At 40.0% G+C, this 143,315-nt stretch overlaps 9 protein-coding genes, 1 long non-coding RNA gene and 3 other non-coding genes across 27 annotated transcripts in view; 2 read left to right on the plus strand and 11 right to left on the minus strand.

The window, feature by feature from the left end:
- Positions 1–416: 416 nt before the first annotated feature.
- LOC131132560 (ependymin-like) lies at positions 417–4,729 on the minus strand. Its single transcript, XM_058078307.1, has 6 exons — positions 4,600–4,729; positions 4,198–4,232; positions 2,953–3,087; positions 2,548–2,731; positions 1,907–1,994; positions 417–841 (listed from the first exon to the last, which is right to left on the minus strand). Exons 1-6 carry the CDS (start codon positions 4,673–4,675, stop codon positions 691–693), a joined length of 669 nt encoding a protein of 222 aa, XP_057934290.1. The 5' UTR covers positions 4,676–4,729; the 3' UTR covers positions 417–690.
- A 1,900-nt stretch (positions 4,730–6,629) lies between these two features.
- pnpla6 (patatin-like phospholipase domain containing 6) lies at positions 6,630–29,232 on the minus strand. Of its 6 annotated transcripts, none has more exons than XM_058078889.1 (36): positions 29,155–29,232; positions 25,680–25,768; positions 24,874–24,927; positions 24,698–24,785; positions 24,544–24,626; positions 24,371–24,462; positions 24,150–24,290; positions 23,841–24,000; positions 23,673–23,753; positions 22,944–23,072; positions 22,687–22,767; positions 22,448–22,583; positions 22,299–22,361; positions 21,668–21,768; positions 21,410–21,589; positions 20,953–21,030; positions 20,624–20,829; positions 20,401–20,532; positions 20,154–20,277; positions 19,764–19,877; positions 19,627–19,702; positions 19,359–19,508; positions 19,221–19,284; positions 18,955–19,123; positions 18,701–18,883; positions 18,503–18,621; positions 18,256–18,412; positions 17,729–17,845; positions 17,587–17,656; positions 13,696–13,812; positions 11,070–11,218; positions 10,781–10,933; positions 10,019–10,135; positions 9,517–9,604; positions 9,164–9,318; positions 6,630–7,920 (listed from the first exon to the last, which is right to left on the minus strand). In XM_058078889.1, the coding sequence occupies exons 2-36, from the start codon at positions 25,725–25,727 to the stop codon at positions 7,852–7,854; spliced, it is 4,044 nt and encodes a 1,347-aa protein (XP_057934872.1). In that variant the 5' UTR covers positions 25,728–25,768; positions 29,155–29,232; the 3' UTR covers positions 6,630–7,851. The 6 variants fall into 6 exon arrangements, 5 of the variants coding, with proteins under 5 accessions (XP_057934872.1, XP_057934858.1, XP_057934849.1 ...); XM_058078875.1 differs by having other exon boundaries at positions 9,511–9,604; XM_058078866.1 differs by lacking the exon at positions 13,696–13,812 and adding an exon at positions 15,702–15,818 and having other exon boundaries at positions 9,511–9,604.
- Positions 29,233–29,755: 523 nt separating this feature from the next.
- atp5pd (ATP synthase peripheral stalk subunit d) lies at positions 29,756–31,811 on the minus strand. The gene is made up of 6 exons (XM_058078665.1): positions 31,680–31,811; positions 30,902–31,032; positions 30,473–30,569; positions 30,318–30,389; positions 30,040–30,102; positions 29,756–29,938 (listed from the first exon to the last, which is right to left on the minus strand). Exons 2-6 carry the CDS (start codon positions 31,021–31,023, stop codon positions 29,807–29,809), a joined length of 486 nt encoding a protein of 161 aa, XP_057934648.1. The 5' UTR covers positions 31,024–31,032; positions 31,680–31,811; the 3' UTR covers positions 29,756–29,806.
- A 679-nt stretch (positions 31,812–32,490) lies between these two features.
- On the minus strand, positions 32,491–34,107 carry LOC131133928 (homeobox protein MSX-2-like). Its single transcript, XM_058078973.1, has 2 exons — positions 33,656–34,107; positions 32,491–33,394 (listed from the first exon to the last, which is right to left on the minus strand). The coding sequence occupies exons 1-2, from the start codon at positions 34,026–34,028 to the stop codon at positions 32,979–32,981; spliced, it is 789 nt and encodes a 262-aa protein (XP_057934956.1). The 5' UTR covers positions 34,029–34,107; the 3' UTR covers positions 32,491–32,978.
- Positions 34,108–48,943: 14,836 nt separating this feature from the next.
- LOC131134949 (uncharacterized) lies at positions 48,944–63,463 on the minus strand. The gene is made up of 4 exons (XR_009131501.1): positions 63,378–63,463; positions 63,242–63,309; positions 49,923–50,028; positions 48,944–49,575 (listed from the first exon to the last, which is right to left on the minus strand). It is a non-coding gene; the product is annotated as an uncharacterized LOC131134949 (long non-coding RNA).
- A 476-nt stretch (positions 63,464–63,939) lies between these two features.
- caly (calcyon neuron-specific vesicular protein) lies at positions 63,940–78,434 on the minus strand. 4 transcript variants are annotated; one of them, XM_058082529.1, is made up of 8 exons: positions 78,246–78,434; positions 77,511–77,600; positions 77,200–77,262; positions 73,901–74,076; positions 71,443–71,595; positions 71,122–71,241; positions 69,334–69,447; positions 63,940–68,067 (listed from the first exon to the last, which is right to left on the minus strand). In XM_058082529.1, the coding sequence occupies exons 5-8, from the start codon at positions 71,569–71,571 to the stop codon at positions 67,822–67,824; spliced, it is 609 nt and encodes a 202-aa protein (XP_057938512.1). In that variant the 5' UTR covers positions 71,572–71,595; positions 73,901–74,076; positions 77,200–77,262; positions 77,511–77,600; positions 78,246–78,434; the 3' UTR covers positions 63,940–67,821. The 4 variants fall into 4 exon arrangements, with proteins under 4 accessions (XP_057938512.1, XP_057938502.1, XP_057938527.1 ...); XM_058082519.1 differs by having other exon boundaries at positions 77,196–77,262; XM_058082544.1 differs by lacking the exon at positions 77,511–77,600.
- Positions 78,435–80,095: 1,661 nt separating this feature from the next.
- Positions 80,096–88,097, minus strand: vps37a (VPS37A subunit of ESCRT-I). Of its 2 annotated transcripts, none has more exons than XM_058082507.1 (12): positions 87,468–88,097; positions 85,761–85,835; positions 85,094–85,211; positions 84,167–84,270; positions 83,826–84,048; positions 83,621–83,691; positions 83,353–83,480; positions 83,196–83,254; positions 83,027–83,095; positions 82,224–82,367; positions 82,063–82,151; positions 80,096–81,414 (listed from the first exon to the last, which is right to left on the minus strand). In XM_058082507.1, exons 1-11 carry the CDS (start codon positions 87,575–87,577, stop codon positions 82,071–82,073), a joined length of 1,182 nt encoding a protein of 393 aa, XP_057938490.1. In that variant the 5' UTR covers positions 87,578–88,097; the 3' UTR covers positions 80,096–81,414; positions 82,063–82,070. The 2 variants fall into 2 exon arrangements, with proteins under 2 accessions (XP_057938490.1, XP_057938482.1); XM_058082499.1 differs by having other exon boundaries at positions 83,826–84,051; positions 87,468–88,082.
- Positions 88,098–88,552: 455 nt separating this feature from the next.
- Positions 88,553–88,768, minus strand: LOC131101596 (small nucleolar RNA U3). Its single transcript, XR_009119241.1, has one exon. It is a non-coding gene; the product is annotated as a small nucleolar RNA U3 (small nucleolar RNA).
- A 1,138-nt stretch (positions 88,769–89,906) lies between these two features.
- On the minus strand, positions 89,907–90,122 carry LOC131101607 (small nucleolar RNA U3). The gene has a single exon (XR_009119246.1). It is a non-coding gene; the product is annotated as a small nucleolar RNA U3 (small nucleolar RNA).
- A 1,222-nt stretch (positions 90,123–91,344) lies between these two features.
- LOC131101601 (small nucleolar RNA U3) lies at positions 91,345–91,560 on the minus strand. Its single transcript, XR_009119245.1, has one exon. It is a non-coding gene; the product is annotated as a small nucleolar RNA U3 (small nucleolar RNA).
- Positions 91,561–92,489: 929 nt separating this feature from the next.
- Positions 92,490–116,543, minus strand: micu3a (mitochondrial calcium uptake family, member 3a). Of its 5 annotated transcripts, XM_058082426.1 has the most exons (15): positions 116,236–116,543; positions 112,502–112,649; positions 110,869–110,900; positions 109,450–109,528; positions 107,012–107,059; positions 105,035–105,117; positions 104,613–104,684; positions 103,272–103,313; positions 102,041–102,136; positions 96,854–96,948; positions 96,592–96,763; positions 94,514–94,622; positions 94,274–94,431; positions 93,177–93,245; positions 92,490–92,918 (listed from the first exon to the last, which is right to left on the minus strand). In XM_058082426.1, exons 1-14 carry the CDS (start codon positions 116,491–116,493, stop codon positions 93,177–93,179), a joined length of 1,461 nt encoding a protein of 486 aa, XP_057938409.1. In that variant the 5' UTR covers positions 116,494–116,543; the 3' UTR covers positions 92,490–92,918. The 5 variants fall into 5 exon arrangements, with proteins under 5 accessions (XP_057938409.1, XP_057938418.1, XP_057938413.1 ...); XM_058082435.1 differs by lacking the exon at positions 107,012–107,059; XM_058082430.1 differs by lacking the exon at positions 103,272–103,313.
- Positions 116,544–121,230: 4,687 nt separating this feature from the next.
- LOC131131672 (fibroblast growth factor 20-like) lies at positions 121,231–123,967 on the plus strand. Its single transcript, XM_058076580.1, has 3 exons — positions 121,231–121,905; positions 122,663–122,766; positions 122,841–123,967. Exons 1-3 carry the CDS (start codon positions 121,557–121,559, stop codon positions 123,084–123,086), a joined length of 699 nt encoding a protein of 232 aa, XP_057932563.1. The 5' UTR covers positions 121,231–121,556; the 3' UTR covers positions 123,087–123,967.
- Positions 123,968–141,045: 17,078 nt separating this feature from the next.
- The window catches only part of kpna7 (karyopherin alpha 7 (importin alpha 8)), a 4,169-nt gene continuing 1,899 nt past the window's right edge, over positions 141,046–143,315 (plus strand). The window contains exons 1-6 of one of the 2 annotated variants that reach the window (XM_058089600.1): positions 141,046–141,208; positions 141,286–141,429; positions 141,522–141,607; positions 142,642–142,810; positions 142,912–143,011; positions 143,201–143,315. The exon at positions 143,201–143,315 is cut by the window's right edge and continues 124 nt beyond it. In XM_058089600.1, coding sequence (XP_057945583.1) covers positions 141,143–141,208; positions 141,286–141,429; positions 141,522–141,607; positions 142,642–142,810; positions 142,912–143,011; positions 143,201–143,315 — 680 coding nt within the window. In that variant the 5' untranslated portion in view covers positions 141,046–141,142. The remainder of the gene's footprint in view (positions 141,209–141,285; positions 141,430–141,521; positions 141,608–142,641; positions 142,811–142,911; positions 143,012–143,200) is intronic. The other variant, XM_058089608.1, reaches the window with a different exon arrangement.

Here is a 143,315-nt window from a genome sequence, read left to right on the forward strand (position 1 = left end):
ATATATATATGACACAGTGTGTGTAACATAACAGTAACAAACATATTATTGTGATGTACAATAAGGGACATCATGCGTTATATATATTGCGTTATATAAACACTAGAAAATGTAGAACCGATTTGTCTCATATATATATATATATATATATATATATATATACATATATATATATATATATACATATATATATACATATATATAATTTTATTTTTTTTTCTAATGTTTATACTTTAGTGTTGATTAAAATGTTCTAGATTACGCTAGAATGTGTCAAATATTGCCTAGCCTGAAAATTGCCATCCATGTCTCTCATCACGTCCTATACAATCACATACCAGTTATATAGCATCTCCAGATAAAAGAGTATATTTTTTGTGTGTTTTATTGTGAAAGAACATCCTTGAAACAACAACTGTCTATGTCGGTTCCCACTTTTCTGAGGAGTGGTCATGCATTTTATTTAAAAGCTCCATGTTTGCGGCCCTTTAAAGATGCTTCTGCTTATCCCATCTGATTAAAGACATGTCATGAATGAAATATCAATTCTTGTGATGAAGCACTCTGCATATAAAGTGTTTTTTTCCCGGCATAAAAGCATGCTGATGTGAAAGAAAGGCTTGTATTTTTGTGTGTTGTTTTCCCACTCCCTCTTTTAAATGAGGAGCTGATTGAAAACAAGCCTGATGTTTACTCCATGTTCTTGGTCTTTCTGGCCAGAGACTCCAAGGCAGTAAACATGGTGTCAGGTGTTTCAGACTCCTCCAGCTCGGACTTGGCACAAATGACAGGTGGGAAAAAGTCCATGGGATTGGTGAGGCCAAGTACCCAGTTGAAGGTGCTGGAAAATAAAGACGTTTCTTTAAACTCAAATCAGATACCTTATCTTACATGGTTTTATGTTTTCTCCCCATTCCATCTCGTAGGGTTGTGGGTGAGCTGGAGCCTATCCTAGTTAACTTTCATTCATTCATTCATTTTCTACCGCTTTTCCTCACAAGGGTTGCGGGGGTGCTGGAGCCTATCCCAGCTGTCTTTGGGCGAGAGGCAGGGTACACCCTGGACTGGTCGCCAGCCAATCACAGGGCACATATAGACAAACAACCATTCACACTCACATTCATACCTATGGACAATTTGGAGTCGCCAATTAACCTAGCATGTTTTTGGAATGTGGGAGGAAACCGGAGTACCCGGAGAAAACCCACGCATGCACAGGGAGAACATGCAAACTCCACACAGAGATGGCCGAGGGTGGAATTGAACCCTGGTCCCCAAGCTGTGAGGTCTGCGCGCTAACCACTCGACCGCCGTGCCGCCCCCCTAGTTAACTTTGGGGATTCTAATTCATTTACATGCCGATAGACAAATTAAAGTCTCGGAAACCCACAAATGGGGCAGTGCGGCACATTTAACCAGAAGAAAAGAAAAAAAAACAGCAAAAAAAAAAAAAAAATCAGCAGTAATTTTAGTAATTAATGTCACTTTACTAGAATAAAGTTGAACTATTTAAGAAAAATTATATATTTATTTATGTCAAAATATGAGGCGAAACAAGTAAAACAACGTTCTCAACATGCAGGTTAATGGACAACTCCAAATTGTCCATAGGTATGAATGTGAGTGTGAATGGTTGTTTGTCTATATGTGCCCTGTGATTGGCTGGCGACCAGTCCAGGGTGTGCCCTGCCTCTCGCCCAAAGACAACTGGGATAGGCTCCAGCACCCCACCGTGACCCTCGTGAGGAAAAGCGGTAGAAAATGAATGAATGAATGAATGAATAAACCCACAAATGCACCACCCTCGAGGTGCTAACCACGAGGCCACCGTGCAGCCCGCTACAGTGAGGCGTTTTGACAGCACTCTGCATACTTTATACTTTACTTTTGTCATCTCAGGTCCTACCTGACCAGGGTCCATCCAGATGATGGTGTGTAGCCAGCGAAGGTCATGGGGATGCAGCCAATCTCTGTGAAGACGCTCATGTAGAAACCTGAGGTCATTAAAGTACACGTGAATGAACAGGCCAGACAGTAACTATAACTTGTGATAAAGGCAGCCATCACCTAATATGTATATTGGCAGACAATAAGGAAGCATTTATTGATTTATAGCCACTCATTTTTCCAGACCCCATTCACTGTGCAATATCTGATCAACCTCCATGTGCAATATTAAGGGCTCTAAATGCAATATACTAAGTTCTATGTGAAGTATTTCCATAATGCCTCATATTAACTCACTAGCAAGATCTCAGTGTATAGACTGGTCATATATGTCATCTCGTTTCATATTATCTACATACTGTATTGTATATAACTCTGGGAAAAACTGTTGATTTTGTTAATACTTGGGTTGTTTATATTGTTTATTTTTCTATATTGTGTATTTTTGTACTGCTTAACTGATTCTGTGTTCTTGCTGCTGTGCAATGCAAATTTCCCCACTGAGGGACGAATAAAGGCATATCTTATCTTATCTCTTATCTTACATAACGTTTGCCTTTGTTAAGCTTCATCACAGCGCTATTAAGAGATCATTCTCACCGTTGTTTGGAAGAGTTCCCTGCCAGTTGTTGACCAGCACACCCATTCCCCAAGAGGAGGAGGAGCCCAAAATAACCTGACCCACCATTTCAGCGTTTTTGGGCACTTGCATGGGAACGAAATCTGTATTTAGACGCTTCTTCTTGCAAGTGTAATTTTTCCAGTCAATCTCATAGTAGATTTTCTAGGAGAAAAAAAAAATAAACATGCAGAATTGTCGTCGATTGTACAGAAAGAGATTTGCTCAAAAATGGGGAAAAAACATGTAATACAAGAGTCATAATCATTTTCGATACCACATGTACTCGTTATGGGTGAGCTGATTGGTTACCAGTCAATCACAGGACATAGAGACTATTACCCACCCCAAATTATTCAAATGAGATGTGCCCACACATACTGTACCTTGTTGAAGAGCATCAGCTGGTCAATAGAAAAGGTTTCATTTCCAGCAACGGCGTAGTTTTTGAAGCGAATCTTCTCCCCAAAAGCATCATAGCTGATTGTTCCCGAAGACATAAAGACTCCATTAGGGCCCACCTGGAAGATACATAGTTACACAAAGTGACATATACAGTGGAAACTCGCTTAGCGTTTTTTTTTCTTCCATTAACGCCAAAATGTTGCCTCAGACTACATATATATTTTCCAGTCTTGTCATGTTATTAATACACTGTATGAGTCCAACTATTAATATATAATGATCACAAAATGTCCTCAGCATCTAACAAAGACTACCAGAAATCAGCTACAAAGCCCATCTATGATGTCATCAGAGGTTGAAGCTAAAAACCCGTTTTTGTAGTTGCATAAAATAAGCCTAAATATGACGAAAAGTACGAACGAAAGGGCTAAATAAACATTTAAGGTTACTTTCATCTTCGCTAAAGACGTGATTGTTGATGTGAGTGATTCCTTAAAGACACGGTGTGGAGAAAAATAATGTTTTTCAGCTTCTTTATCAAAATACAATATTAAAATATGATCTCGACGGCCACGCAAAAGGAACGGATTAATTGGATTTATATTATTTCTTATTTAGTTTGCATTCATTTCGGTTAGAGTCCTTCCGGACCGAATTAATGACGCTAACGAAGGTTCTGCTGTACACAACAAAAATATAAGCACAACTCAATGATCTAAAACATCTTTCCCAGATATTCATTCATTTTTCTACCGCTTATCCTCACAAGGGTCGCTATCCCAGCTGTCTTAGGGCGAGAGGCGGGGTACACCCTGGACTGGTCGCCAGCCAATCACAGGGCACATATAGACAAACAACCATTCACACTCACATTCATACCTATGGACAATTTGGAGTCGCCAATTAACCTAGCATGTTTTTGGAATGTGGGAGGAAAACGGAGTACCCGGAGAAAACCCATGGGAAAACATGCAAATGCCACACAGAGATGGCCGAGGGTGGAATTGAACTCTTGGTCTTGGAATTGGTCTCCTAGCTGAGTGGCCTGCGCACCAACCACTCATCCTCTTTCCCAAACATTGTTCACAAATTGGTCTAAATCTGTGTTACTTCGCATTCATAATTCATCCAAATCACAAGTGTTGCAAATATGCTAATTTTGTACACAAATGGAAAACAACTAATTAAAGTCATTGATTATTAGAAATGATAAATTGCTGACTCACCATACTGACACCTCCAGTCATCAAGGGAGGAGATTCTGTCACACAGGAAATATGGAAAAATAAATCAATTAATCAAGTCGATGCTCAAATATTGTTACAAATGATGTAAAAACAGATTCATTGTGTGAGGTGTATAAAATGCATACAGACAACATTGGGTGTTCTTCCACTTCCTACTTGCCGTCATCATGTAGTTATTTTTTACATTGAAACTCACATGCCAAGCTTTTATCAAATGCACTTCTGCCACCTTGTGGCCATTTTCATGGCTTCAAATTTCTCTAAAAGTGCCATCCATTAGTGTGACGTGTCATCATCTCTCGCAGAAAACATAAACGTTTTTTTTATATTCCTCACACAATATATGGGATGCATAAAAGTCACTAACTTATGAGCACTCACCACATTGTTTAGGTTTCTGGGCACTAGCAGCTGCAAGCAGCAGGCCGAGGACGGACAAAGCGCTGATGATGTTCATGTTGAGAGGTTGCAAACACCTTCACTTCAGGGGACTAAACAAGCCCCTCCTTAAATATACCTGCACACAGCTGCACAAATCACACCGTGGTTCCACTCCCACAGTTTACTTTTAGCTCACATGAAGAGGAAAATATTAACTGAAAGGTAGAATGGCGTATGTAAAAATATACCAATGATAGCATTACTAGAAGCTGGGTAATGATTAAAAAGGTACGGTATATTTAAAATAAATAATTGACTGAGTCGGGAGGGTAGCGGGTAATCACGCACCACTGATACTCAACTCTTTTATCAGGAATAGAATATGCAAATATATCAAATTTCACACAAACACATGGATTTTTCTTGCAACACGGTATTGTTGGATGTTTATCCCAACCCAAAAAATGATTGAATGTGAGTGTGAATGGTTGTTTGTCTATATGTGCCCTGTGATTGGCTGGCGACCAGTCTGGGTTGTACCCCGCCTCTCGCCTGTGACCCTAGTGAGGACAAGCGGCATAGATAATGGACGGATGGATGGATAAAAGTGATGTAATATGAACCGTAGTGAGAGCCCAGTTAAGTTTTACATTCTAGCACTAGTAATGCAATTTAATGGACACATGATCAATCACAAGTTACTTCATTCATTCATTTTCTACCGCTTTTTCCTCAGGAGGGTCGTGGGGGTGCTGGAGCCTATCCCAGCTGTCTTCGGGCGAGAGGCGGGGTACACCCTGGACTGGTCGCCAGCCGATCACAAGGCACATATAGACAAACAACCATTCACACTCACATTCATACCTATGGACAATTTGGAGTCATCAATTAACCTAGCATGTTTTTGGAATGTGGGAGGAAACCGGAGTACCCGGAGAAAACCCACGCATGCACGGGGAGAACATGCAAACTCCACACAGAGATGGCCGAGGGTGGAATCGAACCATGGTCCTCCTGGCTGTGAGGTCTGTGCGCTAACCACTCGACCGCCGTGCCGCCTATCACAAGTTCTTTAAATCACTAAATCAATACTTGGATATTTTAATTTATATTACTGCTTAGTCGTTGCTTGATGTTCCGATATTTTTTTTTCTCCTCCAATAGAAGGAATTGACAGATATTGTTGTTAAGATGTTTTCTTTGCACTTACAAAAATTGACCGATGAGTGTCAGAATATGGCACGACACACTAGTGTCCACTGTCGTGCCTGATGCACAACCGTGACATTAAGACTCGTTCATGTAGGAGAATACAGCTTTTAAATAGCTGTCCACTGTAGTGACCACTGTCCCTGAAAGGGTTAATTAATATCTCCATGATTTGTGTGACGCCACTACTTTTTACTGAATATAGATGAATATATGACAGCGTTTTGTAAAGAGTTCACGAGTAGAGACGATAAAAGTGGTCATTGCAGATGACAGAACTCCCACATTGTTTTGACCTCCGCCACCACCTGTTATTTTCTCACTCTGTTGTTTTTGGCAAAGTGTCTTACATTATCTGAATCACATGATTAGCACTCAGCATATTCAACTTTTCACCAGTCCATTAAAAAAAACATGAGTGTAAAACTTATATTACAGCACAAGTTTGTCTTTTCTTTTGTTTTCATCCATTTTCTATGTCGCTTATCCTCACGAGTGTCGCGGGTATGCAACAATTTGGAGTCGCCAATTAACCTAGCATGTTTTTGGAATGTGGGAGGAAACCGCAGAGGTTTGGTGTTTGTGCCAAGTCCAGATTAAGTATGGAGGTCCTTAAATGTATATTTTTGTTTTAATAACAAGTCATTTGTGCAGACATTTTTTTAAAATATTGCGTAAAATGTTTGTAAAATTGCCCAAAATTGCTGATGACAGAGCTTCTTATGTTCGTATGTAAATAAAAGTACGATATCTCTGCAGCTGACTAAGTAACTTCTAATTCCAACATAATTTAACATTTCAAAAATAATAAGAGGTTAAAATTCATTGTGGCATGATGCATATATTTATTAGTGTGCATATTAAATTAATGATCTTATTGTGTTCTTTCATTATAAATTAGCTTTTTATGAGCAAGTAGTACTTGCAATATTCCCGTACAGACCAGATTTAAGTAAAATAAACAAAAATAAACACCACAAATTAAGAAAATATACATGCACATAAAAATTAATAAAAAATATAAGTAGTGAAAAATGTAAGACCTGGCAAAAAAAAAAAAAAAAAGAAAACAGTACAATTAAAGTTAAAGACCACTTTTGTTTTCGATGAAGATTCCTTAGTTGTGTACCACGTCGTATAAAAAGGTCCATATATTCATTCGGGTACATAAAGTGACTTTTACTCAGGGTGTTTGTGAGTCTGTGAGTTCATAACGTTAACATGTGGCTGTGATACTGTACAGTATGTTAAGAACATGAGCATCTCCATGTGAAGGAATCTTTCTCATCTTCTTGTACCGTCAGGAAACCCTGTGTACCGGCCCTTCAGTGTAGCAAAGGGGGATGGAATCAAACACTGGCCACAGTTTGACACCAACATGGATCACATAGAACCAGCTCATTCTTTCCAAAAGTCCATCCCACATTCACTCCGTCTGCCTATCATTACTGACTCCCTACAGTATCACAATCTGCTATTGTGCGTTACTTTGAATTAAATTAAATTAAAATGACAACTTCCTGGTCCATTTCCTCTCTTTTAACTCATTTTAAAACATTCTAAAGTCCCTTTCCCAACGTCTAATAGCTCCGCATTTTGATGAGTCATCCTGATTTCCAAAACGACTTCTTGATGTGCCTTCCATTAGCATTCATTCCTCCTTAATCCTCAATCTTGCAGTGTCCTGGCTGCTATATTTCAACATTCAGTCATTATAGAGGCACGCACACATACACACATACACACACGCACACAGTGTTTCTTAGGAGGCATGCATTGAAGTGTCTGCAAAGCCAAAAAACTGCAGTGGCGTGCAAGTTCCTCCTCTGATGAGTAAATGAGGTGAGAGGGCACAGGATGGGAATCCACCGTGTGGGAAAGAAAGCCACTTCCTGTTTACTCACAGATGTTGAGACAGCTTAGATGATGGATTCAATTTTTTTTTTTAAAAAAACAGCATTTCCAGAAACATCTGGAATGGAACATGTTGTCCATGTTGTTCTTTTTTTTGGGCCCTTAATGATCCACTTGAAAATCTTGCTGTCAGCAGTCAGAGACTTCAGAAGTGTCACTGGTGAGCTTTCGACGTTGCCTCACAGATTTCTCCTCATCCTGCAGAGTAAAAACCACGTTTAATGTCAAAGCCAATGACAGAGGCTGAAGTGTAGTACTTTGCCACAACCAGCAGAGGCACTGATGATTCAGTCTTAGGGAGTTGGGGATATAGGAGTTGATATGCTGTATATCTCCACTAGGGGTGTCCAAAGTGTGGCGCAGTGACCATTTGCAGCATTCTGGTGTTTTTATATTGGCCCGCAATACATTGGATAAATAAAATTTTTGAAAAAAAACAACAGCAAAAACTGAAAAATTAGCATAGATTTACACAGATAAAGTCAAAATATCAAGAGTTGTAATTTGAGAAAAAGTCATAATTTCACAATAATAAAATCATAGTATTAAAAAGAAAAATAACATAATCTCAGTACCATAAACTTGAAATATTAAACAAAAAGGATCTTTTTTATTTTAAAAAAAAGTTGTAATATGAGAGACAAAACAACATTTTGTAATCTTTTGAACATTACATTCGGTTGGGGGAAAAATTATAATCTTATGATAGTATGGTCATAACATTATGAGAAGACATTTTACAAAAAGAAAGAAAGCAGCTGAAATTTTCACAATTGAACGTCAAAATAGAAAGAAAAAAAATGTCTCAATTCTATGAGAATATACTTGTGATATGAGGAAAAACAGGCAAGAGTTGAATATTGAAGACAAGAAATACATATTTTTTTGAAGTTGTAATATTATGAAAAACCGACACAACAAATTAGGTTGTATTTTTTTTATTAGGTTTGGACAAATGGAATTAATTTGAAATAATAATAAATAATAAATAATAAATAATAAATAATAAATAATAAATAATAAATAATAAATAATAAATAATAAATAATAAATAATAAATAATAAATAATAAATAATATTTTCTTAGTACTGGACAAAAGAAATGAAGTTCGCATCTCTAAATCATGCACACATGGAGCAACTGCGGTACTTAGTATGATCATAAACGGTAACTTTTTTTGGTGAGGTCAAACTGGCAATAATTCATAATAATAATATTCTAACTATTCCATGTCAACATTTTGAGGTGCTTTGTTTTTTTTACGTTGAGTATATATTTTTTCTTATACACAGTTTATAGGGGCCACTATTAGTAAACAATTTACTGACTTGACTTCCAGACAAAAAATAAAATAAATATATGATAACATGTTCTTTCGGTTTTTGAAAACATGACGTGTATAATTCATTTTTCTTGAGGCAGACCCAAAATGATACTCACAGTCTGGAAGACTCCATTCTGCCCCCACTCTCCAGGGGAATGGTCGTCTGGGTCATCTGGGTCCTCTGGCTCTTCTTCCTCCTCCTGTCCTTCCTCCTCTCTCACAGTGTCCATCCCGTCCTCTTCGTACTCCGTCAGACAGTCTGACTCTTCCGCTAAAGGGGAAAGAGATATTACAAAGAGAATTTATGAGTTCGCTGAACCCAGCAACATCCATCAACTACCAAGGATATGTGGCTGCTTTATTCCAATTAAACTGGTGTGGGCTTTACTATAGGAAATCGGTTACCAGTGTAGTACTGTCTAAAACACATTTTAATGAGGAAAAACTGCAATAAAGAATGGACCTTCACCCTCAGCAGAAACGTAGTTTTGGACTGGCTCTATCCTGGATACAATCTCTGCAAGGTCGGTGAAATCAGCTCCTTGACATGTGCATGACTGAGAAGAAATTATTAATTAGGCATTAATACAAGAGTTTCGATATTGAATATTGATGCAGCCTGATGTAACATAACTATTCTATTGTTAGGTATTTGAATTTGTTTTTTTTATTTAAAAATGTAAATATTGTCTGATTTCATCCACTCAAGTGTGATTGATGAAGGCACACATATTGTCTTATTACACATATCATCTTTGACTTAAAACAACAGTGATCGACATTTTAGCCTCTTTACTGACCAAATCACTAACTGTTTGAAGTTGGTTCATATTGATTTGGTCCGTCTGGGGCCTAGCTGATTACTTGATTAATCAAAACAACAAGCTTCAGATTAAATGACTATGAAAATAATCATACTTGCAGTTCTATACTACAGTTTAATAGTAGTTTGGTAAGTGTGTGGTTCTCACATCAACTCTTTTGCTGTCGTTGTAGTCAGCTGATCTGTGGTCCTTCAGCATGTTATCGATGATGTCACCTCGAGCCCAGCCAGTGAACAAAAGCTTGCCGTGCTGGAAGCCCACATCCTGCAACAGCATAGTGCGGCACGCATGGCCTGTGTTGCTCACACAGTTTTCATAATGCTAGTAATTAGGGATGTCCAATAATTATTAGAACCGACAATTATCAATATACATTTTTATTCCTCCCCCAGGTCATGAAAACCATCGGTGGTCGAGTGGTTAGCACGCAGGTCACACGGCTAGGAGAATCAGGTTCGATTACCCCATCTCTGTGTGGAGTTTGCATGTTCTCCCCGTGCATGCGTGTGTTTTCTCCGGGTACTCCGGTTTCCTCCCACATTCCAAAAACATGCTAGGTTAATTGGCGACTCCAAATTGTCCATAGGTATGAATGTGAGTGTGAATGGTTGTTTGTCTATATGTGCGACCAGTCCAGGGTGTACCCCGCCTCTTGATCAAAGACAGCTGGAATAGGCTCCAGCATGCCTGTGACCCTCGTGAGGATAAGTAAAGAAAGAAAATGAATGTTCGTTCCACAACAGGAGATATGTCATGTTACAGATATAGGCATCGGCTGATATCGGTATCAGAAATTGAGAGTTGGACAATATCGGACATCCCTAGAAGTAACCGAAGCCTTTTGTAAACATACAAAATGGCCAGGACAAATGTCTATACATTACATATATATGTCATGAAGTAACTCACATAAATTTCGTCAAACTTGCCGAAGTCCATGGTCTTGAAACGATCAATGGGTGGTCGAATGTACTCGCAATAAGCACTCTTCTTGACCACCTCTAATTGCCGCACGCAAGACACGTAAGCCAGTCGAGACTGGATCTCCGCCATATCTGGCACCTGGAAAAAGGGGCAAGAATCCCAATTGAATGAATAATGTACTGACTCTGTGAGAATGCACCTTGAACAATGGTCATCCCAGCGACAGGGTGGAGAGAAAGTACATTTATCACGGAGGTGTCAAAGTTGGACGCACCTTGACTTTTTCAGCCCAGGGATTGATTCGTTTCCACAGCAACCACCAGCCAGACAGGCAGTCGCCATAGTTACAGAGGTCTGTTTCATCCTGGCTGCCCACGTCAATGGCAATGACCGTTTTGGCGCCCATGTTCCTTGCAATGTCCGCTGTGGTAGATATTAAGCACATAGCACAAACGAGCAGTGGGTGTGGTAAGAAAATGACTCTTTAATATTTTCAACGTTATCAGGTTCATTTCACAGCAACATTTTAAACAGACTGACACCACCATATTATTTGTACAGTGACTGATAATGTAGATTTGGAACAGAGCGCTAATTTGGGAGCTAGTACTGTGGTGGTGTTGAGCCTATTTAAAGTCAAATAGAAATATGACCCAAGTCCAAAGCTCTGATCTGGAGTGCCAAAAGGGCCATAAATGAAGTTTTAGGCATAAGGAATCTGAAAAAAGTTCATCACTACAAGTGGGCATATTTTATACGTCCCCTGGCAAGTCTCATTAGGTAGAAATGATTTTCCAAGACACTATCAGATAATCTTTGGGCCCAAAGAACGTCATATTTCACCAGATTTTGAGATGAGAATCGACGGAAGATGAGACCCAGTCCAAACATAGAAATGCAGTGTGTAGCTTTGTGAAATGCAGCTACTCTTGTTTGAATCATTACAGTAACATCATAGAAGTATAATCGCTCTACCACATTACACATCACAAACATCTGACGCAAATGTTTACAATATGGGGGAACTCCTTATCAGATTCAACCTAAGATTTCTTTGGTTGGAATGGGGCTCATTTTTGAGTAGAGCAAGACAAGCAGAACAAGTAGAGCTGAGTAATGATTTACAAACATAAACGTGTGAGGTTCCAATGATGCAGTTTTATAAATGAAGTGCACACTACCCGTGTTGCTCTGTTCTAAAGACAACAGATTGTTTTTGATGTGTCTAAATACCAAAACTAGAAAAATGTACCATGTAAAACCTCCCAACCTTTACCTGCAAGTCTACAGTCGTGGGCAAATGTTTTGAGAAAGACAAGTTTTGGTTTTCACAAAGTCTACTGCTTCAGTGTTTTCAGATATTGTCAAATATCATTATGGTATTGACACTTGTGGGCCACATCCTCACTTATGACAGTCTATTATTGCATAATAATGATTGGATTTTGTCAGAATTTGCAGGTTTTGTTTTGTCCACCCGGATTGACCACAAGTTCTCAAAGGGAGTGAAGTTTTCAGAGTTTCCTGCCCATGACCCCCCAAAATGTGTATGTTTTTTCTGGACCCCCCCCAAAAAAGAAAAATTACAAAAGAGATTCATTAAAAAGGGTTTTACCCCAGTCTTCAGGATCCCAATACCTGTAGCTTTTGCAGAATACCAGTCAGTCCCTGATGTTTTTCCTGGAGAAAAGTGGCAACAACTGAACCTCTTGAACTTCTTGATGATGCAATAAATGGTTGATTGAGGTGCAATCACACTAGCAGCAATATCCTTGCCTGTGAAACCCTTTAACTGCTAAGCAATGATGACAACATGCGCTTCCTTAACAGAGGAATAACAAAGATACCAAACACCAGTCTCCCTTTAAAGGTACCTGTCTGTATTGTCACTCAATCAGGACTGCAAAGTCATCTCCAGTTTTTGTCCATGTAAACACTCCCCTATGTTAACCTGAGAATCACTATTGTGTCAGGTGGTCATTTTGTGGCAGGGCTTTTTTATATTTATTATAAGTTCATATTCATGAGAAAAGGGGACAATGAATTGCCATTCATCTTATGACTGTTTCTAACATTCTAAATTATATGCAAATTTCCATCACAAACACAGAAGAAGACGCTGTGAAAATTAACATTTGTGCCATTCTCAAAACATTTGGCCAGAACTGTGCAGGTCTGAAAACGAGTCCATTGTAATGTAGTACTTTTACATTGGACTGGCTGTCAGTCTTACCACGATACAACTTCAACTTTCAATCCGTTTGTACAGTGCATACTTACCGTTCTCATTTAGCAGGTGTGACAAAGGCCTTTTCTGATTCTTTCTTAAATTGACATCATAAAAGGGTGCATTCAATCACAGCAGCCTTGCATCATCTACTGGGAATTCAGTTTGATTAACCCTTAATTGATCCTGGAAATAGTATAATTAAAGATAGGGTAAGGAGCTCGGTCATCCGGGAGCCACTGCTCCTTCGCATGGAGAGGAGCCAGTTGAGGTGACTCAGACATCTAGTCTGGATGCCTCCCTGGTGAGGTGTTATGGGTATGCCCAGCTGGGAGAAGGCCCACGGGCAGACCAAAGACACGCTGGAGGAATAATGTCTCAGCACAAGTACAAGTACAAGTACCAATAGAAGTTTGGAATGGAAAAAAAAATTTAGGTTAACAAAACAGGTCTGTAGATGTGAATGCACCCTTATACTCTCATTGGGATCAAATAACCAAAGTAATCTAAGATGTTAATGGTTCCTTACATAAGGGAATTCTACTCACCAATACTGCATACATTATTGATTTCATCAAACCACCAAACTAGCTTCCGTCAAAGTCCACTTTAACCCCCTTTTTTGGGATCAGGACATTGGTGGAGACTGGGAGAAGGCACCACCTTTACTTGCCTGGCAGGTTGTTGATGTAGCCACCATCCATAAGCAAGTTCCCATCTTTAGGGTCGCAGAGAGGCGGCAGGTACCCGGATAGGGTCATGCTCGCCCGCACATAGCGCCATAGAGAGCCTGGCACACCGAGGGCGGAAGGAGGGAGGGAGGGGGGGATAACATCTCAATGTTTGCTAAGTGATTTATGTTAGTGTTGGTGCAGACCACAATCCCAAACACCAGACACAGATTACCCCAGGATGGGGAGCCGATCCCTGCCAAGTGTGGGACTGTAGTTCTGCCCGCCTTTACACTCTGCTGTACACCAAAGCAAACCTTGCATGACCTTGCAGAGATCCAATGGGAGTTGTGCAGCAGGTAAAAGGCAAAAGGCAGCCATCGCAGAGCACCAAGGCTGTGCAAATTTCCAAATTCTGTCTCAACAACAGCACGTTTTTGTCACAGTTTATAGGTAATAAATTGAGCTCAAGTGAATTTAATGTGCTGCATGGCAAAGAAGCAGCTGCTGTTGAGACAAGTTTGAGTTAAGAAGCAACCAGCCTGCTCGATTCTGCAGTACATATGAATGCCAGCAGAGGCAGATGCAGACAGAGAGCTACATGGGTTGGAAGGACAAGTAGCACCACAGAAAAACATGGGGGTGTACTGGTGCATGGAGTATTTGAGAATTGAGACTAGTGGTCTTTGCAGGGACATTTTCTTCTGATTTAATGGTTCTTTTCAGCTTGTACATGGATATAAATTGGCAGAATCCAGAACACTTATTCCCAAACACTTAAGTAAACAGCAAAAGAGAAAGAAGCAAGCCACAAATGTGTATTGCATATTTGTTGTATCAATGTGTCCAACAACTGGCATGCACACAGAAGCATGCAAGCAAAGCCGGGGGAAGGAGAAAGGTGTGCTGGAAGAGAGACTCAACATCTTTCTTTAGGTGAGGATGAACCGAGGGGTGGATTAAAATGAAACAGTGATATATTTCTTAATAACTAATCAATAAAAACTTCCTTAAGAGAGAAAAGGTGAATCCGCTGCATGTCCCAAGGACAAGTGCTATGACAAGCACAACTTTGTACAGTAAAAGAAATGTGTGATGCCGACAGGAAAGCACGTTTCCTTTAGGACAGGGGTGTCTGAAGGGCGGGCAATTGCCACTTTTTTTTTTTGGGGGGGGGGGGGGTGTTTGTTTTGGTCCGCTGCATTTTGTTAAACTAAAATTAAGCTAAAAAAAAAAAGCAAAAATGGAGAAAATGGGACAAAAAGGCATAACGTAAACAGAAAATGTTGAAATATTGATAGTAGTAACACATGACTTTGTATTTAATAACTTTGTTTCGCTACATTAAAAAATAAAATAAATAATAAAATAAAATAAATAATATTCCTTTGAATCTAGACCAATGGTGACACCACTTGTTGATGACAATGGTATTCAGTGTGATGAAGAAAAGCACCCAATTCTATTTAATGAAATAATTGTATTGTAAGACACTTAAACATTACATTATTGTATAGCCATTATGATATTGGTGTTGTACTATTGTATGCAGTTGTGCCCACTTAAACAAAAAACACTCCCTTGCAGTCCTCTGGCGCCCCCATGGGGAGGAATACTATGTAACGCTGGGCTGGATAACTAATGCATCAAAGTATCAGCACTAACAAGTGAATTCCAGGAATGACATTTTTAAGAGGCCAGAATCCGCCATAAGATCATGCAACTCAGTAACCCACACATGCAGGAGTATTTAGCCAAAAGACTAATTGCAATTCTGAAAGACGAGATGTTCGTTTTTGCTACTAGAGATGCTCTATCAAAATGATTGGTGGCCCCGATTGAGAAAACATAATAAACTTTGTCTTTCCTTCCAAACCATGGGCTCCCCAAGTCTACCTGGTCGGGGCGGGGTTAGTTAGGAACGGGAGAGAGACGATAGCCGAGTGACTGATTGTGGACTTTGAGGGTGAGGGAAGAGGTTTCGTACGCGGCCGCGTTAAAATCTGACCTGGGACATTGTTAACATAGCAACCATCCACAAGCAAGTGGCCATCCTTGGGGTCACACAGGGGAGGTAAATAGGGGGTGTAGGAGGCGCTGGCTCTAACATACCGCCAGACGCAACCTGTCAGGAAATTGAGATGGAGAAGGAGGATCACATTAAATATGGGCTGGACTTTAAGTCACAGGTGGAAAAGAGAAGAAGAGAAGGAGAGAGAGTGCAGGAAAAGACAGAGAAAGATGACAACAACAGAGAGGGAGACCACAAGAAGTTGCCGCTGGAATGAATGAGATGACAAAAGAACCACAATATTTGCAAAAGTATCACCCTAATAAAAATGCAAATGGTGTTTCAAAGTCAATCGAATGTATCTACGTTTACCTAAATTAAAAAAAAGGTAAAGTTTTCCTCTGAGAGCACATACACATGAACAGGAATACATTCAGCAACTACTAAAATGGAATTAAAACATGGCCAAGACAGCCAGTCCGTTAAATAGCTGGCAACAAATATTAGCACTGTTAGATAACAAGCAAGGAAAGAGGAAGTCGAGTAGTAGGTGAGAGAGAAACCCGGAAGAATTAAGATAAAAGTAAAGAAACAGGAAGTCCACCGCTTCAAAAAAATACACTGTTAGACCTCAAACTACAACCTGCAAGTTCTAAAATGTGGAGCAAACTTTGTTGGTGTTTCTATCTGCATAGGAACATACAAAGAAACATATATCCATTTAAATTTAAATTTACAACTACTAGAAAAATACTAGATCTAGAGGAAGCAGAGAATGGAGGTGAATGAAACATGATGATGTCATTTTAAAGCAAGGAAGGAAACAGCGGGATGGAGTGTTCTGGATCCTACATGTTGACATGGACATGGGAACGTTAAAAGCGTTTTAAGTGACTACACGGATCATTTTGTCTGCTCCAGAACTCCGATGAGCATCTCTATTATGTCTCTTTGTCCTGACTTCAGCACACATGGCTGTTTGTTGACAAAGTAGCAGCTTTTGATATTTTAGTAGATGAAATGTCAGTAAATAAGGAGGAAATTAAGATGTAAAAAAGAATGTGGAAAAAGTGAGCACTGGTCAAGTCAACGTAACAGGAAAGAGTGAGAGACAGAAAGGAAGGCTTTGCTCCAGATGTTAAAAAAAACATGCCACGATGCAAACATCTATATTCAAGATTTTTCAGCAGAACTGAAAAACCCTCAAATCCAGCATTTTTAAATACAAATAGGTTTGCAAATCACCAATTTGTTATGTGATGTAGCAGAATGTAACTACATCAATCATGGAATACTGTACTGGATTTGTGGGGTGCAGAAGACTGGTATCTACTTTAGCTCATGTTAGTCATGATGCAGATTAGCAAAAACACAAGCATATAAAATACATCCAAACATTGCATTTACAGTGCATTGATTCCAAAATCGTAGGTTGTGGCATCCTCCAAACTAGCACTGTCATTACTGTATTTTGTTGGCACGCCATCCACAGAAAGAGAATTTCTGCTTTATTTTTATTATAATGTTTTACACCTTATCTCAATTTCCACATTGAAGTGTCATTTTAGATTGGAGTGTGCCACAATAAACCATTTATCTGAAAGCATGCCAAAAGCCACACCATGATTTGTCATAAAAAGGATATCAGGTCTTAGAGTATAATGTGTCTGACTAAGTACACCACAATTATAGTCTATGTTATTTTCCTTCTGACAGACCAAGCATTAATCACTATTTATTACAAGTTGTGTTAGTGTAGATTTATTTATTATATTAAACACTGACAAGATCTAGTATACTGTATGTGTATGTTGTCTTAAGCTTAATGACAAAATATAATAAAAGGTAGGTTGTCCCTCCCATCAAATTAGTTGTCACTTACCATCCTGGTGAACGCGCATGGCTGACGCTGTGATGTCAGTAGTGACGTTGAAGTACGGCAACCACAGGTCCTGAGGACACATTTGGTATCATGATCATTCTTATATGAAAGTGGGCAAATTACACACACTGCAACATTTCACCTCAGCTTGTTTGTCCTGAAACACTTTGTAGATGCTTGTGTTGAAGGCAGAACCAGAGAACATGGAGGTGATGGGATAGGTCAGGTCAAGGACAGTTTTGAATACGGAGTTCATTGCCTATTAAACAATAAAACACACATTTTCCGCCATTAGAAGACCAGGTCAATAAATGATAAATAAAAATTGAAGACTGTACATTTCATAGTAATTGTGGATGACCACAGCATATGTGAGTCCATCTCATCAGCCATTGTTTTATTGCACTATGAATAAAAAATATCAAAAATTGTGCAAAATGGATGGCAAAACAGATGTAATAAAATATATTGTAACATTAAAAAACTTTAACCTGCATCCTGCAGTGGACACAATGTACAAATTACTAAAAATCAAATGTATCCCAGAGAGTTACAATTTCTGAATGCCCTTCGGCACGAGTCTAAAGTTTAAACACACCTTCTCAATGAAAAACATGAGGAAGTGTGCCCAAACGTTAGATTGGTATTGTATTAACACGAGTGCTGCACCTTGGACCACTCTCTGGCTCTCTGCTTGGTTCTGACGGCACTTCTCTCTTCAGCATACAGTGCCCCAATGAATGAACCAATGGAGGTTCCGCCTACAATGTCAATGGGAATCCCCGCTTCCTCCATAGCCTTAATTACACCCACATGAGAACAACCTCTGTTGAGGACAAACACATGGACATCAGCGTGTTACACATTCACAGATGGTATCAACATTATTTGATCATATTGGATCTAAGCAGCTCACCTCGCGCCACCTCCTCCCAACACCAGAGCGATACTGTTTCCAGTCAGCACTCGCGCCAGCCGAGAGAAGTCACTGTGCCTATCCGCGGTTTTCTCAAAAACCTTTTCATAAACTTCCCTCTACAAAACATTGAAGATAAGTGCAAAACCTGCAAAGCTCACACTTGAGCTATACAAGAGTCTATATAGCTCCTCATACCAGTTTGCTGGGGCTACGTCTGGAGAAGACCCTGCGAGGACACTTTAGGTGGAGATGCCCTGAGCACCAGCTACGCATGTTGAGCCACTCTACAGTCCTGGAAGGGCCTGGACCATCCTCTTTGTGTAGAAGGATCAGCTGTTTCAGTGCCCGGACTGCTGTGTTCTCCAGCATCTGCTCCAACTGGTGGCACAGATCAGAAGATATTAGTATTATCACCTTGCCTTTCCATTTTCTCGACAAATGACACAAACCTCTCCCAAGGTAGGTTCCTGGTCTCCCAGGCCAACGATAAGAATGCAATCTGCCTGACGAATACAACGCTGAGTCCATGGAGTCATGCTGTTGTCAGTCTGGTACAAGACTATTCGATTTATGTCCTCTTGCTGAGCCAACCAGCCTGACAGACGGTACTCATGGATGCTGGTGAATATAAGTAGAGTGTCCAAAGCTACAAAACCATACACAGTACATGCAATATAAAATAACAATAATGAGATAAGAACGGGAAGACGCTGACCTGTCCAAAGCAGATGCACCAAGTCGCTCTCTGATGATGTCACTGGTCAGTAACAGTGTGGGCCCTTGATGTTAAACAAAAGACATAATAAATCATATAACAAGGAAGAATAACAACTATGACACCAATGTGGCCTACCAATGGCACTGAGTGCATGGCTGAGCTCCAGGTTGAATGCATTGATTGGCACCTCATCACACACAGGTAACACAGCCACAGTAGAGAGGTTGCTGGCGGGGTTTGTTACATCAGCACTGGTGGTCATATTCGGGAGACTGAGAGTTGAACCTGCAAGGCAGGTGTGTGACATTAAGATGAACAAACACTTGAGATTAGAAATGATTTAACTGTTGAATTATGCACTCCAATTTGCATCGTGATTGGTTTCTGATCATGACCGCTTTACCTGAGAATGGCCCTCGACCCTGCTGGAGGTTCCCCAGAATTTTCTGGCCCAATAAGTGGATCAACCTCGTCACCACCTGAACACACAACAGTTAGTCTGTGCACCACACGAGTCTGCAGAAAGTACTCTATTTTTACCTGAGGATATCTTCTCTTGATGTTGTTGAGTGTCCCCTCAGGCAACTTCACCAGTTCAGTGTCTCTTACAGCATGCACAGTGGTGGCTCTCGGCTGTTTGGTCAGTGCCTCCACCTTACATAATTGGCCAATGTCAAATATCAAAAATATAAAGCTAACATTCTGTCAATATGTTAAAACTCATTATATAGTGTCACGCTTTTTTTCAAGCTTTTAAGTTATATTCTATATGATTTAAATTTATCTGCCTAAATTCAATTTAGATATTTGATTGAGTGAAAAGAAAGTAACTAAACTGTATTATGATGCAGTACAGTCTAAGCAATTAAAAGGAACATCTTTTATTACATCTTTATAACATGTTTTATTTGGACATTCACAATGTCTCACCACTCCAATGAGGTCGCCTCGTCCATATTCCCCGACGAGTTCTTTCTTCCCATTGGCCTTGCGAATGACTGAGCGCAGACGTCCGTTCAGGACAATGTAGGTGCAGTCTGACTGGTCATCTTGTCTGTATAAGTGTGGAGAGAAGACACAGATGGTACATTGTATCTACTAATAATAATATTTCACTGTAAATTAATACACAATGAGTAACAAGTACAAGTACACCAGTAGATGGACTCACGTATACCTGTACAGGGCTCTACCCGCCTCTACAGCCATCCAGTCAATAGCAAAGTCCATCTGCCGAACAAATGGTGACATCCTGATGGCCACAGTGTGAGCTGCACTCAACACCACGCTGGGCTGTTCTCTCATAATCCTGCACAGTACAGTAAAACATTACAAATGTTTATTTACAGTGATGGCAAATAAATATAAAAGACTAAGTAAATTCATTCCAAAATACTCACTCATAGAAATCAGATTTTGATATCTTGAGGTAAGTGCAGTCTCGTATGGCCTTGATGGTGAAAATGAGGGGTTCTCCTGTGAGCACAGCGAGCTGTCCCACCATCTCCCCCGGGTGGGTCACAAACAGGCAAACGGCTTCTTGCTTGTTTATCATCCGCTGGTACACATGCAGGCAACCCGACAGCACAAAGTGCAGACTCACGTCCTTGAAGACAGAAAGTGGGGTCACGTAATTGAGTCATCATTTTACCATATTATCATTTTAAAATAAAGAGACAATATTTGGTCTCTTATCCATTTATAAATATATTTCTTCTATTATCATTACCTGGTCTCCTTGCCTTGCCAGGACTGCCCCAGCTTTGGCATGATGTAAAGTAACTCTTCCATTTAATAGAGAAGGGTCCTGCAATTAAGAGGACAGTCGGAGAGAATGAGTCAACCAGGAAATGCTATGTTCCACCTTTAGATGAACGATCTACAATACTGAGGTGGCGAGGGGTTAGTATGTAGGCCACACAGTCAGGAGATCAGGAAGACCTGGGTTCGATTCTCCGCTTTGGCGTCTCTGTGTGGAGTTTGCATGTGCAAATCTCCCTGTGCATGCATAGGTTTTCTCCCAGGTACTCTGGTTCCCTCCCACATTCCAAACAAACATGCATGTTGTCTGGCGACCACTCCAGGGTGTACCCCACCTCTTGCCCAAAAACAGCTGGGATAGGCTCCAGCATACCCGCAACCCTAATGAGGATTATGAGCGATGGCTAGATAATATTGATACTTACCTCAATTTTCATGAGCTTTAGGACCTCTTTCTGAGCTTCCTCAAACAATGCTGAACTAGAGCGACAGGATACAGTTGTGAAAATATTATCCACTCCCGCCTCTTCCTCTGGATACAGGTAAATCCCTGAGGGAACCTCATCCACTGTCACCTTCCGCTCCCTTTGATCCTGGGAAACAGACTAACGATGTAGACGAATAAAATATGAATATAGTCAGTGTTATACCACCGGTCATCAAACAGTATGCCCTGAACTGACCCGAGTAAAGTTAGGTGGAGTGCTGCCGTCTTCTGCAGAAACAGAGATCCGTCCCCTTTCATATGCCATGTCGAAGTCTGATTTCAGACTTTTCTGCATACCTGCAAAGAAATAAATACAAATTTTGATTATGATTATGAACTACAGTATGATGTTGATGGAGATAGGTGCTGATCATCCGGTGGTTACACCATTTAAAATTGCATGGCATGTCCACTCAAAACATTTTCACAATATACGTATACAGGGCAGTACTTTAAGTCTCACAATGGCGTGAGCCGAAACATGAGTGCTGAGGGAACACTCAACACTCACGGCACAAATATGCGCTGCCAAGCATGCAGATCAGCTAGCTGACATAAAGGCAGCACTGAAACGGAGTTTGAGGGCATCAGGGAAGGGTCAGCATGAGATGTGTAATGCATTGGACATTTACTCAGAAGGGAAGGGGTGCAGAGTGCTGTGTTGCCTTCTGGGGTTTGTGCATGGAAATATGGTTGGCATGGTTACAGCCAATTATTATTTTTTATTTCTCATATCCATGTCATATCCAAATCAGTGCATGTAAATTAACCCCCAAACCTGTTTTGTCATATGTCTTTCTACTTAGGCATTCCGTGTTCGGCCTCACCAGCAATATCCACAGGCATGGAGATGGTCCTACTGAGAGTTGCTCCATCTTTCCCTTGATCTCCTGAATGAAATTTGAAATTCAAGAACTGTCTCCATATTTCACATTCTGATATACTTCAAAGCTTCAAGTCATTTTTTTTTCCTTACCTGCCATATCACCTTTTATGGCAGCTTCTCGATGCTCCTCAGGCACTGTCAGGCTGCCAAAGCGCTTGCCGTGGCGGGTGGGACTGGTGCGCGTTGGGTGGGGAGAAGGAGGCGGCTGACGTGAGGGATGCAATTCCTGTCCAAAAGTGAAGTGTGTATGACAAAAAGATTTAATACATACAGGAAGTTCGTACCTATGTACCTGTGTACACTGCCACTGTGTGCGTTTGTCAACTCACATGACTGAAGAGCTCATTTGTAAGGCCCAGGTAGTTATGCAGGGCTAACACTGTTACTCTTTGGAGACGAACCATAATAATCTGGAAGGCAGAAGTTTGACAGATGATTTTATCCAAACCACATCTGCTCTATGAAGTCATACAAAAGATCTCAAATGGGATCCATAACAAACCTGCATAAAATATGTGAATTAAGCACAGCTAAAAAAAACAGGAACTGGAACCAAAAGAAATGACAACGACAGAACAAAACTAACCTGTACTACCCGCACCAGGCTCTCAGGGTACTTTTCAAATATAGAGAGGAAGGCCTCTACTGGCAAACGCAGAACAGTAGAAACCTCAGCAGCTCGTGCTGACACTGTTCTATAAGGCTTCTGGTGGCCCTGGACACACAAACATGGAAAGGAAATTAAGAAAAAGAAAAATATAATTTACAACCATATTTCATAATGAAGGCGGCACGGCGGTCGAGTGGTTAGCGCGCAGACCTCACAGCTAGGAGACCAGGCCATCTCTGTGTGGAGTTTGCATGTTCTCCCCGTGAATGTGTGGGTTTTCTCCGGGTACTCCGGTTTCCTCCCACATTCCAAAAACATGCTAGGTTAATTGGCGACTCCAAATTGTCCATAGGTATGAATGTGAGTGTGAATGGTTGTTTGTCTATATGTGCCCTGTGATTGGCTGGCGACCAGTCCAGGGTGTACCCCGCTTCTCGCCCGAAGACAGCTGGGATAGGCTCCAGCAACCCCAAGACCCTCATGAGGAAAAGCAGTAGAAAATGAATGAATTTCATGATGAATCCATACAGGATGTCAAGAAGGATTTGATTACAACTGCTGAAAAAATTGACTAACAGAGAATCATTTAGCAAATGATGCAATTTGAAAGGAATTCCAAGCAGGAAGATGGTGAAACCTTTATGGATGATTGCATCTGTGTACATGCCTCTACACGTGCCTGTCAGACAAATGTGAACAACTTACTGTGATGACATCCAGGATGCTGAGGAGGCTGTGGACACTGTCTCCTGGGAAAACCTCCTTCACCACACTTTCTTTGCCATCCTGAGGGACAAACATGAGCAACAGACTTAGAGACTGTGACAGCGGCACTATTGATTTCACCATGGATGAAAGACAAACATTTCTTACCGCTCCTGTAAGGCACAATTCTAGTTTTCCATCTTGAACTACGTAGATGCTGCTGTCCGGCAGACCTGGCCTGAAGACGTACTCCCCTTGTTGGAACTGCACAAACACCATGTGCTTGCACAACTCCAGGAAGAGGGGCTTCTCAAAGTGACCCAGCACTCTGCAATGAATGACATAGTTCACTTACATCCAAATACATTTCTTCTGCGAAGCTACAACGGCTTTAGATCAATCCATTCAAGAAGACATGACTCTCAAAGCTTAAGCATAATAATACAGAGGAAACATAACTTCTTGTGTGCAACCTACCGGACATTTTTGAGCATGTAGAGCACCTCAGATGGAAGGTGAGAGTTGGCCACATCAAACTCTGTAAGGTCTGCCTCCAGTACAGAGGGAGGGGGTTCTTTAGCCTGCAGAGTAGGCACTTCCTTCTTAAAGCGCAGAATCCTGCAAAGAGGACATTTCAGGTTGTGGAATGAGAAGATGAGCGGTGTAGGGGCTGCTGAGACTGATCTTTATTGATGTACTTTTTGGCAATGTTGAGCATCTTCTGCTTCTTTTTCAGGCGTGGCCTTGAAGAGGAGGATGTACCCACCAGGGAAGAGGTAGACTGGGAGACCTGTAGAGAAACATTCATGTGACGAAGACGAAGCAAAAACTTTTCAACAGTGTGGCTTGAATTCCCGAGAGCTATGCTTACTTTACGCATGATCTTTCGCCCGTAGAACATGACTTTGTCCCTCTTACGAAAGCGGTACTTGGGAGCCTCCTGTGCTTCTAGCTCTGTCAACAACAAAACAACAATTTTAAAACAACAGAAACACCTACGAGTTTGCGAAGAACAAATCACTGACTTCGAAGTTGGATCCGTCGCAGGACGAAGAAGATGAGAATGGCAATGAGGACTATGGCGACACCAGCACCAATTAAAATCCCCATCATCTACAGAAAAAGAAACACTTGAGACTTAAAGTCTGCTAAATATATTAGTCATTTATAACATACCAAGCGCTGAGCTGTCGTAACTTACCATGCTGGTCTGAAGTTCCTCCTCCACAAATGTCTTGATGTCATCAAACTTGACCTCAAGTAACAAATAAAAAAAATATTACTAATTAAAAATAACACAGGAGTCACACATATTAGTTTTATTATGAATGATGTGCTATTTTTATGAAATAAGTGCCCAAAAAGCTAAAATTTTGATCAAAGAGGACGTCTCGGAAACTTAACTATGAATAAAGTAGTATCAGCCTTGCTGCCAGACTTCTGCTCCGAAGAGGATGAATATTGTCGACATTCCATTCAAAGGGAATATATTCACAACAAGATATATTCTTAATACGTTAAGCTTGACTTTTGATGCCACATCAACAGAAGAGCTTAAAATGAAGCCTACTATATTTGAAAACATTATTTTCTCTCCCTTAAGAGATAAATGTATCCTTAAAAGTCTGCCCTATCAAACAAAGCACATCTTAATTGAAAAAGCAGCAGCACAGGGAGTTGGCACATGTAGCTGCTAAGATAGACTTGTATGTTTTGGGATTTGCTATCAGATCCTTGGAAGGAGGAATAATTGGTTTTTCGCATTCCACTCAATGAGTCTACATGTTATCAGAGAATATCGATAAGTGTGCGACAAGCACGGGAGCAGCAAATGCTGGACTCGGGGGATATTGAGAGTGGTGTAGGCAGATGGTGAGAGTACAAAGGCAGCATGTGCACCCTAAAAATATATTTGGCATGGAGAGAATAGTCTTCCGTTCAATAGCTCTGCAGTTCCCCGGACAAAAGTAACGGTAACGCTGTCTATTATCCAAACGACAAACCAACCTCGGGGCCATCTGTTTGGACCTCTTGTTCCGAGGTACTCTGTCCCATTGTAACCTTGTTTCTTCATAGGGATGATCCATAAACGGCCACTGGGGAGAAAAACATAAGAACAAACAATTTCAGTGCATGTAAACTGTACTGTTACCATATTGTGGAATCTCAAAATTCAAACTAAAAGAAAGTCCATATAATTTTCAAGTAATTTGCCTAGCTCATACTTGTGGATGAACTCTGGTTAAGTGTGTTTTGCTTTTTCTTTGGCTTTTCATGACACAGAATGGTACCAGGGAAGGCAAAGGGGAAAAGTGTGATCATAAATAGAAATTATTGCAGCACAGCAAAGTGTCACACACGCTTTTGTGCTTGTTGCTTGGTACAGCATGAACAGAGGGGTAACAAACAATACAAGTAGAAGAAAACAGGGATGCACAGATTACAAATTTCTGGCCTATCACTGATCCCGTTTTTTTTGTTTTTAATAACTGACGGCATACACCTTCAATGTTCAAATCTTAGTTTCATGAAAACCATTGAACAATACTGTGAAACAATACAAACTTGTTTAACTCCACAGGAGGTATTTCTCACAAATATAAATGAAAGGTTTCGAAAATTGCTGTCCAAACTACTAAAGCTCAATTTCTAGCTGCCAGTCTGGCAGAGCAAAAGGACACAGCCTTTCGGACCTATGCAGAGGTAGATTAGGTTTCATATGTAAGGATCGGCCAATTGCTGATATGCTAAAATTACAGAAATTGCGGCCAATCGAAGTCCATGCTTAATTGTCCCCCAGCTCCAATGCCCCACTATGTCATCAACAGTTGACTATGGAGTTCATTGCTAACAAACACAGTTACACCACAAGTCTCTGCTTTTTGAGCGAGTGTGGCTGCAAAATAACCCATCACGGGGCCAAAGAAAATTGCAAGTGCCAGCACTTTGATAAAGAAAGTGAAAAACCATGCTGCTCTCGCCTCCTCATTCTCCAGTCCTCCCCACAGGCTTCAATCACAACAAAAGTGACATTAAATGTTTATTTATCCCTTTAATTCATGGGGTATTTTGCATTATTTTCTGGAAACCATGCTATGGACGATCAAGAGAAGAACAGCCTTGGGAAAGAGTTTCAAAGCTGTTGACAAGACTGTATTCCTATCAAGATGCTATAAAAAAACAAGTTAATCCCTGGTTCAAATCCGTTCAATGAGAGCAAGGAACATAGAAGAGTCAAATGATTGCGTCCTGCAGCACCAGCAGGAGCCAGAGGACCCTGAGCCAGTCTTTTGTCCCACACATTAAACACAGACACCATTTTAGATAACAGATGATAAACCCGTCCAGATGGTAGCCAACTCCATTCACTTCCCTATGGCATGATCTACTTACTCACCAGAATAAAGGTACTCTATTAATTATAATGGCTTGATTATTTGAATAAAAAACATAAAAAAGACACTGGTGTCTGTAGTTAGAAATAACCTTTCCCCCTTTGTACTGCAATGAACCTTTCCTGGGAATAGCCAATAAACTCTGTTACTGTTCATGTAAGCAATTATTATAGCAGTTATTATTCCAGCCTGCTACATACTGTACCAACACCCTGAGTAAGCTGATGCAGGCATATGTGGTATGTGTGAGACAATAAGCTTGTGTCTGTGGACAAATAAAAGCTAAATTGCTAGCTTAGGTCAGAGTCATATCGAATTGACATTGTTTCCCACTGGAACAATGTTGCAGCTCAAATGCAGCCCAGGGTTAGGCTTGTCAACACTGACGTCAGATACATAATGGCTGCTTAATCTTTATCATCAGCGGATGGCTGACATGTCACTGAACAGCTGTATACAGACGAAATTGAATTAACAGGCTGCAAGGGAAGTCATGTTGCATGAAGTAAGACGCCGTGACAAAACAACAGAACAGGATGCTGCTGCAATAGAGAGAGCAAGAAGGGAGAGGCTTCATCTGCCATTATATCTCATTATCTGTCAGCTTTAAAGCCAATGTCAATGATATCCATACAGTAATTGACCCTTCCTGTCATTAGTATACTTATTGTGCTATATCTGTATGTGATATAAGCTGCCTAGCTTAGTCGAGAAATCTAAGTGAGCTTGTGCTGGATGCAAATGACAACAAAGGTCAGTCAGTGAAAGTCAACAAAAGTCCCCATTTTGTGGAAATTGATCAGGCATGATCCAGAGAGACTTTCTATTGTATTTTAAAATAATGTTTGCTTTTGGCTTTAGTCTTCTCTTCTGACTCTGGTGCTCTACAACTGTGACCATCCGGATAACAGAATTAGTTATGCTTTGCAGTGTATTGTATGTACTAACAGCATTGCAAGAAAGACATGGGTGTATTGCCCCCAAGTGATGAGGTAAGAGCCAGCCTCTGGCCTCCAAGCAATGCCTCCCTCCACAAAGGCCGACATCTATTGTTCTCTGTGAACAACAAACTGTGTGTTGACAGCACTGTCCAGAGAAGACCCCAACACAAACAATGCTGTATAACATGATACAAGCTCAGGGAAATGAGATTGGTAATGTTGTGTTAGTAGGTTGGATGAAGTGTTTGAATCACTTGTATGTGATTGGGCCTCATCTGGGACACTGCCTGGTGCAAACTTGTAAAAACAGATACATACCACCATGTCTACATGTCACGACACGTTACAGGTAAATTGTCTTATGGCGTGATCAGATGGAAGCAAAAGGTGAATACACTCAGTGTGCGCTAGACGAGCAAAGATCACAACAAGAAAATGTGTTAGCTCATATTTCCTCACGCCAAAATAGTTTTGAATAATTTGCATCCCCGATTTTACTCGCCGCTTCGTGGTGGACGGTTATTTTTTTTAGGAAAAGCAGAAATAATACTACAAATGCACTTCACAGAAATTGCTAGTATGACAAAAACAAGTCATGCTATATTTAGCAACTGCAAATTAGCAATGTTAGCTTCTTGCTAACCATCTCAAAAATACGTTAGTGACACCGAATGTGCTCAGGTCAGAAGGTTGAGACATAAAGTGTCAGTGCTTCGATCGTTCTCTTGTGATATTCGTGCGTTTGAAAAATCCAAACACCGGGCAACACCTTCCTACATTTAGGGCAGAGGGCACCTGACTGTTCCATTTGTAAGGGCAGCTGACAACATACTGTAAGCTAGCGGTCGATGCTACCGATAGCGGTCCTCTGTTGATATAAGGCTTCCATAGACAGGACGTATATAGAACTCCGCATATTGATGCTACCACGTTATTGCAAAACAGTATCGCATTTCCTTTCAACACGCATTAGGTATTCGGGTATAACACCACCGTTATTCACACTTAGCGGTGAGTTACTTTGCACAGTTCCTTTCTCGTTAACACTCGTGGAAAACTCTACGTCATGTGTATGCCTCGGATTCAAAATGGCAATTCGAAATGAATTTAGAACGTAATAGAACGTTATTAACACAGTGTGTTTACCTGAGCTGATGGACTCCGGTTTTCCTTCAATGACTGTCAAACAACCCAACACACATTTGACGAAACTCCTCCCTTAGTCTTCCGCAAAACGTTAAGCCAATCAACAATCGAGAGGCAAGACTAAAATGACCAGTCACAACGCGTGGATAGGGAAGGGGTAGGACATCGCAACCTTAACTATGTAAATATAACCCCATTGTCCAATCACGTTTGAGGGATAAGTTCTGTCGTTTGGCAAATGGGTAAAAAAAGAGCATGATTGACAGCTACTTTGGCCTATTACACGAGAGAACGCTTCTTGCAGTGTTACAGTAGTTGGATAAAACCAGACGTTTTGGGTTTTTATTAATCCTGACATGGGTGGCTTGTTACTTTAACATAACTCCAATTGGGAAATCGAAACTAAATAATTGAATTAGGACATGTATTCACATTATCTAATTTAACCAAAAATGGGATAACATTATTACAAAAGGTATCTAAGACATCAGACAACACCGTTTTAATACTGCCAACTATGTAAGTCAAGGTCACATCTTTACTCGATTTGACTTATATTTCCTATATACAAATTATACACAAGCACACACAATAATACTCATTTTGTTTCATTTAAAATATGTTTTTAATGTGAGGTGAGTATCTTATAGAATTACAGGTCAGAAATGGGCTTGTGGGGCCAATATGGATATTTGACCATGTCCAACTTAGTCTCAGGGAAGACTTTATTGAGATCTTCAATCGTCATCTGGTCGAAGGGGATCATATTGTTAAACTTTTCCAACTGTGAGCACATGAGAGACATGAAGAATAGTTGGATTAGATCTGAAGGATTTATTCATGACACTATTTATGGATTTTGGCAGGAAAGCCAACTATTCTCACCTCTTTCTCATACTCAGCGACACGGGCCTTTGAGCTTTCCACGTATGCTGTGGCATCTGCATTCTGGCAGAGTCAAATAATTGGAAATTATGAGAAAACAAGAGCATGTCATAACTTTAGCACAATCTTGGAAAATGAATCAAACTCAATGCTTTTAGTTGTACAGTTTTCTTAATTGTAGGAACCCACAACTCACTTTTATCGTAATTACTAAAAACACCTTTTCTAATAGAGTAAGTGGATTTTTAGTGCATGCATCTTTTGATGTAAAAACTTACAGCTTTGACCTCCTGGGCATTGATAGCGCTTGTCTCTGTATCAACAGGTGCAGGGATCTGCAAAGCTTTGAACTGTTTAAAAAAATAGCACAATGAACTGTTATAATAATACAACTAGGTTCAATGGTTGCAGAAAAGAAAACAAGTCCTTGTACCTTCTTTTCAAACTCATCAACCAGCCCCGCTTTGGCCACAGTGCTCCTGTAGTAGCTCCAGTCAACGGCAGGTGGAGACTCTGGCAGTGAGGACAGTCTGGGAATAAATTCAAATGACAATTTCAATGTGGGCATTTTTACGAACATACATGTTTGTTGTCAAGGAGAGGCATGGAAATTAGTCATAAGATTCATGGTAAAAATATTTGTGAGGAGTGTTTGCATAAACATAAAAACTATCTACGCTTAGAAGAAAGTAATGCAAACAATCATTGTGTGTATGAATCACATACAGTCCAAGTTACCCGATTAGTTAGTTAACAACATTTACATAAGTTGTAATTTAAACCTTTACAAGAAACAAAAGCCATGTTCATCTGCCTATCATTATGTGGTATATGCCAAGGTTTTTGTTGGTGTATAGCTGACTTTGCTGCAATGGCATCACTGCGGGTCTTCAAGGCATTGAACATGCCCCTCTGGTTGGGTGGGATACGCTCAGCAAATGCCGCCCAGTCAAGGGCCTTCACAGCAAAACGGCGGCTTGCCATCCTGAAAATCTGAAAAGATACAAGAAATGTCAAAAGCCTTTCAGGCCAGTTACAGTGAATAGTACATATATGTACATATAATGTGTGATGTACATTGTGGGTTTTGTTTTTTTTTTTTTTTGGGGGGGGGGGGGGGTGCTTGCCTTTGTTCATTGCTGTGTTTTGTTTTTTTTTTTTTTCAAAAATGTGACAATATTGTTAAAAAGGTTGAAGTATAAATTTGACCATCACGTTTAACGCTCACAATGTGCACTTTACGATGCTCCATTCAGAGTTACAGTGTGTTCGTCAAAATACTACGCCAGCGAGCTATTATATATTAGCATGCCAGAATAGCGACAGATGCGGTCCTATAGCATTTTGGAAACTTAAGATTCTAAATAAACAATTAGTACATTTACATCCATACCACATTTCTAACGTCGTCCTTGACATGAAATCGAAATTCGGTGCAAAACTAACTGGAAGCTAGCTAGCACTGTTAGCATACAAGCCAAGGTCAGAGAAGACCTTTTCTAAAGTCTAGGATTCCGCAAAGAACAAATCACTATGACCACACGTTTATCACCTAAAAGAATTCAACAGTTACATTTACAGACACACTCTCTATTTAAATTAAATATCATTATTCCATTCATTAGATGTTGTGCGCTTACCTCGCTTCGCCCAAGAGTCTGACAACCGAAAAGCGGAAGTGCTTCCTCTTATCACGAAGCAGGTCTGCAATGAATGAGTTATCGGCCTCTGCTGGCCAGATGGAGTAACTACAACACAGCGTTGTCACCAACACACAGCAAGAAGACCTTGCAGATGATGTGTTTTTGCAAATTTAAACTCGAGTTTATGAACCAGAATAAGCATTACATGATTCGGTATAATACAGTACTTTGTTATGAATTACTGTGTATATTAAAATGTTAATACCACTCGGCAATACCAATTCCATATTCATATATTGTTTGTGTATGCTGTTGAATATTGTCAATTGCACTACGACATGGACATATCAGTTTTATTGCTACGTGTGATTTTCTTACGGTGTTTCTAACAAGTGTGGAATAATATATATAATTATTGCAATACAATTATAAGTATGAATGAAATATTTACATTTTAAAAATATATTCTGGTCTTAAAAAAATTGTTTTTATATAATTTCAACATCATCTTGCTCTAATTTATGTGTCTAAAGATTTTGCCTGTGAGAAAGATGCACATTTTTTAAAGGCAAAGTGTGCAAATACTGTAGCTAATAGATGATTTGCATACAATTTATAATTTACTAATGGTTCAAAAGCTGACATGTGTTGTCTTTTGCTTTCAAAATCAATTTAAGGCGAAACAAAGTCCAGCCCCTGAACAGGAATATATATATAATAAAATTATGCAATGATATTGAAACACAAAACACATTCAGATTTATACGTTTATTTACACATTACTATAGATTTCATAGAGAGGTGTACACAGTACAAATAGAAATGATATTCAATAAATACACATTTCCTGCTGTGAGATTGCAGGACTTTACGCTACCCTTTTTTACTTACTTACAAAACCCCTTAAAACTTTATTTATCGTCCCAATAAAAGGCCACAATGTGAAAGTCACGAGTCTGATTTATATGATAGAAATTTGCTGGCAAGAAAACAGTTGCTGGTGAGAAGAAAAACTTTAAGACACGATACTTGCTTTTTGTTGCAGCTGATAAATAACCTGACTTTAATATTTGTATTTCAAGATTGTGAATCCAAAGTAAAACAAGTACGACTTTTTTTTAATCCTGCAGAATGCTATAAGATATTATTTTCTTTTTTCGAGGTAAGAACATTCATCATACTTCAAAGTATAAAAATAACAAAAGTCTTTTCCAATTTGGAAACGACTTATTGTGCATTTAAGTGTTTTGCAACCACGTCCAGAAAACATGTTTCTTATGAATGCACACAGTAATACTAAGACAAATAGTACATCCCGTAAGTGACAGGTCCACCAAATAGTCCTGGGACCGGCAGACTGGGCCTGGGGAAGGGGTTTGAGGGTGCCCATGCCGGAGAGCCCTGCATGTGCGCATTGAGGGGGAAAGGCAAGGCGAAGGCGGACAGGACTGGCTTGGAGGCCAGTTTAAACTTTTCCAGCTCGGCTTCCTGCAGTCTCTTGGCCTTGGCTCTGCGGTTCTGGAACCAGATCTTCACCTGGGTCTCCGTCAGGTTGAGGGAGCTGGAGAACTCGGCTCTCTCGGCGATGGAGAGGTACTGCTTCTGACGGAACTTACGCTCCAGGGCCAGCAGCTGAGAGGTAGTGAAGGGCGTGCGAGGTTTCCTGTTGTTTTTGTGTTTCCGTAAAGTACACTGAGTTGGACTTGAGCTACCTTTGAAACAAAGGCAATTATTTAATATGATTTAATATGAAAATACAGTCAATTCAAAACAATACGTTCTATTTCACCAAAAGAAATGAGCCTATATGTGTTTGTATACATTTTGAGAGCAAGTGAATAAATGTGTGTTTTGTTGAAACGCAATACCAAAGTGCGTTATAAGTGTTGGAGCCATTTTGGGTGCTATATGCGTATTAGTACCAAAGTGTCGTTGTTATTATTGACAGTATTGTAGTATTGGCATTCACTTACGAGAGTTAGTTGAGAAGGAGTTCGTCTGGAACCAAGTGCTCTGCTCTTTATCGCCAAAGTTTGGACTACTGTCCTCCGTGGAGCTAGAGCTGCTGCTGCAAACGGACTCTGCGTAAAAAGTCTTTGGAGAGAAGTGCGCGCTCTTCCCCGCGACGGGATTGTGCGTAAGCGCAGCCGAGTCGCAAGCGGGCATAGAAGTCCGACAGGTGCTCTTCTTGGAAATCAAAGACTCGACGCTGAACGGGAGGAAGCGTCTGTGGTGATCGTGCGCCTTCTCCGTCGTCGGCACGTCCCCATGTGCCTCGGTGTCCGTCTCCTCCTTTGGATGAAACACTTTAGCGTCTTTGGACGGCGAGTCCTGTGCTTGATTCATTGTAGAAAGTATAGCGATTTGGCCATGCACCTCCTGGTGGCCCGCGACTAGGAATGGAGTGGAATGATACGCTCGCTGACCGATGCGTATCTCACACTTTAACTTTTACGCACAGGACAGCGTCTATAAGAGGAAGGGGTGTGTTCCCACTCCTCAGCCCCGCCAATCAGCTTGGTAATTTGGGGGGGTCAAAGCGCGGTTTTGATTGGCCCACAGCCTTCTAAGGAAACATCAAGAGGCCTTTGAAAGGAAGGAGTAGTTCATCATACAGACCCCATGCTGCGAGAGGCCATTCATACCCCTCACAAAGTAGCTTGAACCAATTTTAGCGTAATTAACCAGTGGGCAGGACTCTCTAGAACAGAGGTGACCAAAGTGCAGCCCGGGGGATATTTTTTGGCAGACAGCTCATTTTTTATTGGCCCTGGCATATTCTAAAAAGCAATTTATTTATTATTATCAAGATATATTATTAAATATTACAGTAATCTGCTTAGTCAGCAAAACACAAAGCTAAGATGTTGATGTTTTTGTTTAAATAGCTTAGCATGACCTACACTGGATTGGTTTTAGCATCTTTAAAATGTATCAAAGTGGCCTCATCATCCTTAATTCTTTCTATATGCGGCCCTCCCTGGAAATAATTTGAGCACATTAGTGCGACTCTTAAGGTGTCACACAGCTACACAGGTTGGCACATAATTTATCTATGCTATAACTAACATATACATGGGTTGATTTTAGCATGTTTAAAACATGTAAATCTCACAATGATGGCCCTCAGTGGAAAAGTTTTGGAGCCCCCATCAGCACCACTGTTCTATTGTAAGCTGAGTAACAACTGAACACAATCATGTCTAGTTTCTATATCAAAGCCATCAAAAAACTGCATAAGTGAATAGCATCAGGTGCCCACTGTAGCAATAAAATGTTTTGGTTTGCTCAAGTTGAGTAAATAAAGCTCCCTTTTAAAGTGAAAACCAACTTAAACGCGTCTGTGAGAGTGATGAGGTGCACCGATTGGGTCAAACACGCAGCATCACAGCAATTAAAGGCCTGTCACCATCCTTTCTGCCTTCACAATGGCCTCGGCTGAGAAGCAACAGGCCCTTTCTTTTTCTCCCAGCTCCGACTATTTAATAAGCCAGACAAGTTGTGTTATGCAGGCGCCAGGCTCGGCTGGGTCTCAAAGGAAGAGATACCTCAGGGAGGGAAAAAAAAAAAAAACTATATACGTGCAACTCCACAATTGTCCTCCAAGTATAGTATTGGGCACTGCATGGAGACTGGATATACGGATGGTCGGTGTTGAAACTATTGATTTAGTTAGTCATTCATTTCAGAACCTTAATGGCGGTAACTATTGTTTCCAGAAAAATGTGAAGATAACATGAAATAGTAACACGGTGTTGACAGCATATGGTATACTGTCTGAATTTATATCATTATGTCACAGATTATTGCTATATCCTGCACATGTATTTATAAATACTGTATGTTTCTGTCAGTTTTTACTCCTGTATTTATTTATTGACATATTCCTTTCTTTATCTTTGATCTCTTTATTTATGCAACATTAAAAAAAAACTCAGCAAGTGGGAAAACTCATACTCAGACCTGAAGAAAGGGCAATGTTCAAGCATGAGTCAGTTAAAAACAGTATAAACACGTTTTTATACAGTGAAGGGAGGTAGAAAGGGCTGCAAAACATTGGGGGCTTTCATACTTTGTTTTGTTTTTTTTGTTTTTTTATATGTATATACAAATATGATAGAAAGTGAAGCGATAATCAGCAGAGATGGAGAAGGGTTGGGAATATGTTTGAGTCGTTTCTTTGCAGAATATCTGTTTTCCTATTTGCATAATGCATTGTAATACTCACATATGTCTGTAATAGAAACACTCATTCATTCATTTTTTAAAGGGATGGCATAAATAAGCTGTGCTTCTTTATATTCATTGTCGAATGTGTGTCGAGTGTCGAATGGTGCAGGTGTATCATAGATTTAATTTAACTTGAGTTAACTTGAGTTGAGTTAAATCACCCCCCCCCCCCCAAAAAAAATGTGCAAAGACACAATAATATTAACATGACTCACAATAACGTAAAATATCAAATTAGTCAAATTAGCAATATTGTCTTTGCAAACTCTCTTTTTTCTTATATTTCCGAGTCTTATAATTTGTAAACTGCAAATTAAAAAAAGGTAGAACAATAAAAGTAGCTTGTTGTGTTTAGTAAGTATATTTTTAAAACTGACAACCGATGCAGAATTATTTTATGTCCGGATTGTTCCACTTGTAAACAATGCAAGCGCCCAATAACAACAGATTACTGCCACACTTTGGACTCATACTGTAAATGCTGTGTTTGTTTAGAAACTGCTTCAAAGAATACGGCAATCATACAAAGAACTTAAAGTGCACCCCCCCCCCCCGGTGACATGTACCTCTTATCAAGCAAAGTGAATATAGCTTTTAGATGCTGACTCAACATGAGTAAATCCTGATGCTAAGTCGCTTTGCTTCATTTCCTCTCTGAGGAAAAAAAAAGTCAGCCTCCTTGTCTCCTCGCATATACCGGGGGCCTCTTGTTACCCACATGGTTTGGGTTTACATCCCATGTAGGCGCCCCTCTATCTGCGAGAAGACTCATACAGAGTTTCATCTGATGCTGGTACACCTAATAATACAATTTCTTCCTCCTCCCCTATAGTTTAGTCGCTTGCCTTCAGCTGTAGCTACACTCCCAAAATACATTTCCAAAACAGCGAGCTGCCAAGGGAATGTCATGTCAGAAGATGTTAGTGAGTTTGAAAGCAGATTTATCCTGCAAGGTCAGTTCAAGCATGATGGGAAGCATGTTCCCTTCAGTTGGCACCATGAATGCAAATGCTTTCAAGTGCATGACATACAAAGGCCTTTTACAATAAACACTCACCGGTCACCACCTTAGGTAATCTAATGTTATCCTATACAAGATACGATTAGAAACAGCCTTTACACAAATAACAATGTGGCTATTAATATCATAGAAAGGCATTTAACAATATATTCTTTGAAAATGTATTAATTACTGTGATTGTGTAACTTTGCATAGCGTGTATTAGAGTGATTTAGTGCAGTTACACCACAGCAAACATAATAATCGTCATATATTAAGTTTTCATGCCAAAAATGTCAAATTTTATTGAAATGTTTGGTCCCCACCTCATCACAATGAGGCAAAAATGAGCTTAAATGGAGTGTGGTATTTATCATTAATATTACATTTGGGAAATGTAAGTTTTCATGCTATAAATGTCTCATTTCATTGAAATTTTTGGTCTCCACCTTTTCACAAGAGGGGGAAAAGGAGCTCAAATTCGGTTGCACAAGAGTGTGGTATTTATCTTGACCTTACATGAGAATGTATTCAAGTCAGTCTGGTTCTGACATTTTCTGCCAAAGCCACTTCCTCAGAAATGTGAAATATTTTTGCCTGTCTTTATCAGAGCCTCTTTTTCCTGGGCTGTAGCAATTTAGCTTAATCCTAATGTGGGAGAATGCACTTTTAATTGTAATGAGGAATTGCGCCTCTCGAGTTGAGCCTCAGCAAAATAGTTCAGTTTTGTTTTTTTTTTGTTTTTTTGCAAATGGTTTCTCCCGAAGTCAAAATACATTGTTGATTTGTATTCCATTCTCTGCTCTCTTCCTCAGAAACAATGAGAGGGGGCCAATTAGGTTGAGGATTGCAGGTTTTACTGCGGTCATATTCACAAACCGAGGAATGTCGGCACAATTTTCATTTGCTCCCCGGGTCCAAGCCTACAATGTCATATGTCTGTGAGAGAAACAAAAATGGCAGCAGCATCAATTTTCATTTTTGCAGCTAAAATCTCAACACGGTCAAAACCAGCAACCAAATAACTGTGGTCTGATAACCAATTTGGTAGACGCTAGCTCTTATTGTTTTGGTTGTTACACAATAAAATCTGAATGGCCAGCTAATGTTCAACCAATATAACTTTTTTTTTTCTTACTTCATTAATTCATGATTTGACAGGAGGAAGTTACATAAATATATCAACTTCATCTGGTTTAAATGAAGCATTTATTGCTGATATTCCTTCTTTGGCTCTGGAGAAGGAAGTCAAATATGAATCACAATAATCCCAACATCATGTCATACACTCACTACTTGAGATCAGACTTGGGTTGACTGTTATCATATTTTAAAAAAATCTTTGACATCAAAGCTGGTTTTAAACTATGGTAAATCTTGAACTACAAAAATGGTTCCAGCGGTTTTCCAAGCGAGAAACTTTGCACTTTCTGGTAAGATACAGTTTGACAATCTGAATCATTTAAGTGAATTTGGTGGCATGTGTTGGAAAATAAAGGGTTAAGTGAGTGAAGTATTGCCATGCATTGTCAGGCTGAAAGCTGCATAAACCCTTCTACTGTGCAGCCCAACCCCTGACCAGCGCCAGAGCCAAGACGACAGAACTTGGACACATTACTAGCCTTCCAGGTGAAAAACAAAAAAAGCATTTTGCTGGAGCCTATTCCAGCTGTCTTTGGGCGAGAAGCGGGGTACACCCTGGACTGGTCGCCAGCCAATCACAAAGCACATATAGACAAACAACCATTCACACTAACATTCATACCTATGGACAATTTGGAGTCGCCAATTAACCTAGCATGTTTTTGGAATGTGGGAGGAAACCGGAGTACTTGGAGAAAACGTACGCATACACGGGGAGAACATGCAAACTCCACACAGGGATGGCTGAGTGTGGAATTGAACTCGGATGTCCTAGCTGTGTGGCCTGCGCGCTAACCACTCGCTCCGACGCATTTAGAATTGTTTTAAGTAAAACTAGAATTACAAAACTATAAAAAAAAAAACATGTTTTGTGTGATAATTTTTTTGAGTCTTCTGTTGATGACATCATAGACCGGCGACACAACTTCCCATTCCTGTTGCCATTTTGTTTACTAGCTAATAAGATACAAACAAGAGTTTTATGATAATGGTAATGGTAATGGTTTTATTTCATTTGAACATGCATCAGATTACAATTGAGTGCATCCCATAATCAGTTCACAGTTCCACATGTCCAAAAGGAGTAGGAAGAAGCAAAGCTTATTAAATCCTACCCCTCCATCTGGTACTTTTACAATCAGTAACTGTTACATTTGTTCACTTCCTGCTTTCCATAAAACAGTTTAAGGTTTTTTTTTTGTTGTTTTTTTTTTATAATAATAATGCACCTCGTACCGAAGTACGAGGTGGTATGACCATCCAATGACATAATGGGTACCATAGTAAGTGTCAATATAGTGATATATATAGCACATCGTGACTGGTTCAAGACTCTTTATCCTTGTATTTAGCAAACATCAACTGCTTGTATTGTTTCTTGAATTGGCTCATCGTTATAAAATTTTACATTATAAAATGTAAAATTGTAAATGTAAAAACTTTAACCAAAAGAGTTTCCACTGTATATACCGATACGAGCGTTTGTCTTATAGCAACAATGTTGCAGACCCCAAAAGTCAAAACAAATGTGTGCGTTTGAGATTCTTGAGATTACAATTTCAAAGTGTTCTCCATGTGAAGGGGAACAATGGGGAGGGTGGGAAGTTAAAAAGTGGAGTCTCTTTCAAATAAACAAGCACGGGTTGATCCTGAATGGGACTCTTAGACTACGGAGCAGCGTATTGGTTCCCCCGAAAAACTGGGAGTAGCCACCCTCCTCCTCCTCCTCCTCTGCAACAGTAAACACAAACAACCCGGTGTAGCCTCCAAAGCATAATTTAGCTCCATTTCTTTAACTCCTCGATATCCTCCACACTCCCCTTCCTCTCCTGCTGAACAAGGCATGGACGGGAAAGTAGATGGGGGGTAAGAGCTTCTCTTTTTTGTGCTATTGCTTAATGAGCCTGAAAATACAATTGCACTGTTCTGGCTGTGAAGGTAGCCTGCAGGCTGGTGTAAATTAGCAGTGTGAGGAAGCCCAGAGGGCTGAGTCTTGCTGAGCGTGCAGAATAGAAGATGTGGTAAGAGAAGAAAATCCTGTTAGGACACACTGACGCGGAGGAATCACGGTGCGTTTTGGACCTGGAGAGTCCACTTGTTACACTTCCCTGAACCTGCATCATTGTCAATATCTCCACTCATGCCTGACGCTTTGGAACGTGGTCCATTATCTCAGGCGTAAGATGTCGTTGAAAACATAACTCTTGTATTCTGCAGTTTCTTGCAAGTGTTGCGGTGAGAGTCTCCCACATAGCATATGTCCTCTCATGAGCTCTGGGTGCTCTTTTGACCGCTCCGCTTGGCATCTGCTGCCCATGGCCTGCCTATATCTGCATTCTAATGCACATATCCTGCTGGGATGTTAACTTTAGGCCTTCAATAATTGATGGCTTCCACACTTCAGCCGGGACCCCCCTTTTCTCACTACCCCACCGATTGTTGGTATATCTCTGTGGTTCGGGGGTCTTTCAGTCAGCCATTGTTCTTTTATGGAGGAATTATAATAGAGTAAAGTAGGGGGGAGCGAAGAGAAAGAGCGGAGGAAGGAGATAAAAAGAGAGTCACTGCTGATATTTAGTGAACTCTGAAGGGGGAGTTTGCATTCTCATTCTGCAAGTTTGGCACATGCCTTCTGTTACTAAGTGGCAGTGCATTGAAAGAGGGCCTTGCATTTCCCATTCTGTGGCTCTGCTAGGTGCCTAGACTTACAACCCTGGCAGCTGTTGAGCCTTCCATGCAGCTATAGACTCCTCTCCGCAGGTGAGCTCCCCTAACCAACTCCCAGTCTCCACTCCACTCAATAAAGCCCTTTTTCAAGTCTGACATTGTGTGTGTGTGTGTGCCTCACACAAGCTGTAGATAGAGCGTCGGCTCCCAACTTCTCAGCAAGTAATGTTTTTCATGGTGTTATAACCGAGAAGACGATGATTTATATCTTGTGTCATGGTCACTGACTTCTTGTCTTTCCAGGCATGGTTGAAGCATCCATAACCAAACAAGTGTCCTAAACACAATCTGATGCAACTAACAGGAAGTTTTTGCACAGGGGCACAGACATTCAAAATCTGTAAATTCCACCAACTTACTGCTCCAACACACACAAGCATTATCCATGTAAAGAAATAATATTAAGAGAAATAAGTTGTAATCTAACAAAATATCAGAATTTTAAGAGGATAATATTATGAGGAACGATATCAGCATGTTAGTAGCATTAAGTTGAAATGTTGGGGGAAAAAGTCATATTATGAGAAACAAATAAAACAAAATAAATATATATAATATATTTGAAAAATAAAAAAAAAACAATAACTGCAGAAATGTAAAAAAAAAAACAGTTGTAAGTTCCAGAGCATTAAGTCAAAATATTAAAATGTTATTCTTGTGAGAAAAGTTGCTTTTTTACAAGAATTAATTTGTAATATTATGAGAAAATATAATCTAATTTTAGCACAATCAAGTTAAAATATCATAAAAAAATATCATACTATGAGTCATCCTATGAGAAACAAAAGCAGGTTGTATTAAAAAAAAAAATAGGTTGGGGGGAAGTTATATGAATAAAGTCCAAATATTATGGGAATAAATTCATAATATTACAAGCAGAAAATCGCCGAAGATTATTTAAGAAGGTAAAATAATATAATAAAATAATACTTAATATGATGTTCTTGTGTTTTTTCATTTGAAGAAAATCGTAGTTTGGAGCGGAAGCGGAAGAGAACTTTTCAGGATTAAATGTCACTTCAAACATAAATGGTTTATGATGGTGACAATGACCCCCATCCCCTACTAAAAAATGTTCCCAAAGCACAAGTAGTTGAAGGTTTCACTTTTTGTGCATGAGACACTGGTTGATTTGATTAGTGACTGTGTTTCAATTCCAGCACTTCCACTCTTAAGGCTTTGAGTGCACTCACACTAGTATGCACTCACTCCAGTCAAAGTACGAACTGTAGCAGTCAGTGTATAAGAGCGGAAGTCCTTGTCTGGGTCGATGTCAGCACCTCTTTTCGGTCGTCTGAAATGAGGGGCTTAATATTGTCTTGTTTATTTTCTTCTGTTTTTCTCAACGTGTATGCGAGCTGTTACATATTACCGCTGAGGTGTGGTGCCTCTCCCCTCAAAGGCCTCCACTGTTTCCCCCAAACTGCTGCCAAGCTGGGCTATCTATTCATTTGGTTACTTAAGTGTAATTGCTCCCCTTTGAAGCCTCAGAGAGGCAAATCATTTGCTTTGGCCCCGGGGCAGTAATGGTCACTGAGCCAGCGACCCCCTCCTGGTCCGAGAGCGTCGGAGAGACCGCGAGAGGCCAGAACCCATACAGAGAAGAAATAATACAGCCAGGGCCGCTCAATTTCACCTCCCTTTTCATCCCATTCTTTGAAAACTTTTTATTAACAACAGCTTTCTCTCTCAAACCAGGGCGCCAGGAGAAGGGAGGAGAGGAGGCACAGGGAGGGGTGGCGGTGGTGGCATGAGAGGATATCGGCGTCAGTTGCGGGAGGGGGGGGGTGGCGGTCCCCCTGTTGATGTCTGCCGGATTCTCACACACTCTCGTGCTCACTCACATGCACACATCATCAATAGTGACAGGTCAAGGAGCCCCCCCCCACCCCATTCAGTCTCCCCCATGGTTCACACTGCTAAACATGGACTCATGTTTCATATATACCACAGAACTACACACACACACAGCATATATGATTTTATTTGTCTCCGTGCTTCCGCTTTCAAACTATGACAAGCCATAGAAATATCCCGCAACATCGTACACAAAGAACCCTTTTACAGCTGAAAGGTACTCCACTACTTACTGTAATTGTCACAATTCTAAACGCATTGACACAGTAATCTCATAATAACGTAATAGCCACTGAAACTGTGTACAGGAGGACAATTAGAACAGTGTAGCCCAGAAGACAAAAACTGGCTTATGATATGAAGAACATTTTTTTTCTCCCCATCCTGTCAGAGTGTTTGTGTGTGTTTGTTTTTTTATAAAGTGCTTAACCAGGGAAATGTAGTATACAATTGCGGCCAAACATTTTGGATGTAACTCAGGTTGTGAGTCATGTTGCTTCTAAGTCGATGTAATGAGCCGTCGGGAATATTTTTTTCTCAATTCCAAACATGCAAAATGCACAAATTTAGTTAATTTCTCAATTTTTAGAAAAGACAAACATGTGAAATATATTTTTTAAATGCTAAAGTAGCAATGTTAGTCATACACAACATTCCTCCTTTCATCTGATTGCAAATTAAGGAGCTTCATACAACAGGAAGCCATAAAGTCCCCAAAATGCCGTGATCAAATGTCTGATCAATGAATGTGAACTTTTATTTCCTCTAAATAGCGAGATTTATCGTCAAGATGGGCATCCATTAAAAGCAAACCTCGTTATGAACGCTGCATTTCGCTTGTATCATTCCGTCTTTGAGGTTTTTTTTTAATAGAGGAGCATTCCCTGCAGTCAAGCCAGATGGTAACAATTCTTGGACATATTACGAGCTGCTCTCCGCCAAATGGCATACGTTTGGGCTATGTTTTCACTGCGCTATAAAAGTCAATGTAATTTTGATCTATTTTATCAGACATCACCCTGCCCTGGATACGTTTACATTGGACAAGAATTTGATCTGTTTTGCTTTTTACACCCTCATTGCACACTTTCAATATGTGACCTGCTGTGTGGCTTTGTTTGGATGACTTTTGCAGCGGGATCAAATGCGGGGAGAGTCGCTGCCATGTTAACACACATAAGGAAGATTTAAAGTAATGGTTCGATACTAAAAAGGTCGCGATCTACAAATACATTTGAGGGGGGGTTCTTGCGGAAGCTTTTAAAAAGCCTGACCTTGACATCCCGATGTAATGATGACACAGTAGCAAACTATTCCAGAACAGACCAAGTGGTCTGCATTCAACTTCATGACTCACAACTGACCTTGCAGGAAAGAGCTTTCCAGACTCATTTAGCAACCTTAAGGGACAGCACAGCAAGGCCCGGCATCCTATATGAGAGGCTGTGATACTAAACACACCTGAAGACCTAAGATTCTGCATAAACACGCACATTGCAATAAAGACAACTAAATACTATGCGTAAGGAATGCGCTATAATCACAGAAACAACCACAACAAAGTCAGACAATTAAAAGACATTAGCTCAGGTTTTCCATTGTGAAGGTTGTTTTCTTCCCGGGCCGATCAACTGGAGGCCTGCTGTGTGGAATTACTTGCGCTAATGGCACTACACACTTTTGTAGCAGGAAACGGGACAGCCAACGTCGTAACTGCTAAAACGGTGATTAAAAAACTCAAATTGCATCATGATGTGGCGGAGAAAAATAAGCCCTGCGAGTGAAGTGACTGACCAGCTATGGGATGTGTAAACTTAGCAGTGGAAAGTCAATGAAAAAAAATGGGTGACTAGTAAAGTCTAATTAAAGATCACACTATTAAGTCTGTAATTTGCTTGTCTGAAGGGTCATTAGGCGTCGCCTAGGCTGGCTTTAATGAGATACAAAGTGGAGTTAATGAGACAAATAGTTAGTAAAGTTATGCCTGGATAAATGCTAGTTCTTTCTACACTGGAGTCAACACCTACATGATGTGTTTTATATCACTTGTGCTTTGATTCAAATTAAAAACAGTTTATTAATCATGTAGTGCAGCAGCCACTAATGTAGTTTGTGGTATCTTTTCTTATGAAGTCGTTCAAGATTCCCTGAGATAAACTGGAGCAGACAGACAAACTTAACTGAGAGCTCTCTACAAAACTGTCTTTGTCTCTCGTCTCCAGCGGTCGCTTACAAAAGACGAGCTTCCGCACCCAGGGAAGTCTGCCTTAGCCAAACATTTTTCCTCTTTATTCACCGTTTTCACTGTGAATTTGTGGTTATGCGCAGCCCCTTTAATGAGCTCCATCTTTGACCTGGCTTGTACGTTTCCAGAGATGTCATGTCTCGAAGTCAAGGAACGACTTACATCTTCTCGTGATTGAACTTTAAAGGGAATAATGTTTAAAAAGAAAAACAGGCAAAAAGGTAAAAATATCCTTGCCAAAAAAAGAAAATGCTAAATACATCCAGATCATGAGAGAACAACATCACTGAGATGGAGGAGGCTGCAGTATTGAATAAATAAAACGCCACAATTAATGTCACTCATATTTGGGTACCAAAAAGGGGTACCAGAGAGGATGCAGTCACTTCAAGGGGCATGGCATACAAACTACAGTGAAATTCAGACAATAACGAAAGTGACACTAATCCATCCATTTCCTTTACCGCTTAGCCTCACCGCATGCTGGAGCCTATCCCAGCTGTCTTCGGGCGAGAGACGGGGTACACCCTGGACTGGTCGCCAGCCGATCACAGGGCACATATAGACAAACAATCACATTCATACCTATGGATAATTTGGAGTGTTTTTGGAATGTGGGACGAAACCGGAGTACCCAGAGAAAACCCACGCACGTACGGGGTATCGAACCCGCCAACCACTCTTCAACCGTGCAGACTGACACTAATCCAAAATCAGAAATACGGTTTTCTACCGATCATTTTTTTCTACACAAGACGCTTTGAGGAACTATTGCTTGACATCGTGTTTCCGTGCAAAGTGAAGTGTGTTACTGTAACAATGCTCTGAAGAACAGTGTTGAGTCTCACACAGAGTTTGAAGTGGGGTTTGTCTATACCAGTACTGTTATATTCAAGATGTGTTGCCATTTTGGAAGATGCTTATTACAATTTAAGGTAAGTTTAAAGCATTAATAAGGATAGATACTCTATATAGTAGATTATATGGTAATCTATATTAATAAAGTGATATTTTCATTGTTATATCATGTTTTTGATACGCCTTTCAGGAGAGACTGGTCCAAAATGTCAAAATTGTTTGACATAAAAATCATTTATTTACTTAGTAAACTGTGCCCTACTGTCATAAAATATACCAAAATGTGACATTTTCTTGATAGTTTTTCTTCATAAAGTGAAATAGATGGCCATTTTGTGTGTAGTTATATGCCCAAATGCCTGGTCCTAATTTGCAATGTTAAACAATGTTGAATAATCTTTGAACACAAACAAACACATAAATGCCGGTAAAACATAACCTACATAACATGCACTTGGTAGAGGTAACAATCATTAAAGGGGACATATTATGCTATTACCTATTACCATTTGTATTGAGTTGTGGTCTCCTATAGAGCAGCTACACACAATAACTCACTCCAGTTTCCTCCCACATTCCAAAAACATGCTAAGTTAATTGGCGACTCCAAATTGTCCATAGGTATGAATGTGAGTGTGAATGGTTGTTTGTCTATATGTGCCCTGTGATTGGCTGGCGACAGCTGGGATAGTCTCCAGCATACCCTGCGACCCTGAAGATAAGTGGTACAGAAAATGGATGGATATTTCCTCTTCTATTGTGTGTAAACGTGATGTTCTTTAATGTAACTTTGTTAAGCATGTTTGAAATAAAATAAACAATTTATCGTTTTGTCATCTTTTAACTAAAGTATGTTGGTCATTTGTGTTTAATCACGTAACGTAATTCATAATTTTAGACCGCAATGACAAAAACAAGGTGGAAGAAGGATGACTGCTTGCCGCTCTATTGTTTACGGTTTTTGCTGACATATAATTAAATTTGGCAACGTTTGGAAAGCAATTGTCATGGTGCACTTTCTTAAGCTGAACATATCCACTTTAAAAGCTCTGCTAAACATGACAGAAAGTCTTTTCTACAAAAAACAGAAAAGAAACATCCCCCAGGGAAATAACTTCCATGCAACATAAAAATCTTTCCTATTACATTATACAGTTGTTATGTCCTCAAATCAGTTTGTTTTGTCATGTTGCTGTAAGCTTCTTTGTGTGTGTGTATGTAGAAAACCCTGCTTCAATTAAGTGTGATGGAACACATGTGTCTCTTATCAAGAGCCAGCATCTTCTACTGTTGGCCTTTGAAATGACACTGGCTCCATGGGATAATTTAGCTTAAAAGGGGGCTTCTCCAGGGGTGCCTCCTCATGTGCCCGTCAGCGTGGATCAGCTGATCTTGTCTTTAGGCTTGTTAGGTGTGATCATAAGTGGACATGCATGTTGGTACAAGAGTGTGGGGTTGGGAAGAACCAGATCACTGATCACGATGCATTTAGTATAAACAGCATGGATGGGAACTGCTCTTTCTTTATATTGTGGTTTTGATGATTAAACTCAAAGAGAAATCCTGGAGCTCAATCTTGTCTTCTGTACTTACTCTCCACACACACACACACACACACACACACACACACACACGAGTCAGCTCATGACGCTGCTGGTCTCAAAGAGTCTGGTGATTCCCCATGCAACGTCCCACAATGGAGTAGTTTTTGCCTTCACGGTCTTTTCATATCACATCATCAAATCAACAATCCACCAGCTGGACAATAAAAATTTGTGACAGCAAGCATGATTTTGATTGGTGCTAAGAAGAAAAGCAGACCGTCAGAGAGAGAAAGGATGGAAAATGCATTCCCGGCAATCATCTTGTGTCATCTTTCATCTGCACTCAGCCCCACTCATGTCGGTGGGTACCTTCATTTTGCAAATGGCTCCTAATTTACAATACTTTGACGTTGTATACATGTTTTGTATCCTAGAACTAAAAAAAAAAAATCCCAGATTTAGTACACAATAACTCCCAAAGAGTTCTCTTGGTAAATAGCAGGAGATTATCGTTTTACAGCGACAAAGCAGCTGCCCGTGGCTCTCACCGAAGTGACTGCATGATCCGTCAACAGGAAGAGCGGACGGCGTTACTTGGGGCCAACAGCTTTAATTGGCTGTCTGCAGGAATTTCTGCTGTGGCAAACTAATTGACCCACAACTCCCCGGTGCTTCATCAACACGGGTGAAATGCCACTCGGCCGATAAGCAGCCAGCCTTGTAAAGCAATCTATAACCATTGGCCAATTTGAAACATGTGTTATTGGCTATTTTACGACTGATCCCTTCTTCTACTTGACTAAAATGTTAATGTCTAACAAGGACTGTTTAAGAATTTGTAACTAGTAACAGCTCAACAAATATGGAGGTGGCAGAAGCAGTTAAAGCAACTGAAGAGGATAAACAAAATACAAAAATGTACGTATTGATAGTAGGAGTGGAACGAGGACACTATAATCCTGGTCCGGTGCATACAGAGGTGATCGGCCCATTGGAAAATGTAGGCAAACGATAAGGGTACCAGCTGCACGGCTCAATTTAAAGTTCAATTCCACCCTCGGCTCTCTCTGTGTGGAGTTTGCATGTTCTCCCCGTGCATGCATGGGTTTTCTCCGGGTACTCCGGTTTCCTCCCACATTCCAAAAACATGCTAGGTTAATTGGCGACTCCAAATTGTCCATAGGTATGAATGTGAGTGTGAATGGTTGTCTATATGTGCCCTGTCATTGGCTGGCAACCAGTCCAGGGTGTACCCTGACGCCGAAGATAGCTGGGATAGGCTCCAGCACCCCTGCGACCCTCGTGAGGATAAGCGGTAGAAAATGAATGAATAAGGGTACTTTGGCCTCCAGGGGGCGCCAAAATATAGTTATACTAAAACTAGCAGATATTAACAGATATGATAACCGATCACTTATATATACCTATTACAGTTTGAAATTTAGATTTTACCAGTAAGTAATTCAAAGGTGGATTAGACAAACTGTACCTGTAGATTTGTCGTAACTTTCCAGAAAGTCTGACTCAAACCAAAACAGACTAACCAAAACGAGTTTCCCCATAGCAAATGCGTAATGTAAAATGTAATCCAATTAATTTGTTCCAGACAGCCAAAAATGTTAACACAAAACACATTTTATAGATAATTATGGTTTTACATGCAGGTTTACACAGGTTTTCTATGCCATAACTACAAAAATATTCCATTTATAAAGAAGTACTGCACCTTCGTAGAAATTCACTTATCAGAATTGGTAAAACAAATCCACAGCATTTTTTCTTTTCAGTTTTGTTCAAACTTGTCAAGTTTCTACACGCTAATGGCTGCTATTCTGGTTAGTCCATAGAGGTTTTGGGTGTTAAATGACTATTTGAATCTTCTTGCTGTTGCGACATCGCTTCCAGCACAGCTTTTAAACTGCCTGCTGTTCTGACAAGCCTGTGCAAGTTCACTGATCTTTGGATTATGGACAAGAAAAATGATGCCATAAACCCTCTTGAGTGGGTGCAACGGATCAGGATCAAAACCAGCTGCCAATTAACTTAATGACTGAATCTATCACATTCAATTAGTGGGAGTCTATGAGCTGCCAATCCAGCCCTTGGATTTCTCGTTAAACAAAAACACAGGCAGAGCGATCACTTTAGGAGCGATGTCTCTGTCTTTGTGATCCTTATCTGACGGGCCCTGTGTCGTATTTGAAGCAGTCCACACTGACAGGTCCACGGATAAAATGCTGTATTGAAGAGGTCACCTCAACTTCTGGAATCCATTGGCTGCTTTCTGTCCTGCATAGCAGATTGAAGGAGATATAATATTGAGGGGGATCCGTTGATGTGTGACTATGGCAAGGATAAGAATGAAAGCTACAGGAGATCCGGCTACAGGAAGAGAGATAAATGATGCAAAATACAAGAATTGAGATGGCACTTTCTCCCAATAATCTGAATTTCTGTGCTTTGACTGTTCTTCCCCCAGAGGAGCAGCTCGCTGTCTGACAGGGATTTGCTTCATGGTCAGTGTCTTTAACCCCACGTGATAACACTTAGCCAGGCCATAAAGAATAGGCCCCTTTAACTGATCCATTAGCGTCCAATCCCTGAGAGTGGACCTGGCGGTGTCTACTGAAACTTACCAGGAAGCCTTGAAGGGAAACAGCGTGGCAGACGAGCGGAGAGATCAAAGTCGGCCTCCCTCCTCTTCTTCCTCAGCTCTCAGTCTCTATCTGCTGCTCTCCTTATCTGCAGATTTGACACAATGTCATCAGAAGGCAGCATTATATTGAATTCATTTTCATTTGTATGTGTGTACTTAAAAAGTATTCACCACACGTCAAAATTTCAAAACAATTTTCACGGAGGAAATAATGGAAGAAAAACTGGGATAGGTTCCAGCTCCAAATTTTGCATTGAACTGAGGTAGTGGAATGAATCCGTTCCAGAAGGTCCAAGTCTAACCTAAACATACTCTAATCAAATCAGTTTTTCCCATCAGTAATAATGAAAATCCAATTAATGTGTTTCAGAAAGTCTGAAAACGTAACAAAGAGCACAGTTTTAGACTTTTAATTATAGATTTATATGCAGAATGAAATTTTAAATACATATAAACAGGCTACATATGAATGTTGAATATAAAGGATAAATCCAGGGTTATGGCCTCCGACATATTTCTGATAATATAATTAAACATTCATTCATTCATTTTCTTCCGCTTATCCTCACGAGGGTCGCGGGGCTGCTGGAGCCTATCCCAGCTGTCTTTGGGCGAGAGGCGGGGTACACCCTGGACTGGTCGCCGGGCAATCACAGGGCACATATAGACAAACAACCATTCACACTCACATTCATACCTATGGACAATTTGGAGTCGCCAATTAACCTAGCATGTTTTTGGAATGTGGTAGGAAACCGGAGAACCCGGAGAAAACCCACGCATGCACAAGGAAAACATGCAAACTCCACACAGAGATGGCCAAGGGTGGAATTGAACCCCGGTCTCCTAGCTGTGAGGAGACAACATCATTCATTCAGGACTCTTCTTCCTTATACTTTGTATACATCATTTGCTTCTACTGTTTCTTGAAATAGCACATATTAGTACATTTTTTTTAGTTCTTTGCTAATCCATTCCATAATTTCATTGCACATACTGATATCCATTCATCCAGGTTCGAGCGCTTATTCGAGGTCAGGTTGAGGGGGCAGCAGCGTAAGCAGGGAAGCCCAGACTTCGCTCTTGTGTTCCCTCTCTGTCCAGCTCCTTCTGGCAGATCCCAAAGCGATCCCAGGCCAGTTGAAAGACCGTCTCTAGGTCCTTCCTGAGGCCTTCTACTTTCACCCGGATGACTGTGCTTCTCACCATATCTCTAAGTCCACCCACCCTAAGGGGAACACTCATTTTGTCCGCTCCTACCCGTGATCTTGACCTTTTGATCACTACCCGAAGCTTGAAGTTTAATTTCCCTCCTCTCTTGTTGTATAACCGCTTTTCAAGTTATTGTTTGTTTAATGCATAATTCTACTTTTGTCTGCAAATAATACCATCTTTAGGACTTTGTGACTTTATAGATGTCATTTAACTTCTGTATAGGGTGAATAGTTTTGGTCCCAGTATTGACCCCTGGGGTACTGGGGAGATCGAGTGAAGCCGCGGAAGTTGAACTGTGAAATAGCGAGGGACTACTGTACACGCTTGTTACTTGTTGTGTATGCTGTGACACATTTCCCTCACATAATTAATAAAGTCCATCGAGCAATCATTCCATCTGTCCATTAATCAATATACCTATCCATCTGAGCCTTTCAGTTACCAGTTTCCAGCATGAAAGTTTCCTCATGGTCACAGATCTCAATGACCTAAAAGCACCACAAGAGAGAGCATTGGTTTTGTTGTCACCGCTTTTGAATTGTCTTCATGTGGATGTTGTCCTTAGATGTCCCTCCTGTTCTCCATTGTGTTATTGTTGCCTTTTTTCCTCTGAGCATCTTTCCTCATCACATCGAACATCCCCTCCCAACATCCCACCGATGATCTGTCTCTCTCCTCTCAAATGTTCCCAGCCTCTGTCCCACCGCTTTCCTCCCCTGGTGTTTTCAATTTAGCACCACTATGAAGCAGTTCGCATTGTAATGTTATCAATTAGTCCGAGACGCCATGCACATTTATTTAACGGGCCCAGGAGTGAGTTTTAGTGATTTACAGGCTGCAAGGGAGATGTAAGGGAGAAATGTGCAGACATGTGCTGATGTGAGTTTTTTTTTTCTTCAGGTCTGTGGGAACCGGGACTATGTGCTGTGTATCTTGAGGATTTGGTCCCGTGTGCGGTTTTCACATTTCCCTGAAGAAATGTGGTGAAACCTCCGTAAGATGAAAAGTGTTATGAGAGGAAATGCAAAGGAAAATGTTAAGAGATTGTCTGCAGGGTCAAATGGTTCTATTACATGCTTTGGATTTTAACTTTGTTCTGGGTATGGAAATAAGATAAGTTTATACTACAATTTGGAGATCCAAATTTCAGAAGGTTTTACATTTGCTTTGTAATAATACGGTATAATACAAAAGATAATGGAAGTGGTTCAGTTGTTACCTTAACCCTCCATGGACTGAAATTCATTAAAGTTTAATCTTTGCTGGCATTGCTCAGGATCACTAATGTAATTAAAGTGTGCAAGTACCATGTGCTAAAATAACACTGACTTACTAATTTAGCACATTAATAGCTTAGCTTCAACTGCTGTATAGCTTTAAAAATGTGATTAATCAGGCTTTGGTAAATAATTCACATATTACAAGAATTTTGGAAAGGAAAAATGCCACCAGAATAAAATAATCAACTTGCCAAAATAAAGTTGTATATTTAAGAAAAAAGTGTATTTTAAAGGTTGTATTTAAAAAAAAAAAAACAATTTGACTTAGTAAAGTCACATCACATTTTTAAATGCCATAAGAATATTTCAAAATAATATTTACAAAAAGTTATATTTTTTCAAGGCATTACTAGAGTAAAACATTGTAAAATTAAATAGTGAAATCTGGATTTTTTTGTAATTTTGGAAACTTACAAGACTAACCATTAATGGGATGATTCATTAATTCATTCATTTTCTACCGCTTATCCTCACAAGGGTCGCAGAGGTGCTGGAGCCAATCTTAGGGAGAGAGGCGGGGTACACCCTGGACTGGTCGCCAGCCAATCACAGGGCACACATACAAAAACAACCATTGGGATGCATGATGTGCGAGAATTTTGAATTTTACTTGACTTTTCTTGTCAAAGGTCAGCATTGTAAACTTTAGCAAAGTTTAGCAAGTACACCCTGGGGGGATGGTTGTATTCGTTTATCGCTACACCCAGTGGATGGCCCCTGTGGTGTCTCTCATGTCTTCCTCTTAATTACCCATCATTCCTCTCCGGGCCTGGCCCCTCACAAATTACAGCACATTGTCCATCGCCGATCGGCCTGTCATCACTCGGCTCCACATTTCAGAGTGCGGCTCAGTGTGTACTGAGAGCAGAGCCGGGGGGATGAGGATACACACACACACACACACACACACACACACAAAACCATTTGTGTGTGAGCAAATTCACACACTCTGCCTGTCTCATACGTACAGCCTGGCCATTAGCTGTGGTGCCAGCTGACTCTGTGACCCAGACGCTTTTCTGCCACATCAGCGGGAGCAAATGACAGCACTACAGTCGGATGCTTTCAGCATTCACACATATAAAATTGCGTGCCATTTTTCATCAATGTATTCCTCCTTTTCCTACTTTTTATTCAGCCTGTTTTTTTTTGTCTGCTAACTCCTCCTGCATTTCTTAACCATTTAAGATTTAAATGGCGCCCTCTGCTGTTTGAAAAATCATAAAAAATTTCCATGACTGAATCATTGTTTGCGCTGCAGCAGGCATGTCAATAAGTAAATACAGTGTATTTACTTATGTACATGGAATGACAAAAATCTAATTACATAACATTAAACACGTAATATTAACAACTATTTACAGTGCAGTGCTACCCCAATTACTAACATCACTGGTACAACACTAGAATTGTGAAACAAGTGCTGGCTTGAAGTTGTCCATTAAACATTATTTGTGATACAACAGCCTTATTTGTGATATTGCAGTGTTATGCATGATAATGCAGCATTATACAGCATCACACAGCGATATTTGTAATAAGGCAGTATTACTCATATAAAGCAGCATTATGCGTGATAACGCAGGATTGTACGGCATAATGCAGCGTTGTGCTTGACAAAAATACACAACAATAAAATGAAGTTAATTTGATGTGATGTCATGATGTCATCAAAAAAATTAAGTGGAAAAAAATACAATCCAATCAAATCAAAAGTTAATACTTAATAGTAAATTGAACTACATAAATTAAATACTATACTCAAAGGAATTAATATGAACAACTAGAATAAAAACTAATTTTAATTTTAGTTTAATTAATGAGGTACTTCATGAGGTCATTCATCTAAAATAGACAGAAATGTAATTAAAATAAATAAAAACTAAAACCATACATTACATTTTGTTGTGTTTATAGCTATATAAATTAAATACAATAAAATGAATTGAGATGAATGAATAAGAAAATAAAATGAGTTAAGTTAACTAATGTCATTTTACTTCATTAAAACTACATTCAACAATAAATTTAATTCATATAACATAAAAAAAATTAACAAAATTTAACATAAATGTTTTATGATGGCTACAATTGATTTCTATTTGTATTTTTCCCTAGAAAAATATTTGTATTATATCCTCATATGAACTCTTACAATACCAAAAACATATTTGTGTTTTTCATAATCCTGAACAACTGATCCCACCAACGTATTTGTACATCTTCTGTGTTTTTTGCACGAGATGCAAAAAGAGGTGATGATGCAACTCTCCACTAATGCATTAACATTTCAGAGCACTTTCAAGACATAAAAACGGCCACAAGGTGGCAGAAGTTCCAAATGTGAAAAGTGTAAATACTTCATAGTGTTGTATTTGTAAATAAATACCGACTTAAAACGATCCCTTTTTGTGTTGTTTATGTCTGTATAGTCGTTTAGATAGTAATAGAGCTGTTACAAAAAGAGTAAATATTTGTGTCAAAGTGAAATGTATCTTTTCCCAAAAAGCTGTGTTTCTCCCTTTTCGAGTCGGGAACTGATACACACCCATGTTCTCAAAAAGGTAAACAAACACATTTTTTTTTTGAGTCCAATCTTTGCTTTCCTAGGTTCCATGTTTATTTAGCCTTAGAGCACAAAATTGAGTGTGCCTTGAACGATCATTCAAGATCAAAATGGCCAGTATTGAAGGGGTTTTCTTGTGAAAAATGGCTGCAATTGAATGAGTTAACAGCGTTAACTTATTTTTGCACTTGTATCAGTTAGTGTTATGTTACTGAAAACATTACCTTGTTGCATTGTTTAAATAAATCAAACAAACAAACAAGCTTTGCGGAATGGATTGTGTGGATAATGTTTAGTAATATTGATTCTTTACTGTAATATTCTAACATATACGTTAATCAATTTTCTGTATGACTCACTTTTGACTTTCCAAAGCAACTATTCAACAGTTTTACTTTGGATTGGCAGAGGTCTGACTGCCATTCTAGATTGATGGGGTTTTTCCATTTTCTAAAAAAAAAAAAAAATGAATGCAACATTTTCCTGAATTCAAAGTGTGAGTGTGAGGCTTGTGTCTTTGTGGTGACACTGTCCTTCAGTTCCCTGCTCTGGAATTCAGACTCACTGCAGCACACTTTATGCTGTAACACAACATCATTGCCAGGACAGAGTGTGCATGCCAAGTTGTTGCATCAGCTAAACATTAAAAACGTATTGAAAAACAAACACATAATAAACTATAATTATAGGCCTAGGGCAATAAAGTCTTTTAATTTTACTAGTTCTCCCCATTATTACCCTTAAATGTGAGTAAAACGCTAATTAATAATCACAAGCACATGCTGTACAAAGCATGGGATTCTTTACAGGGACTTTAGGTGTAAATGGCTTTAAAAGTGTAATAACAGCAGCTCAGAATCTCCACCCAGCATGGTCCATAAATAATGACTGCCTTTGATTTCAAGTCATATTTACTAACCCTAACCAATATCTCATGAGGACCAAAGTGTATTTGCTAAAGTAGGGGTGTCCAAAGTGCGGCACATTTAACCAGAAGAAAAGAAAAAAAACAACAGCAAAAAATTTAAAAATCAGCAGTCTTTTACAAGAGTAATTAATGTCATTTTACTAACATAAAGTTGAACTATTTAAGAAAAATGATATTTTTTTATGTCAAAATATTAGGAGAAACAAGCAAAACAACGTTCTCAACGTGCAGGTTAATGGACGACTCCAAATTGTCCATAGGTATGAATATGAGTGTGAATGGTTGTTTGTCTAAATGTGCACTGTGATTGGCTGCCGACCAGTCCAGAATGTACCCCGCCTCTCGCCCAAAGACAGCTGGGATAGGCTCCAGCATGCCCGCGACCCTCATGAGAATAGTGGTAGAAAATGAATGAATGAAAATTATAGTACCAAGAGAAGACAATTTACAAGAAGAATGTTCAATTCGTTGAAAAATTAAAAAAGAAACAACAGCAATGGATAAAACAAGTCTAATTTCACAAGTAAAGTCTAAATATAAAGGGAAAAGAGTGACAATTTTACGAGAATTTACTCATCATATGAGGAAAAATTGCATTTTTGTTTAAAAACGTTTTTTGATAAACAAACATGATAGAGTGGTAATTTTCAGAAGATTAAGTCGATGAAAAGTTATAATATTATGCAAATAAAGTCAAAATTGTATGTGAATAATAATATTATAATCATAATATTACGAGAAGAAAATGTGCAAAGATTAAATAAGGAAGAAGTTGAAATAATTGAAAAAAAAAATTAATGGGGGGGGGGGGGGGGGGGGGAGACCAAAGTTAATACTAATTATACGCTTTTCACCCGTATCAGAAAGTTGAGACTTCTTAGCATATGTACATTTGTTGCTTTATAAAACACTTAAAAGTAGCCCTGGCATCTTTTCATTTTTCATGATATGGCTCTGGGTGGAAAAAGTTTGGACAAGACTGTGCTAAATTTTCCATGCTGCAATGGAAAACACCCTGTGGCTCCCAAACAAATAACACTTAATTATAAGCAATTCTTCACAACTGCACACTGAGACCAAGCATCAGTGACTGTAAGCATCGTGGGGGTGATGTGATTCGGCTTTAAAAAATATAAATGGAAGGCTCCCATTGAATACAATCACTTCCTTCCTCTCTGGTTCCTTCTATCAGCCATGATGGGAAGAGGAAAGGGGGTCTCCATTTGGTACTGATTAAGGAAGAGGCCATGTTTTAAAGAAGGGGTGGTGTTTGGAGACCACAGAGGTTCCACACATGCATCAGAAGACTCCTTCTAATTAAGACGTTGAAGAATTTGCTGCCTCGTGCCAGTAAGTCTCAGCCTCACTGTAAATAAATGGCACAGGGCAGTGTGCGCTCAGCACCATTTGTAAGCTATTAAAATATTTTCAATGTGACATATTAATTAGAGTGTTTGAGTCTCCCCGTTCACTCAGGGAAAACAGTGAATGTCTCCATGTGTGCCTGCTCACGTCAGACTGCTGCGCCGTGCATGGAACGTTACATACCGCACATCAGTTTGCTGTTAATCTGCTTCAATTATCTCACTAACTCAGCATGTCATGTAAAACAATGGCATACTATTGAGATACATTTGATTTAATTTTGCTCCATTGTCCTAAAACACAGACAAAAACCCAAAAGAAGTGAAATTTTTAAATGGATGACACATAATAGGATTTAATGTCTTCTCTGGCCTCAGGTTTTCCATTAAATAATAGTTATGTATTATTGTTATTTAGTATGTATTATTGCACTACAAAAATTTGACGTTATTTGTTCAGTATTTTTTTTATTCCCACCTCTCGCCCGAAAACAGCTGGGATAGGCTCCAGTACAACCCACGACCCTCGTGAGGATAAGCGGTAGAAAATGAATGAATGCAAGATATACAAACCAACATCATAATTTGCTGTGAAAGCAGGGCATAAATATTAACAAAATAAATATGAATATGGATATTAAAAAGTAATTTCATTGTAATGTAAAATATCTACATATTTTTAATTATGCAATTATGAAATATGTAAAATCTTGAAAGTACATATAAACAAATTCAACCACTACACCAATGGATGAGAAAAATGTAACAGCACTCAATTTTTTATTTTTTTAATATTGTTTTTATTTCCCACCCGCTTCAGCATCACTCTTCACTCTTCATTTATTTAGGCCCCATTTAGATCTTCAGTATTACTAGGGTTTAACATTTTGAATTTGCTAAGCAAACGCAGCCCTCCAAATGCCAGGAGTGCGATAGACTTGAATGTGGTCAGAGCCTTTCTGACCATGTGCCCACCCCACAGTGGTTGTGGCCTAACCACAGAGTGTTTATGCAAAATAAAATAAAATAAACCCAAGCCTTTTGAAACTTAACAATGTTTGAATCCAATCAAATGACAAGTGTCTAATACTGCATAGACCCACGTTTAAAAAATGCTAAATGGTTCATTCCACCTTGTAGGACTCGTCAACAGTAAATGTTTTTGCTTTATTTTTTTAAACATGTCCTATTATGCTAATTTTTCACCCCTTTGTATTGAGTTTTGGACTCCTATAAACAAATGTGTCTTTCCCTGATGAGCCATTGCAAGCAACGTAAATAGAGAAAGAAAGCTTAGGAGAGGGCAGAGCTTACAGCAACACCCATATAAGGAAGTCCGTCCCTCTGTGACATCACAAAGGGGCAGTTTTACCACGCCTTCTGAAACCAAGAGTTTTGAGCCATCCCAAACTCACTTCCAAATGAGCAAAACTCATGATGTGAAACTTTGCATCATTTAACACGAGAATACAACATTCTAACTACATTCATAGCTCAGAAAAGTGGAAAAAACATAATAGGTCCCCTTTTTTCTAGGCTTACATTCCACCCCATCATATAATTGTATATTGTAAAGTGATTCTTACAACTCCGTGATGGGTAGTTCCTCACTAAATGCATGTGCCTCACTTCCTTAATAACTACTCTGCTTGGTTATTCATTAGGTCCTCAGTAATTACTGTATTTTTGTGTGCCTTATTGTAAAGTACGACTACAATGGGTGTGGAACCCAGCTGACTATGAGCATAACATCACTATGACTGTAGGACATAGAAATATTGTTATCAGACTAATTAGAAAATGATGGGGTTTTTTTTTTAGACTGAACAAATCCTTCCAGCAGTTCTTCATCATGTGAATTAACGTTGTAGGGATTTAGAGGTCTGATAAAGTTAATTTGCAAACCCCTGTGGCATTACTAAAATGTTTGTTCCTTTGGTGAAGTGGTGCATTTTGTTACCTAGCCTTTGACTCACTTTATTGTGTCCATTTCATTATGGATGACGGTCAAATATTTGTTTCAGTGGTTTTCCCCCATATAACCTAAATTGCAGCAAGCTGTTGCGCTTGGAAAAGGCATTCTCGTGCTGCTTTTCTCCCCTTATATAAATCACTGCTAAATGTGGCAATGAAATGACGACAGATGACAGTTTATTCTCACAAACTCACAGCCCCCTCATGGGAAGCTTGTGGTAAGGAGGCTGATTTTGCTTTTTATGACATTGTTGCTCATTGGCCTCAAATTCGTTGAATATATTTCTGTTTTCTCTCTGAGAGGATATTAAAAAAGCAAGCTTGCTAGATTCAAAAGGAAAGCCTTAACAATATTGTGCACATGAAACAAAAAAATAAAATGAAACGTAAATTCACTTGTGTAGTGCTTTTCCACCTCAAAAGCGCTTTGTTACTGTTAGCACACCTACTGATGACGCACCATCATCAGGTGCAACTGGGGGTTCAGTATCTTGCCCAAGGATACTTCGACATAACGGGAGGACTGAGGATTGAACACACAACCTTCAGGTTGGAGACAACCACTCTACCACCAGAGTCACGCCGCTCACAAAGTGTACTCACTTAATGAATGTTTTTACCATACTATTGTCATAGATAAACTATGAAATATGAGTTGTGGCGATGTTGACACAATTATAACTTTTTCTTGAGGCCTTCCGAAACGGGTCCGGTGTGGGCCTTTTGTTTCCTTTACATAGTATTGATAGTTTTGTTACCTTATAAAGGTAACGGATACTCATTACCGATGCAATGTTTGATCTTTTTGTATTTCTTTGCAGGAAGCAACTGATTTGCTCCAGAGATGGTGGGGCCAATGGATGTGTATAGGTGTTTGTTTGTTTACAGTCTGACCATTTAGATGAGTGGTGGGGTGACACGATGAGGTTGGTGTGTATTCTCTTTAAAGGGGTTGTGACAATCAATACCATGGAATCAATATGTCCATCACTCCTATACCATGTCAAAGGTTTGTGCCTGGAACAGATTTATTTTTCACTGTTTATACTGTTGAGGGTCACAGATCAGGTGGAGCCTATTCTGGCTACACCTCGTCCAGTCAATCATAGGACACATATTTTTTGTCCCGTTTCTAATTAAGTCACTCAACAGGCCAAATCTAATAAGGTCATCCATCTTTATTTGCCACTGAGCTCACTTGGTAGAGCCCGGTCGAAATGAACAGTTTAATTTCACTTTGAATGGTCTGAACTTGAAACATACGTGAAAGATGATGGGGCACTCTTCTCTTCCTAAAACTCTAAATAAATGCATGTTGCATGTTTACAGTAAGCTAACTACACTAACAGAAACCAGCTTACTGCATCAAAGTCCGTTTGTCTCATGAATCTAGTCATTCAAAGTTTAATCACAGGATGTTGACTAATATTTCAGAACAAAGCAGACTAGATATTTGAATGCAGATCTGGTTGTGCTGGTAAAACCTCTTTTACTAGTGTGGTTTCTGTTGCTGATTTACAAACTAATGACTGATTTAATGACGACTGAGTCATTTTCTAATAATAGCAATTGAAAGTATGGGCCAAGTAAAATCAATTGAAAGACTTGTGTAGTCCTGTAATTATGAAACATAAAAAAAGAAAACTGATTAAGCATTAATATTTTTCCATTATAAATAGGCGTGTCACAATACATGATACTGGGTTCACAAGAACGAAACAAGACAATATTTTAACATTGCTTTTTAGAAAATTGACAAAATCTAGTACTAGAAAGAGTTTTTTTTTATTTCACTGAGTCACAAAACAAAATTTTTAACTTTTCATGCAAAACTGATGCAGTTTAAGAGCGTAGCCTGCATAGCATAGCTTTCCTATTGAAATACATGCTCCGCAGCAACCAGGAAATGGAGGAATCTCGCCGTGTTGCGAAAGTTACACATTGCACACGCACACCCGTATATACACTGTTCAGTTGCAAATGTGGAAAGTGTAAATCGCTCATGGTGTCATATTTGTTATATATGTAATATTTATGTCCTTTCCTGCTCTTAAAGGGGAACTGCACGTTTTTTGGAATTTTGCCCATCATTCACAATCCTTATGCGAGACATGAACATATATTTCCTTCCCTTTTCTGTGCATTCTAGCGTGAGAAAATAAGTTCATATAGCTAGCTACCTCGTTAGCAACAGCAGTCATGGGAAATACCTATTTTGACATTAAAGAAAAAAAAAACACCAAGTGTTCAACAGTACATAACTGACTTGTATATTAGCTAAGTTACAGTGATATTAATGTAAAAGCTAACATGAAAAAGTATTTTTATCTAACGGAGTAATACAACACGTCGCTAATTGCTAGCCTCAGCTTCATTCACAGAGTGGATACCAAGCTCTCACTAAAGATGCTCGTTTGCCATCAGCATTTTTTTTTTACCTGAGGACTGGCGCACACATCTTGTGCTGGAAGACACGGCCATCCCAAGGAGAGCGGACATCACAAGTGCCGTTGTTGAGAGAACTAGAATAAGTATGTGTATCAAAGCTGGCAAGCCCATCTCTCAAGTGTTCTCAGTGTTGTTGGTCCTGGATTGCATTCTCACTTCATGAACCGGACTAGCTGAGCAAACCTACTAGAGTACACCTTAACTGGACCAAAGATGAAGTGAACCTTAAACACAAGCTCCTATTTGTGCAACAAAAGCATTGAAGAGCACATCTGAATCCTCGATAAGTTATGATCAGACGCTCCCGCTTTTTAAACATCAGGTAGATAGGATCTGTTGTGTGCTCGGAACATGTCTAGTGTTACTCCCATCAAAGAGGCCTGAATGGAGCTTGTGTGTACTGACTCTGCTTAGTGAAGGGATTTCTAGCTGGCGCCAGCACAAAAGAAACCCACTGAGACAACACACACACGGGTCAGCCTGGATTCACCCACCTCCTCCACACCTTCGGGCCTCCTCTTGGCTCCCTTTCTCAGGCCTGACTGACTCACATTCTTCTGGGATCATCCATTGACTCTCTCTTTCTTCTAGGTCACCCTTTTTTCATGGGATGCAGCTTCAACTTGTAACCTTGTACATAAATTGTTACACTCACCAGTAATGAGCAACTTTATAACGCAGTATTGATAATTTATAGGCTAGTGATCAGGAGACCAAGTTCAACTCAGGGAGCGAGTACACAGGAGAAAGAATGCTTTTTAAGTGCAAAGTATGGTATACAAAAGAAAAATACAATAATGTATACAAGTATTCACAGTGCAAAACAATATATTCCCGGCCCACCCACGTCTGGGTTTATAATCATCTTTCGGAAAGTGGAAGTGGTCTGGGGTCGTGATAGTGTGTGCGTGGAAATGTGGTGGCAGATGTTTCATTGGGAAAAGCTGTGGGCTGCAAAAGAGCCACCAACCAGCCAGTGGGAGTGGTATGGTTGAATCTTAAAGTAGACTTCAATCTGTGGCTCTCGGCCCGCTCTGGTAGCTCACCATCGTAAGAAAACCTGGCCCGTGTTACCAAATGTTCACTATTCAGACAATTTACATTGCTATACATTTATTGCTCACCAATGTTTAAGTTGTACATAGAATTCCAAGTGGTTCTACAACTAACAACTATATTGAGCATTCCATGTATGCATACAGACTAACAAAAATAGCACTAATTGCACTATAAATGTAGTCTAAATTAAATACTGAAATATCAGTATAGATAATACATACCATTGACAATTGATATAATTCATATACAATATTCAAAAGGAATTCCAGTAATAAACATTCACATAAAAGAAAGCATTTCTTAAGTGCTTAAATAATTAATAATTAGTAATTTCTCCCGCAGGTTTCGTATTTTGTTCCAACCAAGCTAACAGTGTATATTAAATGAATGGAGGTGTCAGGTAGCTAACCACGTCCATTCAAATGAATGGAGGCGGCTAGCTAATACTACAAACAATTGACTTACCAATTCCATAGTTTACCGCGACATGCATAGTTTATTTTTCTGCCGTTTCCGTTCGCGGTAGGAGGCACCTGCGAGTTGAATGCGAACCATTAAAAGCAGAAATGTATTATAACGTTCCAAAGAATTTTAAACTTACCTGTAATTCATTCGTGTATGTGTGTGTGACGCATCCTCACTGCCATAACAAACTGACTTCTGACGCCATTTAAATTGTGCGCGATTGGTCGCGCCGTATGACGTCACCAAATGACGCCGCATAAACTATCGCGAGATTGACAGGAGACATAGTAAAGGCATGTAAAAACTTCATTACGTAAACCTAAATCGTCTGATGAGATCCAACACAAGTGAAACAAGTTTGCATACATAAAGATGTTCAGTTTTGAGGTGCTGTTTGAATTATATGTTTATTATGGTGGTTGTTATTTGCAGTGGTGTACAAATGTACTGCATCACACTGACAGCTGTCCGCGCGCTATTTTCCCCCAGTAATAAATAACACAATTCAAATGAAAGAAACATCCCTCAGTGTAATGTTGCACCACTGACTACAGACTCCAACCACAATAGATCATAATTCAATAGATCATAGTTGAGTAGCTCATAATCATGTTCACACTGTGCGATGAAACAGACATTGATTCATGGCTACAACCAGTCGGTTGTTTTTATTTTTAGAGTTAGCATGCAGACTGTTCAGATAGAGATACTTTATTGATCCTTTGCAGGAAATGACTTTTCTACAGTAGCCACATTTACACAGTGGATTGCTAATAAGAATACACTAAAAACAAAAAAACATTAAAGTGAAAAAGAAAAGAAAAATGTACATAAAATACATTGCATGCAATAAAAATAAACACAACCTCCTTTGTACATTATGTATTATCACGACTTGTGTATCAAAGTGTACAGCATAAATGTAAATGTGCAGGGTGGAAATATGCTACTGCAGTATCTCATCTGTAAACAGGCACACGTATAGTCGCGCCTCACAACATCACAGTTCAAATTTTGCAATCATGGTTTTTCAAATACATATGTGCCATACTTAAATATGGCCTATTAGTCAAAAATTTATATATTTATGCAAATTTGACATACTTTTTTGCTGAATCTAAGCATTTTCAAGCATGAAAAAGGCTAAAATATGAAACACGCCATTCAGAAGATGGGTTCAAAGATGCAATGTAATATTCCATATTGGTCACTAGGTGTCAGTATTATTCCTGTAATGTTTAGCGCACACAAGCACCAGACTTAATTGTTATAACAACAAACGTTTATTGGAGGCTTGAATCATCTCACAACATGCACAATAATAATGATGATGATAATGATGATAATAACTATGATAACCCATTCTTTTTCTACTCATACCATAATCATCCTAATAATAATGTTCAGAATAATAACACTATACTATTGCTGACATAATCCACTACAGCTAAAACTGAACCCTCCCCATCATTTCCGGGACACTTTTATTGCAACACACACAAGCACAAGTCTTATTCATGTCTTAGATGGCTTACTTTCTTTGATTATGTCTACTATGTTGGCTAATATGAACATAAAGGTGACAGGAAGGGCGTCATTTCATGTCTAGAGGGCTCTAATAATGTTAAAACTGTATTTACAAGGTCATAAACAGGTTTTCCATGCTATAAGTGCAAAAATATTTCATTTATCAGCATTGAATCTGACTAAATTCACTTATTATGGTCAGGTCTGGAACCAAACAACCGTGATAAATGAGGGATGACTTCAATAGGCGAATGCTAATGACCTACAGAAACAATAAGTATCTCTGCAACCACCGTTTTTGTGCATATTTCTGGATTATATTGTATGTATAGGTATTTTATATCGCTTTTGTATATAGTTTAGTTTTTAGTTTTCCTATATTGTTATTGCATAGTGTAAATGCACCTGGCATATTTTAAATAGTTTGATGTTCAGTGTTGTTGTAAATGTATTACTATATTTATTAACATGTTTACAGGATTCTTATTTTCTGGTAAGGAGCCTATCCCAGCTGTCTTCGGGCGAGAGGCGGGGTACACCCTGGACTGGTCGCCAGCCAATCACAGGGCACATATAGACAAACAACCATTCACACTCACATTCATACCTATGGACAATTTGGAGTCCCCAATTAACCTAACATGTTTTTGGAATGTGGGAAGAAACCAGAATACCCGGAGAAAACCCACGCATGCACGTGGAGAACATGCAAACTCCACACAGAGAATCGAACCCAGGTCTTCCCGATCTCCAGACTGTGTGGCCTACATTCCACCGTGCGGCCCTAAATATTATTATGACCACTAAAATATGTTTTGCCGCAGCAGTGGTGGCAGGAGGTAAAGTAGGTCATCCAGAAACTGGAAGGTTGGTGGTTCAATCTTTGCTCACTCCAACCAGCCACTGTTGTCGTGTCCCTGGGCAAGACACTTCACATACCTTTCCTCCTGTTGCCAAGACGGGTGTATGAATGTGAATAAATGTTTGAGCGTTGTGGTGGGAGAGGCCATGGGGGGAATTGGCAGCCATGTTCCTGTCAGACTACCCCAGGGCAGCTGTGGCTACAGATGAAGCGCTTTGGGTGCCTTGAAAAGCGCCATATAAAATTAAATTCATTATTATTATTATTATTATTATTATTATTATTATTATTATTATTATTATTATTATTATTATTATTATTATTATTATTATTATTATTATTATTATTATAGGTACTTCACATAATTTTACATGAGAACCTGTAATATGAAATGTCATTCTTTGCTTGACTTTGAAGAATATATGCAAAGGATGATAAAATTCTTTGCATCAGCGCAGACTCCATTCACACGTCAACAACAGCTGAGTTAAGGAATTTGGATTCCAAGGGTATTAAAGTTGGCACAGCGCTATGGGCCACTTGGGACAAATTAAAAGCCAACCTGTTATTTTACTGTTCAGATGTGTAGATACTATTAAAAAAATGGAGGTGGCAGATTTACGTTAAGGTATTACAAGGTATTTTTGGCAAATGTTCTAAATTGTAGGATCTTTAAATTACCCCATAGATTGTTTTTCTTGCTTGTTTTATATTATAATATCAGAAAAGAGGAAAAATAAAACTAGATTTACTTCTTCACCTCTCAATGACCCGGGTTAGGCTACTGTTATCCAGTAATAATCAAGTTTTGGTGACAGCTGGCTTTGGCTCAGGCCACCCACTTTGCTAGAAGGATTAAGAAGGATTAAAATGCATGCAAGAAAGTTGTCCCGTTTTGTTTTGTTGTCTGGTTTTATATTGTTGTTTCAACTATTTTGGGTCTCCCCTCGATCCCTAACTTCCTGCACCATTTTCATGAGTATTCCTATTTTTCCTGCTCCCCCACAGCTTGTGGTTGCAGCATCGTACTCTCACCTCTAACCTTGTAAGCGTCCAGTGGGCCACCCTATAGTGTGTTTGTCCATTGCATTGTTATTCCTTTACAGGCGGTGATTTTGTGTTTTTTCTATGAAGTCCTTGCTTCCTGAGCCAAGTCTATCTAATAAAGACTCCAAATTGCTCTTAACTGGTGTCTGTCGCCGCATCCTGGTATCCACCCCTATCAGAACCTATACAAAAGTGTTATGTTATGAATGTTATTTTTAACATCTGTAATATTTTACTTTAAAATGTCAGCAACAAAAAATAAAAATTGATCTAGAACCTGATGCATTCATCAAAAAAGTGGCATCTGGTTCCCGACCCATTGGTTCACTACCGTCGTTATAAGTAGATTGAAGTGAAAACATGACTGATTTAAAAAAAAAAAGGTCAGCGCATTAATTTGCGTTCAGATGGTGACATCAGAGCAGATGGATGTGATGTAAGGACAAGCTGTGCTGTGATTTCACACTCCTCCGACACAAAGACATAACCACCGCTTCAAATACAGAATTAAGATGGTAAAGACACTTTAATAACAACCAATGGATATTAATAATCAGCTGATGTCTGTTTAAAAGTGTTCGTACCTTCACTATACATTCAAAATCAATGTATGGACGCTAGATATGCTATGTTACATACAAATAGTACGTTAATTCTGTAAAAAGAACACACGACAGTGGAACAGTGCAGATAAGAGGTGCTACCTCATATACTGTACATTCATATTCATCCAACGATGGGAATGAGTGTTACATTATGAATCAGTGTATTTATAATAAATTAAGCAATTCTTCTTGTTTGGATGTTTTCACACTCACATTTTTAATAACATGTTACAGGATATATTTTTAAGCTTGAATGGTAGCTGTAAGAGCAAGTGCTAATGAGAACACACACACACATACTGTACGCAAATGTGCATACATGCACCCATGTGTGTGTGTGTGTGTGGTGTGATGTATATACTGTATGTGTGTGGAATAGCCGAGTTTAGTCACGACATTTTCCAACACTTGGAAAACATTCCTGCCTTAGACCACAGCCGCTATCATACACACACACAATATGATTATGGTCTGCAATGAAGTATGACCGACCACCTGCACATGAACATACATGAAGCAACAATAAGCATGTCATCTTTTTACTCATCTCCCACGAGTTCACCTTTGCCTTGCTGATGGCTTTCTTCTTTGGCTCTGTCGGGTTCCTTCAGAGCTCTGATGACCGGTAACCACGGCGATGGCAGCCCAGGTCCTGTTCTTTTGACCTGGTTGAGGCGGCTGAGGGCTGCGTACAGCCCAGAGTTGGTGCCGCCTTGGATGTCTGATGGGTTCTGCTGCTCGGCGGCGGAGAACATCTCCAGAGCGGCCGGAGTGCAGTGCCTCTGCTGTTCCCACAGAAAGAACAGATGCACACAGTCACTCGGAATCATCATGGAATTTTGTAATGAATAAATAAAATAGAGTTTGTGATAATGAAAGCAACAGTTTCAGAGGTGCTTGATTAAATTCATCATTCATTCATTCATTTTCTACCGCTTTTTCCTCACGAGGGTCGCGGGGGTGCTGGAGCCTATCCCAGCTGTCTTTTGGGTGAGAGGCGGGGCACACCCTGGACTGGTCGCCAGCCAATCACAGGGCACATATAGACAAACAACCATTCACACTCACATTCATACCTATGGACAATTTGGAGTCGCCAATTAACCTAGCATGTTTTTGGAATGTGGGAGGAAACCGGATTACCCGGAGAAAACCCACACGAGAACATGCAAACTCCACACAGAGATGGCCAAGGGTGGAATTGAACCCTGGTCTACTAGCTGTGATGTCTGCGCGCTAACCACTAGACCGCCGTGCCGCCATTAAATTCATCAATTAAAAAAAAAAAATAGCCAATTGCACATGACCTCAGCACTCTTCGCACCAAAAGACCAACTCTGGGCTTATGCTTTGCTTTTTCTTTGACTATGCATTATTATTATTATGGACTTTTTAATATCCCTCAGGTGAAGTGAAGCAGACTTCATATTTGCTATTTATATTTAAAGAAAAACACTTTGGTTTACCTTCTACCTGACATCTTACAGCTGCTATCATGACATCCCAAAAGCACAGCAGTGACTGTGCTGACATCTATCCTCCATCCTTACCCTTCTTTTCATGTCTCCAGCGACACATTAGCTGGAAAAAAAAATGCCAAAAGCAACTGTATCTGCCAAAAACTTCAAAGGTTCCCCTTCCCTCTTCCCTTGCTGCCCCCTCACAGTTAAGCCTTTAATCACAGTTTAGTCACGCTCAGCCCTAATTAAAGACCCCTCCGATTCACAGACGGGAGTCCCGACCACTGCCTCACCAGAAACTACGCTCTCGCTCCCACCCCTCCCTCTTATTTTCTCCCGTGAGACAGATTCTTTAACCAACATGCGTGGCGGCGCTGCCTTGGTACATGATGTCCCGAGGTGTCGTTAAGAGTAATGACTTTCGAGCGCCAGTGTTGAGAAAATTCGACTCAAGTGACGGATGTGAGGGTGTGGCGGGAAACAAAGTCCCAAATGAGCCGCATTCTACACACTGTGTGAACCCTGCGGGTGTGTGTTGCTGCCATAAAGTCTACCTTGCAGTGGGCAACTTAATAAAATACTAGAGTGTACCTGAAGGATGAACCCCTCTGGGCAGGTGAGACGGTTGTACCACATGGCTTTGTACATGAGCAGAAGGAGCAGGCTAGTCAGGAAGGCCAACATGATGAGGATCAGACCTGTTATCTGAGGAACACAAACAATTTAATGCATTGTAGATACCTACTGTCAAACAACACGTAGCCTGGACAAATTTGGCTAAGAATTATTGACTTAGTGCATTTTTATTTGTGGAAATTGCACATTTCATGTCAGGAAATGACGAAAAAAAAAAAGCCTGATGCCTTTGGCATCGTTTAACCCGAGAATACTACATTCTAACTACATTTACAAGTCAGAAAAGTGGGAAAAACATAATAGGTCCTCTTTAACACAACAGTACACATAACTGCCAGGTTGCGGCTCCTCTGAAAGCGACAATAATAACCAGGCAGTGCAGTGGTGTTATTATTGGGATGGAAAGGTTAGTAGTGTTTTGTTTTGTTTTTTATTGCAGTTTCATTTAATTCTTATATTTAGTTTATTATTTTTGAACATGGAATTCTTACCAAAAGTAAGAAAATCTTCACTCACTAAATGTACTGCAAAAAAAAGTCAGTAAGGAGAATTCATAATGCCGCCTACAGAGAACATACTAACTCTTTATTTCTAAAATCACAAATACTTAAACTTGCTGATATAGTTAATCTTCAAACAGCTAAAATAATGTATAATATATATATATATATATATATATATATATATATATATATATATATATATATATATATATATATATATATATATATATATATATATATATATATATATATATATATATATATGTTCAAATGAAATAAAACCATTACCATTACCAAAATAATCTAATGAATATGAACTGTGTTATAATAGGTAATTTTCCTGCATCATTTGAAGACACTTAACTTATTAGGTTATAAGTAATTTTAAACAGTACTGTACGTTCATTGAACTGTGTTTACTCCAATCAGGGCACCGATCACTGTCACTTATACTGCTACCTTTAAAAACTAGTAAAAAATGTAACATATACTTTAAAATAGCCACAGACTTGAACCATTCTCCAAGAGGATTGAATGATGCATTCACGCTATAGACTATGATTCATTGCCATTGTTGTTTTTATTGCCCCTGAAGCATTAATCATGCTTCTGGTAATGAGAAAACGTCAGTACTGTATACTGTTCATATTATTAAAGTGTTTGCTGGATTTGAGGACAAAACAGGGTAATATTAATTAGACTTTAGTTCAGACATCCGTCCTAGAGGCCACTGTCATTCTTCTTCTTCTCATAACCTACAAAGCCCTCCATGATCTGACCCCCCCATATCTCACAGACCTGCTCCATCCACACAATCCCCCGCGTCCCCTTCGCTCCTCAGACTCCAACCTCCTGGCACTCCCCTGTAAGACCAAGCTCCAAACCTGGGGAGACAGAGCCTTCTGCATCGCTGCTCTCACCCTCTGGAACTCTTTGCCCCATTCACTCTGTGCTTGCCCTGACCATCCCAGTTTCATGATGGTCAAAAAACAACTAAAAACCCACCCTTTTAAATCTGTATTTAATATCTAACTTTTTATATCTGACTGCTGTGCCCCGCCCCGCTTTTTCTCATGCTTTAACTGTGTATTAACCAATGAATGTTGTATTTTTATGTGTCTTTTACTCTGTTTACTTGCTTTTATTCAACTCCATTCTTCTGTAAAGTGTCTTTGAGTATTTTGAAAAGCGCTATACAAATACAATTTATTATTATTATTATTAAGAATTTGTCTTGTACCTTGGCTCTGTCTGAGACATCTTTGTAAAAGCTGATGTTCAGCTTCTCGATGTTGGGCATAAACAACTTCTTCTTCTTTGGCTGCTGCTGCCGGTAATGGGTGGACGTCTTTACGGTGACCTGTGTCAAAACAAAATATGCAGTACCCCTTGTTTTTAGTATATGCTTTATTCATATTTACCATTTTCGTAAAATTGAATAGTAACTAAGAGAAGGTTGCAGCCACAGCTGCAAAAGGCAATATGTTGAGATAAGCAGCGTGCTGTGGTCATTGTGTAATATTACCATCACAGAAAAGCAACCCTAACAACGCTTCCTTACCTTGTCTGCAAATGACTGCTGGAGCTGGCTGACCTCCAGGGGTGTGATGAGGGGGATGTTATCAAAGCCATCATCTGCAGACGGCTGTTTCTCCATCTTATCAGACAGATTGCTGCCCAGCTTCACCATGACTGCACAGCTGCTTGAACACGGCTATAAGTCGGGGACAGTAAACTCACATTCAGTATGACAGCGAGTTACAGGGCATTGATGAGGGAACAGGTAAAGTCATATCGTCAGTTCATATATTGCTTGATGAATATTGAGAATTGTGGAAATGATCAATGCTATGTTTTTAAGCAATCTAAGATTTTAGCTTCAGCATGTTTGATTGTGTGATCATGTGTCCATCCCTGTGTGACAGCAATTTCAATGGCTTTGTGTATTATTAACATTGTTAAGTTGAAACGTTTTAAAGTATTTTTATTGTGCAAGGTGGCAATTCCATTGATGAAATGGAATTATTATGCACACAAATATACTTTCACTGTAGGTTTTGATCTTCCAGAAACGTATATTATGTGTTGGATATCACCAACAAGCAAGGATATAAGTCTGAAGCAGAAAAACAGCCCCAGACCATTACACTACCACCACCATATTTTACTGTTGGTATGATCATCTTTTTATGAAATTAGGTGTTGCTTTTTGCCACATGTAATGGGACACACATTCCAAAAAGATTATTATTTTTCCCCAAAGGTCTTGGGGATCACCCAGGACCTGTTGACGTTTTCTGGCAAAATTCAGATGAGCCTTAATGTTCTTGTTTTTCTGCAGTGGTTTTCATCTTGGAACTCTGCAATGCTTGCCGTTTTTTTCCCCAGTGTCTTCCTTATGGTGGAGTCATGAACACTGACCTTAACTGAGGCAAGTAAGGCCTGTAGGTCTTTGGATGTTTTTGCGGGGTCTTTTGTGACCTCTTGGATGAGTCGTCCTTGCGCTCTGGGGTCATTTTTGTTGGCCTGCCACTCCTGGGAAGATTCACCACTATTCCATATTTTCGGCATTTGCTGATAATCACTCTCACTGTGGTTAGCTGGAGTCCCAAAGCTTTAGAAATGGCTTTGTATCCTGTTACAGTTTAAACTAATCTGTTATCGGGACGACAATCACTCTTTCACACAGAACCATGTAGGTTTGGACTTTTGTAAGATCACTTTAATACAAAGTTTCATTTTGCGTTCAATTGTGTTGTCATTGACTTCAATTTCAATTTGTTTGATGATCTGAAACATTTAAGTGTGACAAACGGGCAAAAAATAAGGAAGGGGCAATATGTATATTTTACTTATACAGCATGTATAAGTAAAAGGTGATGAGTCATATGAGTCATTCACACAGTATAATAATATACCAACACCTTCCTGTGGAAAAAAGACCCCCACTGGCTCCTTGCCGTCATGAGTCATTGGCGACATACAACACAGTACACACAGTAATTCTTCTATGTAGTACAAACTAACAGAAGAAAGATAACCTAATAATCTAACCAGAACAATCAGTATGGCATGTGTCATGATGAGTTAGATTACACGAGACACTAGTCTGGTCTAGTTCATCTCAAAGGTGTGTGAAGAGGTTGAGGTCATGGCTCTTAAACTTAGACCTTGTTTTGTACACTTGGGCACAGTCGTGCTGGAACTGGAAATAACCTTGCCCCAAACCGTCCCCATCAAGTTGGATGCATAGAATTCAAAATCAAAAGGAAATGAGGATTCTTTCTCAACTTCTGAATGAGAAACTGATTAAGAGGTGATTCAAAATAAAATCCATGTCGCCATGATGCCATCATTCAGGCAAAGAATCAAGTCTCCACTTCTCAAAGGAGGCACATTACTCAAGAACATGCAATGTTCTCTCTGTGTGGGTGGATTCGAACCCCCAGTGAGAGAGCAATGAATCATTGTGATTAGCATCTGTGATTAACAAATAAGCTGAGAGTCTCTTACACGGAGCATTCACACTTGAGATCTGAAAAAAAAAAAATCTGACAAATGGGAGAGCTGTAAATAGCTTCCATAAAATGCTAACATGGGAATAAGATTAAATGCCTGAGCGGTTCAACGCTGTCTAGACGTACAGTTAGACGCCAGTGTTAGTATGAATAGTGCGTTGCTTATGCCAATCAAGTTCAGGTTCACTGCCCGTGTGAATCTGAACTTGCTGCATTGGAACTGCAACAACAGAGGAGGCGCAGCCAGACAAAGCGCATCAATGCAACGACTTTTTAAATGACTTAAATCTGCTGGTCCCTCATCACTGCAGCTAGATCCAGTACCCATGAAGCTATTGTCATCAGCACAAAATCATCACGTCTGACCTGCAATAATACATTCAAACAAATGTATTTAAAATGACACTATCACCGACAGTGCTGTGATAATTCCACATCTATATTTGCCCGCTAATCCAATCTGCTGCAGCCTGAAGAGAAAACACGTGAGAATCAACTTACTGCGGTTTTCTCTGCTCTGCGGCCAACGGGAGATGATCACAAGCCAGTGATGCTGCCGGGCACTCGCTGTGAAAGATGGTTGCCGTGGTGATGTGTTGTGACTCTACTGCGCATGTCAGTCAGCCTGCAGAAGCTTCCGGAAGTTGAATGTGTTTTAATGCAGCTGTGAGTGTCATCTAATGGGGGGAGGAAATATTATGCAAGGTTCAGTATTCTAATAATTGGCAGCATTCTATTTACAGCTCAATTTAAAATACCCAAATTAAAGTTTAACATCTGCCCTTTTTGCAAAAACCATAATGAAATATATTGTGCTTATTTAACAAAAAACTGAGTAGCTCTAAGAACTACAGAACACTTTCTTTCTTTCTTTTTAATGAATTTCAGACATACATACTATGTTACATTATTGTTTCTCACATATACACTTACAATACAATACACTTACAATATCTATTTATATATATATATATATATATATATATATATATATACATGAGTGTGAATGATTGTTTGTCTATATGTGCCCTGTGATTGGCTGGCCACCAGTCCAGGGTGTACCCCGCCTCTCGCCCGAAGACAGCTGGGATAGGCTCTAGCACCCCCGCGACCCTCGTGAGGAAAAGCGGTAGAAAATGAATGAATGAATACTATGTTACATTATTGTTTCTCACATATACACTTACAAAACAATACAATTACAATATATATTTATATACCATGAGTGTGAATGATTGTTTGTCTATATGTGCCCTGTGATTGGCTGGCGACCAGTCCAGGGTGTACCCCGCCTCTCGCCCAAAGACAGCTGGGATAGGCTCCAGCACCCCCACGACCCTCGTAAGGAAAAGCGGAAGAAAATGAATGAATGAATGAATGAATATATATATATACAGTGAAGAAAATAAGTATTTGAACACCCTGCTATTTTGCTATTTCTCCCACTTAGAAATCATGGAGGGGTCTGAAATTTTCATCGTAGGTGCATGTCCACTGTGAGAGAGATAAACTAAAAAGAAAAATCCAGAAATCACAATGCATGATTTTTTTAACAATTTATTTGTGTGATACAGCTGCAAATAAGTATTTGAACACCTGTGTATCATCTAGAATTCTGACCCTGAAAGACCTGTTAGTCTGCCCATTAGAAGTCCACCTGCACTCCATGTATCATCCTGAATCAGATGCACCTGTTTGAGGTCGTTAGCTGCATAAAGACACCTGTCCACCCCATACAATCAGTAAGACTTTAACTTGTAACATGGCGAAGACCAAAGAGCTGTCCAAAGACACCAGAGACAAAATTGTACACCTCCACAAGGCTGGAAAGGGCTACGGAGCAATTACCAAGCAGCTTGGTGAAAAAAGGTCCACTGTTGGAGCTATCATTAGAAAATGGAAGAAGCTAAACATGACGGTCAATCTCAATCGGAGTGGAGCCCCATGCAAGATATCACCTCGTGGGGTCTCAATGATTCTAAGAAAGGTGAGGAATCAGCCCAGAACTACACGACAGGACTTGGTCAATGACCTGAAAAGAGCTGGGACCACCGTTTCCAAGGTTACTGTAGGTAATACACTAAGACGTCATGATGTGAAATCATGCATGGCACGAAAGGTTCCCCTGCTTAAACCAGCACATGTCAAGGCCCGTCTTAAGTTTGCATATGACCATTTGGATGATACAGAGGAGTCATGGGAGAAAGTTTTATGGTCAGATGAGACCAAAATAGAACTTTTTGGTCATAATTCCAATAAGCGTGTTTGGAGGAAGAAGAATGAAGAGTACAATCCGAAGAACACCATCCCTACTGTGAAGCATGGGGGTGGTAGCATCATGCTTTGGGGGTGTTTTTCTGCACATGGGACAGGACGAGTGCACTGCATTAAAGAGAGGATGACTGGGGCCGTGTATTGTGAGATTTTGGGGAACAACCTCCTTCCCTCTGTCAGAGCATTGAAGATGGGTCGTGGCTGGGTCTTCCAACACGACAACGACCCGAAGCACACAGCCAGGAAAACCAAGGAGTGGCTCCGTAAGAAGCATATCAAGGTTCTAGCATGGCCCAGCCAGTCTCCAGACCTGAACCCAATCGAAAATCTTTGGAGGGAGCTCAAACTCCGTGTTTCTCAGCGACAGCCCAGAAACCTGACTGATCTAGAGAAGATCTGTGTGGAGGAGTGGGCCAAGATCCCTCCTGCAGTGTGTGCAAACCTGGTGAAAAACTACAGGAAACGTTTGACCTCTGTAATAGCAAACAAAGGCTACTGTACCAAATATTAACATTCATTTTCTCAGGTGTTCAAATACTTATTAGCAGCTGTATCACACAAATAAATTGTTAAAAAAATCATGCATTGTGATTTCTGGATTTTTCTTTTTAGTTTATCTCTCTCACAGTGGACATGCACCTACGATGAAAATTTCAGACCCCTCCATGATTTCTAAGTGGGAGAAATAGCAAAATAGCAGGGTGTTCAAATACTTATTTTCTTCACTGTATATATATATATATATATATATATATATATATATATATATATATATATATATATATATACATACACACACATAACACCTCATTACTACACATGTCTGAAAAGGAGCAGGAAGAAGCAAAGCTTATTAAATCCTACCCCTTCTCCACGCCATAGCAGTTACCAATTCAATAAGTGATTTTTTCCATATATATGATCACAAAATCGGACACCCCAGCAAAACCCCAGGACATTGCCGAAGCACACCACCAACCCCGCCAGTCAACCCACCTGGCCCCGACCCCCCCTAGCCCGGGAATGCACCCACCTAGTGCAACAATGGACTTTCTTCAGTGTGCTGATGCCTTCTTCTCAATAACTGAACATCTCTCCTTTATCTTCTTCTGATCATGGTTGAGGTGCAATCTTACTACCAGCAGTATCCTTGTCTGTCAAGTCCTTTTTGTGCAAAGCAATAACTACACGTGTTTCCTTGCAGGTAACACGTTCAAAACAGCTTCCAGAGTGGGAAAATCTGCAAACACCAAACCACTATTTTCTATTTTCTAAAATATGATTCAGCAAATTATGAAATCATTTCAAAAAAGATGCAAGACCTATGCAATTTGTGTGCTCTACATGTTTTTTGAAAAAAAAAAAAAAAAAAACGTTGGCAAAAGGGTCAAAGGTTAGCAATCTGCGAGCTACTTGCGTTTGACCTGTGAATAGATATCATGTGACCTCAGTGAGCCGAGGAAGCTTCAAAGACACAAATGTTTGAATTTCAGTGACATACCACAAGGAACAGAACACTTACCCACCGTGATCAGGATCAGCTCAGTGGGAGACTGCGTGGAGGCGCTCCAGTGTATAAAGACGTACGTCTGCAAGAGAGAAAAAGCTTTAAGTACATGCAAGACAAGTTTAAGGGTGTGATGGCTTTGAGACGCTCGGCTGTAGATTTAGCTCAACCTTTTCATTTAGAGAAAGAGCCCATGCTGGTTCCCCTCATTGGCCATGCTCGGGTATATGAATTCATTAGTCCTTCGGGGAGCTCTCATCCAAAAATTTGCACTGAAGCGCCCCCCACCCCTGCCAAACCATCAATTGAGGCTACATTTATTATTTTGACCTTTTCTTGGTGGGGGTGTGAGACATCAAAGTGGGTCGTCTACTGGTTACTTTTTTCCAAGACCTTCCTCACAGTGTGAGGCCGGCAGTCCTGGTTATCAAGGGAAAAAAAAACACACACACACGTCATTCAAATGACAATTAGGCTGAACAACAAACATTGTCAAACCACAATCAAGATGTTGTTTTTTAATTTTTTTTCCCCTAAGAGTAATTTATTTTTTTCCGAAACATATTAATTTTAACATAAAAATAGTCAAATTCTCACAGTTTACCATATATATTTTATATTGTATTATTATATTATATATTGGCTGCAATTTACTGTTACACCACAGGCACGGCTACATAGGTCAAAAACGTTCTTCATATTCATATACAAAAAAAAAAAAAAAAAAAACATTTACTTTCTCTTTTGAGTCCAAACATTATGGCAGGGGTGTGGACCCTGGTACATTTTTTTTATTGTGCCTCTGCATATTAAAAAAAATAAAATTAAACAAGAAATAAAAAGAAAAAAAATACACTTTGTCACCTATAACCCAAAGCTGATGCAGGCTATTATTTTTAGATATTTGCAACTTGTTAGCATATCTGCTATAAAAAAAGTGCCCCCCGTATTGTTGCTTTTACCATTAAGCAGCACTTGCTGGGAAACATTTGAACGCCCCTGCATTATGGTAATTTGAAGCAGAACAATGGTGACTTTTAGAAGAGAAAAAAAGGGCTGACCTACCACAATGCTTTGTTTCTTTGTTTGTTTACAAATATTTCCGTGTACAGGAAAGTCTACGTTGTCATCCTGAAGTACACGTTTGCTAGTCATATTATCTAATTTTAATTAGAAAATACTTGCTTTCAAATACCCTTTGGCATTATTAAATTAGAATGTATACATTATGAAAACATCTCCGTCATTGCTGGTACCCCACAAATTATATTAGTATGTGAAACTCAAGTTAACTCGTTATTTTACTCTTCTCTTCGTCAAGCGTTGATTTCATCAACGATTTACCAACAGCGCCATCAAGCGTGGAGTAGGCGACATAGCAACCACACAACACATTGGAGGCTGTGCAGTTTTTGACGAGACTATTTTACGTGAATAGTATTACGAAATTCAATATATGCAGTTAAAACATCTTAACTCTAACCAAGGCAAGTTCCAGTTCCGTTCCAGACACATTACAAATGTAAACACGGCAATTACATTCAGAAATTGAAACTTTTACCTTAAACTCTTTTTACTTTTTTACGTATTGCATGCCCTCCTGTGGCACACACACAAAAAAATCAATGCATACAGGTCTGTTAATAACTTTTTACCATGCAAATTTACATTCAAAGACCAACTATAACATATGACATGTGGAAATGAACATTTAACATTTTTACCGTAGTGGACACCCTTGGCACACCAGCACTTGCAGCCTCGCCATGCCTAACAATGCTATTTATACCAGTTCTTTTTTGGCAACACTTTCAAATAAGGTACACAAAATGACAGTAGTTAATGAGGAACAAACCTCACCCTAACCACTACTCATTATAATTAGTGAACTATGTGAATTATAGTTCCTCTTTAGTCCCTCAATAACTACAGTATTTTTGTACCTTATTGTAAGGTGAGAACCAGCCTCTGCTTGTGTTTACTGTTACGCACACCATAATGCACGCTAATCGGGCGGACGAACGCAAACAAAGGCAAAATTTTAGCCTAAACCTGTGGATGTTAACCAAAAAAGTGTGCTAACCGAGGCGGATGTTAACCGAGGCACCACCGTATAACTATTTTAACAAAAACATGATCCAGGGGTAGTGTGAATGGTTGTTTGTCTATATGTGCCCTGTGATTGACTGGCGACCAGTCCAGGGTGTACCCCGCCTCTCGCCCGAAGACAGCTGGGATAGGCCCCAGCACCCCCGCGATCATCAAAAAAAAAAAAAAAAAAAGCGATAGAAAATGAATGAATGAATGATCCAGAGGTCTTCATTTTGGATGAAGACTGACCAACAATAGCAGTGCGCATTAAAGCATGCAGGAATCATCCGTGGTTGTCGTCCATCTGTCATGCCATGGCTCTGTAACTTATAAAAACTGGATTGTGATTACCTCTAAGTGGCTTTTTTTTAATGCTCAACTTATATTACATAGCTTAGCATTGACCTGATGGCGACAACACACTCACTGTCAAGTTCTTTTGGACTTAAGCCAGCCTGCACTTGAAAAGGCTGAGACGATTGAAAAAGACGATTTATCAACTCAACTGCAGTAGATTTTGATATTTCACACTTCAACTATATACAGGAATTTGTCACTTTAAGTTTAGAGTCAAAGATGAATAGTATCAAATGACTACTCAGACTAAAGACAGACCAATACTTGTTACACACCAGCGGTCTTCCCGATCTTATTTCGTCCACAAAGGTGTCATCATAATCGTCATTTACTCTCTGATGAATACAAGTAAAGTCACAAATGTCTAGTGCAATGAAAACATGACGATTAGGCTTTCTGTGATGACAGCTTAACATTCACCAACAAGGTAACAATGTATTGTCATACAAATGAAATCCCAGAAGATGTACTGTAAATGATTTAATATCCTAACATATTAAATAAAAATTTACAATACAAGGAGTCAAAGACTTTGTTTGCAATATACTCTATTATTAACATTATTTAAATACAGTTTTCAATGTCACTGACTTTTAATGCAGCATTTAATCAAATCATTCTTAACATTACTCCACATGTTGTCAGCTGTTTCATCAAAAAGGTCTAAAGTCCAAAGGTTGAATCCATTGATGGTGATCAATCATTCTCATGGCCAAAGTCAAGAGTAAAACACTAAAGGCAATGTTTTGATTAACCTTCATACAGTATATGGACTCAAACAAAAATGCTTAAAAGGATGAGTTTAGTTTTTTCCTCCACTGATGAGAGGAAATGTGTGCCCGTGGTGCTAACACCAGTGAACCACACACAAACAGAACCCAGAAAAACCCTGTAGTCTTTAAAAGTTACCAATGCTTACTTTTACTGTGAGGAAAGTTGAACGCATAAAGAATGCAACACAAACAGGCGGCAGATCCTAGTCCATCCTCTGTATTGATGAATTCCCCATTATCACCAGCATTAAATACATAAAAAAAAACGTTCAAACCATTCTTGCATTCAATACAAGACATAAACCATTAGTGTTATTAGAGTACTGTCTTGATGTTGTAAAATATGAATGTATCGGGAACACTGATCCATATTATTTGCCTTTCTAAATACAGTATATATCCCATTTCAACATCTGAAATTAGGTTACTGACTAAATTGTTGGTTTTAAATCCCTGACCTCTACAGCGTAATGATGCTGCCATTTCTGAGGGGAAATAACAGCAACATGTTCAGTGTAAGTAAACAAGAGGTTCAATGGGACATGAATCATGCGTCATTACAACACTTCTTTTCTTGGCCAGATGCTAAAGATGTCAATAAGAGATCTCGAAATTAGCATTTTAACAACTGTCTTGTGTTGGTGATTCTTCCTCCTCCAGAAAATATTACTAATTAAAGGAATACTGTCCTACGCTAGTCATACTTCTAACAGAGTTCACCTCACCCTACCACTCTTTAAATCTTTTGTCTTCTCTGATGAATCAAAACAGTACAGCATGTGCAACACAAAATATTGTATGGAACCTCAAAGCATGTACCAATTCTGGCCTCCTTTGGTGACCCAGAAGTCCTTCTTTCACAAAACCAAAAACCATCTGAGCACTTCTGTTAGTTAACATTGCCACGTCTGCTAACGTCTTGCTATTCCTCCAACTGTCCTCACTGTTGACATTGCACATCTAATGTCTTCATTCTTTTTGGTTGCCGGAAGGTAGCTGAGAATACAGCAAACCTGAGAAAAAAACATTACGTAATAAGAGACACATCAACTGAGACAAACATCAGGAAATATATGTGTAGCTGGTAGGGATGCTTCGATCAATTATGCGTCATTAGCAACGGACGATCACTAAAGCCGATCTGTGGCTAGTGTTATTGCAGCCCGTAGCGATCCTTTCATGCAGTATAGTGTCTTATCCTAACGTCTTGGGCAGCGTTTTATCTTGTTGGGTTGATAATGTTACCATGTGTGAGCTAGGCTAATAAATAAAATAATATATAAATAATAATAATTGAATCTATCAGACAAGATGAGCAGCCTTCCTCAGCAGTGGAAGACACTGGGAAGGCCCTCTCGCTTACCTGCAAGTCCTGCGAGAGCTGGAGAGTGAAATATGTTCTCTTGAAAAAGATGTTTTGGTCTAAAATAAGGTACCGGTTGTGGATTTTATGGTTCCTTTTTTTTCAGGAAAAAAGATATTGAAAAATCTCTAATTAATGTAATCGGTATTAGCCGATTTCAAACCTGCATGATCGGTATCAAAATCGCAGCATAAAACCCTGATCGGAGCATCCCTAGTAACTAGAGATGCAGATCACCACAATGTACCCCATTAGACATACGGTATCAGTACAGTCCTCTCTTTTGTCCATTGTGTACCTTATGTTCTAGTGGCTGCTAGGAAACTGTTCATGTGTGTTGACTGATTGTTGCAATTTCTCTTCTTTGGCCCTTCTGCTGTGGCAAAGCTGTAGAGAAACACAAAAGCAAATGAATACACATTTCATCAAGTACTTAAATACAAGCTGTGTATTGTTTACTGTTCTCTTTTCCATGAAGCTGGTCAGAAATTCATCTATGTCAGTGCGTCCCTCTAAAAAGTTTTCAGCCGTCTCCTCAGAATCCTCCTCCGCCTGGTGTGCTGCCACCTTCAATCGCGCCTGAAGAGTACTTGGGCTGCAGCTCTAGTTTTGGAAAGAGGTACCATTAGTTTCGCTCCTTTGCAGAAGTATTTGCAAACAATAACAAAAATGACTTTTAAGGCCACACAGCTAGGAGACCCGAGTTTGAGTCCACCCTCGGGCATCTCTGAGTGGAGTTTGCATGTTCTCCTCGTGCATGTTTGGGTTTTCTTGGGGACTCTGGCTTCCTCCCACATTCCAAAAACATGCATGCTAGGTGACTCCAAATTGTCCATAGGTATGAATGTGAGTGTGAATGGTTGTTTGTCTATATGTCCCTGTGATTGGCTGGTATTTGCAATTTGTAGTCTTTTTAATGAAAAATATTTTTCATTTTTCATGTATTATGCTTATAAGAAATGCAGTTAGAGAAACTAACACTCCTACAGTCCACCTTACACCCGTATTACCCAATATAATAAACATAACAGTAAATAAGCCATTAGGACATAAATAATAGCCATGCTCGTTTGTGTTATTATAAATGCGTTGCCTAGGGGAGTTGAGTTGACAAATGTTATATTTTTCTTCATAAAATGAACTAAAATGATGCTTCATTTTTGCTTCCCCTTTGGTACCCCATTCAGGAGAATGACCTACAGACAAAATAAGTGATGCGAGTTTACTCGATATTATGGATCCAACTGTTTGTAGCCACATACCTCACTGAGATCATGCTGTCTCTGCAGTTTTGTCTCAAAGGCAGACTTCAGATGAGTCAGCTGTTCAAACTGCCAACATAAAACACATGTGAGCTGCTGGACAACTACAGCATTCATCAATGTTGTTGATTGTGTGTTTGGGTATGACATTCATTTAATAGTATTTAACCTTGTAGATCATTTCTTGTCTTTTCCCTTCCAGTTGTGGTTCCATCTGAAGGTTTCTCTCTGTGAAGAGATGCATGAGCTTGTCAAGACAAATTCAAGGCTTCTCATTGTCGATTGCCTTCTTGACCTTACAGTTCAGAGATGGGAGAGGAACGTACTTGCCATATCCACTATGTTAGTGATCAACTCCTCTTTGTCATTTGTGACCTGCTTTAGTTGTGGCAATGTCATGAAGAACCTTAGTAACACATCTTCATTTTCAGACATGTCGGACAGCTGCGTCAAACTGGGCCACATTGCAGAGAGGGCAGGCAAATGGGTGATTGTGTACCATAGAGGAAGAAGATACAGCATATAATTTTTGTTAGTCAAAATCATACAAAACCTGTTAAATGAATAATGTCTTGACACATGAGAATGTATTACTTTAAGTCACAGAGTTCAGCAAAAGACTCAGGAATCTCGGGCATCTTATACATATGTCCATTTATTCCAGCCTGAAAATAAACAAAAAATCTAATTTACGACAAAGTAAACCATTGAACTGAAAGGGATCATATATCAATACTATTAAAGCTGTTTCTCAGCAGCTGCATTTTATTTTATTTTATTTTATTTATCATCGGTGTACCTGCAAATCTCCAACAGGTACAGGTAATGGCAGGTCAGTAAGAAGTCCATACGGAGCTGGACCTCTAGTAGATCCATGGACAGCGTCAACCCCTGGATGAAGCACTGGACCTGGCCCAGATGGAGCTGGTGCAGGAGACGGCGTATGACCTGGGCCAACATGGCGAGGACCGTAGTGGTAACCCCGAGTCGGGTAAGGAGGCATTCCTGATGGCTTGTACATACTGCTGTTGGTAAAGGTCAAATAAAGTTGATTTAGTTCATATTATTTTCATCTGATTACTCCTTTATTTACAATATTTGCCGCCGGTATAATCGTGCATAGAAAAGGAGCAGACTCACTAGGGAAAGCCAGATGAGCCAGCGGACATCAGGGCAGGAGGACTCTTCCAGAATTCATCTAGCAGACTCTGAATGACTTTTCCGAGGTCTGAGTGCATGCCAAACTGCAAGAAAAAATGCACTCACTTTATCACCATGTTTTTTTTTCTCAAAGTGTGGTCCACAGAGCACTAGTATGCATATGTATATAAAGAAGCCCAGAGCAGTCTGAGGGTAATTTAGGGTGCACTCACACTAGGCCATTCAAACCTTCACAGACTTGGGTGCAATTCCTCGTCCCTGTCTTGGCCCTGACTGACATGTGTCATTATCATGACTTTGTGGATTACTGCCAAGTCTTTGTTTCTTTAAATTGTGTACAGTCGGGTTCTGACTTTGTGGATTATGAAAAGTGGTGGTTATCATTAACAACTGTTATTGCATTCCAGTCATTTTATGATGTGCCAACGTTGCTTGTACATATATGAATGCACAAGCAACATGTTTATTAAGCAACCAATCCGAGTTGAGGCCTGTTCCTCAGAATTTTGCCAGAGGACAGGATTTATAAAGGACTTGAGTGTATAGCAGCTCATACTCATCTTATATTAAACAAGTTGTATAATGGACACAATCACAGTTTCAATACCCTTGGACCCATTTTCTATGAAAAATTACAGAATGTGAATTTTCCAACTGATTAACTGCTGTAGCCTTGAAGTGTTTTGCTGTCGTGTACTGTTGTAGTAGTCGGCAAGTGTGATGTTTTTGTATATATTTTGGTATAAACTGTATTGTTGCTCATATTACCTGATTTCGGCAATAGAAAAATAGGGGCTGCCGTTATGATGAGGCAGTAATCTACTGATAAGGGGTTAAGTGGACTTACTACCACCTTGATTTAGTGGTGTCTTACAATAATTCAGTAATATGAATGACTATACTTACATTACTGATGAGAGGGCTTGTGATCACTGTGCCATTATTGCTGTCAACAAGGTGGTGACCAACAGGAGGGTAGACACTAACTACCGGCCTCTCCTGAGGGAACTGAGGAGGAAGAAGACTGGAGACGAACAGTTTGATAACATCAGATTGAAACAAACCAAGAAGAGTGTTACAGACTTTAAAATACACAGTAGAATTGTGATAGTGTATCATAGTAGTTTCACTGAAACTAATGAGGTCAAACCCCACCTAAAAAAACTTTACACTCCCCAATATTCAATTGTTTCATAAGTACATATTTTTAACATTGTTACACTGAATGTGAACAGCAAAACAGACAGAAACAACAGAAACTAATGCATGACAATGTGGATTTTGTCTGGAATGAGTACAAGTTGGTACAGCGTGCTGTTCCAACAAATGGCTGAATGTTCTGTATCATCTTTAGTTGTCCAAGCAAATTGATTTAGAATTCCCAACATGGTTGAAAGAGTTAAATCTGATCAGGGACCGGCCTGTATTGCTCTTACACAAATGGTTTAGCATTGCATTACACATAGAAAACTGTCTTTACTCATTAGTATGAACTGTATAAAATTGTGAAGCCATACAAATGACTGCTCGTGATCTCCATAATCTGTGACTGTGACCGCAATTAAAAACTCACATGTTAACAGTGATGGTGGAGTTGCTGACTGTAAACGGGATCCTGTACTCCACATCTTTCTGGATTTCTGCAATGCTGTTTGGGATATAAAGAGACACAAGGGATCATAGATGAGATGAGATGGAAAAAAATTACAATGTTTTGTATAGTTTGTTCATGAAAACTCTGTTTTAATATGCAGATGTGTCTAAACTCTTTTGACTGGGAAAATATGCCCAAGTTTAGGGGCCGCCAACCTGTCGATTACCATTGAGCAGTCGATCTGGATTTGCCCGGTTGATAGCAGTAATAAATTTCATATTTATACAGTTGGGCTTCATGTTTTTACGCCCGATATCTTGCAAGACAGCTAAGGGTCGTCATCAGAGGACCAATGGCACATCTGAACCATCCAAATGTCAGTCTGTGATGACGATAAAAGATACCAAACAATATCAGACCTTACATGATATCAATGTCAGAACTGTGTATTAATAAAGCCATCAAACATTCATTCCATTGCGTCTGATGACATTCAGTCCTCACTCTCTACTACGACTGCAAAAATAGTAATACAAATAAATGCATTATCAAATCAGTGCCCTCTCCTCCCGGAGAATGACCCAATGGAAACGCATTTGACCACTAAATACGCCCACCGCTCTCCAGGCCCGCATCCAACCCTGAGCTCAGTCCCCAAAACCCAGACAGAGGTGTGTTTCAAAATTAATTAACAATTGATCACTGGTTTATATTTTACTGATCTCTTGAATGTGACATGCTATACCTGATACTGACCAATGGATGCTGGCTGGGTTGGCGTGTTTTGTGACATGTTTTCCTTCGAGACAAGTTTTTCTTTTTTGTTTGAATAATTGTTTGTTCCAGTTTATTGATGTCTCACAGTGCTTATTTCTCCAGCAAATATTCTAAGACTGTGAGCTGAGTACTCACACAAGGACTGCTGTGACATATATGTCTGCTAATATTGCCCAAGTTAATATTTCATATTGCATTTTATTCCTGATGCTAGGCTCAAACAATAGCAAATGTAGCGTGTTCCTTGGGTTGAAAATATGTATCCCTTATAAATATTCAGTGTGATTTCTAAGAATCCTGTCCTAGTGCCTGAATTATTCTTGCTCCTATGTAAAACTCCTATGTTGGACCTGGAATTGTAAAGTTTTGGTTCAATCTATCACATTGTAAATATGTGAATCGAAAAATGGGACAGACACTTGACGATTTTTTTTTCAACTATGAAAATATACCGATCAAAATGTATACAAAACCACACAAATTACGTACGCAAACTTGACTGAATGTTCCTAAGGGGCGTGTGTTATACTTAAAATGAAAAAAACGGCATTTTTATTGAAGACGTGCTTAACAAACATTGTTATGGCAAGACGTGACAGGCCAGTGACAGCACGTGTCATTAATGTCTAAAGATAGGCACGGCCACCGTCGCTAGCCAACTGGATTAGCAAACACACTGAGCTACGAGGAAGTGTTAGCACGCATTAGCCACGAAGAAATATAAACCGCCCACGAACAACACTTGATTTTCAAATGACTAGCCATTAACTGAACATGTTTAATCAGATATGAGCACTGTTTGGTAACTGCCAGTCAAAGTGGCTAGCTATATATTATTATATATATTATTATATATTAATGGTAGGTACAAACAGGTTCAAGTACTTGTGTTGTGTTATTGGCGTTTACCTGGGATGAGCAGCTTTCAGTGACTCAATCTGCCGCTGCCTTTGTTGCTGAAGACTGTTGAGTGGAGGGTGAGGTCCGGAGCCTTTTGAGACGGGGAAAAGCCAGTTCATCCTATCCAAACTAAACGGTAAACCGAACTTGGTAGTAGAATGCTAAGGTCGGCTACAAACTCGATGGAAAGGCAGTACACTTAAGTGGAGCTATGGTATATGGCTAACTAATAGCTAGTGAGTAACGTCAACAACTCCTTTTCGTCCGCAAACGCTTTTTGGAGCTATGTTACACCATCAGATATAGCATCTGGATAAAATACCTATACCCTTTTTCCTTTGGCAGTGGAATTAATGTCGCTAAAACGTGAAAAAATTCCGGCTACTGGAAAACAACATTTACGCTTAAGCAACTTATTTACGTAACACGTCACAGTGAAACGACGAACTTCCTGTGTGTGCTTTCAAAATAAAATGTTCTAGAAGCACATTTGAGTTTTTCATTAAACTGAGTTTTTTTTTGTAGCATGTTTCTCTTGGTGTACTATTAGATATAGAGATTTAACGACGCCCTTATTTTGCTAGCACAGCTTTTTGTGAAGGCTCAAAATGTGTTTTGTGTTTGTGAATGGCTCTTGACGGTAGAAAATACCCCAAAACAAAACAGTGATCATGTCTTAGTACATTTTATTGACAGCAGATTCACTATAGCTTCTGCTTAGACAGCAACGTTCCAACTCTGATGAAATAAAATATATAACGTGAATGATTACGTTTGACCCTTCATACGTTTAAAGTAGCGCGCGTTGACGATTCAAAACGGACCTGCTGTCTGTCATTTCCGGGTTATTTTAGCGCTTCTTCTTTCAGTTTTTCCCTTTATGGGTCGCCACAGCAAATCAACCGCCCTTTATTATTTAGGGTGGTTAGTGTGCAACATACAGTTTTGCCCATTTCGGTGACAAAATTATGCCTGATTGAGAGTAGTTCTTGCATAGAATATTGCCCCTGTTCTTTGGTATTACAAGCTACTAACAGTCATTATTCTACTATAATCATATTGAGATTACGTCATTGCTTCTACACATGTTCAGATCCACTCTGGTCATATTCCTTCCCTCAATGCTCCATAAATGAAGCATAGAACGGTCATCAATGACTGAGAGCATATGATAGAATCACTACTCTCAGCCCGCTTCACGTTCAGGAAGGAATATCACGTCTCATCATCGTGGATAGTGAGATCGTACACTTTAGAAACACATTTCTCAAGTCGATAACTATAGAAATGATCCCTGAAAGTATAGTCTTAATTCTACCATGGGTCCCGACGGAACGTCATCTACAAGACTACCACTTTCACTCGGGGTGTTCATGCAGTTTATGCCTGTAAAAGATACAGTTCACTAGTGGAAAATGAATTCAGTAAGTTTAAAACAATACCGACTTATTTCGTCGACTTTAAATTCTTAAAAATGAGACTACAATACCAATTTAATTACTACCCAGAATGCTTTGCAGTATTACTCGTTTTAAAATGAAATCAGGTGCTTCGGTCACTAAAGCGTTCACCGACTTCTTAGCATGTATAGCATATTATTACTTGAATAATTGTAATGCCATTGCCGACGCTGGGGGTTATATATTCACTTTATCTTCGGAAGAAGGAAAAGCAATGTCCGTCTGTTAAATCTTCCGACATTAAACAAGCATCGTACTCAGGTTCCCACTCTAGGTTTTTTACGAGGTTAAAACTCGTAAAAAAAATCAGACTACAAAGTTGGCTAACCCGATTTGAGCAACACATCATGAGCGAGTGACGCTGGAATCAGCAAGGTAGGTTGAGGTGTAAGGTTTATAGTAGGCTTCCACGTTAAATGCGCAGTTATAATCCTGACTCGCTCCATATTACACTGGCTCGTGGCTGCTCTGTTCTCGTGAGATAGCTTTTCTCTAAACTGGAATTAATGTCACGACATCTCGTGACACGTCTAGATAACATGAAAATACAATTAAGGAGACCTAACATCATTCTTTTGGCTTCCATTTGTTATGAACACCGTTCATCCTCCTGACCTTGCAATTCATACCAAGCCATATTGATTAAAGTCGAATTAGAGATGGGGAATGAGCCCGAAGCCTCGACGTTTGAGTCAATGGGACTTCTTGAATCACATTGCTTCAAAAGCTTGTATCACTGCAAATATTACGTGACAGATTTTGACCCTTCGTACGTCACAGCCCGTGTTGGCGATTCAAAACGGACAATACAAAAAACAAATAAACAAACAATGATGTCTGTAACAATTACCTTACTTCGCTTGATGTAGTTACATGTTGATGTTTGTTATGACTTCGCCGCTCTTCCACAAGATGTCGCTATTGTGCTGGCTTCAAAAAAAGCAAAGTAACTCGACTGAGTTCATTGTTATTGACAGCTGTTTAAGTGTCCACTCTGGTCATATTCCTTCCCTCAGCGCTCCAAAATTGAAGCAAAGAACGTTCATCAATGACTGAAAGCATATGATAGACTCATTACTCTCAGTCCGCTTCACGTTCAGAAAGGAATATCACTTCTCATCATCGTGGGTAGTGAGATCGTACACTTTAGAAACACATTTCTCAAGTCAATAACTATAGAAATGATCCCTGAAAGTATAGTCTTAACTCAATTGTGGGTTCCGACTGGAAGTCATCTACAAGACTACCATTTTCACTTGGGGTGCTCATGGTGTTTATTCCTGTAAAAATACAGTTCATGAGTGGAAAATGAATTAAGTAAATTTAAGATAATACTGACTTATTACGTCGACTTTAAATTCAGTAAAATTTAATTACAATTTTAATTACAATTTACAATTGAATATGGCCCAGAATGCTTTGCGGGCACCCACTTCTTTGCAGCATGTCTTCTTCTTTCTCTTTCGGATTTTCCCTTCAGGGGTCACCACAGCAAATCGATCGCCTACATCCAGCCCTGTCTTGTGCATCTGTCTCTCTCACACCAACAACCAGATTACAGCGTCTACACAACCGATCCGGTGTGGAAGTAGGATTTGCATCATTGGTTTGGCAAAATTTTGCCCTTCCTTACACGACCCTCAGTATTTATCAGGTTTGGGAAAGCATGTAATTACCGTATTTTCTGGACTATAAGTTGCTCCGGAGTATAAGTTGCACAAGGCCAAAAAATCATAATTAGGTTTTAAAAAAAACATACATAAGTCACACTGGAGTACAAGTCCCATTTTTTGCGGGTAATTTATTTTACTTGACCAAAACAGACATTACGCCATCTTGGAAGGCAAGTTCTAACATTAATAAAATAATAGAGAACAGGCTGAATATGTGTAAGATATGCTAACACAATGATTACTTAGCTACACAAAAATAAACATGAACAGAAAAGGTGTCCAGTGTTTATGTAACATAACAGTATTACTTACTCCAAACTTTCTCTCTGCTGCTCGATGACTGTTTTAAGCTGCAAGTATTGAATATCGAATTGTTAAGGAGTAGGCAATATCATTTTCAATTTTGAAATTTAGTTTGGATCAAAAACGAACTTTCAGCAGCAGTCCAGTGCTGATAGCTCGCCTCCATTTTTAAAACTGAAGGAAGTCTCTAGCTGCGGGTTACGTCATTAATTGAGCATGCGCACCCGGGATAAATATAAACAGGAAAAGACACAATTCAATCTTGCTAATATTTTAATGCACGCAGAAAGCTAAAGGTTTTGGTCGGTGAACGCATGACTAACGGAGATTGATCTAACTTAATACTTCCACCAGATGTCACTGCTAAGCGGTTTCAATCATGCTGAGATAAGAGAGTTTCGGACTAATCGAAAAAAAGAAACACTTCATTGTCATTGACATGAATAACCGTCCACTCTGATCATATTCCTACCCTCAATGCTCCATAAATGAAGCAAAGAACGTTCATCAATGACTGAGAGCGTATGATAGATTCATTACTCTCAGCCCGCTTCACGTTCAGGAAGGAATATCACATCTCATCATCGTGGGTAGTGAGATCGTACACTTTAGAAACACATTTCTCAAGTCGATGACTATAGAAATGATCCCTGAAAGTATAGTCTTAATTCTACCATGGGTTCCGACGGAAGGTCATCTACAAGACTACCACTTTCACTTGGGGTGCTCATGGTGTTTATTCCTGTAAAAATACAGTTCATGAGTTGAAGTGGAAGTAGGTTTAAGACAAAACTGACTTATTACGTCGACTTTAAATTCTTTAAAATGAGACTACAATACCAATGTAATTACTACCCAGAATGCTTTGCAGTATTACTTGTTTTAAAATGAAATCAGGTACTTCGGTCGCTAAAATGTTCATCCAATTCTTAGCAGCATGTAAAGCATGTTTTTTAATTGTTTGAATAACTATGTTTTTAATTACCTGAATAACTGTAATGTCATTGCCGACGCTGGGGGTTATATATTCACTTTATCCTCGGAAGAGGAGAAAAGCACTGTCCGTCTTTTAAAATGTCCCGACGTTAAACAAGCACCGTACATTTGTTTTCCCTCTACACTAAACACATTAAAAAGTATAGCGAAGTTAAAACACGTAAAAAAAAAATCAGAATGTAAAGTTGACTAACCTAATTTGAGCAACATTTGTACCAACATTCTTTCTCTGTCCTTTGTAAATCTGACGACAGTATTACATTCATTACACTACCGAAGCATGTTTTGAGTTTGCCAGCAGTTCGCTCTTCCGACACTGGAGGGCAGCATTGAGGTAATGAGACCATATAATAGTTTTTCAAAGCAAAATGAAAAAACTAAATACTAATATGTGAATATTTCCTTCACGTCATATTTAAACAAGGAATGAAAGCGCACATTTAATGCAACTAATTTAAGGGTCATAACTGACATCAGGCAGATAAAGAGTAGATAAAACTGTAGTTAATGTTCTGAGACGTTCTTTAGAGGTTCTGATGTGTGAAATATACTACAGTACTGTATTTAGATTCCTTTATTACCATGGAAATATTCTTTCACACTTGAAGGAGTACATCTCTCTTGAATATGCCAGTGAAACGTGCACATTATATTTTAACAATTGATATTTTATTACTTCAAACATTGGGTAGACAATTTACAATAGCATTCTCCCTCTGTGCGTAAAATAGATTAAGAGCCAACTAGATTAATCATGTGTAATTAAATCGAGCTGTATCTACAAGTCAAGGGAGGAGGAAATAAATAGAGTGCGGGAGAATAATGTTAATATACAATTATATGAATAAACACCATAAATAACTGATATATATATACTTTTTCTCAGATTATATCGCTCTGGTTATATTCAGATGTTGATGATGATGTTCTTCCTGACGTGAAGCCACTTGGTTTATTAATGGTCTTCCTCCATTTGTGTCTCTATTCACTCTCTTGGCCACAGGTGTCAAGGATATGTGGAGTCGCCTCTTCATCCGGAAAACACATGACAAACATTTTCATGTAAGGAGTCGAACACTGGACTGGGACCAAATAGTAAATCAGGGATATAACTGTGATTTACATGGCATTCATTAGCCATCTTTAACTTTTCCACAATAACATCCTACTCGAATACATCATAATTGGACATTTATCTGTATTTTTGTAGTAAAGCTGTGTCGTATTACAATAAGAAGTGATCTTTTCACTACAAAGCAGGGCACTCGTACAATTATTGGTCATACCTATCTGCTCGCCAGCTCCCTTTTTAGGCAGGATTTAAAGGAGGTGGCTCGCTCCATCGCTTTATATCCCTGAGACAGATGTCATTAGCAAGGAAAAAGAAAATGCAGAGCGTAAGAAAGAGTCAAAAAAAGTTTTTTTTTTGTAGCATTGTGACATGAGTATGAGTGGCCATTTGGAAAGACAAATGAAAAATGCAAAGCAAAAAGCAAGAAATAGGAAAATGACATAAAAGAATAGAAATTCTGTTAGTAATTCAAGGTCAACACTGATAACGTTTGACAGTAACAATGTATCAACAAAATACCACTAGATGACAATGTTGTTATTTAAAAGCAGCTCAAGTGTAGTGACAGGAGGTGGTTTCCATTTCGTTTGACATTTTTCACCACTTCAAGTAATTAGGTGGAGTTGTTAGCAGCCCTTTTTCATTCAAGCTGTCAGCATCAAACATGCTGAAAAATCCCCACAGCTTTCCCAAAAAATGTGCATAACATAATGTACAATGATACTTTGTTAATAAATGTCTTAGCATATTCAGTAGTTCACTGAGTACTCATATGGTCATTCTATGTCAAATTGTTTTACTCGATGGAAGTCTTAGTCTCAGAATGTAAATTTAACATTTAACTTATGCAATTATTGAAACATATTTCCCCCAACAGGACTCTAAATTGTCCATAGGTATGAATGTGAGTGTGAATGGTTGTTTGTCTATATGTGCCCTGTGATTGGCTGGCGACCAGTCCAGGTTGTACCCCGCCTCTGACCCAGTGTCAACCCTAGTGAGGTCCTCCACACTGGGGGCTGTGTCAGGTCTGCTGAGGGGGTGCCATCCTTGGGTCCCTAACGTGGGGGTCCGCCCGTCTGTCGGAGTCGGGGGGGCCCGGGTGCTGGTCCCCTGCGGCTCCTCCCAGTGTGGACGGCCCCAAAGGTGGTGTTTCCTTGATCCTCAGTGTCATGCCATGTCTCCCTACTGTGTGTGATTGTGTTAAGCACTTTGTGTTGCATGTCTTTGCAGGAAAAGTGCTCTACAAATAAAGTTGATTTGATTTGAATGGGGCAAACATGTTTTCACACCACTCTCTTATTTCCTCACCCTGGCTCCTCTGTGCAGCCGGTCCTTCATGATGCCAATGAACTCCTTGTAAGACAACTGGTCATCGTGATCGACGTCAAAGATCTTGAAGATAGTGTTGACCAAGTGACGTGTCAGCTTTAGACCCGTGGCTACATACACCGCCCTTGCAAACTCATCTGGAGGGGCGCAAAGACAAATATTGTAAAGAAGGAAGACATCATGTGCTTAGAACTCTAATTTCTAAAGTTGTGTTCCAACCTTGTCCGATTGAGCGAGAAGCAAAATTGTACATCTGCATGGCGATGGCAAAGTCCTCGAGGTTGTTGAGAAACTGGAAGAAGGATCGGAACTCATCGAATGTGATTCCCTGAAAGACCAAAAGAAATACACCTGCGTAAAATACGGTACTTGAGGTGCATCAACTTTGATTTAATTTTTGATCAACTGGAAGAAGAGGAATAAGAGGACATGTGTGAATGTGTGTGTGTGGTCGAGCAAGGCAGTGGAGCACGAGAGTGTGGCAAGTGACAACAGCCCCGGGCGGAGATGATGGTGGGAAATTTCAGGTGCTATTCATGCATGGCTGGGAGGCAGGAGCACTCACAGAGGAAGGAGGAATAAATCAAACAGATGTGTGAGGGAATTGTAGACGTGTTGCTGTAATCTAAAGATCAAATGCCGAACCACAAAAATCACTTGAAATTTGTATTGTAAAAATGTTCAGCTGTGTGAAGGTACTTGCACTATTTCATGATGTTTTAGATAAAGTCTACATGGTCCACTTCAACTTTTTACTGCTGATATTAAAATACCCACAAACTCCCTAGATTGACTTCCTCTTTTGCTTTTTCCCTTTTATAGTAAACAACTTGTATTACGGCTGCACGGTAGTCGAGTGGTTAGACCTCACAGCTAGGAGCCCAGGGTTCAATTCCACACTCGGCCATCTCTGTGTGGAGTTTGCATGTTCTCCCCGTGCATGCGTGGGTTTTCTCCGGGTACTCCGCTTTCCTCCCACATTCCAAAAACATGCTAGGTTAATTGGCGACTCCAAATTGTCCATAGGTATGAATGTGAGTGTGAATGGTTGTTTGTCTATATGTGCCCTGTGATTGGCCGGCGACCAGTTCAGGGTGTCCAGCGACCCTCGTGAGGAAAAGCGGTAGAAAATGAATGAATGAACTTGTATTACATGTTTATCTTATATTTTATGTTTCCCATGAATAAATAATATGGGGGCTTCATGGTTGTCAAGTGGTTAGCGTGCAGGCCATGCAGCTAGGAGACCAGGGTTCAATTCCACCCTCGGCCATCTCTGAGTGGAGTTTGCATGTTCTCACCGTGCATGCGTGGGTTTTCTCCGGGTACTCCGGTTTCCTCCCACATTCCAAAAACATGTTAGGTTAATTGGCGACTCCAAATTGTCCATAGGTATGAATGTGAGTGTGAATGGTTGTTTGTCTATATGTGCCCTGAGATTGGCTGGCGACCAGTCCACGGTGTCCAGCGATCCTCGTGAGGAAAAGCGGTAGAAAATGAATGAATGAACTTGTATTACATGTTTATCTTATATTTTATGTTTCCCATGAATAAATAATATGGGGGCTTCATGGTTGTCAAGTGGTTAGCGTGCGGGCCACACAGCTAGGAGACCCGAGTTTGATTTCACCCTCGGACATCTCTGTGTGGAGTTTGCATGTTCTCCCCGTGCATGCGTGGGTTTTCTCTGGGTACTCCGGTTTCCTCCCACATTCCAAAAACATGCTAGGTTAATTGGCGACTCCAAATTGTCAATAAGTATGAATGTGAGTGTGAATGGTTGTTTGTCTATATGTGCCCTGTGATTGGCTGGCGACCAGTCCAGGGTGTACCCCGCCTCTCGCCCGAAGACAGGTGGGATCGGCTCCAGCATGCTCCCGACCCTTGTGAGGATAAGCGGTATAGAAAATGGATGGATAAATATAAATGTGCGTGTATGACCACCATGACCATTCACAGAAGATAGACCTCCATCACTTCCTGTCTTGTCATTGTTCTGGATGAAGATTAGTTGTGTTTGGAATAGTGTTAAAATGTTTAAAAAGCATGTTTGTGCAGCATTTATTTGTTTTTCTTGTTGGATGACAACACATTTTCATAAATAAAGTTTAGAATTAGAGATGTCCGATATCAGCACAAAAAATGGTGTCAAGATTTTTTTCCAATCATGGCAAGCGACAATAAAACATATTTGTGTTCATTCCACCACAGGAGTCATATTCCACATATCGGTATCAGCATCGGAAATAGAGAGTCGGACAATATGAGCATATCGGACATCCCTATTTATAATGTACCTTTTCATCAGGTATGCTGTGTCTGACGTTTTCCAGGTAAGCGCCGATATTCTCCACATTGGTAAAGCGCAAGAGGATCTTGGCAAAGTCTTCTTCACTGATAGTGGTCATCCCTTTTGAGTAGGTCAAAAATTCAATCTCCAACACTTCAGTCTGGAGATTATCCATGAACCTAATATGAAAGGAGATGGAGTCGTTTGGTAATCATTCTAGATAAGTCAGCATTGCTTTTGTACAGCAGTTTTGTGTGCTGGAATAATACCTGTAAAAGTCATCAAAAGTTAGCTCAGCTTTTCCTTTTTTCCCGAAGAAGTGGACCAGCAGTGTGGTGTCAATGGTTATATTCTCATCTGTACGCTAAGGATCATCAGAAAGAGCAGCATAAAGGGGGAAAGAGAGAAGATATGTGAGTGAATATTATTCTTCAAACAAAAGACACTGTTTCTCAATACCAAATAATTGTATGTATTATATGCAATGCAGACCAATCCAAAGAACCTACGTTCATGAAGGTCAACACTATATGAGCATTTACACCGTTATTGGCATGGATTTTGGAATTGGAACAAAACTTGGTGCAATACATGTCACAGATTACATGACATGAAAGTATATTGAGAAACAGCTAATTATTATTGATCCAACATCACAACCATGGAGTCAAGCAAATCAAGACAAAGAATCTAATAATATAAACAAAAATAACTGTTAGCAGCCACCATGACATCAACGCACCAGTCCAAGTGGCACTCACGTTCAAGTTAAATTTCAAATGAAGTATTAATTTATGAGATCAGACACAATATTTTTCTTATTTTAAGTTCAATTTCTAGATCATTTTAGACCAAGAAATCATTACCATTATCACAAATGCCAAATGATGCTTTTGGAAGTGGTGTGTTCAACTGTGTGTTCTTGAAGACAAGTAAACCTTACCGACTGTTCATTCATTCATTCATTCATTCATTTTCTACCGCTTTTCCTCACGAGGATCGTGGGGGGTGCTGGAGCCTATCCCAGCTGTCTTCGGGCGAGAGGCGGGGTACACCCTGGACTGGTCGCTAGCCAATCACAGGGCACATATAGACAAACAACCATTCACACTCACATTCATACCTATGGACAATTTGGAGTCGCCAATTAACCTAGCATGTTTTTGGAATGTGGGAGGAAACCGGAATACCCGGAGAAAACCCACGCATGCACGGGGAGAACATGCAAACTCCACACAGAGAGGACCGAGGGTGGAATTGAACCCTGGTCTCCTAGCTGTGAGGTCTGCGCGCTAACCACTCGACCACCGTGCCGCCCTTACGGACTGTTATTTCTTGAAAAATCAAACAATATAACAATTGTAATAATCTTTCCACGTAACCCAGACTGGTGACTAATGTTGCTATGGTAGGAAACACACAACACAAAATAACTTACATCAGCACAAACAATGCATTCCAAACATGCTGCAGGTAGAACAAGAATTAAAGAGCAAGAAGAGGTCAGAGAAGGAGAGGCATATGAAGGAGTGACAAAGTGAGAGAAAGAAAGACACACGTACAGTACGGATTGAAGCCACGCCCCATGCATATTGCCAAAAATGCCACACAGTCTCAGACCATGAACAGCAGCAGCAAACGAAAGAAAGGCTCAGATGCGGACAATGTGAGCGGATTCCACTTTTTAACCTTTTTGTTTCATCCATGATCGCTTATCACTTATTCACATCCCCCATTTGTAAATAAAGACTAAATTCTTTGTGCTATAGTTTTTGTTCTCTCTGCTAGAATGATTACGGTTCGTGTCAAGTCCTTTTAAAAGGGACAGGTGTGAATACTTCAGGATTCGTCGGAGTACCGGCTACTGGTGATTGGGGTTTGAGCACTTCCAATAAAAGCAGAAAATGGGGAAGTAAATAACAATTCTCCTTCGCTGCCATGCCCATCAGTGCCAAATCCTGTTATCTCTGGCCATGCTACTGTTATGCAGACATCATACTGGGTCATCTCATGTTTGCCAAAGATGGAGGAGAAAGTATGCCATTCCCATTACTGTTAATTGTCAAATGGGGTTCTACCTCAAGTGTAAAATCCTAAAACCCAAAGCAAGCCAGAAAGAAAATGGTCAAGATACAACAATTCCTAACAAGATAGGGTTACACTAATTAATTTGCATTAATTGCATTGATTCAAAGGATTCAATTAGGTGAGTTTGGTGTGGAAGAAAGAATACAGCCAGACTTAAAGCCCATCCAACATTTTTGGGATGAAGCGATGATGCGGAAGAACTTTAGAGCTCTGAACTCGGGACCTGACAAACGGATTCACACAATCACTCCCGAATGTCTTCCCAGAAAGGGAACACTGACCCACATTTCCATCCGTTTTCAATTCCTGTAAGAGTAATAATAATGCCATACTTTTCTACAAGCAGCAAAAGTGCGAGTTTGGAACACCAAGACTAGAATGTAATCGTTTATTGCGGTTAATTGGGTTCCCTAAGTGAATTTCTTGGAAGTAGAATTCCTTCTTTATGAAGTTTGCTGAGTATGAGTATGAGTGTAGTCCTGACACTCATATGAGTCAATATGGTAGCCATTGAAGACATAAATAAAAGTCATGCGTATGTGTGTTGCAATAAGTGTGTTCCGGACGTCTGGACAGGAAGTGAAATTGACTTTTAGCTGTATTACGGCTGCAACAGTAGGGTCGCGGGGGGTGCTGGAGCCTATCCCAGCTGTCTTTGGGCGAGAGGCAGGGTACACCCTGGACTGGTCGCCAGCCAATCACAGGGCACATATAGACAAACAACCATTCACACTCACATTCATACCTATGGACAATTTGGAGTTGCCAATTAACCTAGCATGTTTTTGGAATGTGGGAGGAAACCGGAGTACCCGGAGAAAACCCACGCATGCACGGGGAGAACATGCAAACTCCACACAGAGATGGCCGAGGGTGGAATTGAACCCTGGGGTCCTAGCTGTGAGGTCTGTGCGATATATATATCATTTATAATTTGCATAAATATGTACACTTTTTTACTACCAGGTCACAAAACAGCATGATTTATCCCACCATTTATCCCACCAGACAGGAAGTAGAACCGGAGGTGACAGAGATAGGGATGCTGAGGTTCTTGGGAGTGACCAGGATGGATAGGATCGGGAACAGTTACATCAGAGGGACATTACATGTTAGAGGCCTTGGAGATAAAGGGAAGGGATAAGCCCAAAGAGAAAGAAAAACTGTGATCGAGTGAAGCCGCGATGTGGCGAGGGACTAAGAAGCAACCTTAGTTCTTATCACAACAGTTTGGTAGTCTGGACTTTCAGTCTTTGATGAGTGACAGGAGTATTTATTTATTTATTTTTGTTAATAACAGATAAAAAAACAGACACAGTTTCAAACTTCATTAGAGTTACTTCCATTAGAACAGTGATGGAAGACAAGAGTGCCAAAGTGATGAAAACAATGTTATCATTCCTGCAAGTGTGGCAGCACCATGGTGAGCTCATCAGCCCAATGACGACATCATGATTACTCCGCCCAGTTGGGTAGGAGTCTACATGGTGTGTGTATGTGTGTGTGTGTTACAGCAGACTTTGATCACAAAGTGAAGGGTAAAAACAGTCATTACTAATGTAAACACTAAACACTTTTTCCTCACCCCCACCCCTCCCAATCTATGACTAATACCACCTAGGAGCAGTTCATTGTCAGTCATCCCGACTGTCTGTCAGTAAGATATTCTAAGGGCACAGGTTAGCCCACCTTTTCCTTCCCATGACCCGGTCTTCTCTCCCACCTTCTGTCAGTTCTTTTCTTTCCTTCTCCAATCACGTCTATTCCTCTCATACTGCATGTTCTCAGTTTACTCTCATTTCCTTTCTGTTCCCAGTGCCCGTCAATGCTCGCTCCTCGAGCTGTCAGTCAGAGAGCCTCCTTTGCCAGACAAAAGGCAAAGAGCTTGACTAATCTGTTGAGTAAACACATCGTTCTTTAAATACGATCGGCTTCTTTCTTTTGCCTTAAAAGTGCTCTCTTTGTACCTCAACATTTCTTCTCTGCTGACTTTTGACCCCTACTCTAGGCCTCTCATTCCTATTTGTTGATTTTATCGCTTCCTCTTTTTCTCTATTTATCTGATCTGCTGTTATCTAAACTGTTTCATCTGACTTCCATGCAATCCTGTTTCCACTATTGTGTTTGTGTTCCCTTTTGTATCATTTATTCATGTTGCAATCTCAATACAATTTGAATATCAGATGTTTTTTTTTTTTAGTCCATTCCCTTACACCTCTGCCTGATGCTGTGTGTTGTGTTGCTGTCCATTTGACATGAAAGGCACCTTAGAGTAAATACAAGGTCAGACCCCCTTATGCTCCACTGTCATTACCCACACCTTAGCTTCCGCTGCCGCCACAGCACAAAGCCTGTCATTAGACAGCTAGCCAGCTTACTCTGTTAGCTGTTATTAATCATTACCAACACCTCCAAGGTTGTGGATGTTTTGCTACCTCCCCCCCCCCTGGCAGACCTTGCAGTAAGACAATGTGTAGTGCTTTTCAGGGCAAGGAGTATATTTGGAACATGGAACAACACCATTGATAGTACTGAAAAAGCTATAGTTAATTACATTATATTACATTATGTTACATTGCAAATGTAATATTTTTTTCCCAAGTCACTAAAGTCCAACATTGTACTACAATATATTTGCCCAAGTTAAAATGCTGACTCGTATTTCATTTTGTTTCCCATATGAAGTTGAAAAAAGTCATGCTGTCGATTGTAAATGGTTTGATTCCATTGGTGCGCCATTAGCAACTAAACAACACACACAGAAAGGCATAGATTGATGATAAAACGCACACAAACACTCACATACAACCGCATAATTTTGTCTCACCAGCACAATACAAATACAGTACTCACAAATAACAGCAACAAACAGACACAAGGAGGACAAATTAGTCACATAGGGGATGTTTCTTGGTCTTACGGGATGACAAAATGGACAATGTGTAAAAGAGAATAAAAGTAGAACAAAGCATATGTACTGCAATGAGTGCATACACTTTAAAGTGGAAAATTATGAAATTTTGAAATAAAAAAAGGGAAATAAATATGGTAAGAAGGTACAAACAAAAATATATGGAAGTACAGTATATCTGAAACAATATTAAGTATGGAAATGAATAAAGACTTTTGAGGCACAGTTATAGAGAGTTAAATTTCAACAAGTGACAAGCAACTTGACAACAAAATACGTTCTTAGCAGCTAGATTTTGGGGTGAAAATAGCCTCATTGTCTTTATATTTTTCAGGCCGTACTGTGGCATGCTTTATGAGAACACAAGACACTCAGGGATGATGATGATGATGAAAATAAAAAAAGGAGAAAGGATGAGGGAGGAATGCCACGACAGAGGACAGTCGGGTCTATGTACCTCTGCCAGGTCAGAAAATAGGATTTGGCTGGCGCCTCGCCTCAGAACGTCCCAGTAACTCCGCGCCACAAACTCTTGACTGTCTTTTTTAAGCACCTGTGGGGGTGGTCAAGCAGGGCCAGGATCAGTTCACTTCCAACGCCACATTTTCTGTTTTCAGTGTCTCACTCTATCAATGACTGCGGCTGAGTGATCAACTTAGAAATAATAATAATATTCATTCAGTCATTCATTTTCTACCGCTTATCCTCACAAGGGTCGCGGGGGATGCTGGAGCCTATCCCAGCTGTCTTTGAGCGAGAGGCGGGGTACACCCTGGACTGGTCGCCAGCCAATCACAGGGCACATATAGACAAACAACCATTCACACTCACATTCATACCTACTAGGAATTATGTTCCTCACCACCAACATCCTACCACATCTCAGCTCAAGTGGGGGGCAAATCACCTTTGATGCACTACACTCCTGTCAACCTCATGCCAAACAATCCAAATTACGCCTTTAATGTTAAAACAGTCTTTCTAATAGTCCAGGGGTCAGCAACCCACGGCTCCAGAGCCGCATGTGGCTCTCCAGCCTCTTTGTTGCGGCTCCCTTTGCAATGCTTGAATATTTTTTAGCACCCGTGTGGTGAAAATGCACGTCTTTGTTATGAGTTTACAAAAATCCAACTTTGTGTGAGACCATGAATGCATCCTGACTGAGTTCTGACTGGTGACTGAATGAGCAGACAGGATGCTATCCAGTTCTCTCTGACAGGTTAACATGAAGGGAAATGAGTAATACTTTGAGTTATTTGAGTTATTAATTATTATTAATGAGTTATTTGACGATTCTAAAAAATAAATTAGAGCTCATTTAAAAACAAAAGTTTATCTCCAGTACTAGCAAGAGTACTCCAACTCGTCTTTTTTTTTCCCTCCAATGTTGTTTTAAACATACAACGTTTTGCGGCTCCAGGCTATTTTTCTTTAGTGGGCAAGTGGGTGAAATGGCTCTTTTCATAGTAAAGGTTGCCGACCCCTGTAATAGTCAATGGGTCATGCTCATTCTTCTATAATGACGTAAGTAGTGCCTACTGTCCTGTTATACTCTTTTACTGCCATTTTATTTAATGATAGAACTTAACTTATAACCATTTCTCCTTTCACCCTTCAATTCAGTTCTTAGACCATCCAACGAAAAAAACAAAAAGAACACTAAGGGCGGTATGTTTTTGGATACATACGCTGTTCATGGGAGCAACCTGATATCCATACAGCTGCATACTCTAACACACAGAGAAGAGACATGAGGAAAAGACAGGACGACAGAGCATGCAGCCAGAGAGGAGGGAGGAGAGAAGATAAAAGACATGTTAGTACATGCAAGGAGAGAGGCTGCGGATACACAATGCATGTCGTTTCCAACGCTTCTATGATCAGAACTTAAAGATCATTCAATACCACACCAAATAGTTTGAAACTTAATATAATTAACTAAAACTAAAACTAAATTCATTCATTCATTTTCTACCGCTTTTTCCTCACGAGTGTCGCGGGGGTGCTGGAACCTATCCCAGCTGTCTTCGGGTGAGAGGCGGACTGGTTGCCAGCCAATCACAGGGCACTAAAACTAAATATAATTTAGTAAATATTTAATAAACTAAATATAATTTATTTGTACATAAAAGTGAATTATGTATGTTATTATTACAATTAACTACAAAATATCAATATAAAATGCAATATTTCAAATGTGAAGTAATATGTTGATTTTTTCTTGTCAACTAGATTTGGTACGGGTTAAAACACGTCCTATTTAATATGTAAAAAATATATAAAAATAGAAATTATCATGCAAATATTAAAAATGTTAAAATAGAAACTTAAACTAAAACAAATAACAAAGCTTAATCACAGAAGCGTGAAAGACGACAAAGAGTGTATCCAATTAAACCAGTACACAATATGTGTCAGATGTCCTTGTCATGGTACAACAGAGATCACATCAAAACACATCAAAAACCTGTGAGGCAGCATGCACTCAGTCATGGTTACATGATGGATTATTAGACTAATACGTCCACAAAAACGCCAATGAGCTTGTTAGTTAATGGCTAGTCATTTGAAATACATCCACATGTACAGCTTGGCACAGCATTCTAGTCACGTTAAAATGCACCATTATGCTTTCATCCAAGTATTCAAATTATCAGAGGCTAGTTAGCATCAATAACGCAATGGATTTGGGGTCAAGGTTCATTCCGTCATGTCTATACTTGATAAATTAGAACTGTCACAAATTACAATGTTGATTAGAAGTGGAAAAATTACCCTGTACATTTATGATTCAGCATAATAATAAAGATAAAAAACAGATCTCATTCCCACCACCACGCAGTAGGGTTCGGAAGTGGAGAGAAGTGAGCCGTGCGACATTTTTATGTGCATCTCAATTACTCGTGGATTTTGGCCATTTGCTGGTAGTCCCGAAATGCAACCCCCCCGCTAAAAGCAGGAATCTAACTGTATAACAAATACAATAACTATAGCCTCAATCCCAGTTTCCCTATCACCAACGTTCTTACCAACTGTGCAGACTTCTCAGCATCCCCCTTCCTTCCTTTCTTTTCATTTTTCTTCCGGAAGATCTCCTGAAGCTGGAAAAAGGACAAAATTAGCATCACATGCTCCAAGCACAGCTCTTTGTCCAAGTGTAAACTCCCACGGTGACACGCGTATGTCGGCTTCAAACACATGCCGCAGATAAGACACAGACATCCTGCACTAAAAACACAGTTTTACCATGACATGATATGATATTATATACACCATATTTTGCTATAATACAGCTATTAGGGTCGGGCGATAGTTAGGACATAGAACATTTAAATGATAAAATACTTTTAAAAAAATGACATCATGTGACTTAATTTTCTACAAGGTAGCAGAAATAGCTCTGACATCAGAATTCTAATTCTGTGAAGGACGAATGGATTTAAACTCTTACCACCAAAAACTCCCTCTTGTCCACCATCTGGTTGCCGTCTGCATCAAACATATTGAATGCAATCTTAAAGCCAGCATGGGGCTCTGCAGTAGAGAACACAAATGGTGGGGGGTTACAAGAGTGTGTGTGACGGGGCAATTTGAAATCGCCTAATAGCACGCAGTTATAAGAAAACAATGGTCAGTTATAATAAAATATACAGTGTATATGATCCATCATGAGCCTAGAGTTTCATTAATATATAAATGCATAGAGCAGGGGTCTCAAAGTCAATTTACTTGGGGGCCACTGGAGCTAGGGTCTGGGTGAGGCTGGGGCGCATCAGGTTTTAAAAAAAAAAAAATCACTTTTTCAGTGCTTTGATCTCAGTCATGGATGATGAGAGAAAAACTAAAACAGGCGGGCTCGTTCGCTTGCGTATGGGCGGGGCAAAATCGCGTCAATTGTGTCCGGTGTGCACGCAGCTTTAAGCTGTCATTTCTGGGTACATGAAACCATACGGCATCCATATCAAACTATTAAGGCGGGGGCCTCAAACTAGCATCCTGCGGGCCACATTTGGCCCACGGGCCACAAGTTTGAGACCCCTGGCATAGAGTATTAATTTCTTCGAAAAGAAGAACCAGCTGCAACCAGGGAGACCTGACAGTTTAAAGGATTACTACGATAATGTTTAGCGCAACTTTCTGTGTGGAGTTCTCATGCTGTGTTTGTGTAGGTTTATTCCTCCAAGGTGACGTAGTCTAAATTGATCATAGGTGTGGTTGTGCATCTTTATATGAGAGGTGACCAGTCCAGGGTGTACTGTACTTGTACTTGTACTGTACTTGGTGTCTGTGGAACCAAAGGCTCCAGTTCATTTGTGACTCTGAATGTGTTGTAAATGTGTGAGTTTTACTTCTGCCAAGCACAAGTGCAGCACGGAGGTTAAGTTTGTGCTGGTGTTGATCTGTTTGTGTTCAAAATGACATGAAAACTTCGGAATGGATTTGGATTAATTTTCAGGAATTGTCAGAAATGCGGTACGCAAGAACCGATACAATTTGGGGGGTGATCCCGAGCGATTTTTTTAAAGTATTTTTAACATTGTGAGATAGGACAATTCTCTACATTTATAGGTTATCACATGGTTTGTCTGGTATCAGGCCAGGTATCATGCCCCCAAGTGTTCGGTCTCGGGCTGATACTGGCACGCGGGGGCATGATACTGGGCTTGATACCAGACAAACCATGTGATGATCTTATTATCACATACTATTTAATCATGAGCTTATTATCACGTACTATTTAATCAAAAGACCACTTTGGTTCCAGAAAATATTCAGTTTATTACATGTATTATATCTAAACAGTGTAAACACAATAACTGCAAAAATATTTCAACAATAATATTTTATCAACAGTCTTATCTTATCAATGTCTGACAATTAAAGTTCCATTAATCAAGTTTGGGTTTTTTGGTGACTGGAGAAGCACTAGGCACTAGGCACTCGTGTGCTGTTCTCTGATTTGTTTCACGGGCACGATACCAGAGCAGCGCGCAGTGGACAGCTACGGGTGCTGATACTGGACATGGTTAAACTCTATATTTTATCAGTATCACTGCCCTGGGCTTTGACACAGTATCATTTCGGCCTTTTCCCGTATCATTCATGGGCGGTTTCTAGGGTACAGGGCCAATTAATACTGTAGTATGTGGTAATTATCGCCACCAGAAATGGTCAGTACACCTAGAAAAAAAATGACAAAACAAGTTTCCAACAGGTCCTAAAAATATCAAATACTGACCCAAAAAATTTCACAATATGGGAGGAGCTATGGCACTTGACATAGATTTGCGCTTTTCTAGTTTTGCATGTGAAACATGTCTACATACCATATATTCAGGTTTACTATATATCTTAGCTGTTTTAAATAGGTAATCGCTTACTATGGTCTCCCAAAGAAGTACTATCATAAGTAAAATTGTTGACTCACTGGTTAAAATGCAGAGCAGGAACAGGTACTCGGTGTATGAGATGATACCTAGCAACGACACCAAAAGGGAATTAGTTTTAGGATGCCTTCAGAGACACGCAGATGCTCACAGAATCAGACAATCCCTCCTTTCTAGCAGATAGCATCTTAAAATGTATCTCCTTGAGGTAGGCTGATAACACCACTTCCTTCCACACACCTTTGTGTCCACGTCGAGATCTGTGTATGTGTGTGTGTGTGTGTGTGTTTGGATAAGCAGGTGAAAAATGTTTCAGGAGGTGATCTTTTCTTGCCTCAAGCCCATTAGCAATCTTTTTCGCTTTCTGTCTGATTGTCCAGATAGTTCAGGGTGACTCGCCTGAGTGTTACGGGACACTGCTTTTCCATGTGCGTGGATGTGTGTGTGTCGCTGAACATGACACCAGGTAGAAGGGGTGACTTGTGGAAGGCTTGTGTTTCCAAATGCGCAGCTACTTTGTATGAAGAAGCTGGTTTGGGGGAGTTTGAACAGCAGCGGTGATCAAGAGCTTCACTTAAAACTACTCAAGGCTCTATAATAGGGCTGTCAAAATGAGCGTGTTTAACGATGGTAGTTTCTCAGCAGATTCCTTCACGTTTTCATCAAGGAACACTTGATCACAGGCAAGGACCACAACCAAGGCCCTACTTGAAATGCTTGACCAGGCAGGCATGAAGGTGTCACGGTGCACCGTCAAGCGAGTCTTGCACAGAGTAGGTCTTCATAGACGTTCATAGGCGTTGGAAGATGCCAGTGCTCAAGAAGAAACATCTTGAGGCTCGAACGGCGCTTTGCTAGAGGTCATCTGAAGCCAGATCCCAGCTTTTGGTCAACCACCCTGTGAGTTGGAGGTATATTTGGCAATTCTAGAGGAAGAAAGGGGAAGCATACAATCCGAATAACACATTGCCCACCACCACACATGGAGATGCTTCTCACGGCACAGGGGAACCTTGTTGGGTTCCAAGGAACCATGAGAAAACAGGATTATATCAGGATCCTTGATGAAAACGTGAAGGAATCTACTTCAGCTCGGCCACAACAGGAAGTACCACCAAGACAATGATCCAAAACATACCGCCAAGCCAGTGAGGAAATGCTTCAAGGACAATGATGTCAACATCCTAGAATGGCAAAGCTAGAGTCCTGATCTGAATCCAATCGAGAACTTGTGGCGAGACTTGAAGGCAAGAGCGTTGGCAATAAAACCGACCAATCTGACCCACATTGAGGATTGTGGCAACATACAAGAATCATCTAGAAGTAGTCATAAATAACAAAGGCTATGCTATTTACTAAAGAAACACAAAAACATTGGACTTAGTAAACCTATGGTATGGATAATTTAATTTTTTTTTAATCCATGACTAAAATACCACTGAAATTAAAAATTTATTAAACTGTGTATTTTGGTTATTCTTCCAATTGTTGGGTCACTTAAAAATCATAAACAAGGACATCCGAAACATTGCATTTTACTGCACTATCACAGATATGTGGCCCATCTCAAATATGACCCCATAACTATTTTCATCATTTTTTGTTTATGTTCTTTGTTTGATTAATTTATTTAAAAGCGCTTGACATTCCAATTACAAGGTTAAGTATGATTGAACAGTTAACGTTTATTGCTTTGATATGATGTACATTCATTATCATGCCATATAATTAATGAAAAAGTGGTCTCAAAAATGTAATAATATTGATTATCGTCAATAATTTGCAGGACGATTATCGTCCAGCAAAGTTAGTTATTGTTACAGTCCTATCCCTATGCATCTTTCAAGCTAAATGCATGCATACACATTGTATACACGCATATACAACCTCAAACTCCATTTATACTAAACAGCAAAACTGCAAAAAGGTTTTACAGGCAGTATAAAGGGGCAGGAGATTAAACGCACAATACACACACAACATTCCATTTAACTTGGTCATTGTAAGTATTGGAATGCAGCCATTCCAAGGAATTTACCTGTTCCTGCTCATCATGGAAATGCATGTCCTGACAAATACAATTCATATTGAATATCTTATCAAGGCATTAACTGACATGTTTCATTCCCAAATTAAAAAGGGAAATGAACACAGTTTTCTGATCACCTGCTTCTTGTTCTGAGATGTATAGTGACATGATGGGAAAGAGGTGATTATATTTAGTCTGTCCAGCAGGTTGTTTGGCTGTGAGGAGGGACAGCATGCAATGACTGGATTAGAAACACCCACTGTGACACACACACACAAACACACACACATATTGGTAGGTAAGCCCTGACAGGGAGATTTAAAAATATGCGATATCCTCATTGGTTCATACTGTACATATAGACCAAAAAGAGCACATTATTCAAAACAGTTACCAAAGCTTTGGGTGCTGAAGGTTATTTTTGTGTGTGCGTGTTTACAGTACGTATACCTCGTTCTCTCAAGTTGCGGAACAATTTGGACGATCCTCTCCATACAGGGGGTGTGTCTGACAGGATTTTTTCCAGCTCCTGAAATTAAAAAATCAAACTCGCCCATGAGGATTGTTGTGCATATAAGCATTTTTTTTAATTCACTCATATCATTCATTCATTCATTTTCTACCGCTTTTTCCTCACGAGGGTGCTGGAGCCTATCCCAGCTGTCTTCGGGCGAGAGGCGGGGTACACCCTGGACTGGTCGCCAGCCAATCACAGGGCACATATAGACAAACAACCATTCACACTCACATTCATACCTATGGACAATTTGGAGTCGCCAATTAACCTAGCATGTTTTTGGAATGTGGGAGGAAACCGGAGTACCCGGAGAAAACTCCACACAGAGATGGCCGAGGGTGGAATTGAACCCTGGTCTCCTAGCTGTGAGGTCTGCGCGCTCGTGCCGCCCCACTCATATCATGTGATCATGATATGTAGCATATGCTCATGTGTTTCTACACCATGCAAGGTAACAAAGAGCTGGTATGAGCTGTAAATGTTCTCATTACAACTTCAAATGAGAACATATACAATATATAAGTACACTGTTTTGATTATCAGGGGTATCATGCATTCATTCATTCAGTAGATCTCATCTGGAACTGACTTTGAGTGGGGGGAGACATGCAAACACCACACAGAATGGAACCCAGATCTCCTGACTGTGTGGCCTACATGCGGCCTCTTAACTACCATCCATCAATCCATCCATCCATTTTCTGTACTAGGGTCACGGGCATGCTGGAGCCTATCCCAGCTGACTTTGGGCGAGGGGCGGGGTACACCCTGGACTGGTCGCCAGCCAATCACAGGGCACATATAGACAAACAACCATTCACACTCACATTCATACCTATGAATTTGGAGTCGCCAATTAACTTAGCATGTTTTTTGGAATGTGGGAGGAAGAACCCACGCATGCACAGGGAAAACATGCAAACTCCACACAGAATCAAACCCGTATCTCCTGACTGTGTGGCCTACATGCTAACCACTCGGTCTAAAATAAGTCAGCTATGGGACGTTCCAGTACATGCATGCACACCTTAGCGATTGCACATATTGTATTATTTTACCAACGGAATCAAAACAGGAGTTCATAACAACCAGAAAGATTCACCATTTCTATAAAATGATATTTAAAAAATAAAAAACATCTAAATGTGGACAAATGTTAATCCTTGCTAAATTTAGCTCTTTCTAAAGTTGATTTGAAAATCCATCCACTTCATAATACATTATATAGAAGGTAATTAGGTTAAAACACAAACCAAATTGTAACTGAAAGAACGTGGCAAGCAGATATAAATGCGACAGATGCTTCCAACAAGGTGGGAAGAAGAAAGAAGCTTTTAGAGTGTATCTCCCACCTGTTTGGTCAGGGACCTCCAGGGCCTCTTGTCTGCCAGGGAACAAGACAAAAGAGAAGGGGAAAAGAAGGGAAAGAGGAGAACAGCATTTGGGTGGGCTCTGTCAGATAGCATCTGTATTGGTCTTAATGTGCCCGGTACAGTCACAACACACACACACACACACATACACACACACAAACACACACAGTCACTGTATATACAACTGTGATCATCACAGGCCTATCTAAAGTGCCCTGTGCTCGTCTTTGTAGTACATGGAATGTCCCAGTAAAAGCACATACTACTTTTGTTCTGTTTTATACAACAAGGTTCATCTTAATTCAACTTCAAAGGGGGCATTAGAGGATGTCGGCTGCTGAGAGGGGATGTGTGGCGGTATCATATGTCAGGAAGCCAGTGCAGATGCATGCTTTGGTTTGCACGCAGAGCATGCCCACTTAAGAACACAATCATACAATTTGTAGTGAGTGAAATATTCTGTGATGAAACAGGGAGATTGCAAATAACAGTTTGGATATTTACTGCATCAAGAAAGTGTAAATGTGAGCTAATGGAATGTAGACAAACTAGTGAGTGTCGGTGTGGGTGTGCGTGTGTGACTAACATTAACCTTAGACTAAACAAATGCTGGGCCATCTGCTTTGAGGTCGGCCACGACAGATCTGTTTCTGATGGTGGTAGTTTGACAGAGATAGCAAAAACACGGTAAAAGTATGAAAACGGAACTGTAACCTGTTTACATCTGACACAAATAGACCCATGACAATGAAGGTCAAGCAGATCGAATTAAGTTATGATTACAAAATGTAATTAAAAATGAACAAAAACACGGTAAAAGTATTAAAACGGAACTGTAACCTGTTTACATCTGACACAAACAGACCCATGACAATGAAGGTCAAGCAGATCTAATTAAGTTATGATTAAAAAATGTAATTAAAAATGTACAGAAAGGGGTCTTATTGTGAAAAATGAATGAAAAAATAGGCATTGCACAAGATCAAAACAAAGCTAGTGCTCTTACAGTGGTGCATTTTCAGAATAATGATACATAATAGTATGTTTTCTAAGCACTTTCCATGCCTTTCTAATGTAAAGTATATGAAGTGTAGGCCATTTGAGGTACTCATCAGGGTACACCGTGGACTTCTCCCCAGTCAGTCAAAAAATGGCAATACAAAAATGGGCTGAAATTGACATGAGATCATGTTTTATACACATATGTTTAATGTTTTATCCCATTTATTCAATGTGTTTGCAGGATATTTGATATGATTATAGGTGCAAATTACTGTAGTCGGTAGTGCGGCACACCCCCAGAAATGACGACACCCTCACTGATACCCCTTTTAGAGATTCAATAACCCATAGACAAACACACACTCACATTCACACCTACCGAAAAGTTTGAATCCCCATTAATGCAAATATATGGATGTTTTTGGACTGTGCAGAAGAAAAGAGGTCTAAGCCAATATTTGGAATACATGCTAATCACATATGTCTGCTGTCCGTTATGAACGTCATAAAATCATGATAAAAACACACACAATGTCTGTTAACTATGAATATGCCATTGCATTAAACTAATAATACTAAGAATCAACAAAAAAGGTGATATTATACATACTCCTTGGCTCACTCATGGTGACAGACTCGATGAAATTCTGAGGAGTCATGTACAGTTGCCCTTCATACTCCACAGAGCTAAACAAACGAAAGCGATGCTCGTGGGACGACATGTGAACATCTCCATCCTCAAAGTCCATCGGATGTGCCTGTAAAATAAGAGTCAAATGTAATGTTAAAAGTTGGTTAAAGCCATGTATTGAAGACAATACAAGGTCATACTGCTGAGATAAAATATGCAAAATATATGCAAATAATCTGATGGTGTCATCCAGCAACTCCTAGGACAGCTAATAGCTGCTTTTCAAAACTTATGGGGCCTTTTGTTCATTTTGTTCTTCTCTCGCAAATGCCGTCGGTTCAAAGCATCGAGAGATCAAGACAGTAGCGTGTAGACAGAAAATGACATTGAATCCACATTTTTGCAAAGATGTTGGCTTTTAAAGGCTGTGGTTTTAAAGTTTTGATCAGCTGATGGTAATGGTAATGGTTTTATTTCATTTGAACATGCATCAGATTACAATTGAGTGCATCCCATAATCAGTTCACAGTTCCACATGTCCAAAAGGAGTAGGAAGAAGCAAAAGCTTATTAAATCCTACCCCTCCATCTGGTATTTTTACAACTAGTAACTGTTACATTTGTTCACTTCCTGCTTTCCATAATACAGTTTAAGGTTTTTTTTTTGTTTTTTTTTAATTATCAAATAATGATATGACCATCCATAATGTGTACCATAGTAAGTGTCAATATAGTGATATATGTAGCACATCATGACTGGTTCAAGACTCTTCATCCTTGTATTTAGCAAACATCAACTGCTTGTATTGTTTCTTGAATTGGCTCATCGTTGTGCATTGTTTGAGCTCCTTACTCAATCCATTCCATAGTTTGATTCCACATACTGAAAAGCTATGCTTTTTAACATAGTCCTAGTATATACGTAAGTGTTTCAAATTTAGATCATATTTCTCCTCTCTTGTAAAGAAGTATTGGATGCAATTTTTAGGTAATTGGTTGTTTTTAGCCTTATGATGAATATCCTATCGCAATTTAATGGTTGTCTGCAATAAAGTGGTTACATACAGTGGGACAGACAATAATATGAATCATCTTGCGTTGACATTTTTTCAGCTCGAGTTAACAGATAAAAATACATCAGCTGTTTTAAATGCATGTTTTTTTTTAAAATAGCACAAACCAGTATAATAACACTTAGTGCAAGGACACACACAAGTTATTTCAGCACACTTTCAGCGTGATTAGAATCGGAGAGCAGCCATCCCATCAACTTGATTAGCTGCAGTGGTGGAAGCTGCGACGCCACAAACAGATTGCGCTGCATGAAGCATTGTAATTAGCAGAAAGGTTTCCAAATTTAAACCTGCTTGGCCACGGGCCTCAAGCAAGTGAGTTTTCTGCACAGCTCAGCTAACATGCTAATGAGCATACTGATCCATTCATAAAGCTTTGATGCTGGCTTCACTGAGGGTGCATTTTTAAGACATGGAGCCCAGTTTCTTTACAAAGAGAAGAGCAACGTGCTTGTGCTTCTGAATGCTTCTGAAACTTGTTTATGTGTTCTTTGAAATCATATGCATACAGAGGCATTGTTCATGTGTAGGGTTGGGCAACATATATCGATATTTCTTTTATCAAAACCAAACCGCTGCCCGGCGACCGAGTGGTTAGCGCGCAGGCCATACAGCTAGGAGACCCTAGTTCGATTTCCCCCCACATTCCAAAAACATGCTAGGTTAATTGGCGACTCCAAATTGTCCATAGGTATGAATGTGAGTGTGAATGGTTGTTTGTCTATATGTGCCCTGTGATTGGCTGGCGGCCAGTCCAGGGTGTACCCTAGCTCTCGCCTGAAGACAGCTGGGATAGGCTACAGCAACCCCCGTGACCCTCGTGAGGATAAGCGGTAGAAAATGAATCAATCAATCAATCAAAAACAAGCCTATCGTTCATATCGATACAGACTACATATCACTCCTATCACTCCTATCACTCCTATCACTGTTATGTTTGTAGATTGGCACTTGCTCCATTGTTTACAGTCTTTGAGCACCCCTTCGCTACACCGAGATCCCCACAGAGATACGTAGGAGGAGAGGCTGCATATCAGGAGTGAATAGCGACAAAGACGGTATAAAGGTTGCTGTATAAAGATGGTATCAGCTATGTCCGTCATCATGGGGAATGTGAGATGGAAGCACTGAAGATTGTATTATAGTTAAGTTTTTCTATATTTAAAAATGTGAATATACTATTTTACTTCACCTGTTATTTTTCTATAAGATTGTTTACATTTTAATAAAACATATTTGGCTTTCACTTTTGTCTAAACTCACTTTGTGAAAAAAAATATTGTCATAAATATATATATATATTAGGATATGAGTTTTGGTCCATATCGCCCAGCCCTATTCCTGTGTATAGCCACAAACAACCCTCTTCCTTCTCTGACCACGCAGCTGATACCCCGAGGTGGTCTCCCTTCAGGCTACCAAATGTTCTCACTTCACATCTGGTAGCCCCTTAGTCTACCTAGTTTATTTTCCCAGAGATAATCCATCATAGCATTAAAAATGTATTGATCCATTTCCACAAAGACAGATAAAAAATAGAATGTAGTTATTGAATTGCTTCTTTCACATCAAACTTATCCAAGGTTTTAAGTACCATACCTTATGCACTGCACCACAGTTAAGCTGTCGTAAAAAAATGACATGGAGTGTTTCTACTGATGTATATTATGAAAGGCAGTGGTTATCATATATAACTGATATGAGATTTAATTACAGTGATTCTCTGACTCAGCAAAACGGCAAAAATGAGCTTGTGCTTTTGTTGGCATCCGTCACAATACTATATGTCAAACCCACAAATGTGAACCATGGGGACAACACACTGACAATATCTGAAATTGGACTTGATCAATTACAAGCGGTCCTCCAATTATGACATTTTGTGTTATGTTTTGTGGCTACGACGCATTTCCATAAATGAGTTATAAAATTATGTTTTTTAAGTGGTTTGGTTTGTAAATATGAGACCCGCTCGATAACTAATTACACAGCACAAGCACACAGTAAGACATAAAGTATGTAAATACTGCAATAAAAATGTTGACAATTCATGAGTAATTTCTATACAGGCCTATAAATGAATTATTAACTTATTTGTAATTTTCAATAAATGAAATATATACCTTAATATTGCCGAATTGAAAATAATCTGTTACTATTATTGCATTGTTATTGTTACAAAGATGTATCTTTGTGTCTTTGTGAGTTGTGTCCTTGTAGTTGAGATGACGTCATCTTCAATATTGTAAACCGTCGTGTTGGCTTTTATCTAAATAACTACATTTAAAGCCCAGCTTATCACATTTAAATCCAGTGCTTTGTTGCAGCTAGCAACAATTCCACAGAGCTCTTCCTCATGTTTACGTTTCAGCACCAGCCACAGCGGAGAGCGCCTTGCTGCGCGTGCGCGCGTACATCGCCCAGCTGCCAAATAGGAACAATTCATAAGCCCAGCATGATAGCATAGCCATTACCCTATAACGTATTCTTACATTAATGGGAGAAAACCATGAAATAGTCGAGGGTGTGTTTCATAGCTGACAAAAAAAGGCACTCGTCAGCAAACAATAAGAAACGCCATTATTGACATACAGTACCGCAGATAGCCATACTACCTTCAACAATATGGTTCGGCCCCTACCTTCTCCTTGGCTTCGACAGCCGGGATAAAAGGTAGGAACCCGTGGGCGCTGGGGGTCACCATTCTCTTCCAGCATCTGTGGTTTGTCACATCCTCGTAGAAGTAAAGTGCCACGGCCCCTCCCGTCGCAAGACACAACCCGAAAGTGAGACACCTCCGTGTCCTTGACCCATTCTGACGACCGGCGAATTCGTTTCTCGACACCGAACACAGATGAAGTTTACTGGCCAACGATGCCACCCTACGGAAGGCGGCCATTGTTGCTGATGTTTGCTCTGCCGCTATGCTGCTGTGCTGGGAACTTTGGGGGTATAGATCTCGCGTGATGTCGACGCTATCGCGAGATATCCTATGTCGACGGGTTTGCAGGGGAATCTGAAAATATATGCTGTACACATTGACAGATTCCATAATTAAAATGCCACAGGCTGAGGTCATATGTGAATATATGTGAGTATTTAATTTCAAGGTTCATTATATAAATCTGATACTGATGTATAAATATATACTGTGGTGTGAAAATTATGCATGTTGTGAACACTTACATGTTTCAGATCATCAAACAAATGTAAATATTAGTCAATGACAACACAGCTGTCCTCAAAATGCAGTTTTTTAAATGAAATGTTGTATTATTAAGAGAGACAAAATACAAACCTACATGGTCTGGTGTGGAAAAAGTGATTCCCTTTCATTAAAAGTGATATTAATTGCACTCTACCAGTCTGGAAAAGGTTATAAAGCCGTTTCTAAAACCTTGGGACTCCAGCAAACCACAGTGAGAGCCATTATCCACAAATGCCAAAAAAACATGGAAGAGTAGTGAAACTTTCCAGGGGTGGTCGGCGAATCAAAATGACCCCAAGAGCACAGCGTCTCAGCCAAAAGACAAAAGAACATCATACCGACAGTAAAATATGGTGGTGGTAGTGTAATGGTTTGGGCTGGAAGACTTCCAGTGTTAAATGTCACTATGAATTTTGCTGTCTACCAAAAAATGCTGAAGAAAAATGTTCAGCCATCTTTTCCTGACCTCAAGCTGAAACAAACTTAGTTCTGCAGCAGGACAATGATCCAAAACACACCAGCAAGTCCACCTCTAAATGGCTGAAGAAAAACAAAATGAAGTCTTTGAAGTGCCTATAGTCCAAGTCCTGACCTGAATCCTGTTGAGATGCTGTGGCATGACCTTAAAAAGGTGCTTTATTATAAAAAAAAAAAACCCTCTAATTTAACAATTTGCAAGTTACCGTAAACACTTGATTGCAGTTGTTGCAGCTAAGGGCGACCCAACCAGTTTAGGGGTCAATCACTTTTTCACACAGAAAACTACAAAGCAAGTTATCCATCACTTTGTTAGTAAAAATAGAGTAAGCAAATGCATGGGCAACTGCGTAATAATATCACGAGGTTATATTCACATTTCCATTCATATAAATTGACACTTACAAGTGCATCCATAACTACAATGTGGTCCTCAATGAAAATGAGTTTGACACCCCTGATGTAGGCATTATTTCAGTGTGGAGGAGGAGGTGCGTGCGTGAAGAAGGCCCCGAGGGTACACCACCCGCCCCCGTCCCAACCTGCACCCACCTACACAAAGAAATTACTAATCGAACGGCTGGATAATGGAATAACTGAATAAGTACCCTAAAGGTTAATGTTGTAAATTGTTGTCTGACAGGATTCTGGCTGTCTTTGACAATGGGCCTACATATGTATATATAGTATATATAAATGAATATATACGTATATAGTATATATAAATGAAATTAATCATTCACATTTACCATAAACCTGCATGTTTGCACTTCAAGGTGAAGTAAACATCAAAGATGCTTTGCCACAAGCTGCAACTGCAGGAACTACACTACATATGGTGATGGAGATCTTCCTAGATGGTATTGATATCAAACACGGCAAGTATTTGTGTCATTTAAATACACTTATTATGGTGGAAATCATGAAATATTTATGTATAATAACGGTCTATTTCTATCCCTCTAACCTCTAAATTGAGAATGTCGAGGGAACAAGCAGACATTTAAGTAATTATTTTGCAGAACAAAAAATGCTTGGGGTCTCTGGTTGATGATATTGACGTTTAGAAGAACTTCCTGTCAAAATGAAAGAACAAATAAATATAGAAGGAAAAAGATGAACATTATTGACATATTATCCCCCGGCCACATAAAATGATGTGGCGGGCCACATGTGGCCCCCGGGCCTTGCGTTTGACACGTGTGGCATACATGCCCAATGCCATTAAGGAAGCAGTAAACCAAGAACTCATTATGGACAACAAGTCATGTGACCATGGGAACACTTCACTTTGCACCTCATGTGGAAATGTGCCATTGTAGTTGACGTCTTCATTCTAAACGGATCAATATCTAATATATCAGGATCTGATCAGCCTGGGGGCAAAATGCTGATCAATTCCCTTTGGGGAAGAAAGTTCTTTTCTAGTCATAACTAGCCTATGAATCAAAAGAAAGTGAGAGAAAGGACAAGCTCCATAGCTACAGTAACTACATATACAGTGTATATATATTTATACACACACACACACTGCTCAAACAGAACAATACTCTCACACAACGCCTCTACCCTTTTTGTCACTGTGGCAAAAATCATCATGAGCACAAAATGACCTGCATAGTAACCACACAGGCACACACATATGGACGCCCTCCCACACCATACACACCAACACAAACACAACTCAGCTTCAAGTCATTCATTATTGCAAGTCCCAAGGGGGGGGGGGGGGAGGCAGCTGCGCATGCGCGCACAAGGATAGGTGCCAAAATCAATGCCCCATAAAATTGAAACTTGGGCTCCTGGTCCTAACTGATCCACTGCCTAAAAAAGCCCAAAACAAAAAAGAGCGTGTACATGAAGACAAAATGCCAAAATGTTTGTGTTGGATGTTAGTCATTAGATTGCATGCAGTGCATTTAACCATGTAATACCATTCATTCATTCATTTTCGACCGCTTTTCCTCACAAGGGTCGCGGGGGTGCTGGAGCCTATCCCAGCTGTCTTCAGGCAAGAGGCGGGGTACACCCTGGACTGGTTGCCAGCCAATCACAGGACACATATAGACAAACAACCATTCACACTCACACCTATGGACAATTTGGAGTCGCCAATTAACCTAGCATGTTTTTGGAATGTGGGAGGAAACCGGAGTACCCGGAGAAAACCGGGGAGAACATGCAAACTCCACACAGAGATGGCCGAGGGTGGAATTGAACCCTGGTCTCCTAGCTGTGAGGTCTGCGCGCTAACCACTCGACCGCCGTGCCGCCCCATGTAATACCAACTGGCTCAAATGTACTCAATTTAAATAGTCATGACAGTGCATGATATGCTGCTATGCTGCCGGAAGACAGCTGGGATAGGCTCCAGCACCCCCGTGACCCTCGTGAGGAAAAAGCGGTAGAAAAAGAATGAATGAATATTATTTCTAGGGCGGCATAGCGGACGAGTGGTTAGGGCGCAGACCTCACAGCTAGGAGACCGGGGTTCAATTCCACCGTCGGCTATCTCTGTGTGGAGTTTGCATGTTCTCCCCGTGCATGCGTGGGTTTTCTCCGGGTACTCCGGTTTCCTCCCACATTCCAAAAACATGCTAGGTTAATTAGCGACTCCAAATTGTCCATAGGTATGAATGTGAGTGTGAATGGTTGTTTGTCTATATGTGCCCTGTGATTGGCTGGCGACCAGTCCTCTCACCTGAAGACAGCTGGGATAGGCTCCAGCACCCCTGTGACCCTCGTGAGGATAAGCGGTAGAAAATGAATGAATGAATATTGGAAACACCTCTCAGCATGATCAGCACAGACTGGAGAGCAAGGGTTTGGATCTCAATGAGGGCAGCTGGGATAGGCTCCAGCTCACTTTTGACCCAAATGAGGACAGGTGGTATAGAACATAAATGAATGAGTGATTTAGTTGCATGCACTTTGAGATATTTGCCAATGCACAGTCTTCGGAAAGTGATGAATGGAGGGGCTTGTTTAGTCTTATCCTTGACACCTGACTTTACCAGCTTTTGTACAAATAGTTATCCTGGTCCAATAAGTTTTATTAGTGACAATTTCTAAATTAAAAACAAAATCCCGATTGTCTTTCCCCTTCAGTCGTCCAAGTGTCATGTGTTGGGGGTATTTCAGTTCAAACAGGTATTTCCCCCACTCCGGGTTGTTTTCCCAGATGCCCTTACAAGATCTTAACTTTGAAGCCTCTACGTCTTTGATTCGCCCTTTAAGACCACAATTAAGGATGTATGAGCTCCTGTACTGTTCAAAGATCCCGGGAAAGATCAATGGGGGGGATTGACAGGCAAGTGATGTCTTTGCACAGGTGTGTACGACTCTGTGTGTGTGTGTGTGTGTGTGTCTACGGGCTCTTGGCTTACATAAAACGCGGTGGCAATAAATCAACAGCCGTGTGCGAAAATTACGCAAACGGGGGCTTTCCTTCTCCCTCTCGCTGCACCTGAGCCATTTCCAAATTGGGGGGGTGGGGGGGGGGGGCGTGGGACTGTAAAGCGTTTAGGGTAATGGCAGGATCACTTTCAGGCTGTTTTGGAGCACACATACACACACACACACACATACAAACACTCGCCATGTTTATTCTTCACACTGAGGTCGCTGCACTTGTTTTAGTACGCAAACACTTGATTGGTTTAAAATGATCCGCAGTCGCAACATGCCGCAGCATAACTTTTTTTTTCATCTTGCAATGCACGCTTTAAAACAAGAATAAAAAAAACATTTTGATAAATGAGCATTCATTTGCAAAACGCTGAAACTATACGCACCAAAGAGTCAGAGGAAGAGAGAGGGGGGGGGGTGAATGGCTCCCTTTGAGGGGCAGTGCAGTAATGCGCCATAAAGGAGGAGATCGGGGCTCATTTGCATAAAAAGGCAACTCGGGTGTCTCAGTGCATGATATAGATACAAGCCGCTGCTACATTGCGCTCCATTCTGCTGCCAGAGCAGGAGGAACCGCATGAATAAAGGAAAGAAGTGAATGAAGGAGGAGAGAGAGAGAGGAACATCCTCTAAGGTGCAGTGGAGCAAAGAGGAGTATCCCCGAGGAGAGGGAGAGGACTGCCGAGGTGATGCACTGATAAACTGCAAGGCAGGCAGAAGAAGAGGTTTCTCCAAGAGGGATGTCTGCACGTACATCAGGTCCACGAGGTGCTGATTGAACTTTTATTTGGTGAGAAGCTCTCCGGATCTCCACCTTGGATCTCGTACAAAAAAAAAAAAAAAAAGCCCGAACGGGTGTTTTTACTGTGATGGCAGCAGCAGCAGCAGCTGAGGTTGGGATCTTCAACGGATTTCTGGACAGCTTTGGCTCCGCGGGTGGCGCTCATTTCGTTCTCACCCCAGCCGGCGCGGTGGAATACAACTCGGTGAGCAGACTCATGATGGTGGGGGGCTCGGCGCAGCAGCACCAGCACCAGCAGCACCAGCAGGAGCAGGAGCACCTGATGTCATCCGAACGCTTGTCCCGGAGCTTAGCGGACCTCAGCCACCTGAAGGGGATTCTGAGGCGGCGGCAGCTCTACTGCAGGACCGGCTTCCACCTGGAGATACACCCCGATGGCACCGTGCAGGGAACCAGGAAGGACCACAGCAGATTCGGTATAGAAGTCATATTTGATTTCAGGATTGAAGTTTAAATAGCCAAACAAAAATTATGAACAACCTAAATATAACTGCAATGCATCATACTGAGAATATTTTACTGTATAATATTATTATATGAACAGCTCTCCACAATATAAAAAATACTCATGAGAATGAAAGGTTCAAGGTCAATATACAGAATAACCAAAGCGAACTTCCCCTCCAAGGCATCCGTTCATATTCAAGTATTAATAGTCCTACGTAGCATGTTACCGCCGTGACAACAGCTGTTAGAACATATTGTCAGTAATGGGGTACAGTCGGGGGTCCAAATCATTTCAACATACACTATATCTAAGTACCAAAAAGGTATATACAGTAGGGAGGTTTCCAAAACCATAAAAGTCAAGTGTACAAAATGTATTTTTTTTTCTTCTGGACTATTTAGTTGTGACATTGACACATTGAAAGCTTTTTTTGATATACAAGGTTTTAAAAATGACCAAAAGCTTTATCATACACATCAAAGTAGGCCGCTCTGAGATTTATTTCGCTGCGCCGAGGTAGTAACTCTTCAGGCGTTTGATTCATTTGCGCTGAGATCCAATAATGACTTCATTGCAGAGACCATTCCAGACCGCTAACATCACTTTTTTAGAGGTTTTAGAGGTTATAGTCCTGGTTGATTTATCGAACATGTTTGGGATATAAAGGTTGAGGAGTAAAAAAGGAGGATATTATTGATTTTAAGGGTGTGTTTATGTGTACTCAGGTATTTTGGAGTTCATCAGCCTGGCTGTGGGACTGGTCAGCATCAGAGGTGTGGACAGTGGACTCTACCTTGCCATGAACAGCAAGGGGGAACTTTATGGCTCGGTAAGTACATATCATATGACTTTCCCAATGACACATTCTAGATTATTAAATTGACTTTTCTTTCTTTTTCACAGGAGAAGCTATCAGCAGAAAGCGTTTTCCGGGAGCAATTTGAAGAGAACTGGTACAACACCTACTCATCCAACATTTACAGGCACGGAGAAAAAGGAGCATTTTACTTTGTCGCACTTAACAAGGACGGGACGCCGCGGGATGGCACAAGATCGCGGCGGCATCAGAGATTCTCTCACTTCTTGCCGAGGCCTGTAGATCCAGACAGAGTACCAGAACTATACAGGGATATACTGGGCCAGAGCTGAAACTGAACCAATGCTGGCTAGAAAGCGAACTGTTGCATCAAATACTGCCCCCCTTTTTGGGGGCAATGGATGATCCAAAATGGATCACATTAAATGCACCAGATTCAAACCCCGGATTGCTGGTACGGCGGAAGGATAGCGACCCTCGCTGAACCAGTCGTACAAGGGAGTTTGAAAGAAAAGCACCAGGGATCTTCTGTGGATGATGCAGAAACAGACCCCCCCCCCCTCCTCCATTATCCCTTTATTGGCATATGCAGTGGCATCAGCAGCCAAGATGGATTTCCCTTGATTCTCCAAACTACCTGCTTGTCCAGATCTGCATGTTTAAGTGAACAAAAGCAAGTTTATTCACAAGCAGCTGCTAGGAATTGTTTCTGTGCTTTGGCTGCAGAAACCTTTTCTGTTTCATAGTAGGCTCCTTTTCTTTGATGCTAAACTCTAAGGCTGCTAAGTAAACCACAAAAAAAGTATAATCTGCTATACAGTCTGGCTGGTTTACTGAAAATAAGGTAGTTTTATGCACTGGAAAGCAGCCATGTTTTGCTGGATACGGCGCTGACTGCTGATGCTCAGAAAACGGACTTGAGGAATAAGAGAAAAAGACCTGGCGACAAGTAGGACTTCTTCTACGGTGGATGGGAACGCTCATCCATTGGACGCAGTGAAGGAATGGTGTTGTTTTGTCGCTGGTTGCAGTTAAACGATGAGCACAGGATTCATAAAGACTTAACAGAGCTGATGGACAGATTTTAATCTTATTTATGAGGCTATAATTCATGGGACACACAAAGTTTCATATTTATTTCATATATTTATTTTGAGAATATATTTTTACAGGTATGACACAAAATAAACCAAAAAAATGATCGATTTTGCCGTTGTTTTAATTTGTGTGCCGTCTTTGCATATTCGTCTCGTTAAAACAGATCATTGTCCAGTGAAAAGTGAGTTTGTCTTTAATCAAAATCAACAAAAATCTAAATTTAGAGAAACTGAAATTGGAGACACAAAATATTATTGTATATTCTTACTTTTCCTTACAAAAAAAAAGTAAACACAACTTTGAAATACTTGTTTTTCATTGGACAATGGTGATAAATTGGACAAGCTTGTGTCTAGGAATTGCAATTGATTTGAAGTGAATTGGTAAATATATACACATAAGTTGAATGGGTATATCAAATATTCTGAAGATTTTCTTTAAAAGATAAACCTAGATTAAATTTAGTGACTTCATAAGCTTTACAGAAGTAACATTTGCATTAAAAATCATTATAAACTGTGCAGACCTCCGACAAGTACCTCCCTATATTTCTTCCAAGTGCTCAGACCATTTTTTGTGGACTTATACGCAAGCCGAAAATCTCGCTATGTTAATGAATCTTTGAAAAAAATCCAAGACGGTGACAGTGGAGCCTATCCCAGCTGTCTTCAGGCGAGAGGCGGGGTACACCCTGGACTGGTCGCAATCAAATCACAGATTACATATAGACAAACAACCATTCACACTCACATTCATACCTATGGACAATTTGGAGTCACCAATTAACCTAGCATGTTTTTGGAACGTGGGAGGAAACCGCAGTACCCGTAGAAAATCCACGCATGCACGTGGAGAACATGCAAACTCCACACAGAGATGTCCCGGGGTGAAATCAAACTCGGGTCTCCTAGCTTTGTGGTCTGTGTGCTAACCACTCGACCGCTGTGCAGCCCCTTAGGGAGCATTTTTATAGTTAATATTCCACCAATTTAGTGGTGGACTCACAATTACCAATACTCACAGTACCAATATTACTGACATAAATACATAAAAACTTTAAAAAATTCATTGAAACTGATTGCATTGTAAATTTAATATGTTAGAATGAGATTCTTGATATTGGTTGCACTCGGTATTAAATGTTTAATGCCAGACTGGAGGCAGGTGTCCACTTATTATGTTGACAAGAACATAGCACCAACAATATCTCTGCCTTGATAAAGGTCACCAGAAAAAAAAAAGGGAGTTCAATAAAACAGTAATAGGTTCCATGTTGTGTTTTTTCATTCAATTGGACAATATTAACCCCTGCTGAGGAAATAAAGCAACCTCCCACACATAGACTTTTATATTGGAAATGAAATAAATAGAAGTTATTCCTTCATTTACAATGAAGTTCCCGTTTAAACAATATGTCAGAAGGATTAGAGGAACAACAGAAACAAATAAAAGGTGAGATGTTTGCTTCGTGGAAGCATTGAGGAGAAAAATAACATGAGGTCATCAGCGTGAAGAGACAGTTCTCACTTCCACTGACGTGTGCCACAATTAACAAGTGACTGACAGGCCGGATGCTCTGCAGCGGTCTTTCATCCTCTCCTTCATCATTCCTTTATCTCTCTCTTCACCTACCTACCTACGTACCGACCGACAGGTGAGTCATGCCCTCTTCTTGGAACCACCCAGACTGAGTACACTACTCTGACAGAGTGAGACACACACAATATGTCAGTAATAATGTCATAGAGACAATTGAGAGTTCAGAAAAACAGATGCATTAGCTGCAATTACATGACACATAACACATGTTTTTCGTATTTTTTTTCAGCATTTAGACTATTTTACCTTTGAATTGGTGAAAGAACTGTCATATTTGTGCACTACACTGTCAAGTGTAGAGACCGTGACCGTAAACAGCTTAAACAATAGAAAATAAATGATGGAATTATTTAAATGGTCTATAAAGCATTTGAAATATAAAGCAGCTGATTTAATGATGCAGCAAGTTCACTGTGTCAATTTCAAGGGTTGGGGCCCGCAACTGACAATGTAGGTCTGACCATGGACATAAATCTGGTGTCATGTGACGCTCTCCGTATAAAATAAAGCCATCATTCATTTTTATGCCGCTCTATTCTAGTCTGGAGAATATACCGTATAAACTATTCATAGATTATTTTTTTTCCAGTGACAGACATAACGTTTTTGTTTCATCAAGATTGATCAGGTTCAAATATTAGTGCTATACTTCCTGATTGAGCTGATGGAAACACCTGGATGAATAATTAATAATTAATTATTCATTCATTCATTCATTCATTTTCTACCGCTTTTTCCTCACGAGGGTCGCGGGGGTGCTGGAGCCTATCCCAGCTGTCTTTGGGCGAGAGGCGGGGTACACCCTGGACTGGTCGCCAGCCAATCACAGGGCACATATAGACAAACAACCATTCACACTCACATTCATACCTATGGACAATTTGGAGTCGCTAATTAACCTAGCATGTTTTTGGAATGTGGGAGGAAACCGGAGTACCCGGAGAAAACCCACGCATGGAGAGGGTGGAATTGAACCCTGGTCTTAATTATTAAAATGTAATTGGGCGGCACGGCGGTCGAGTGGTTAGCGCACAGACCTCACAGATAGGAGGACCAGGGTTCAATTCCACCCTCGGCCATCTCTCTTTGCATGTTCTCCCCGTGCATGCGTGGGTTTTCTCCGGGTACTCCGGTTTCCTCCCACATTCCAAAAACATGCTAGGTTAATTGGCGACTCCAAATTGTCCATAGGTATGAATGTGAGTGTGAATGGTTGTTTGTCTATATGTGCCCTGTGATTGATTGGCTGGCGACCAGTCCAGGGTGTACCCCGCCTCTCGCCCGAAGACAGCTGGGATAGGCTCCAGCACCCCCGCGGTAGAAAATGAATGAATAAAATGTACTTTTCACCAGCTCACCTAGATTGGCCATCTTGAGTCAGATATGTATCAAAGCGAGTTTTAAGGCAACGTGTTTAATCCTCTAATAGGGGTGCACATTGTGTGGTGAGAGGACCTCAGAGAAATAACAGCTGAGTACCAGCATGCATTTACGGTGTGTGTGTGTGTGTGTGTGTGTGTGTTGCTGTTCAAACCAGGCCAGATAGAGGAAGGAATGGCTTGAAGGTTTGTAAGAAACAGGTGGCTTTGTAAGAAGGAGGAATTACCAACAGAAACACTGCATGTGGGTTGGAAGTGTTGCAGCCTGTCATGCTGCAATCTCCCTTTGAAGTGTGTGTGTGTGCTGGGAAGGGGGAGGCATGTTTATGTGAGTCAAAGTGACTGCACAGATTCATGTCAGCACAACTTCTGTGTGTGTGTGTGTGTGTGTGTGTATGCTTGTGTGTGTGTGTGTGTGTAAGAAATAGAGAGAGCGAGAGAGTGTGTGTGATCTATGAAGCTGTGTGAAGGTGAGCCAGGGGTTCTCCTGACCAGAGGCATGTCTGACTGATGTGTGAAGGCTTGTGTGCATGTGTGCGTGTGTGTGTGCAGCAGATGCATATGTGTGTCGTACCCCGCCTCCTCCCTTTCCTTCTCTGTGTTGCAGTCCTCTGTGGGGCTTTCCATCAAATGGTTAGATCTCCCCTACTGGATCCAGCAGGCAACCGTCCAACAGCCAACAGTCAGAGGAGGAAAATCATTAATAAAGGAACATTCTATTTATAAGCAATGGTGACTCTGCGTTAAGGAAAGGTGGGGGGGGGCAGTGTCCCACCAGACGGCGCTGTTTGTCATTGTAGCTGAACTTAATGGCTAGCAACATTTTAACAGAAAATAATAATATTAGAAGTAACAGTGGCCAATAAAATATGACATACCGGAGCATGGTTTGCATGTCCTTGCTCGAAGACAGCTGGGATAGGCTCCAGCATGCCCGCGACCTTCGTGAGGATAAGTGGTATAGAAAATGGATGGATGGTTTTGAGTGTTTATACTGTTATGTCCACTTTGAAAGCAGTTCTATGACATCACAATTTAGCTAAAAAAAACCCCAAAAAAACTGCAGTTATTAGCATCAACATTTCAGTCTATTTACTTTTTTGGTAAATTTTTTGGTTTCCCATTTTTGGTTTAATTTTATTTCTACAATAAAGCCAATAAAAACACACACTACGGGCTGCAAATGGTCCCCAGGCCGCACTTTGGACACCCCTACCCTAAAGAGTAACAAAGGCTAATTAGTTGGGCAGGCGGATCCAGGAAGCATCGATCCACAAATTAAAGGGTGCAAATTCTTGCCAAGCTAAAAAAAAAAAACACATCCCTTTAAGGGTCACATGAGCTGCCACCTGAAGCCTGTCCCAGTTGACTTAGGGTGAGATGCCCGATCATCTCTGTAGTTGAGTAAATAAACATCCAAAATTTTCAGGTATTTAAACGCATTTTTGCTTTTATTTTGGTATCTAATTTACAATCAAATGTGTGTGCACGAGTGCAGGGGCCAGATGAGGAGTTTTGTTTTTGTCAAAAGGCAAGCAGGTGTCGAAGTGATCCCTGCTGGTCCTCATCTCCAACATGACCGCCCACACTGGCCAGCTTCCTGCGGTCGACAACACACGTGCGCACAGATGCAACATCACACGCGCACTGTCAGTCATCGGCTTTCGGTGCGTGAGATGAATGGTGTGAGTGACTCAGCTGTGGTGAATTCAGACAAAACAAACCCCTGCCCCCCCCCACGCTCACAACTGATATGCAAGTTTTGACTAACAAATGAGTTGACCTCCTGATGGACTCAGCGGTGATTACGCACACCGAGAGACAGACACACGCCCTGAATACCTTTAAAAGATTGCTAACTAGGTTTAATCATCAAGAACAAAATGTACGTTCGACCAAATTATTATTTGCAGCTACTAAGCAGGAAGGGTAAAAAACATTTTCCACACAAACTGCTCCACAAAACCACAAAATACTGACACATTTGTAAGGTAGAGTCTATTAAAAAATCCTGTTATAATAAGCGCTATAATTTGTATCGGTGTCAACACTACTGGCACATAAAAATGATTTCCTGGTAATTTATGTAAACATCAACACGCCATAATCGTTGAGGCAAAGGTTCTTGCATCCAGTGTGTGGTTGGATGATTGCTATAATTTGCATGTACGTAATTATGGCTGTCAACTGCATTATGATTATGACTTCATGGAACAGGAACTACTATTATGCCACTGACATTCTCATTCCTTACGTTTACTATATTGAAGGAGATGGTTAATATATAAAATCCTACTGTACATCCATGTTTCAATATGAACTAACCCCATGGGGGCGAGTTAGTGTAGTAGATCACACTATATGGACAAGGTACTAGACGCACGCCCCCCCCAAAAAATACTAGTTTCACTCATTTGTTGTGCAAAATAACATCAGAGTGAGACCTCTGCTAACAAACGACAGTCGTTTGGATGCAATCACACTCGTTATTATTTCATTCAGATGTAACAATGCTCACAAAACAAAAAGCAGTTGATTAAATGATTGAGTATGGTCAGATTAGAGGTTAGATGTTTTCTACGACAACTCAAACTGTCCAATTGTGATCAATTGAATGCCTTACGAATACAACGACTTGCATGAACGAGAATATCACAGGCAGACTAAATGATTGATTCGTTTAAGAACGGATGAAACGATCAGTGGATGTGAGAGATACAGTAAGTGGTGTCGCAGACCTGCCCCTCTGTTCAGAGTAGAGTAGATAGATTCCCTCACTCCTCCAGAATATGTACATTTTGTCCTCAAAAGACCGCTTCTCTTTAACAAGTCTTGAACTGGAGAGTTAGCTCATCTGTGTTGTGATATGCGTCTGTAAGTGGCTGCTTGGTTTTCCCAATGGAACTACAGTGGAATCTTGGTTTTACAGTTTTTTTAATGAAAATTATACCTAAAAATATGTTTCAATTTATATACATTAGGGGTCTCAAACTCGCGGCCCGCGGGCCAAATGCGGCCCGCAGGATGCTAGTTTGAGGCCCCTGCTTAGTTTGATATGGATGCCGTATGGTTTCATGTACCCAGAAATGACAGCTTAAAGCTGTGTGCACACCGCACACAATTGACGCGATTTTGCCCCGCCCATACGCAAGCGAACGAACCCGCCTGTTTTGCTTTTTCTCTCATCATCCATGACTGAGATCAAAACACTGAAAAAGTGTTTTGTTTTTTTTTGAAAACCTGATGCGGCCCAGCCTCACCCAGACCCTAGCTCCAGTGCCCCCCAAGTAAATTGACTTTGAGATCCCTGATTTACATGGTCTCGGTTATAGTGCGGCCAATAAACTAGTCCGCGACATTAAGTGGCCAAACAAAGCATTCACATGATATTTTTTGATGATAGTACATTATTGTGGGGTCGAGTGGTTAGCGCGCAGGCCACACAGCTAGGAGACCCCAGTTCGATTCCACCCTCAGCCATCTCTGTGTGGAGTTTGCATGTTCTCCCCGTGCATGCGTGGGTTTTCTCCGGGTACTCCGGTTTCCTCCCACATTCCAAAAACATGCCAGGTTAATTCGCAACTCCAAATTGTCCATAGGTATGAATGTGAGTGTGAATGGTTGTTTGTCTATATGTGCCCTGTGATTGGCTGGCGACCAGTCCAGGGTGTACCCCGCCCGCCTCTCGGTCAAAGACAGGTGGGATAGACTCCTTAGTATACTCCTTAGTACTCTGTGATTATTCTAGCTTCAGTATACTGGGACATTCTGGACAATTCTGCGTTTTGGGGCAGACTGTTTTCTGTACCATTCCAGTGACTTCTGCTTTTCATAAATATTTATCCAAAGAATAGACAAAAGTCCAATGGACCATGTCAAAATTTTCCACATCTTTCATTCTTTGCTCTCATCACAGTTGCAAAACAGGGACATACTTTCTGTAGTTGTAATGGGTAGATTACTTTTAACAATATAATATAGCTGCTGATTCGATGGGCGGCACGGCGGTCGAGTGGTTAGCACGCAGATCTCACAGCTAGGAGACCAGGGTTCAATTCCACAGGTTTTGTGAATGGTTGTTTGTCTATATGTGCCCTGTGATTGGCTGGCGACCAGTCCAGGGCGTACCCCACCTCTCGCCCGAAGACAGCTGGTATAGGCTCCAGCACCCCCGCGACCCTCGTGAGGAAAAAGCGGTAGAAAATGAATGAATGAATGAATGCTGATTCGATTATTGGTTTCTGCTCCTACAAGAACATGAAAAATACTTTTTTATGCAACTAATACTATTATAACGATCAAAAATATTTTATGTTTTTTTAATCATTGCTTTGTCCAGAGTTAAAAAAAACCCTGTTTGCTCCTAAATACTTAACGGACCACATATTCAATAATGACACTATTTTTATCATCAGCCTCGATGGGTAGTCTAACGCCACACACACCCCTATCCTAAAAAAACACACACACACACACGTTTTCTTTCAAACAGGGTGGAAGTAATTAAAGCAAGTGGAGCTAAATTGAAGTGTATTGAACTCATCTCTCACGCTCTCAGTCTGTCAATAGATCACTCGCCAAGCTATATCGACCTCAGCAAAGACCGCAACACACTCCTCTTTGTGCTGATGGAAGTGTGTGAATAAAAAGGAGGCGGACGAGGGAACAGAAAGGGAGGTAACGATTTGTGCAAGGCTTCCTCATCATTGTCCTAGAATGAATCCCCCCTCCCCTCCCAATCACCTCATATGCCCTATTCTCTGCTTCTATTTTCTCCTTGCACTCTAAACCTTCTATCTCAATCTGGCAGGAGAAGTCGTGATTTTAACGATATGAGAACCTGCCATGTCCACAAGATTAACAGCTCAATAGAGGAGCATTTATGTGTTTTTTTTCCCTGCAGGGCATACAGTACATGCATGATCATAAACGCTATATAGATTGTGTTGTCATCATGAACACCCGGCGACACCTCAGGTGACTGTGTACTGCACTAACCACGCGGTGATGTGCAACAAGAACAAACACGAGAGCCGCAGTGCTCTGGAAGCAGCAGGAGACAAATCAAATTATTGAATATTCATCAGGAATTCCCCTGAAGGTCTCAACATGACAAATGTGCATTCAACGTAATATCAATGGCAGAGGAGAAGAATGGGCATGCTGTTGTTGAAATGTCTTCTTCCTTGACTTGATGTGAATTCAATTGGAGTTGAATTGATTATGTCCTTTTTGTGATCAATACTAAATAGGTTTGCTGGCTCAGGTCCTCCACGGTTTGGCCCAGCTCATTTTCTAATCCAAATGTTCTATTTGTTGCATGTTCATTTACATGGGTTTGAGAAAATAAGCCAAAGCTACACGCACACAAGTTGAATGGGGGAAAAAACAGCTTGGCACTAATACGTACTTTAGTGTCATTGCAGAAGCATTCATAGCGGTAGAAAAACAAAAAAAAAAACAAGCTGGAGATAATTTTCCACCATTTTTCCACCACTGTCTCATTTTTTATGGGCACACTGTAGACGTCAAATAAACAAATAAAAGCAAAAACAAAACAAACAAAAGCAAAATTTGTAGAATAGAGCTAAAAGGCATAATGTAATGAGAAAAATTTAAATGTTCATTTATTTTTTCATGTTCATGTTTATTTTAATGTCATTTACAAGCATTTAGAATTGTTTAATTCATGTACAATTATCATAGTAAAATTATTAAAACGTATTTTGTGTTTGAGAGTCAACCGCTGATGACATCAGCGACTTCACATCCAGTTCTGGTTGCCATTTTGTTTTGCTAGCTAGGATGCTAACAAGGGAAGACATTATGGCTCTTGAGGCTCTTTTGTGATTAAGGGCTATATATAAATAAATAAAAATTATGTGATTAAAAATAAATAAATTAAGAACACAGTTCTTGTTAACCTGCCATATTATACGCTAACCGAGGAATGCACGCAAATTTTAAACAAAAAACATGCTAATCAGTGCAGACGCTAACTGCGGTTCCGCTGTACATAAAAATTAATGAGATTCTCAATGATAAACACACACAAACATTGGTCATAGTATTGCTGGATAACACTAGTCTGTAAGCAAAATGCTTAAAAAAAAAGTAGTGAATTTTTTCTTGGTTTAAGTAAAAAAAAAAAGATTGGCTACAGTTTCCATGATACATTTTTTGGGTCAAAATAGGACATTTATGTAAAATAAAGCAAACATTGCGTGGTGGATAGTGGTTAGCGTGTTGGCCACACAGTCAGGAGATCAGGTTCGAATCTCTGTTGGGCATCTCAGTGTAGAGATGTTCCAAAAACATGCTAGGTGGCAAACCTCCTGCACTATGTCACTGAAGATACAACTACAACTTTTTGCAGTTGGAATGTGGTCAGGGATGACCAGGCTGCTAAGTATAAGAGACAAACCAAACAGTGTCATTCAGATACTGAATAAAGGGAACTTTGTTATTTTAAGTGATATTTTAGCTTTTTTTTCCCAAAAGATATTCAATCACCTAAAATATTTCCTGACAGAAAAAGAAGTGAAACTTAAATATTTTCAAAATATAAATATTATTTTTAAACAAAAATCTATTGTATAAACAGATGTTAAATAAGTTATGATGTAAAACAATATCATTAAATATCTTCAATACATTTAGCCACTTTTATCCCCAAAGCAGATTGAGTCTAAATATACTTATTTCTTCTAATCGGCAATTCAGGATCAGAACATGTACACTTGAGTTTGGGAAGTAAAGGCAATGATTTTAGGCAGGAGGAGTGGCCGTTCTCCTGTCATTATAAAATCACTGCCTCCCCAATGTTTTCTTTTAGAATGGTGAGTGATATTTCTTTTAAAAGCAGTAAAGAGAGATAAAGGGGAGAAGGCTGTTTGCTTGTGATGACAGTATTCATACCTGAGGCGCTACGACACATGGAAGCGACAGATAATATTTGGAAAAGCACCTGTGAGTGTGCGTGCAGTTTATCACACCAGAGGAGCAACGGAATGCTAGGAAAAGTGCGTATTAGCAAATACAAACAGTAGCTATGGCGATGGCAAGTATATAAAACAACACGCACACATACACGTGTATATATTTTGTCATCAGAAGATCAATACGTAATCACCTCTCTGAGCTAGGGAGATTCCTTTCTTCACACAGGTGTGTGTGTGTGTGTGTGTGTGTGTGTTAGCATATGCCTCTATTACCACATCCAAGCTGCTTTGACTGGAGTTAAACAACATTCCTAGTCCAGTTTTCCTTTCCTTTCCAGTGAAGCAAAATTGTTTCTAGTGGGTGAGACTTTTGCAGATTTCAGAATAGATTTTGTCAATTTTTACCCAAATTGTGCACAAATTTAATTAAATAAATTCTGGATTAGTTGTGATAATGCATGCTATACTGCTGTTCATGCAACTACAGGTTAACAGATGCAAAATAAAATAAATGTAAATTGCTACCCATTTGCTCCTTCCTGCATTCGTAAGGCATAGCATAGTCTTATTTATGTAACATTACAGTACAACAATGTGGTTAAGTCCTTACATAGTTTGATCATGTAATGCCAGCACAGCACCATGATTTGCCTTTCAATATTTACACATCATGACAACAAAAAAGTGGTCACTTACATTTCTTCTTTTTGCATTTTAAAGGTTGTCTTAGAACCTCCTTAAGATCCAACTGTGCAAAATGTAAATTGCAACATTTTGGATTTCAATGTCCTAAATCCCACAATGCCCCGTTAGATTAAATCATCATCAAACTCATCAAAAAGCCATAGCATTTCAGTATGTGGAATCAAACTATGGAATGGATTGAGTAAGGACCTCAAACAATGCACAACGATGAGCCAATTCAAGAAACAATACAAGCAGTTGATGTTTGCTAAATACATAAAAGGATGTAGAGCAGGGGTGCTCACACTTTTTCAGCATGCGAGCTACTTTTAAAATGACCGAGTCAAAATGATCTACCCACTACAAAAGTGCAAAACATCTATTTATTTTCAAATGTATTGAGGATTATTTGTACGTACAATGTATGTTGATGTACCTTACATAACCAAATGAGCCAATATTGCAAAACACACATAATTAACTATTAAATTTTTTTGTAATTACCTGAATTTACTTTGATGACTTGCACTGAATTGAACCAGCCAGGGATGCATAGTCCGGACAGTAGCTGCTGATAGCCAGCCTCAAGCACACTTCCAAATGTTTATGAGTCATGGATAATATCCGTATCATAATATCCGTATAATATTCCATATCCGTATGGAAGTGATATGTTTTTTGCCTTTTTACTTGGTCCAGTTTTTGCCTTTTTACTTGGTCCAGCTCCTTCACTCATTTTAGTGACCATAAACTTTAGCGAGGGCTTAAAATCTCGCAATTCGCCGACTAGCTTAGCACTTTGCATCGTTGTTTACGCATGAGCGGTGACCTAAAGGTCAAAATTCAGTTGTCATCTGACTGGTTGTCCTGTATGTCAATCAAGTAACGGGGATGGATGATAGGCTGACATCGTAAGTTCTGCTGCACTTAGAGACGTTGTTTGATTTGATTGGTCGCCCGAAGGGCAACATTCAGTTGTCATCTGAATGGCTGCCCTGTATATCAATCAAGTGACGGCATTGATGCTGGGATGATATTTTTTTAATATCACGCCGCGATCGACCAGCGATCGACCAGTACCACCTCCGCGATCGACCGGTAGATCGCGATCGACTTAATGAGCACCCCTGATGTAGAGTCTTGAACCAGTCATGATGTGCTATATATATCACTATATTGATACTTACTATGGTACACATTATGTCATTGTATGGTCATATCACCTTGTACTTCGGTACAGACTACATTATTAAAAAAAAAAACACAAAAAAAACCTTAAACTGTATTATAGAAAGCAGGAAGTGGACAAATGTAACAGTTACTGATTGTAAAAATACCAGATGGAGGGGTAGGATTTAATAAGCTTTGCTTCTTCCTACTCCTTTTGGACATGTGGAACTGTGAACTGATTATGTGATGCATTCAATTGTAATCTGATGCATGTTCAAATGAAATAAAACCATTACCATTACCATCATCAGTCCACATCAGAGATGATGCTGGATCCAGGCTGAAGCTACCCAGCTGTGGTGCACAGAGCCTGCACATGTTAGGACAGGAAGATGCACACAACCTGTGATTTATTTCAGTGTGTACACATGCTCACACACATGCACACCACACAGACACGGTGACAGGTGTGTTTTGCATACGGTTTGGAAAAGAGGAGACAAGATCAGTTGGTCTATGTGGCGTGTGTGTGTGTGTGTGTGTGTGTGTGTGTGTGTTTAACAGTGTTCCCACACTGATGCTTGAAGTCAGGTGGGCTGGCACATTTGGATCTTCTTTGAAGGTGTGTTTATGCATAACACGCAGGCACATACACACACACACACACACATATACACTGACCAGCTGTTTCTCTCTTGCACTACTCTTTGATGTCTATACTTTTCCATTCTAGCCATAGCACTTGCAATCTCCTCTTCCTCTCTCTCTCCTATCACTTGCACTTTAGACACACACCTGTCCCTCCGCATGTATGTTAGTGAGGTATGGTAATTATTGTTTCGAGTCAACCCTCTAAAGGACATACATGGAAGTCAAGAACTGCTCAAGTATGAGGAGTATTTGGTATAAAAATGCTAAAAAATATTGAGCATCTCTACTTTACACTTGCTGATTTAGAATGACTTAAAATGACGGTATCATTTTGATTCTGAATCAGAGGGAATTTGTGCAGATGTAACTCCAACATTAATAAACAAATATACCATTCTGTATCAAAAGTAGAAAAAAAAACTACAGTGTTGTGTGATTTCTTGGATATTTAGCTTTCTGGTTCATGGAGAATAACATGAGACATAAGGAATAAGCTCAATCGACTCCATTATTAGTGACCAGTCCAGGGTAGGATAGGTTCCAGCATACCCCTGAGGACCAGCAGTATAGAAAATGAATGGATGGACTCCATCATTACACTACCTTGCCTGTGTAACACAAAAGTGGAGAAAAAAAAACTACAGTTGTGTGATTTCTTGGATATTTAGCTTCCCGGTTCATGGAGAATAACATGAGACATAAGGAATAAGCTCAATCGACTCGATCATTAGTGACCAGTCCAGGGTAGGATATGTTCCAGCATACCTCTAGTGAGGACCAGCAGTATAAAAAATTAATGGATGGACTCCATCATTACACTACCTCGCCTGTGTATTTTGCGAATGCAAAGACAACATCATCTGTTTTTACCTCAACACTTCTGCATGTATTTCAAACCTTCAAGCCATCAATACCTTCTAGTATTACCTGGTCTGTCTGTTTTGAGTCAAGGCCTGGCCAGCAAGGGAATAGGATGCCCATGCATGGGGCCTTTCAGCTCAGAACACCTGATACCTGCTTGTACCCCCGACAACAATCACTCCCCCTTCCAAGTCACCCTAAGAGCCCTTGACTACGCTTTCCAGTCTGGGAGCCAGCTGCCTTTTTTAACCATAGACACACAACAGGAATGAAGGATGTTATTGTTGTCATCAGCTCACCCTGCACCCTGTGTGTGTGTGTGTGTGTTATGTGTACATCTCTATGTGGGCTCTCTCTGTCTATGGAGTCTATGACTGTCTATCTGGCCCCCTGTCGTCTGAGCACTATATCTGTGTGAACTTCACGTTCACCTTTGAAGCCCCCCACCCTTTTGACCTGCTTTGATTCTCTTCCCCCGTCAGTGTGGGCAGAAACATGTACATATAATGACACACTACACTAAATGGAGGAAAGTCTGCAAAGGTTTGAATTGAGATTTGAATTATTGCTCATTATTATTGTTTATGAAGTTCGTCCACATCAAACTCATTTAAGCAGGCCTTTATGACATTGTTTTGTGTAATGGGGCATGGAAAATAGCTGTTCCAAAAACCTGAAGAAGTTTGTCTTAAGATCAGTAATTAAGGTTCAGTTGGAAGTCAATAATGGAAGACCATAAATGGAAGACTATTCATTCATATTCTACCGCTTTTCCTCACGAGGGTCGCGGAGCCTATTCCAGCTGTCTTTGGGCGAGAGGCGGGGTACACCCTGGACTGGTCGCCAGCCAATCACAGGGCACATATAGACAAACAACCATTCACACTCACATTCATACCTATGGACAATTTGGAGTCGCCAATTAACCTAGCATGGTTTTGGAATGTGGGATGAAACCGGAGTACCCGGAGAAAACCCACGCATGCACGGGGAGAACATGCAAACTCCACACAGAGATGGCCGAAAGTGGAATTGAACCCTGGTTTCCTAGCTGTGATGTCTGCGCGCTAACCACTCGACCGCTGTGCCGCCCCCTATTTGTTTTTAATTTGTCTTATTAACTTAATAAAATATATTTTTGGAGTATTCAGGCACCTTTGAAGAGCAAATGAACTCCCATTAATTTATTGATTAATTAATTTTCTAACTGCTGGGATAGGCTCCGGCACCCCGGCGACCCTCGTGAGGAAAAGCGGTAGAAAATGAATGAATGAATGAATTTTCTATCCAACCAATTTGTCTATTTTAATACCACTTTTAGGGTCACAAGCAAGATGGAGCCTATCCCAGTTGACTTTGGATGAGCGGTGTGGTCAGTGGCAGGACACATATAGACAACAACAACATATAGAGAACATGCAAACTCCACACAGAGATGGCCGAGGGTGGAATCGAAACCTGGTCTCCTAGCTGTGAGTTCTGCGCGCTAACCACTCGACCGCTGTGCCGCCCGATTTAACCAATTAATTTACTTTAATTTAACCAATCTATTTGACTGATATTGTGCTGTGTCTCACATTCTGTCCATATTGTCTACATCTCCCCTGCAGACCATCAGCATCAGCAGCATCAGTACACTTGTTTGAAGTCCAGCACATGCGTAACCAGCATCTTGTTTCCACATAAATAAACACTGCAACTCATAAAAGCCCATTACAAAGTTGCCTCTCGCTTTTTTACTGCACGTCACCAATGTGATGAAATGGTGCCGTTGCTTTGAAAGCACATGTAGAATAGCAAGCCTTCCACTTGCATGCTGATGATAGTTTGACTTGGGAGGTTGGAGGACAATGAAGGGAAAGCTTTTCATGGCTTTTTACTACATTCTCAAACAGCAGTAAGTGTAACACCTCTGCATGACACATCTGCTTGGGGTTAGGACGGCAGTAGCATTTTTTTTTTAGCTCTTTCCTGTTTACTTTTCAAAGACATTGATGAATAGACTTGGAGAACAATTTTTGATTTGATTTTGTGTGATAAGATGCGAGATGTCAACGCAGTCTATCTCACCACACATCATGAGAACTCCGTTCCGTGAGTATCACATGAAAATACTGAATTTTTTTGGTTTTCTTTCATTATGTAGCATTTTTTGCAACACAGAAAACCCAAACAAGAGAAAAGAACAATAATAATACAGTAGGCCCTAACAAATAAAAGTGGTGACACCTATAAACAGCCCTAAAATGTCTATTTTTTTACACTGTAAACCATATAATTTGTTCCAATCATTTATTTTTAAAACATAATACAGATACATTTATATTTATAAACTATGCTATTTCGTGCTTGAATGTGGCCTATGTAATGCAAAACATATTTAAGCTAATGTTACATATTGTTGCCTAAATTAAGCATTTTCAAGAGTAAACATGGCTAATTAAACTAAAATACTGTACAAATATAAGGCGTTCAAAGACAGTGTAGTATTCCACACTAGCCACTAGATGTCAGTAATGTTAGTGTAATGTTTGGTGAGACAAACACCAGCTAGAAAGATGCACTACATGTCATCTGTGCCTTATGTGTGCATGTATCTCATGACTAGGCATGTGATTCGATGAGAAATGATAAATGGCTTATTTGGATTGCTCAGCTGTTGAGCCTGCAACCTGTTTATGCAGCCTAAGAGCTTTGTCAGCAGAAACAAATTATCTATTCAACACGCACACGTACAAAACCGCAGAGTCAGTTTGATGGATTGGACCTGACCTGAGGTGTGTGTTGTCTCTCTTATTGACAGGCAGGTATTGAAGGAGCAACATGAAATATTAATTGAATCAATGATGAAGAACAAAAGTGAAAGGAAAAATGAAACATCCTGGATAAAACTGAAAGAATAATCTGCCATTGAGTTAAAAAGTATCATTTTCTATGTGTTGAACTTTCAGTAGCCAAGAGAATTAAACGTCCTTTCACTATCTGATGCGCAGCAGGCCTATTATGTACCAGTTTATGTGTGTACGCAGTGTATTGACGCAGCTTGATCTATATTAATGATTTCCCATAGTCACCTCACATTGTTCTGGGAACCGTGGAGAATGTGCAGGGGGCTTTTGGCAGGACGTCAAAAAAAAAGGAACGAAGACATGGACAGAAATAATGACGGGCAAAGAAAGAACAGAGGAAAGCTTATTATTTGGATCGAAGAACAGTGGTAGTCCACATTGCATCATGGGGCGTTAGGAGATATGAATTGGGGTATATTGAGTCGCCAAAACTGACATAGTCCACACGGTTTGTCTATATGTGCCCTGTGATTGGCTGGCGACCAGTCCAGGGTGTACCCCACCTCTCGCCCAAAGACAGCTGGGATAGGCTCCAGCACCCTCCTCACGACCCTTGTGAGGAAAAAGCGGTAGAAAATGAATGAATGAATGAATATATTAATGGGAGTTCATTTGCTCTTCAAAGGTGCCTGAATGCTACAAAAATATATTTTATTAAGTTAATAAGACACATTAAAAATAAATAGGATATAGAAGGAAAAACAACTTACACCCCAAAGACTTGGGGTACTCAGGGCGAGCATTTCTCCAACAATTAGTGTAGGAAAAAAAAATACATCTCATTTTCTTCAGCCTTTCCTGATAATCGAGGAAGAGGAGACTCCATCACAGTCATTCATGACGTCACAAAACCGGTGGAAATTGCGTTATGCTGCCATCTATCGTTAAAATTGAGCTATGACCACTCAGGATCTATTGTGTTCTTTATTGGCAAACGTATAACGTTTCCTTTAAAATATACATAAAAAATACATGTCAGTGTATTAGTTCTTGAGGTGAATCGTGATTTATGAGAACTTCTTTTCCATTTTTTGATCAGGCACCGTGTTAATGAGTTAATTGCTTACACCTGCCGTGTCATTAATAATATTGCCACACAACGTTCACTTCACACTTGCGATTATTGTGGACGTTTCCCGAAACTGCTCTACCTACCATGCCCACTAAGGATGTCACCAAGGAGCGTCTCGGTAAATACAAGAACAAGGGGAAAGACCCGGCTGTGAGTTTTTGACGACTAATAATATTATATCATTGTATCATTTCGCTTGTGCCTAGCTTGGTTGTGTTTTTGTCCAGAAACTCCAAGAAAAGAGGGTGTCTGAGTGCGTGGAGCTGCGGAAAGCCAAAAAGAATGAGAACCTCATGAAGAGACGACACATTACTTTGTCCTCTCTGCCGGACGAGGAGACCCTCTCGCCAACTTACATCCCCGACGACAAAGTCAGCTGAACTACACTTGAATTCATCTTCCTAAAGCGGCATTTAAATGGCATCACACTAATGTAATCCCTAAACCTGGCTGTCCTTTCTAGGTCCCAACTTTAAGCATTGAGGAAATTATAAAAGCTGTCAACTCTGACTGCAAGGATGCTCAAACTCGAGGATGCCAGGCTGCTAGGTGAGAAATATAATTTATATTTTATACATTTTTGTATTAGTAACAGCAGCTAGGGGGGGAAGCACATTTATTCACCCTGCTATGTGAACCGTCCACTGGGGCACAATGTGAAAATCTATTGGTCTCAAACATGCGGCCCGCGGGCCAAATGTGGCACGCAGGACACGAGTTTGAGGCCCCCGCCTTGATATGAAAGTTTAATGTTAGTGCGGCCCGCGCAAGTTTGATATGGATGCTGTATGGTATCATGTACCCAGAAAAAATTATTACGTTTGATTAATGTTCATGTTAAAGGTTAAATAACTGTTAATAGTTATCCTCCCTATCCGTGTGGAAGTGGTAAGTTTTTGGCTATTTAAGTTCAAAGGAAATAACTTGAAGGTCGCTAGCTCTCTAGTTTGCGAGTTAGCATGTGTCTCAAGACCCTGCAGTTGCGCAATATGTTGTAAATAAAAAGAGTATAAATGTGACTATAGTCGTGTTTTGTCATGTCTACAGGGCTCTAATAATGCTTTAATTTTAATCTGAAAAAAAATAATTTGTCTACCCACCAACTATATGTGGTTTCTTAAGTTTTTATTATTTGCCGTTTTATTTTATTTATTACTGATTGATTTTCTTTATTCTTGATTTGTTTATTTTTCATATTTTGTGTAGAAAAATAAAAAGTAAGATATTTGAAAACAGTGGAATGTTTTATCAGAGCTTTTCTTGTAGAAAATTGGAACCAAAGCAAAGTTTTTTTGTTTTTAATAAATGCGGTTTTTGGGGTTTTTTTTTTTTGGAAAACCTGATGCGACCCAGTCTCACCCAGACCCTAGCTCCAGTGGCCCCCCAAGTAAATTGAGTTTGAGACCCCTGTTTTTTAGCGGGTCGTGAGGACACTATAGTCTAGCCCAGGGGTGTCCAAAGTGTGGCTCACAAGTAATTGCGGTAACAAACTAAAAAAAGCCCCACCAAAATTATGATCAGTTTTAATTTGGTGAGAGATGGTTTTAAAAGTAATCACTTTTGATACCGCTCCTATTATCCAGAAAACTACTCTCTCAAGAGCGTGACCCTCCTCTGAAGGAGATCATAGACACTGGACTCCTGTCCCGCTTTGTGCTCTTCCTGGGTATGGATGATGAGCCCGCGCTTCAGTTTGAAGCAGCTTGGGCTCTGACCAACATCGCCTCTGGAACATCTTGGCATACGCAGCAGGTAAGAGCACTGCTTTGTCACACATTTAGGACTCGCTGAAATATTGTTTGAAGATGTCGGAATGATTAGAAAATCTAATGTACTCTAATGTCCATATGTAGGTGGTAGAGCATGGTGCTGTACCCAGCTTCATTTCTTTGTTGGCTTCGCCATTGTTGCACATCAGTGAACAAGCTGTCTGGGCTCTTGGCAACATTGCAGGTGAAATTATGTATTTTCACATTTCCATCTATATTCTGTGCCGTTTAACCCTCATGAGGGTGCTGGAGCCTATCCCAGCTGAGTTCGGGTGAGATGCGGGGTACAACCGTAGGCTACATATTGACATTCATAAGGCTGTCTCTTATAAAGCACTTGACTGTGACTCCATCTTGTCTAATATCTGCACAGGTGATGGCCCAGCATATAGAGACGTCCTCATTGAATGTAATGTCATTCCAGCCTTACTGGCACGTGTCGCTCCGGATACCCCTGTAAGATTTAGTTTTATTGCACCAAAAAATGT

This window comes from Doryrhamphus excisus, chromosome 1, assembly GCF_030265055.1.
Source record: "Doryrhamphus excisus isolate RoL2022-K1 chromosome 1, RoL_Dexc_1.0, whole genome shotgun sequence".
Lineage (NCBI taxonomy): Eukaryota > Metazoa > Chordata > Actinopteri > Syngnathiformes > Syngnathidae > Doryrhamphus > Doryrhamphus excisus.

Bases quoted from the DNA above. Each gene is read 5' to 3' on its own strand.
- LOC131132560 (XM_058078307.1), bottom strand. From the start codon at position 4,675: ATGAACATCATCAGCGCTTTGTCCGTCCTCGGCCTGCTGCTTGCAGCT. The intron at 4,233-4,599 runs GTGAGTGCTCAT...CCTGTGTGACAG, and splicing joins CCAGAAACCTAAACAATGTG to AATCTCCTCCCTTGATGACT. The intron at 842-1,906 runs GTAGGACCTGAG...TTTATTTTCCAG, and splicing joins TCTGGATGGACCCTGGTCAG to CACCTTCAACTGGGTACTTG.
- pnpla6 (XM_058078875.1), bottom strand. From the start codon at position 25,727: ATGGGACAGAGTACCTCGGAACAAGAGGTCCAAACAGATGGCCCCGAG. The intron at 21,031-21,409 runs GTAAGTATCAAT...TCTTAATTGCAG, and splicing joins TAAAGCTCATGAAAATTGAG to GACCCTTCTCTATTAAATGG. The intron at 19,703-19,763 runs GTAAAAATAGAG...TTGTGTGTTCAG, and splicing joins TCAAGAGAAGATATCCTCAG to GTGGTGACGAGGTTGATCCA.
- atp5pd (XM_058078665.1), bottom strand. From the start codon at position 31,023: ATGGCAAGCCGCCGTTTTGCTGTGAAGGCCCTTGACTGGGCGGCATTT. The intron at 30,570-30,901 runs GTCAGCTATACA...ATTTATTCCCAG, and splicing joins AGTGATGCCATTGCAGCAAA to ACTGTCCTCACTGCCAGAGT. The intron at 30,390-30,472 runs GTACAAGGACTT...TTTTTTAAACAG, and splicing joins TTGATGAGTTTGAAAAGAAG to TTCAAAGCTTTGCAGATCCC.
- LOC131133928 (XM_058078973.1), bottom strand. From the start codon at position 34,028: ATGAATCAAGCACAGGACTCGCCGTCCAAAGACGCTAAAGTGTTTCAT. The intron at 33,395-33,655 runs GTAAGTGAATGC...TTTGTTTCAAAG, and splicing joins CTCCTTCTCAACTAACTCTC to GTAGCTCAAGTCCAACTCAG.
- caly (XM_058082544.1), bottom strand. From the start codon at position 71,571: ATGGTGAAGCTGGGCAGCAATCTGTCTGATAAGATGGAGAAACAGCCG. The intron at 69,448-71,121 runs GTACAAGACAAA...TGTGTTCCTCAG, and splicing joins ATGTCTCAGACAGAGCCAAG to ATAACAGGTCTGATCCTCAT. The intron at 68,068-69,333 runs GTACACTCTAGT...CTGTGGGAACAG, and splicing joins CAGAGGGGTTCATCCTTCAG to CAGAGGCACTGCACTCCGGC.
- vps37a (XM_058082499.1), bottom strand. From the start codon at position 87,577: ATGAACTGGCTTTTCCCCGTCTCAAAAGGCTCCGGACCTCACCCTCCA. The intron at 84,271-85,093 runs GTAAGTATAGTC...TTTTTCTTGCAG, and splicing joins CAAGCCCTCTCATCAGTAAT to TTTGGCATGCACTCAGACCT. The intron at 82,152-82,223 runs GTAAACAATACA...GTTTCTCTACAG, and splicing joins GCTTCATGGAAAAGAGAACA to CTTTGCCACAGCAGAAGGGC.
- micu3a (XM_058082426.1), bottom strand. From the start codon at position 116,493: ATGGCCGCCTTCCGTAGGGTGGCATCGTTGGCCAGTAAACTTCATCTG. The intron at 107,060-109,449 runs GTATACGTACTG...TGTCGTTGCTAG, and splicing joins CCGCAACTTGAGAGAACGAG to GTATCATCTCATACACCGAG. The intron at 103,314-104,612 runs GTAAGAACGTTG...TCTGTGTGTTAG, and splicing joins CTGAGAAGTCTGCACAGTTG to AGTATGCAGCTGTATGGATA.
- LOC131131672 (XM_058076580.1), top strand. From the start codon at position 121,557: ATGGCAGCAGCAGCAGCAGCTGAGGTTGGGATCTTCAACGGATTTCTG. The intron at 121,906-122,662 runs GTATAGAAGTCA...ATGTGTACTCAG, and splicing joins GAAGGACCACAGCAGATTCG to GTATTTTGGAGTTCATCAGC. The intron at 122,767-122,840 runs GTAAGTACATAT...TCTTTTTCACAG, and splicing joins AGGGGGAACTTTATGGCTCG to GAGAAGCTATCAGCAGAAAG.